The sequence below is a fragment of the Salvia miltiorrhiza genome, chromosome 6 (genome assembly GCF_028751815.1).
Source record: "Salvia miltiorrhiza cultivar Shanhuang (shh) chromosome 6, IMPLAD_Smil_shh, whole genome shotgun sequence".
NCBI classification, from domain to species: Eukaryota; Viridiplantae; Streptophyta; class Magnoliopsida; order Lamiales; family Lamiaceae; genus Salvia; species Salvia miltiorrhiza.
Genome location: NC_080392.1, coordinates 40,016,888 through 40,157,883, shown reverse-complemented (window position 1 = coordinate 40,157,883; position 140,996 = coordinate 40,016,888). Strand labels below are relative to the sequence as shown.

The following is a 140,996-nucleotide window of genomic DNA, read 5'->3' as shown; positions in this document are numbered from 1 at the left end:
AAAAAAATTAAAAAAATAAAATAAATATAACTTTGAAATAAAAATATAGTATTTTTTTGTACTTCTATATAAGTAAAATTTATATCAATATCTATATGTATTTTGTTTCTTTATTAAAAAAAATAATAAGAATAAAATAATTTTCATTTTTTTTTAATTAAAAGACAAGTTAATATGATTGAAAAATCAGAAAAAGATCCTACCATAAATAAGCTCGCGTGGAAAAATATGCTCGTGTGGTTGACATGGATCTTTTAATAAATAAGCTCTATGAACCTGTAACACCCCGTTATTTCTTAGCTAAGTTTAGAATTATTTTGAACTTAGAATTAGATTGATTCACGCCGAATAAAGAAAATAATTTATTTTAATTCCAACAAAAATGATTTACAAAACTTTTGTAAATTTGAGTTATTTAAATTCATTAAGTGATTTAAATTCATATGCATTATATGTTTATTTAAATCAAGCATCAAGCATTTAAACGAGCTATTTAATTAGTGAACCCTGAGAAATTATTACAATTTCAATAATCCACCTCTGAATAATTTTATTTGTCAAATCTTCTCCCTCAATTCTCTCCACTCAACAATCCCATCAAGTCACCTTCCCCTCCCATCAATAACATGTTGCCATGCTATTCCCCTTCTGTCACAGCCCGCAATCCCTAAGGATGGCTTAACCGGGGTTATGACTCGGGAAGGGGATTAAGAAGCGGGGAAAGAAAGGGGCATTTACTTAACAATCAAACATTTTACGAAAAGAGACATTTATTATATAACACTAGGATCATAACTGATCACTTGGGCAAAATCAAGACATTCGTTCGGGAAGGCCCGTCGAAGTGGATTACTCAACAAAAGAGTATCATACTTAAAATAAAACATTATCATAATCAGAGTATCTTTCAGCGGAAATACGTGTGAGTTATACATATGAAGATGTATACTCAAGGTTACATTATTGTTCTATGTCAAAAGGTACATCCGCTCAACTCCACCCCATTCCATCACCCGCTCAACCTGCACATTAGGGAAAACAACATGCATGGCTGAGTAAAAATACTCAGTGAACATATGCCGGAAATATAACATTTTATATCATTTATTGTACTGCCAACAGTAACACACAGGGTTTTACTTGAAGGACCTGTGCTTACTAAACATTTTCTTTCATTTCATAAAGTTGGATGCGCATCCCATTTTCAGTCTATATGATCCATATCTGTTCCTTTCACGCGCCGGGAAGGAGGCCTCCTTCCACGGACGCCAAGACCGGTCGCAAGCGACACACAGTCTCCATGGGTGTACACGTTAACCCTTACTAGCAAACCTTCGTCTAGCGTAAGGTCCGAATTCGATTTCCTTTATAGTTGGCGAACCAACACAGATAGGATACATACATAAAACATAAACATTTTTGGCAGACAATCATTCATAAACATTTCATTTCCTTTCATAAGAACCATTCATCATTTAATCATTTCCATAAACATTTCATTTCATAAGAACCATTCACCATTTGAAATAATACAGTCATATCATGTCATTCATTTCATTTCGTATAAGAGGCCTGTATGCAGGGGATCTCTATATACGTGTTTTAAGAAAGCCCACCTTATTCGTTCCCACAACGGGCGTAGAGTTACTTCCCTCTTTAGCTATCAATTCCCGTCTGGACCTTTATTGACGAAGAATCGATAAGTTTGAGAAGAAGTCGTGAAAGACAGGAAGATAGGTCTCTAAACTAAACTATTTCTTTTAATGATTTTAGGGTTCTAGCATCCATATTAATCTTATCTCGTCAAAACCTTAACTCAAAACATTTATCACACAACTAACATTTAAGTTCGAAACTATTTATTTAAACATCAACATGCGCATCAATCATAACTCGTTCTACTCATGCCATTAAGTCAAATATTCTGTCATTTAATAACAAATCATTTAATATATCACATAGACAAATTTTATCATCATAAATCCTGCTTTCTCATACTTAAAACAATTTAATCCTTTTTTTTAAATAATCCATATTAATAAGCCATTTGAAAAGAATTCATTAAATAAAAGTTTAACTCAAAATATTTTATTTTAAAGTCCATTTATAAATACTTGAAATAAAATAACTCCATTTGTATAATTAATTTAAAGGTCATATATAAATAAATTAATCAAGTCCAAATTAAATTAAGTAATTAAGGACTCAAATAATTTAAATAGATATGAGCTCAAATTAATTAAATAATTAAGGTCCAAACATTTTATAAAACAATTAAATCATATGGCCCAAATTAATTAGATAAATTAGATCCAATCAATTTTATTAACCAAGAGCCTAAACATTTAAATAAAGAAGCCCAAGTTATTTAAATCAAAAGCCCATAAGATTTTATTAGCAAAAGGGCCGAACCCAGCACTTAAATAAATTTAGGCCCAAAGTAATTAAATCATAGAAGGGCCCAAAGCCCATCACCCTTGTAACCCTAAAGTCTCACACACTAAAACACATTCAGCACACACACAACACACATAACACTCCTATCTTCTCTCACTCTCGGCGCCTGCCGCCGTTCAACGCGGCCGCCACCGCCGCCGCCGGCGAGCGGCGCTGCTGCCTCTCTCTCCTCCCCTGAACTCTCGTCCTCTCTCACCCTCTCGCCTCTATCTCTCTCTCCCTCTAGATTGCCGGAAACAAGACACAGCAAGCGTCACCACGCCGCCGCTGTCACCTCCTCCGCCTCACCTCCACGGCGGAACGACCGGCTCCGTTCAACGCCACGGCCGCCCCCTGTTCTCCCTACCCTCTATTTCTCTCTCTCCTTCCTCTCTCAATCGTTCATCTCTATCTCTCTAGACTGCCGCCGCCGCCTGTTCTCCCTCTCCCTCTCTCTGTAGTAGCCCGCTCTTTTATTTATGATTAAGACCAGTAAATCGATAATTATTATTGCATCTTTCAGTAATTGAAAAGTCCAATAATTATTTATATTTAGAATTCAACTAGGATTATAAATTATATGTATTCTTTGCCTATTATTATTTTAGTTATGCTTGTTAGCTTCGCGTGAGAGAATCGGGATATAAATTATTGAGCCAGTTAATAATTTATATTTTCAAATTTATAACTGACTTAGCAAAGTCAACTTAAAGTTGTTATTTTATATGCGATAGAGATTTTTTTTCTATTAGTTACTTGAAAGTCGTGATTTGGTTCAGACTAATGAGAACGAGTTAAATTAGTTATTTAATTCGTAGAGATGTTATATCGAAGCATAGTTATTCAGCAAAACCTAGAATCGATTTTATAGATATGCAATGATACAAAAAATTAGATTTGCAGATATAGCTTCACACAATGACTGTAGAGAATTATTTACATCACCACTATTCCCTACTTACAATCAAAACCTATCACTATCACAAAACACTACAGCTACATACCTACAAGCATGCGGGAGAGAAAAATGAGAGAAGCTGTCAATCAGCCGCAACTCTACCTATTCTCTCTCAAGGCTTTCACATGGCATAGATGACTAGATACTCAAGTATAACTACCAAATTCACGCCTGTAACAATTCAGCTGCAAACTTCCTTCTTGAATTTTCAACCTGCATTCAGAATGAAAGCAATCCACAGTTTATTTCAGTTCCTATCCTCTGGATTCAACAACAGCAGCAGCCAACCATGCACCAAACATTCGCAAAGCATTCAAGGTATTATACTATCTCGAATTTCAATCCAATCAAGCATTCATGTCAACATGTTCAAGCTATGGCATTACAACTATGTCGATTCATTCACAGTTACTTTACGCTTTAGAACGACAAACCATGAGTAGTCTGCCCTTAACAACTAGATATTGAAGTAGAAGAAGAATGAGAGTAGATAACTTAGCTTTAAGAAATAGGGCAGGCTGCCTGTTCGGTCAAGCCAAGACGACGACGACGGCGGCAGCTCCTGCTGCTTCGGCGCAAATCGTGTGATAACAGCAGCAGTGTCGCTAATGGCGGCGGAGGTGGAAAAGAATCAAAGCTCGATCCCCTGCCCTCCTTGACGTCTGAAACAGGACCTGAACGGCCAAGAGGAGAAGGCGAGACGACACCGGCTCCGTCGATTTGTGGCCAGAGAACCGCGACGGCAACGCTTCCAGATTCGGAGGAAATTAGGGCTTCCCTCGTTTGGAATTTTGGGCAACGGAGGAAGGTTTTGGAGCTGATGTTGGGATAAGAGATGGCATGGCGGTCGACGGTCGCCGGATTCCAGAGCGGCGGCGGCGGGCTCCTCGACGGAAGACAAATCGAGAGAGGTCGACTGTTCTGGAAAGAGGAATCCTTGACTGATTTTGAAAGTGGAGAAGATGGGTTTTAGGGAAAGGAGGCGGCGCGGTCAACAATTGGACGCCGGCAGCTCGAACGGCCGGGAGTTGCGGCGGCGGCGATTTCGATTTCAGGAAAATTAGGGCTCGCCCTTTTCGCCTCAAATGTACTATCAGTGAGAGATAAGATAAGAGAGAAAGGCAGGTACGGCCGCGTCGGACCTAGGCTCGGCGGCAGCCGACGCCGGTCGGAGCAGAGACGGCCATTGGAGCTTGGACTGATGTTGAAGGAGACTCGACTGTTATGAGAAGAGGGAAAGCTCGACTGATTGTTGAGAGAGAGAAGAGGACCGACTGTTATGAGAGAGAGATATTCGTATGGGCCGATTAAATTGAGATAGAAATGGGCCTTGCTTTGTTATTAATTTGGGCCCTGTTCTATTTATTCAGTTGAGCCTTTATTATTTCATTTCAATTGGGCTGAATTATTAATTGCAGCTGGGCCTAGCATACTCCATTTATTTGAGCCCAACTATTAGATTATTTATTCATTTGGGCCAATTTATTTTAATTACCGAACCAATGAATTATTTCAATTGGGCCTCTCATGTTAATTATTCAAGCCACTTCTACTTAATTAATTATTAGGCTGCCTTATGTTGAGCCTTTTAATTATTTAATCTTATAACATTATTTATTCCTATTTATTAAGCCCGATTAATTATGAGGTTATAAAGCGAATAATCTAAAGTATTTATTTATTTTCTTTTGACTACGAGGAGCGGGGTTTATTTAATTGACGTATTAGAACACCCCGAAGAGAACGGATTAATTTTTGTTAATTATCCGGCTTCATGAGACGAGACTTAGCTTTTGTTTAAATCCGATAGCTTGGATTAACAATAGAAATTCCCTGATTATTATCTCAGAATAATAGTTCATGCATACGAGATTCATGCATAGTTAAATTACGCATTCTCATTTATTTGAGAATTTTTCCTCGATTTAAAGTCTTACGCTGTTTTCTCGGATTAAAGGTCGAGCGCAAGAATAAGAGCTCGTCAAGGAGTCATTAATCTGTAGCAAAGCTTTGCTATCAGGTGGGCATTACTTTCATATATATCAAATGAGTTTAAATGTTACGTTCAAGCAAGTTATTTCATGACTAAATTAATTGAAGTTATTTCAAATATTGTCTTGCCATAAAATGTTTCAATTTCAGTATGATATCTATCTGATGTGGCTTTTATCATGTAATCGAATTCGGGTCTTGAGCAGTTGATAGCTATCCTGCCAGGGCTAGTGTACACCAGTGACCGTGAGTCATCTAGCGGGTTGGCCGGTCAAGTGACCGTGAGAGGTGGCCACCTCTCCGGCACACAGTTCCAGATATGATAGATTACAAGAGAACTTAGACTGCAGTCGAACTTTAAGAATCACAAATGAATTTAGTAAGCTTGGGCCTTTTAGCGAAAAACTCCCTTGCTGTACTGTTTATGATGGCATGACAATTTACAATTTTGAAGCATGTATTTTTATACTTAGGCATACGTGCCCACTGAGTACTTTTGTACTCAAGCCCTGCATATATTTCTAAATGTGCAGGTTGAGCAGCTGCTGATGGTGATGAAGTGACGAGCGGGACTCTTTTGTCTTATTATATATTAATGAACTCTAGGGTTACATGTCTTCATACATGTAATCAGAACCTTATTCCGCTGCGTACTCAGAAGTTTTATGTTATTTTGGATAAGTCGGAGTTATCCGAATTTACTAGTTATTTGAGTCTATACGACTAAATCTCCGTTATATTATAAATATCCACGTTGTTAACAATGATGAAATGCTATCCTTCCTTGTTTAATTATTCCCCTTTCTACCCCGCTTCTAATCCCCCCTCCCTTAGTCACGGTTTCCCCGGCTTAATTATCCTTAATTAAGGGCCGGTCGTGACAGAGTGGTATCAGAGCAAATCATTTGCTCTGAACCCTAGAGTTAACCAATTTTTCTAGTATGATCACTAGTTTATATGAGTCAGTCAACCAAAGCTCATCACTTCATCACATCGTCATGCTCAGCAAGAAAGAAGGTGGTAATGATTTTTAAAACATTGAGAAGTTCATGTTCTATATGAATGTACTGATGCTTACATTCAAGTTTTATGCTTTATTGATTGATTAGATATCTCAATGAACTTAGATGCGTTAAGAATGCATGATCACTGTTACGAGAAGAACAATAGAAACTAGAAACTCAGTTATATTTCACTATAGCCATGGTAAAGAGCTAAGAAAGAGGAAGAGAATCCAATGAAAACAGTGCAAGCGGAGTGCCACGCACGAATCACTGACGCAGACATAGTTCTTCATTCAGGTTGTTCACGCGAGACGGAGCACCTAATCGACTATTGCCTTATTCGATGATAGTTTAAGTATGATATTGCTTATAGCGATGAGTGCGACTTATGTAATCAGTTAGCTAATCCCTAATAAGCTGAGACTCGCTTCTAGCCTCGATTATCACTAGCTATGGCTTGAGGATAACCTTCATGATTCATGTATGAACTTCAGAGTTAGACTTACGAGGGGTCAAAATGCTTTGTATATAATGTTATAATATTACGATTAAAGCTATCAGCTTATAGTTTCAGATATTCGGAACCATTCTACTTACAGTACCTATCGCAATAGATGAGGACATGACCGAGAATCCCTATTGATTACGATCACCTACTACGAATTTAAAAGACGAGATGTGATATGGGTACTAGCAATTACCAACCATTATGATTGATCATAAAAGTTTACGCAAGTGTGTAAGACGAGAGAAGTTCTCGAAGATGGTTTAGAGTTTAATAATAGCTAGAAGCGCCGACAGTGGATCAATGCTGAAACAAATGAATTAAGATTCTAATGAGACCCTAAGGATATACTCAAGATAAATATACATACCTTAACCTATCAAGGACATCGCCTCAGTTAGAACGTCTTGGATTAGGCATTTAGTTTAGTAGCCGGAGTGAGAGCGTTGACTAAGGTCATTCCATGACTTAGGATTACGTATGGTGACGCATACCCTGTAAAGATGCTCAGAGGAGCAAAATCTATTTCCTTATTGAAGGCGTGATGATTCAGAAGTTTTTTTTTTTTTTTTAATGACACGGAAGAGTGCTTCAAATTATATGGTTGTATTTCAAGCGCTATGTGAAGGAACACTAAGTACTAGAAGTACTATATTTAAGATCATGTAGTGGAAGATTGATGAGTAAGGTTGAGCCTACCTCATTTCGCTTATAGAAGATGTTTAGGGATTTCATTAAATTAGGAGGCAGACTCTAAGTTTGAGAAGCTCTAGAATATTGTCAAGGACATGTTCAAGATGTTAAGAAGAAAGTGGTGATTTTAGACCAAGTATACCTCTTGCAGCAAATGAACAAGAGTTACCAAGTTCGGAAAAGTATTTCCGAGTGACTGAGAAGTAGTTGTGTCGGACCTGGCCAGTCCACATGGCCAAAATCTCAGTAGTCGTCATATATGGGTCTTTAAACCTATATATTTTAAACCTTCATCTGAAAAGCCAAACGGGGTCAGACTATTAGGTCATTTTGCTTCGACCTTTCAGTCAATTCATTTCTACCCTATGGTTATTCATTTTCAATTGTTTGGCAAATTATTGAAACACTTTGCCTAATTGCCATTTGTGATTTGAATCATTGCGATCTACTAACTGTTGGTAGATTTTCTGTGACCCAAGGACAAGCAGATACTCATCAGATTAAATCAGTCAAACACGTATGCTTCAATTCAAGGGTCAAGCACGTAATGCATACAGACATTCTCTTGTGCATTTAGTAGGACGTTATTTGTGTATTTCAAAAATGATGATCATTTCGATGTTTTTGTATGCCCCTATGTTGGCTTAGTTATTTTGATAAGTATTAGTACGAAAATGCTGGTTCATAGGGCATTTCGGAACTGAGCTCTTTCATGATGACCTTGCTAGATAGCTAGTTCATCGTGTATAATGCTTGGATAGATCACCAGATCTATATTCAATTGTTGATGAAATAGTCCTCATTGATACTAATTTCCCATGTCTATGTAGCGACCCTATCAGTCTTTTGCGGCAAGTTACTTCCGCTATGTTATTTATATACTTTCATGAGGAAGAGTATGAGCGAGATTTGAGAATCAAGAAAACAATTTACAGAATCGATGATATGCATCTGTGTATTACATTGGTGACTATATGTCGACTCATCGGAATGCCAACAAAGCAAAGGCGTCCGAGAGAAGTTGGATAGAACAATAGTATGCCTTGTGATGTTGCATTAACAACTTGTGTTTTGACCTAATAGAATGCCGTCAAAACGAGGACGACCAAGAGGAGGGGGCAGGATTCCCCGAAATGAAGGAAGAGGCCCAGAAACAGGGCCAGAACCAGAAATAGTTTCAACCACCTGTTCAGCCAGAACGACGGATTGAAGAATTATTCTTGCGACAGAACCCACCTACCTTCAACGGGACATGAGACCCGGCAGAAGCTGAAACTTGGGTTCGCGCTATTGAGCGCATTTTCAACTTCCTGCGTTGCACCGACCAAGAGCGCCTGACTTGTATGTCCTTTCAGTTGACTGGGTCAGCTGATTTCTGGTGGGAAGCACGGATGAAAACGATGACAGCAGAGCAGTTAGAAAACCTGACTTGGGAACAATTCAAAGCCGGTATATATGACAAGTATATACCCAAGAGCTACCGCAAGAAGAAGGAAGCTGAATTTTACAATCTAAAACAAGGGAAGATGTCGGTAACTCAATACGACAGGATGTTCTGCGATATGTCTAGATATGCGCCAAAACAAGTTGACACAGATGAAAAGATGGCTGAAAAGTTTTGTGCCGGTCTGAGGCACGAAATTAGGATGGCTTTGGCAAGCCACGGAGGATTGTCTTACACTGAGTCGCTCAGCCGAGCGTTAGACATTGAGGCAGCCATGCCAGGAGAAAGACTTGCAATTGTACCTGCGCCAGCACCTCCACATGATCAAAGTTATAATCAGAATTTCAAAGGAAAGAGGAGATGGGACAACAGTAACCCGAACCAAGACGAGAAGAGGCCATGGCAGGGACGGGTCTTCCAGTCACAGGGCTATGGAGGCCAGAGTGCACCGAAACAGATGGGAAATAACCAACAGAGAGCCCCACATTGCCCCAAATGTAACAAAAATCATGTGGGAATCTGTAAGGCCGGCAGTGATAGTTGCTATATCTGTAACCAGAAGGGGCACTATGCAAACCGGTGCCCGAATAAGCAACATGGAACGGGTTCAAGACCAAACCCACCTATCCAGGCTCCGCATCTGCGAGCAATCCAAGCTTTGCCCCAACCATACCCAAGGCAGCAACCACAGTAACAGCAGCGACAACAGAAACAACATGAAAAGCCTCGTCATGCTAGAGCCTATGCTATGAGGCAGAAGCAGCCCGAGAACAACCAGGGAAACTTGGCAGGTATGGGCATGCTACTCAATACTCCTGTTGTAGTCCTATTTGATACGGGCGCATCGCATACTTTCATTTCAAGTACATGTGTCGACACCTTAAGACTTAAAATGGAAAGAGCTGACCAGGAGTTGAGTATATCATCACCTATAGGAGGGATGACGATAGTCAAACATGTGTGCTTGAACTTAGAATTGAACATAGGATCACTCAAGATGGTGGTGCACAACTCATATGTTATACCGATGGGAGACGTGGACATAATTCTAGGAATGGACTGGCTGGCTGAGAATTACGCTGCCATCCTATGTAATGAAAGACGGATATCGTTTCGACCCCCAGGAAGGAAGCCTTCACTTTTCCACGGAATTAGCATGGGGAGAAGAAAGATGATCATCTTCGCTCTGCAAGCAACGAGAATGATGAAGAAAGGACACCCAGCCTACCTCGTATATTTACACGGAGAACTGGGAACTGAAAGGAGCATAGAAGATGTAGCAATTGTACGGGACTTTTCAGATGTATTTCCAGAGATTCTGCCAGGGCCACCACCGGACAGACCAATTGAGTTTACCATTGATTTGGAGCCCGGGGCAGCTCCCATTTCAAAGGCACCGTACCGGATGGCTCCTAAAGAGTTGGAAGAACTCAAGATACAACTGCAAGAACTTTTGGATCTTGGATTCATTAGGCCAAGTGTATCACCTTGGGGTGCACCCGTACTTTTCGTGAAGAAAAAGGATGGCACATTGCGAATGTGCATAGACTATAGAGAACTGAACAAAGTGACACTCAAGAACAAATATCCTTTACCAAGGATAGATGACCTCTTCGACCAGCTAAAGGGAGCAAGGGTGTTCTCGAAGATTGATTTGCGGTCTGGTTATCACCAGCTGAAGATTCGACCTAAAGATATAACTAAGACGACATTTCGAACCGAATGTGGCCAATACGAGTTCGTGGTGCTGCCTTTCGAATTGATCAACGCACCAGTCATGTTCATGAACCGAGCATTTCACCATTACTAAGACCATTTGCCTTAGTTTTTATAGACAATGTATCGATCTACTCGAATAACGAGATCTTAATTTGAGATAAAAGAGATTACTCGAATTATGGAAGGATCATGGATGTAATATTAACTACCATACCGAAAACGCTAATGTGGTAGCTGATGCCTTGAGTCGTAAGATTCAATCTATGTTGAGATCTTTCCTCACTTATCAGGGGGAACTCATGAAAGATTTTTGTAAAATGAGTTTAATAGTGGTTAAACCACCAAAATTAGTAGGAGGAATTAATACCACGATGGTAGTAATACCCAATTCTAAAGGAAAGGTGCTAGATGCACAAAGAAATGGTGAGATCTTGGAGAGAATACGTTTAGCAATAAGAATAGGCAAGCCTACACATTACCACGAGACGTCGGATGATGCGTTAATGTTTGAAGAAAGATAGTGTATCCCACATGATGAGAAACTCAAAAATGAGGTAATGAGCGAGGCTCATTCCACGTTATATACTGCCCACCAAGGAAGCACAAAAAGTACTAGGACTAGGAAGGAAAATTTTAGTGAATAGATATAAAGAAAGATATAGCTTCATTTGTTGAGAGATGCCTAACATGTTAACGAGTGAAGGCTTAACACCAAAGACCATATGATAAGTTACACCCATTGGAATTTCCAGATTAGAAGTGGGAGCACATTACAATGGATTTCGTGGCTAGTTTACAAAGTCGAAAGGAGGGAACACCGCCATTTGCGTAATAGTGTAGTGACTCACGAAATGCGCTCATTGTATAACAATACCAATTAGATACTAATCGAACAAGCTAGCCTAGTTGTATACCCGAGAAATTGTGCGTTACACGGTGTGCCCGTGACAATCACTTATGGATGTTTAAGAGAAAAATTCAGGCTATCGGAGATTCGAAGTTTACATCCAGGTTTTGGATGAACTTGTAGAAGGAATCAGGCACGAGGTCAAATTTTAGTGTTGTCTTCCACTTACAAACGGATGGACAGTTTGAGAGAACGATTCAAACTCTCGAAGAAGTGTTAAGAGTAATAGTACTAGACAGAGGTTGAAGTGAGGAATCAGTGCTGTCATTGATTTAGTTTGCATATGATAATAATTATCAGGCAACCATCGATATGACGCCTGATGAGGCAGTATATGAAAGAAAATGCAGATCGTTACTTTACTGGGCAAAGTAGGTGAAGGAGAATCTTAGGACCAAAAATGCTCAGCGAGATGATCGAGATAGTTCGATTGTCAGAGAAAGAATAAAAGAGGCGATAGACAAAATTTTTACTTTGATACGCGCCGACCTGAGTTACATCTTTAGTAGGAGACAAGGTCTTCCTAAAAGCCATCTCCCTCCAAATGAATAATTAGGTTTGGTGTCAAAGGTAAGCTTATGTCACGATTTCTGGAACCTTAGGAGATTCTAGATAAAATAGGCCTAGTGGCTTAGGATTGGCGTTACCGCCAATTTATGGGAATGCCCAATGTTTCCACACATCCCAACTTAGGAAGTATGTTTTCGATCCAAAGCACGTGATCTACCAAAAGAAGATGATCCTTAACCCAGATTGAGCTATAAAGAAAGGCCAAAAGCCATCTGGGATCAAAAAGTGAAACAACCCAGGAGCAAGTCTATCACTTTAGTAAAAGTCCAATGGAGACACCATGGATAAGAAAAAGCAACGTGAGAACTCGAAAGCAAGATGAGAGAACTTACCCAAAACTTTTACGATGATATGCAAATTTCGGGATGAAATTTTTGTTAAGAGGGGTAGTATGTAGTAGCCCGCTCTTTTATTTATGATTAAGACCAGTAAATCGATAATTATTATTGCATCTTTCAGTAATTGAAAAGTCCAATAATTATTTATATTTAGAATTCAACTAGGATTATAAATTATATGTATTCTTTGCCTATTATTATTTTAGTTATGCTTGTTAGCTTCGCGTGAGAGAATCGGGATATAAATTATTGAGCCAGTTAATAATTTATATTTTCAAATTTATAACTGACTTAGCAAAGTCAACTTAAAGTTGTTATTTTATATGCGATAGAGATTTTTTTTCTATTAGTTACTTGAAAGTCGTGATTTGGTTCAGACTAATGAGAACGAGTTAAATTAGTTATTTAATTCGTAGAGATGTTATATCGAAGCATAGTTATTCAGCAAAACCTAGAATCGATTTTATAGATATGCAATGATACAAAAAATTAGATTTGCAGATATAGCTTTACACAATGACTGTAGAGAATTATTTACATCACCACTATTCCCTACTTACAATCAAAACCTATCACTATCACAAAACACTACAGCTACATACCTACAAGCATGCGGGAGAGAAAAATGAGAGAAGCTGTCAATCAGCCGCAACTCTACCTATTCTCTCTCAAGGCTTTCACATGGCATAGATGACTAGATACTCAAGTATAACTACCAAATTCACGCCTGTAACAATTCAGCTGCAAACTTCCTTCTTGAATTTTCAACCTGCATTCAGAATGAAAGCAATCCACAGTTTATTTCAGTTCCTATCCTCTGGATTCAACAACAGCAGCAGCCAACCATGCACCAAACATTCGCAAAGCATTCAAGGTATTATACTATCTCGAATTTCAATCCAATCAAGCATTCATGTCAACATGTTCAAGCTATGGCATTACAACTATGTCGATTCATTCACAGTTACTTTACGCTTTAGAACGACAAACCATGAGTAGTCTGCCCTTAACAACTAGATATTGAAGTAGAAGAAGAATGAGAGTAGATAACTTAGCTTTAAGAAATAGGGCAGGCTGCCTGTTCGGTCAAGCCAAGACGACGACGACGGCGGCAGCTCCTGCTGCTTCGGCGCAAATCGTGTGATAACAGCAGCAGTGTCGCTAATGGCGGCGGAGGTGGAAAAGAATCAAAGCTCGATCCCCTGCCCTCCTTGACGTCTGAAACAGGACCTGAACGGCCAAGAGGAGAAGGCGAGACGACACCGGCTCCGTCGATTTGTGGCCAGAGAACCGCGACGGCAACGCTTCCAGATTCGGAGGAAATTAGGGCTTCCCTCGTTTGGAATTTTGGGCAACGGAGGAAGGTTTTGGAGCTGATGTTGGGATAAGAGATGGCATGGCGGTCGACGGTCGCCGGATTCCAGAGCGGCGGCGGCGGGCTCCTCGACGGAAGACAAATCGAGAGAGGTCGACTGTTCTGGAAAGAGGAATCCTTGACTGATTTTGAAAGTGGAGAAGATGGGTTTTAGGGAAAGGAGGCGGCGCGGTCAACAATTGGACGCCGGCAGCTCGAACGGCCGGGAGTTGCGGCGGCGGCGATTTCGATTTCAGGAAAATTAGGGCTCGCCCTTTTCGCCTCAAATGTACTATCAGTGAGAGATAAGATAAGAGAGAAAGGCAGGTACGGCCGCGTCGGACCTAGGCTCGGCGGCAGCCGACGCCGGTCGGAGCAGAGACGGCCATTGGAGCTTGGACTGATGTTGAAGGAGACTCGACTGTTATGAGAAGAGGGAAAGCTCGACTGATTGTTGAGAGAGAGAAGAGGACCGACTGTTATGAGAGAGAGATATTCGTATGGGCCGATTAAATTGAGATAGAAATGGGCCTTGCTTTGTTATTAATTTGGGCCCTGTTCTATTTATTCAGTTGAGCCTTTATTATTTCATTTCAATTGGGCTGAATTATTAATTGCAGCTGGGCCTAGCATACTCCATTTATTTGAGCCCAACTATTAGATTATTTATTCATTTGGGCCAATTTATTTTAATTACCGAACCAATGAATTATTTCAATTGGGCCTCTCATGTTAATTATTCAAGCCACTTCTACTTAATTAATTATTAGGCTGCCTTATGTTGAGCCTTTTAATTATTTAATCTTATAACATTATTTATTCCTATTTATTAAGCCCGATTAATTATGAGGTTATAAAGCGAATAATCTAAAGTATTTATTTATTTTCTTTTGACTACGAGGAGCGGGGTTTATTTAATTGACGTATTAGAACACCCCGAAGAGAACGGATTAATTTTTGTTAATTATCCGGCTTCATGAGACGAGACTTAGCTTTTGTTTAAATCCGATAGCTTGGATTAACAATAGAAATTCCCTGATTATTATCTCAGAATAATAGTTCATGCATACGAGATTCATGCATAGTTAAATTACGCATTCTCATTTATTTGAGAATTTTTCCTCGATTTAAAGTCTTACGCTGTTTTCTCGGATTAAAGGTCGAGCGCAAGAATAAGAGCTCGTCAAGGAGTCATTAATCTGTAGCAAAGCTTTGCTATCAGGTGGGCATTACTTTCATATATATCAAATGAGTTTAAATGTTACGTTCAAGCAAGTTATTTCATGACTAAATTAATTGAAGTTATTTCAAATATTGTCTTGCCATAAAATGTTTCAATTTCAGTATGATATCTATCTGATGTGGCTTTTATCATGTAATCGAATTCGGGTCTTGAGCAGTTGATAGCTATCCTGCCAGGGCTAGTGTACACCAGTGACCGTGAGTCATCTAGCGGGTTGGCCGGTCAAGTGACCGTGAGAGGTGGCCACCTCTCCGGCACACAGTTCCAGATATGATAGATTACAAGAGAACTTAGACTGCAGTCGAACTTTAAGAATCACAAATGAATTTAGTAAGCTTGGGCCTTTTAGCGAAAAACTCCCTTGCTGTACTGTTTATGATGGCATGACAATTTACAATTTTGAAGCATGTATTTTTATACTTAGGCATACGTGCCCACTGAGTACTTTTGTACTCAAGCCCTGCATATATTTCTAAATGTGCAGGTTGAGCAGCTGCTGATGGTGATGAAGTGACGAGCGGGACTCTTTTGTCTTATTATATATTAATGAACTCTAGGGTTACATGTCTTCATACATGTAATCAGAACCTTATTCCGCTGCGTACTCAGAAGTTTTATGTTATTTTGGATAAGTCGGAGTTATCCGAATTTACTAGTTATTTGAGTCTATACGACTAAATCTCCGTTATATTATAAATATCCACGTTGTTAACAATGATGAAATGCTATCCTTCCTTGTTTAATTATTCCCCTTTCTACCCCGCTTCTAATCCCCCCTCCCTTAGTCACGGTTTCCCCGGCTTAATTATCCTTAATTAAGGGCCGGTCGTGACACTCTCGGCCTCCGGCGAAGCAACCACCGCGGTGCCGCCGCCGTGAAGCAGGTAAACCCTAACTCCCTCTCTACTTTCCTCATCTTCTTCCCCTTTCAAATTAAAACTAAAAACCCATCTCCTTTTCGATTTGGCTGAAACAAAGCAACGGCGACGTCACCGCTATCACGTTACCGCCGCCGCCGCCGACGAGCCACCACGACTCCGCCGCCGATCGCCGTCTGAAAACAGGTAACCCTAGTTTCCCTTCTCTCCTTTCCATTTTCAAATTCTGATTTTTCTACCTCCTTCCACTTTTCAATTAAAAGCTGAAAACCCATCTCCTCTTTCCCCTTCTTGGCAGATCGGAGACAACGGCAGTTTCGCCGCCGCCGTTCCGACGCCGACGACGTGCCTCCGCGGCAGCCGCCTCCCTGAACCCTTCTCACACACGAATCAGGGGATTCGGCCCCGATTTCAGTCAACATTTGCTTTTTACTGAATTCATTTTCAAATACTGTAAATGTTCTTCAATTGAGCATACTGCACTTTAAACATTCATTCCTGTAATTTCAACCCTTCATTTGTGTATGTAAATTCTGTTTATAAACAGGCTAAATATGCACATAAAATGGAATATGAGAAATTCGTATGTGTTGGTGGTTCTCTACAACAGTTGAACGAAATAGAGAGTTCAAAATAAACGAGCTCAATTTAAGAAGAAAACCTTGGTCTGGTGGTGGTTGTTGTGTGAACTTGCTGCAGGAATTGAGACTTGAGAGTGAAGGAGAGTGAAGAAAAATGTGTAGTGTTGGGGACGTTTTATAGAGGAATGAGATAGGTGGATGAATTGTAACCATGTATTCCTTTAATCTCAATTAGCAAAATATCTAAGGTTTAAATAAAATATCTAAAGATTAACATACTAATCATTCACATAAGTAAACCCAATTTCATAAAAGCACATTAAGACATATAAGCATAATTCTCATTGAAGCATAAAATTCATTTGGGTTTGCCTCTAACATAAATTAAATAACTCATGGGCTCACTTTAACAATCAATTAAAAGATCTATATTTAACACTTCAATGTTAAATCCTCGGTAATAGATTAATGGACTCAAAATATATTTTGAGTGCATCATCCATTGAAAATAAAAATGAAAATAAATCATTACGTATATAAATCATCAAATTCATATAAGTTCATATTTTATTAATGGATGCCGAACCCTAATTGTCATAATAAATCCTTAATCTGTCATTAGAAGATTTTAAATCCTCAATTAAAAGTCGGGTCATTACACCTTCTCTCACGTACACTCACACCATGCCTAAGTACAGGCAGTCATGCCCACCCTCAAAGCTCATCTCTCATAGTTATACTTAGCAAATTTGTTATTCATCACTTCACACCAATCACCCAACACACTTTCATTTTTAAAGAGAGAGTTGAAGCTTCATAACTTCATCAGCCAACCAGTCACAACAGGAGCACATAGAGTTCAAGTTCAGAGCACCACAATCACCGATTCAAGGTTTTACCCCACTAATCTTTCACAGATTTTTATTCCAGCTATAAGCATACAATTTCACAGGCATGATATATTGTAGTTCCACAAATCTATCAGAAAGCTTTCATCTTTTATATATTGGTGTGTAGGGGAGGGCTACAGTAAAAACACTTTTTAAAATATAAATATAAACGTTTTTTAATGTACGAATTTTATCCAACAGGGTTACGAATTCATCCAACATGGTTACAAATTGTGAAAAATAAATTTTTGCTACCTTTGGGATTCGAACCCAGGACCACGAATTCATCCAAAAGAGTTACGAATCAACCGTAGATCTTGATGATCTAAAGGCTGAAAATCATTTATATTTTATACACTTAAGAGTGTTTTTATTCTAGCCCTCCCCTTGGTGTGTGTATATATATATATATATATAGAGTTGGGCTAAAATAAAAATAGTTTTTTTTTTTATAAAATAGGAATGGATCTTACCCCTTTATTATTCTAGATCCTATGGCTTGATTTTATTCAAAAAATCAGCCTCAAAATAAACGTCCATAGACTTAGAGGATTTTTTTGTCATTTTAATGATCAGATTCGGTTACCATAATCTATTTAAATTCTTTCCATATCAAAACATATCTTTACACATTAAATCCTAATTAATCTACACGTAAAATCCTATACTAACAAATCTTCTCAGTTCTCTCTTCAAATTACATGAATTATGTGTTGATACAGAACAAAACGGAAATTAAATTGCATGAATCACCCGTTGATACAACACGAATCGAAAATTATTTTGATTTGATTCAGTTCTATATGAAATAATTCATGCAATGAACTATGTGATTCATGACCGAATTGATAATTCATGACATATTATTTCACGAACTACGCTTTAATTCAGTACGAATTCAGGATATATTAAATCGGTTCAGAATGTACTTTGATAATTCATGCAATCTAAGTCAGTAATTCATACTACCATATTAATAATTCACGACATATTTAAATATCAATAAATTTATACATATTGATATCACAACATATTTAAATATAACTCTGATGCCTTTTTCACTAAGATATACACGTATTTTTCATCCACCCAATTGCAATGATTGCAAGATTTAATTCCCTTTTTCAATCAGCACAATTTTCGGAAACGGATAGTTAAATAGATAGCGTTCAAAATTAAATACCAGATATGCCATTCGAATTAAAAGTGGTATGCATCTACAATTTATCTTCTTCGAATTAGTCGGTTGGACGAATTACAGATCTGGGCCGTCCACTCCTCTAGATTAATGGTTCAGATTAGTTCCTATTTTATACACTAAGGGGTGTTTTCACCCTAGCCCATCCCTATATATATATAAAAGCTTATGTATATTTTACTAAATCAGCCCATGTTAAAGAAACACATACATGAATTTTTGGAATAGCTTTTCACAAGTTTTACATTTAGATAAATGCTTTTAAGAAAAACTGTACTAGTAAATAGAAGAGAAGAAGAAGAAGAATGCTATATGTTTGTTGGGTGTGTGAGCCGGGTCTGGAGAGGGTCGACGGACGGCGGTGGTGGTGGCTACGAAAGCTGCTACTGCCCGGCCGAGGCAGGGGAGGGATACGGCGGTCGGTGGCGGCTCATCGCTGTTGTCCGTCCGGCGCAAGTAAAAGAGAGGAGGCGATGGAAATTAGGGGTTTCGGGCTGAGCTCGGCGGCGTCACGTGTGGCGGAGCGGTCGCCGGGAATCGGTGGATTTGGGAAAAGTGGACTAGAGCATAGCAGCGACTCTGCTGCAGCTGCTCGGCCGAAGACGGGCGAAGAGAGTAAAACGAGGCGGCGACTTGGAGGCTATAGTCGTCGGAGGGTTGAGAGAGATGAGGGAGGGGTGAGATTTGATGTGTGTCTTTCGTCCTCAGCCAGAGAGGATGAGACGAGGGAGGAGATATAGTCAGTAGAGGGAGAGGGGTGTCGGGAGGCAGTGACGACCATGGTGGTGGCGGCTGTCGTCGGAGCTCGGAGGAGGGAGCATGGGTACTCTGTGTATCAGCATTGACAGAGAAAAGAAACGAGAGAGAGAGAGAGAAGTTGAGTGGCCGTAGGAGAAGGAGAAAAGGGAGAAGAATTGGTTTGGGCCGATTTTAATAAGTTTGGGGCTTGAGTATCTTGGGCTGATTTAATTCAGATGGGTCTCATCTTTATTTAGGTTTTGAGCTGCGATTTTTTTTTTACAAAAAGCGAGCCTCTTATTATTTTTTTTAAAAAAAGGGGCTGTATTTTTTTTTTATTTAATTAAGTTACCATTAATTTAATTAATTATTTTAAAGAATAATTTGCATAATAATATCATATTATTAGGTGCATATTTTGAATAAATTACTTATTATAAGCATGTCATGAAATTCTATTAGCATTTTGCAATAAAAGTATTTACGATTTAAATTGGTTTAATTAAATTCAATTAGTGAAGAAAATCGAGTAAGGATATTGCTGGTGTTCTTAACTCAAGAAAATTAGTTTCAATCTTTATTATTAAATTTTTAAAAATCCGGTTAAGTGAATCATAGGATGATATGCATTTCACCATGACTTAAGATTAGATTCACGAGACCTATTAAGAATAGAATTTCTTGTAGGCTTTGTGGACCAAGGGGATTAGCGCTGCTTTCCCAAGACATGTTTATATGTGTATGATCTTCAGGCTTTGCCTATCCAGGTCGGCTTACTTTCCAAATGTATAAAGTATGATTGAGTTATTAAGCTCTAAATGTTTCAATGAAATGCAAATTGTTTATTTAATAAAATGCAAATTGTTTATCCAATAAAATATTTTGTGCACTCTGCTCCGTTTAAGGCTTGCAACAATGAATCGATCGAGGTTCTCTCTTGACCTAACACGTTATTTGAGAATTGTGTACACCTATTAGCTGACCTGGTGGGTTGATCTCCATCGGGCACTAATCATGTATGAGGCGTTATAAGGGTGCTCGACGGAATGTGTTCCGGAGCATTGGGTCCCAAATGAGAACTTGGCTGGGTTACGCCCTCAGTTCAAGCAAGCGGGAGTAATGGATCCGTCGGTGGCTAAAAGGTCCGGGCTCACAGCGAGTAACGGAAAGGGAGTGTGACATGTGCGCACAAATGAAAAATGTTTTAACATGCTTAGAAGTTCTTTCAATTTAAAACCTTCTAAGTTATGTTAAGTATGATTGGATAAACTGTCTTTACGAAAATATGAAATGTTTATGAAAATGCATGCCCACTGAGTACATTAGTACTTTAGCCCAAAAATACTTTCAAATGCTTTCAGGTTGGCTGGCCGGTGCTGACGGGACTGAGCTGAGGCCAGGGTTCAATTTCTATATAGACTTCCGCTGTAGTAATAACTCTTATACACCTTTTATTTTCTCAACTTAAGATGACTTCATGTCGAGCTTCAATTTAAAATTTCTAGTTTTATGTTAATGAACGTCGGTTGTCAGAAACATGAAACAAAACTTGTGATCCAAAGGGGCCTAGCCCGACTCGTTATCTTATTATTCGGGTTTTAACAAGGTTATTCCTTGTTTATTTATATGAATTAGTTGCACCTCGATTATATTTATTCATTCAAGAATTGGGGTGTTACAGAACCTGCTCTATTAAGTTCGGTGGGTAGCTCATGATATTTGGCCGTAGTCCTGGATCACCTGGAAGATTTTCTAAATTAGCTTGAATGTTGTCTTCCTTTGATGACGCCCGAGTCTTGACATGTGCAAGAGTAATAGGAGCATTAACTGACGAAGATGACGCTGCACCAGTACGAGATACTTGCATTAACTGACGAAGATGACGCTGCACCAGTTAAGAGAGCAGTTCATTATCTATAAACTTCAGTTCGAATATTATGGCAAAAGCGGTGGATGAAGTGCTGAGCATATTGAATATTAAGAATGGGGATGGGGTTCAGCGATATCTTGGTTTACCAGCTTTCTCGCTCCGCCAAAAGCGACTTCAATTTGGCTATCTCATGGAGAAAGTTCAGAAAAAGCTCCTTAGGTGGAACCAAAGAGAATTTTTGGAGGAGGGAATGAAGTATTGTTATTCAGGCAATTTCTACATATGCTATACAGTGTTTTAGACTTTCGGATTCCATTTGCGATGACATAAAACTGTTAAGCGCGGGATTTTGGTGGGGTGATAAGGATGACAAAAGGTGTATGCATTGGCAACGATGGGATGTGATGTGTAAACCCAAGGAATAAGGTGGGATGGGTTTTCGGAACCTGAGGAGTTTCAATATGACACAAAATTCTCTGGATTTACCCTAAAAAAATAAAAATGGCTTCATCCAGAATCAACGCCATCTCTACCTTAAATCGATCACGTCTATCAAATATACTTAGCCCTTAACCCTTTTTATTTGTCTTGGCTTTTCTAACTTGGAAAAGTTTTCTCTTTGTCTTGGCCTTTGCAACTCTTGAGAATCTCCATCATCCCTACAAGTATCCTCTTCAATTTCTTTGGATTTGATTTTTTTTTAGTTTTAGTTCTTCATCAAAGTTCACTGAAATGGCCAAAATATCAGTAATATGGCCCATAAAATAAATGCTACCACGTTTCAAGTTATGGAAAATTATAAACTTTGTGACAAACGCCATATTGAACGTCATTTGAGTTCGACTCTTGGCTGTTGAAAGAGATCCTAAAATAAAATCCTCATCATCAATATTCAGTCATAGATACACATCCTAATTCTTGGACACAATAACATACGTCATCTTACACATTGGGGCGTGCTTGATGTGAATCCTTTAAACAAACAGAGGTAGGACAATTAGCTTTTTTCCAGCCTTGACTTCAATACTCTAAAACTTATATTGAGAAAGTCCATTTTAGGAAGGGAATACGTTGAGAAGTTTTCAAATAGGTGGGAGGCAATCCGAGTGGATCCATTTAAACTGTATTGGGAATTAGACGCAACTAATTTCGCTCTGGATCTAGTGGGGCGCAATGTTTCAAAATGTCGACTGATATGAAAAATAATAAACAAAAATAACACCAATATTTTTAATGTGGTTCTACCAAGTTTCTTACATCCTTGTACCCACACCAATATGTTAGAGAATATCAAAATGAGGAGTAGAATAGAAATACAAGACGGTATATTGTATCTGCCTACACAGAGGTTATCTCTTAACTCACTTTTATCACTTATGTATAACTTCAATACTGAAGTTTTCCTCACAAGATTTTTCTCTCTCTATAGTAGAAGAAAATATTTTGTTTTGATTTTTTACAATGTTATTGCGAGGCTATCAATTTATAGGCAAATGTTAGCCGCAATAGCTGAGAGAATTGCAGCAAAAGTTGACAAATAGTGTTATAAATGCTGACATGCATGGGCTATAAAATAGCCCACAATAGCCTTTTTGACTAACAAACTATGATAGTTTCTCAGAGCATCCGCAATGGGGTTACTTGATAGCCTACTTGATAGTGGTTGTGTTATTGAGTAGGTAGTGTTGCATTGGGGTTACTTGATAGCCTACTTGATAACATTAGTTTTGATTTTATGTTTTTCATTTAAACTTTATTGCATAATTTAAATAACATATTTTTGTAAATGTTAAATACGCCATTAAACATAAAATTTAAAAACACCTAAAACATAAAAAAAATTACATAAAAATTTAAAAACACCTAAAACATAAAAAAAAATTACATAAAAATTAAAAACACCTAAAACATCATATTACCCCATCATTAAAATCACATAATTAAAATCCTAGTGTAATACCCGGGCTTTTGATGACGTGTTTAATTGCTTGAGTTTGAGCAATTAGGGTTTGAATCCCTTGTTTGATTTACTTTGTAAAGAGATGAAGAGTTATATGAAGTTTTCTTGTTATTTTTTTTACAATGTTGAGATGTTCGATTGGTGATGTGAGAATGATGTGGGATTTTATATCCGTATTTAAGTTTGAGTATTTGAATAATTTGAGATAATTATTTGAATAAGAACGATGAATTCGGAAGTGAGATCTGAGTCCGTTAAGATGTTTTTGAAATTTTTGACTTTTTGACGATAAATAGTAAAATACTGCTATTTCGTCTTTTTGTCGACTTTCAAAATCTTACGTCGTCGAGAAATATTCTTAGTTCTTCGATACGAGTCCAATAATGAAAGTTTTTATTTTTGGACGACGAGTGAATAGTGAACTGGATTTTCTCGATAAACGAACCGAGCTCGTTTATTAGAATTTCAAGAACGAGCTTGCGTTTTCTATATTTATATAGAATTAAGGCAAAAATGGAGCCTGAGATTCAATTCATCACGCCGACGCGGATCTGAGCCTCGCCAGCCCGACACCGGACTCCTCCTCATCCTCCGTTAAGCAGCAGTCCAGCACGTTACGAAGGGAATCTGCACGATTCCAGCCCGTTGACCGTGAAAAGGGGATCTGCAGCCCGTCCGCCGTGCTCGCTGCTGTTCTGGAAATCGAACACGCAGGCCGCAAACGGCTCGCCCCACCTCACGAGCCTCCAGTCCGTCCGAAGTCGCAGCTGCAACCGCTTCGCATCGGTCCGCGGCACCACCAGCGAGCTACTGAGGCAGCAGGAGTGGCGGCAGGGGGTTTCAGGGGCGGCAGAGGTCGCGGCTGCCGGAGCTCCAGCAGGTGAAGCCGGCGACGGCCGACCGCTGGTGCTTGCTACTCAAGCAGCGGCGGATCGCGTGGAGCGCGTCCCTCACCGGTTCCAGCTGCTGATCCGTCCGTCCGATGGCGTCAAACGGCGGCAATGGCCCCTTGAGCGTTGGTTGGTTCCCGCCGTTGTCTTTGGTTTCCGGTGGACTTAGTTCACAGGGCGACAGAGGGGCGCTCAATCTGCCGGTCGTCTCTAACAATTTTCTCCAAAATACTCCTCGTTACTCCGTGGTTGTAGGAGAGCACTCCGAGACCGCTTCTCTGGATCGAAGTTCGGGTGTTGCTGCTCCGCCTGCTGGTGCGTTGCCTGCGGAGCGGATCTTCAACAAACAATCTCCTCCGAGCATCACTGTCACAGATCGTTCGGCGGAGGCTGCTAGAGTTACTGCCGATGTTTCGTTCCCGGAAATCGCTGCGGTGATGACTTCCCATACTGTCGGCGTCTCTTCTCAGGCCGATGGTCCTAACGGCCTGATCCCGCCTCGCTCGATCGGGACTGCCCATCCGAAAGTGGTCAGTCCGCTGTCTGCTCCGAAGGTGCCGCCGAAAGCCTCTTTTGCAGATAAACTGAAAGCTAGGGAGGGCAGTCCGACAGAGCAAGTTTCCAAGCCTAGGGACGTCCCCGCTTATGACTATACAATCCTCCGACCAGAGTTGGTGGATCTCAAACGTTGCCTTGTTTTAGAGCCTTCTTTCCACCAAAGACAAGTCCAGCGTTTCGCCCATGCGATTCACGGCCGGCTGATCCTCCGCAAAGGTGAGTCACCTCGGTTTGCAGCGGATCTTTGGGAGGAACTTCAGCAGCTTTGGAAACCGGCTGCTGGTTGGTCGATTCATCCGCTCGGAAAAGGTTACTTCACTTTTAATTTCACCACCGACGAGGATAGGGCAGCGGCTTTCGCTAAAACGACTTGGCGTTTACGCTCAGGTATACTCCATCTCCAGGCTTGGGTGCCGAATTTTGATCCCTACAAAGCGAATTCTACCCTGGTTCAGGTATGGATTAGAATCTTTAACTTGCCACATGAATATTGGCACCCAGAGGTTCTTTCCGGGGTCGCACGAGAAGTGGGTACGCCTATCTTGATTGATGGTCAGTCTGCACAGGCTCATGTGGGTCACTTTGCTAGAATTCTTGTTGAGTTAGATGTTTCGGCTGATATTCCTGAAGCTTTAGATATTAAGTGTGGCGATATTGATTTTACTGTCAAGTTTGGATATGAGAATTTGCCTTATTACTGCTCCGTCTGCAATGTTGTGGGACATAATTCTAACGAATGCAGAAGAAATAAAACGACCACGACCGAGGAACGTCGTCAGTCCAAGGTTGATGACCACAGGGTTCATCCTCGTCCCTACACCGGAAATCAGGAAACTCCAGCATGGGCTGGAAAGGAAATTCCTGAGTTTGGACAGAAACTGAACTCTTCTTCAGACTCTCCTACCTCATCCAATCCCTTTGCTGTGTTGGTTTCTCTAGAGTTGCAAGATGAACAGAGACTTGTTGGTGATGATAACATGGACAAGCCGCCTTCTGATGGAGAACGAGCTTCAGATGCTTGCATCCCTCAGGACAGTCAGGGTAGAAAGGATATGGAACACCATTGGTTAAAAGACGAAAAGAGCCAAATTGAGGTAGTTGAGCAGGAATACGAGAGGAGTTCTGCACCTCTGATTGTTCAGCCGCTTGCTGTTGTGACTGACAACAACGCTGTGCTAACTTTGACTGGGACGACAGGACCCATTTCTCGTACACGAGGGCGTCCGAAAGGGGCTATCACCAAGAAGGGGAGAGTTTCTGATTCTTCTATCAAGCACAGGCTCCGTCGTATCATAATCAATGGCATGTCTTCGGATTTCCAAAACTCAGCACGCCGTGACGATATGCATGGCCCAGGTCTTGACACTTCTTCGCCTGTGGAGTTCCTGAATAAAGTGAAGTATGCTCAGTCTCGAGGACATATACTGCAAAACTTTGTGATCAACTCCTCTAACTCTACCGATGCAGCCCATGCTATGTCGGTTGTGGCCTCTTCAAAAATGAAGAAAAAATGGGGCGATATGTTGGACGATGAAGAGGACGATTTAGACGAGGACGACCCTCTTAAAATGTTCTCTTAGTCTTGGTTTGTTTTTTGGTTACCCGGGGTTTCTTGCGGGTGCTTTTGCTTGCTTCCTTTGTATCTGGTCTCTCTTTTTTTCTTTTTCTTTTTAATAAAATTTCTATTTCAGCAGAGTGCAATGAAAGTGAGTAGAGGTTGAGAGGGCGAGTAACGAAGAGTATGGGTAGTTAGTCGTTAAAACGAGACGAGACGAGATATTTAACGACTAAAGGATTAAATATTCTAAATATCTAAACCTACCCTACCCTTAACCACCCCCAACCGCCCAAACTCACTCCACTCACACTTTACTTGGCTGATATTCAGCCCACACACACAAACTCACGCAGCACACACACAAACACATTAAACACACACTAAACACACACTATTCACGCCAAACACCATTGAAGTTTGGTGTTCGAGCTTTCAAGCTCCGATTTGAGTGCCGAGACGAGCCCCGATCATCTTTTCGAACACATATCTATGTAGGTAACATCTCTACCTACGTTTTGATGGTTAGATTTTCGAGTTTAGTCGACGTCGAAAAACGTCGATTTCTCGACTTTATTTTGAAACGATGTCGGATCGTCGTGAATTTTTAATATATTGTTCCTAGCATATAGTCGAGCATGTTTAATGAAGGGAGTAAGAACGGAACGAACCGTAGCTATGAAACCCATGAGGGCAGCCCCGTTTTTCACATATTAGCTCGTCTTTCGATTTTTGTTTGATCGTTTAGACTTGATATTTGTGCTTAGGGGTATGCTAGGATCGTTATATATTAAATTCGTATTTTTCCAAGCACGAAGATTGTATAAATTTTTAGAGTATGATTATTTAAATTCGTGAAGTTTAGGACGTTGCATAATGAATATTATTGCGTATATGTGTTCTACGATATCACATGAGCATGCTAGATTAATTTGGGAATTTTTGAGAAATGTTAGAAACGAGAAGCATGAGGACCGAATGGTTTGATGCCCGGATGTGAATATTTGATTTTTATTTGAATGATTTGAGTTTATATATGTGTTTATATTTATTAAATATTGCACGTATAATTTACTTAGATTAATTTGAACACCAAGGTTCAAATTTGATGAAGGCCGTGAGTCATAAGGCCAGAGATGAGCGATACTCGATTGTAATTGAGTTATTTTGAGCATGCCAATATGTGTTTAGAATAATTAAAAATATTTGTATTTAAATTTTTGGAATTTATTTCCATTAAATACAAATTTTCTAATTATTCGATGATTTATTAAGTTGAGATATGTGGAGTATGTGAAGTCATGTAAGTGAACTAGCAGTGCATATGAGTTAATGCTATGTTAGTAAGACTATATGAATTATTTGAGTATTTATGAGATGAGCATGATTAGTAAGTTATTGAGCTTTTTGAATTGCATGAGAAATGCATATACAATGGCTAAGTATGAGAAATTAGCATGCATTAGATTTATTAGTTTAAATGAGATAAATAAATTTTTTTTTTCAAGATTTTTTTTTTAAAATACGATTTTATTAAAAAGGAAAAGGGGAAACCTAAAACCCTTGGAAGCACAAGAAAAGCAAACTAAGGGCCGAGCCTCGTTAAAAAGCATGTTAATTAATTAAAGTTGGAATTTAGTATTTAATTACAAAGTCCGAGATTTAATCGAGAACTATGAGCATGATAAATTGTTAAGATATAATTTATTATTTGAGTTTGATATCGATTATGTGTCTAAATGGAGTGAGTGTGAGAGTTATGATTAACGCACATAAATGTTGGTATCTGACACTCGAACAATTGGTGTCGAGTATAAATGATAGTTTACTGATAAAGAGTTTTGATGATTTTGAATTGTTTGGTTTGCGTTGAAAAGATGTCAAGATGTTAAGTTTTGAGTCGAGAGACGAGTTTACGTAGTGAGATTCACGCGTTGAAATCTCGTGGCTGACATTATATATGAATAGGTCATGCCGAAATTTTTAGTGAAATTAGGATTTGAGCATAGTCAATTCTTGTTGACCCGTGACTCAAATACATGCCTAATGGAAAGTTTAACTTTCTAATTGGTTAATTAGACGAGATGAGAGCGAATAGATCTGCTAAAAAAATGGACTTTTCGATGTGTTAAATATTTCTTTTAGTTGAAGCGCTGCTAATTATAACATAAGGATGTTATAATTAATGAGTAATGACGAGAGATAATAATTGTTATATTGATTAACAATCAAGAGAGATGAACATTAGAGATACTAATGTTTCATAAAAGAGATTAGATTATTAATCGAGGTTTCTTTTATAACTTCTCACCAATTCTTCATAACGATGAAGGTCCTTTTGGGAAGTAACGACTTGAGGGAGAGAGTGACGTTACACATTGATACAGAGACACAACGAGGTGGGCATTACTTTTACTATACGTATATAGAGATCCCCTGCGTGTAGCAGGCCTCTTATACGAATGAATGCATGAGATGATTTAACTGTTAATTTCAGTTTTATATATCTATCAAACGAGTTTAATGTTACCTTTGAACAAGTTATTTCGTTACAAATCTTTGAACTGGAAAATATTTCAATTGTTGTCTTGCCATAAATGTTTAAATTTTAGTATGATATCTATCTGATGTGGCTTTGCCAGTTATGTAATCGAATTCGGGTCTTGAGCAGTTGATAGCTATCCTACCAGGGCTAGTGTACACCAGTGACCGTGAGACATCTAGCGGGTTGGCCGGTCAAGTGACCGTGAGAGGTGGCCACCTCTCCGGCACAAAGTTCCAGATATGATAGATTACAAGAGAACTTAGTCTGCAGACGAACTTTAAGAATCACAAATGAATTTAGTAAGCTTTGGCCTTTTTAGCGAAAAACTCCCTTGTTGTACTGTTTATGATGGCATGACAATTTACAGTTTTGAAGCATGTATTTTTATACCTAGGCATACGTGCCCACTGAGTGCTTTTGTACTCAGCCCTGCATATGTTTTTTAAATGTGCAGGTTGAGCTGATGTGATGATGGTGCTGCAATGAGCGGAGTCTCCAGGGTTGTTAATAAATAGTTAACCTGTCTAGAATATGTCTTCATACATATGTCTAGCTACTTTCCGCTGCAAGATGTTGTTAATGTTATAGTATGTTATGTCATACTTTGAGTCTTAAGAGAATGGTTTCATATGATGTATAACTTGATTAATGATATTAATTAAGTTTTATGTTGTCTTTCATAGACTGTTTTCAATTGAGTATTAATGAATAAAAATGACGAGTTTTATTAAGATGAGTAAGTTTTACGGCTATAAATGACGCCCCTTTTCTTCCCCTTCTTCTTTAACCCCATCCCTAGTCGTGGATCACTCGGCCTAACTATCCCTAGTTAGGGCGGGCTACGACACCTAGTCTAGACCACGACGCCTGAGCACGTCGACGACCATGGACGCGTGCAATGCCCTTTGTGCGTCCGTCATGTGCGTCGTATCCGCGTTCAGGAGCTGCATATCGAGCTCCCTCTCCCTGATATCGTTCCTCCGCTGGTACTGGGCGGTGAATGCCCTCATCTGCTGGTCGGACTTGTCCAACCTCTCCACTATTTCCGGTGGAGGCTCCGAGCTCGTATGCGACGCTGCTGCCTTCCCTTTCCCCTTTGCAGCCTTCGCCGCCTTGTTGCCAATGGGCCGGGAAGAAGAGATCTCCTTGCCCGACGCCGAGGTGGTGAAGCCGCCCTCTTCCGTGGTCTTTGTCCTCTTGGAGGCATGCACGTCTCCAACGAGGTACATCGACTTGAACTTGGGATTGTTCCGAAGAACTTTCCACGCGTTCCAGAAATTGAAGGAGGCCCTTTGTGGGCTTCGAGCCTTGAAGAGGATTTGGGCCTTGTCACGAAGCATATCATCCGAATGACCGGAGAGCCAATTGTTGCGCGTCTCCACCCAAATAGCTTCCCAGAGACGCACATCCACGCTCACCCGGGACCAGTGGCCTTGAAGTTGCTTGATCTTAAGGTAGACGCCGAGTATGGGGTTCACACGTGCGCGGATTCGGCCCCAATACGCCTCCCCCTTCTGATCCGTCCCACGGATCGCGTCGTTGGTCTCCTCCGCCCAAAATTGGACGATGAGATCTGTATGCTCGGGAAGATAAGTATGACGGATCTTTGCTTCCTTGTCGTGCTTGATTTTGGTGGCCATCTCCTTCCTCCGACTGCCCTTCTTTGGATTGGAGGCACTCTGCTCTGCTGTCACAGCCCACTATCCCAATGACGGGTTAACCGGGTGTCACGACCGCACTTGCTAAGGATAGCAAATTCGGGGAAAACGCGACTAGGGGAGGGGAATTAGGAGCGGGATTAGAAAAGGGGCATGTTTAGCTTCTTGATGACTCGACTTGTATAAGGGAAACAATTAAAATTAACTAGAATTTAACGAAGGCCAAAAGGGGACCGTACATAATATTATCCAAAAGGGGTACTCAACGAGTTTGAGTACATTGTTAAATAATACATATTGTTTTGACAAATAACATAATGTCTTAGCAAAATCAGTGTTCGCAGCGGAATAACAACAACTTGAGTATATGTATGAAGACATATACTCCACTCTGAGGTTCTGGTCCTAAATTGACAAAAGCTCCGCTTGCACACTACATCCTCGATCACAGCTCAACCTGCACATTTAAAAATACATGCAGGGCTAAGTACGGGAGTACTTAGTGGACACTTGCCGAAATTTACATACATGCATAATATTTTATTGTCAAGCCTTTCAACAGTAGTAAGATACGAGGGTTTTCGTTTAAAGACTCGTATTTACCAAAAATATTATCAATTCTTTCATCAATAACCCGCACATGCATTTTACATCATTAATCACCATATCAGTAACTCGTGCCGAGAGGGAGGCCTCCCTCTGCGGACACTATGATCGGCCAACCCGCTAGATGACTCACAATCACAAAGGTGTACACTAATTCCGAAGGGATTTGCGGTCCATCCAGAATCCGAATTCGATTAACATCAGATAGGCAATTAATAATAAAACATAAAGCATTTAGGCATTGACAATATCATTTAAATTCATAAACATAAAGTCTTAGCAATTCTAATATATATTTTTTTAGTTTATACGTAAGAAAGCCCACCTGGTAGTAGAGACTCACGACTAAACCTTAAACTCATGTGCTTGACCTTTAATATGAGAAAATAAAACAAGATTTTAACTCAAAGAAATTCTCAAATAAATGAGGATGCGTAATGTAATTATGCATGGCTCATATTCCTTTAATTATTAATCCAACTATTGGATTAAAGCTCGTCTTATGAAATCGGATAGTTAATCTTAATAATCCACTCATCTTGAATTAGTCTAACTCACTTACCAACTAATAATTAGTAAGTTTTAAAATTAAACACTAATTAAATATAATTAGGATTAATAATGAGGGCTTAAATTAATAATTCTTATTGGGCTTAACTAAATAAATCTTAATTGGACTTAAAACAACTAACAAGTAGGAGCCCAATTAATAAAAAGCCAAAGTCCATTTTAAATAATTATAGAAGCACAATCAGGTTTTGAAAGAATTAGGCCCAAGGAAAAAAAAATAAAAGCCCAATCCTCTCTTTTCTTCCCCAAACTCACGATTCCTCATTTTTCTTCAAATCAGACGCCTTTCTCTCTCTTCCTCTCTCAATCCAGCCGTCGCCGCCCCGCGTCCTGGCCGTTCCAGTCGCCGGCGAGGCCGGCGTCGCTCCGGACCCCGACGCCGGTCTGCTCCCTCGTCGCCTCTCCTTCGATTTTCCTCTCACTCGACTGAAAGGAGGAGCCCCAGTTCTCTTCCTTCGTGAACGTTGCCGCTGCAACTGAAAGACCGGTGAGCGGCCGCCGCCTTCCTCCGCGACGCCGCTGCTTCTGTAACCCGACGAGAGTCGATCTCTCATTCGCCGTGGACATTGTACATCCGGCGACTGCTAGTCATCGTTCTTCCTCCCGAATCGGCGACAGTCCTCATCATATTTTTCTCACTCTCTCGTCTTAACAAATCGTGGAGCACCAAGGCGAGCTTCTCGCCTGAAACTGCTGCCAAGCACCGAGCCACTGCTGTAGGGAGGCCGGCGAACAGCCAGGGTCTCGATCCGCCGCCGCCGCAGCGAGATTCGCGAGCGACGCCGCTGTCTTTGCGTCCCTCTGACGCCAGCTCCCGTCCTCCTTCCTTGAGGAAGCCCCGACGAGAGCTCCGCCGTTGCTGTTGTACGGTATCCGTCGAGCAGGGAAAAGTTTAACGCCTCTATCGTTTCCCTGAGCTCCGGCGCCGCGCCGGAAGCTTCGATACTGCGTCGTCCTCAAGCTCTGAGCAGGGCAGTAGCCCCACTCCTCTAGAAGCTAAGTTTTAATCTTGTCCATAAGAGGGCCGTAAATCCTATACTCGAATGTGGTTTGCTATGTCTATCTGTATTACTCTATTCTATGTGAATAATGTGTTGGGAAAAGTGGTGAATAAATATTCACGAGTGTCCAAATAAATGACACTTGCACAGCGGAACCAGGATAATTCTTTTCCCTCTTGCTGGATTACAAAATGGGATCCAAACCAAGAAAAAATATTTGGTGCAAAATATAAGAAAATATGAGACAAGAATTTTTACGTGGAAAACCCAAATTGGGAAAAACCACGAGACCGTAGTCTAGAAATCTTCCACTATGTATATAGTAGGCTTACAAAATTCTCCCTACACAAAATAGGGGAAACACAAATCTCAAGTTTAATAACTTGGAAAACACAAGAGGACTGAGCTACTATTTTAAGAGAGATAAAAAATCCTATGATTTTTCCTCACAATTTTCTTCTCTCAAAATGCACTCACCAAACTCTCTCTTGTTTTGCCTCACATCTCTCGCACTTCTGCACACTTTCCTTCTGCAGAAACTTGTAGAAACTTCTTCAACCACAACACCTCTTTGCAAGCTTCCGTCACAGCAATGTACTCAGCTTCCGTTGTGGATAATGCCACGCATTTTTGAAGTTTCGATTGCCACGAGATAGCTCCCCCTGCAAGTCTCATCAGGTATCCAGATGTGGATTTCCTGGAATCTATGTCACCAGCCATGTCTGCATCCACATATCCTTCAAGTAGAATATGGTTATCACCAAACTTCAGACAAAGTTTAGAAGTACCTCTCAGGTACCGAAATATCCATTTCACTGCTGTCCAATGCTCTTTTCCTGGGTTTGAGAGAAATCGACTAACCACACCAACTGCGTGAGCGACGTCAGGTCTAGTGCATATCATAGCATACATTAAACTCCCCACCGCAGAAGCATATGGAATCTTTTGCAGTTCTTCCTTTTCTGTCTCACTTGTCGGGCATTGTGCTGAACTTAGCTTCATATGACCCGCAAGTGGAGTGGCGACTGGCTTCGACTTGCTCATTCTAAATCTTTCAAGAACTTTCTCAATATATTGTTCTTGAGATAACCAGAGCTCCTTGCTCTTCCTATCCCTGAAGATCTTCATTCCAAGGATCTGCTTAGTCGCGCCTAAGTCTTTCATCGCAAAAGACTTGCTTAGCTCTTTCTTCAGCTTATCAATCTTGCTGGCATCATGGCCTACAATTAACATATCGTCAACGTAGACTGACAATATGATAAATTCACCTCCTGTGAACTTCTTGAAGAAAACACAGTGATCTGAGGTGGTCTTGTTGTAGCCATGGGTTGACATGAAGGACTCAAACTTCATGTACCATAGTCTGGGAGCTTGTTTCAGGCCGTACAAGCTCTTCTTCAACCTGCATACAAGGTTCTCTTTTGCTTTGACTTTGAAACCTTCAGGTTGGTCCATGTAGATTTCTTTGTCTAAATCTCCATGCAGAAATGCAGTCTTCACATCAAGTTGCTCGATCTCCAGGTCCAAACTGGCAGCAATCGCGAGCACCACTCTGATTGAAGACATCTTCACCACTGGTGAGAAAATCTCTTCAAAATCAACACCCTTTTTCTGACTGAAACCCTTCACAACCAGTCTCGCCTTGTACCTTGGTTGTGAGCTGTTCTCCTCAGCCTTTAATCTGTAGACCCACTTGTTTTTCAGCGATCTCTTGCCGGCTGGCAACTTCACTAAGTCATAGGTGTGATTTTCAACTAAGGAGTTCATCTCCTCCTTCATGGCTTCTAACCACTTCTCCTTTTGGTCATGCGCCATGGCTTCTACAAAACTCTGTGGCTCTCCTCCATCAGTGAGCATTACATACTCATGTGGGCTATATCTGGTAGAAGGTTGTCTTTCTCTGGTAGACCTTCTGACTGGAGGGACATCATCTTGTACAGGTGGAGTCTGATCGTCACCTGCTTCATCATCAACCGGATCACCATGCTCCGATTGGGTATCTCCCCCGTAATTCTGGAGTGTCGGTGAAGGAACTGGATCTAAGTTGACAGGAACTTCTGAATTAGATTCAGGCTTTTCCTTCGCATCATCAGGAACTTGATCTTTAAGGAATACAACATCCCTGCTTCTGATGACTTTCCTATTAACTGGGTCCCATAATCTATAACCAAACTCTTCATGAGCGTATCCCAAGAAGATACATGGTTTGGTTTTATCATCAAGCTTGGATCTCTCATCTTTTGGAATGTGAACAAAAGCCCTGCAGCCAAACACTCTCAAGTGTTTGTAAGACACGTCTTTCCCTGACCAAACTCTATCTGGAATGTCACCACCCAGAGGAGTTGATGGAGAAAGGTTGATCAAGTCAACTGCGGTCCTCATAGCTTCACCCCAAAAGGATTTTGGCAGTTTGGAGTGCGACAGCATGCATTTGATTCTCTCACAAATTGTTCTGTTCATCCTTTCTGCCACGCCATTATGTTGAGGGGTCTTTGGGACGCTTTTCTCAAGCTTGATACCATGGTTCCTGCAGTGTTGCTCAAACGGGCCTTGGTACTCACCGCCGTTATCTGCACGAACACACTTCAGTTTCCTTCCTGTTTGTCTCTCGACTTTTGCTTGAAAATTCTTAAAGACCTCCAACGTTTGGTCTTTGGTTTTCAAAGCAAAACACCAGACTTTTCTCGAAAAATCGTCAATGAAAGTGACGAAATATAGTGCGCCACCAAGAGTTCTGTCTTTCATGTAGCACAAATCTGTGTGCACCAAATCAAGAGGTTGAGCTCTTCTTGAGGGAGAGAAGCTCTTGAATGCAACTCTGTGTTGTTTTCCGGCCAAACAATCAACACAGGTTTCCAAGTGCATTCCTTTAACCTCAGGGATGAGGCTTCTTCTAGCCAAGATCTCCAGACCTTTCTGGCTCAGATGCCCAAGCCTCTTATGCCATATCTCAATGGAGGAATTTTTGACGACTGCATTCACCTCTCCATTGGACAACGTTGCATGCATCATGTAGAGAGAATTTTGCTTTCTACCCTTTGCTGCAATTAGAGAGCCTTTGATTAGCTTCCATTTTCCTTCGCCGAAATGGTTGATGTAGCCATCATCGTCGAGCTTGCCAGTGGAAATAATATTGAGTCTGATATCAGGAACATGTCAGACATCTTTTAAGATAAGCTTACATCCAGTGTCAGTAAGCAGGACAATGTCTCCTATACCAGCAACTTCTGTCACACCATGATTGGCCATTCTGACTTTGCCAAAGCTGCCACCGGTGTAGGATGCAAACATATCACGATGTGGTGTAATGTGATATGATGCACCCGAATCAACGATCCAGTCTGTTTGTTGGCATGACGAACTCACAAGAGCATCATCGCAAACTACGACAACATCGCCATCAGTTGCAACTGCTGTTGTGTCATTCTCAGCTTTTTCATTATTTCCACGCGCTTGATCTCTTTTCTTCTTTCTGCAGTCTCTCTCATAGTGGTTTGGACCACCGCAATAATGGCATTTGAAGTCTTTTCTGGGTTTAGACTTCCCCCTGGATTTATCTCTCGAGTATTGAGAGCCTTTACTTTTACTTCTCCCTCGATCTCCGTTTTCAGCAATCATCGCCTTTGTCTCAGAAGAACGTTCTTGATCTTTTCTTCTGGATTCTTCATTAAGAAGACAATCTTTGACCATCTGCAAGGTCAGTGCTCCACCTGGAGCCGAGTTGCTGATTGACACTACAAGAGTGTCCCAACTGTCCGGCAACGAACTGAGTAGCAATAAAGCTACGACTTCATCATCAAGAGAAATCTTCATGTTGGTGGATTGGTTGATAAGACCCTGGTATGCATTGAGGTGCTCCGTCATGTTGGCACCCTCCGCATATCGCAAGCGAACGATTTTTCTGATGATGGAAGCTTTGTTTAAAGCATTTTTCCTTTCAAACATAGCTTCCATTTTCTTCCAAAGAACGTCAGCTTTTTCCTCATTAGCAAAATGATGAAAAATACTGTGTTCAATGAAGCGCCGGACGTAACCAACTATTTTCCTGTGCATGATGAGCCATTCATCATCACTCATATCCTTTGGTTTGGCATCATCTCCATGTAAGGGCAAATAGAGATCCTTACAATAGAGAAGATCCAACATGCTTGGCTTCCAAATTGAGTAATTTGATCCGTTCAATTTGAACATACCACCAAGCGACGACGATTCCTCCATTTTTAATCCGCCTCAGAACCAAGGTGGCTCTGATACCACTTGTTGGGAAAAGTGGTGAATAAATATTCACGAGTGTCCAAATAAATGACACTTGCACAGCGGAACCAGGATAATTCTTTTCCCTCTTGCTGGATTACAAAATGGGATCCAAACCAAGAAAAAATATTTGGTGCAAAATATAAGAAAATATGAGACAAGAATTTTTACGTGGAAAACCCAAATTGGGAAAAACCACGAGACCGTAGTCTAGAAATCTTCCACTATGTATATAGTAGGCTTACAAAATTCTCCCTACACAAAATAGGGGAAACACAAATCTCAAGTTTAATAACTTGGAAAACACAAGAGGACTGAGCTACTATTTTAAGAGATAAAAAATCCTATGATTTTTCCTCACAATTTTCTTCTCTCAAAATGCACTCACCAAACTCTCTCTTGTTTTGCCTCACACCTCTCGCACTTCTGCACACTTTCCTTCTGCAGAATGAGCTCAATTTATAGGAGATCTGAGCTGCAAATTGTTGAACTTTATGGCCGCAATTGTTGACTTCCAATTGCTGAAAAAATCTGTCAAACTTTTGCTGCTTCAAACTTTCAAATTATTCATCCGCAACTTTTGTCAAAAGTTGTGGGCTTTCACATGAGGTGGAAAAACTTAACATAATGAAGGTGGTCATGCTCATTATCTACTGCATTTCTAATATATAAAGCATGCTCTACTGGGATGTGATATATGTATATGAAGAGAGTGAACTGAGATAGCATGAAATACCTTGAATGATGCTTGGTTGGAGGTTGCAGTGAATTAACAAAACCGCAGGTGTTCTGAAATAATGAAATTGGTCTTTGCATTAATGCAGATGGAATCATGGAAGAAGGTAGAGCATTGAAGTCAAGCTTACCTTGAGAATGCTTGGCAGAGAAGGAGTGCAGATTCCTGCTGTTGCTGCTAAGTGTTGAATGGAGAAAGTGGTGGTTTGAGGAGTGAAGCGTGGAGTTAAACTAGAAGGCTTGGTTGGTGTGCACTTGAGTGTGCTAAAGGAAGGAGTATGGTTGTAGAGTGACTGAGATGACAGCCTAGTGTGTAGCTGCAGTGTAGAGTGGCTGAGATGACAGCCTAGTGTGTAGCTGCAGAGGAGGCTGCGGGGAACTGTAGCAGTAGCTGTTGGGCACTGTAGCAGCAGCTGTCTCAGCCCAAACGTCCCCTCCCTTCTTTTGTTTTTTTTTTTTTCTTCTTTTCCTTAGTCTTTGGGTTGTTGGCAGATGTGTAAGCATAGGGAGTACCTCTCCCTTTTTCATTTTCTTTTGAAAAGTTGTGATGTGATCTCAAAAATCCTTCAGTGTTGGTTGTTCTGTACTTGTATTATCGTTCACTTGCAGCTAAAAAAAATACTGGTCGACTAAATACTCTGCTTTTCGATATTTAATTGTATTGTAAAATCGGTAGATTGCTAAATTAAATCCATAAATTTAATTCGGTCGTCATTCGGATACCTAAATTAAATCCGTAGATTTAATTAGCTACAAAGTCGAAAAAAATTCACGACTTAAGGAACTGTATGAATAAATATAAATAACCTCCATCTTGATTAATAAATAACACAACTTCGCTAAGTTGGTTATAACCTTGAATAATAATCATTCATTGATTCAAAGATTAACGTCGCGGTCTTAAACACGCGAAGATAAATAAATGCATACTGCTAGTGTAGCGACTCTGTTTCCAAATTACGTAATTCAGAATCATAGTTGGAATTCATAAAGCGTTTCATTTACTAAAAGATAGATTAATAAACACGCAATACTGGACTTAAATAAATATAAAAGAGCGGGTTGTTACACCGGGGTTATGACTTGGGGTGAACAATAAGAAACAGAAATTAAAGGGGATTTGTTAAGCAACCAACATTAATAACAACAAACTAGTGATATACATATATATAACCGCTTGGGTAATTTACAAACGATTATGCCATAACGACTAAACCCAAGTGAAAGTTAAACAAAATGAATGAGTAATAAATTCCACAATACGATAACAATTTCAGAGTGTTTGCAGCGGAAAAACGTGTGAGTTATGCATATGGAGATGCATACTCAATGTTTCATTACATATCCATCAAAAGGGAATCCGCTCAACACCAATCCATTCCATCGCCTGCTCAACCTGCACATTTAGAAATACATGCAGGGCTGAGTATAAAAATACTCAGTGGCATAGCCGAAAATACAACATGCATACATATATAAATTGAACTACCAATCAGTAACACACATGGGTTTTCTTGAAGGGCGTGTGCTTACTAAAACATTTCTTTCATTTTCATAAAGTTGGATGGCCATCCTATTTTCAGTCTATATGATCCATATCTGTCCTTTCTGTCACGCGCCGGGAAGGAGGCCTCCTTACCACGGACGCCAAGACCGGTCGCAAGCGACTCGCGGTCTCCATGATTGTACACGTTAACCCTAGCTAGCGACCTTTGTCTAGCATAGGATCCCAATTGGATTTCCTTTAAAGTTGGCGAACCAACACAGATAGGATACATATAAAAACATAAACATTTTTGGCAGTCAATCATTTCATAAACGTTTCGTTTTCATAAACATTTTCATTTTCATAATGGGCATTGAACATATAAGCATTTCATAAAAGCTGAATAAAAAGTTAAAACATAACATGCACATATATTCGTATATGAGGCCTACGTCACGCATGGGATCTCTATATACGTAATAATAAAAGTAATGCCCACCTGACAAACTTAGCTTACTCTCGTAGTACTTGGGCGATCTTACCTCTGTCCTCTGCTCGTATCTTCGGATGTCACAACGTCGGAGTGGTTCATGAAATAAGATAAACCTCACTTAGAAACTCATTTACTAAAACCAAACTCGTCTCAAACTATAACTTCTCACTCAACGTCTATTTACCCAATAAAACTCAATCCCTAGGTATACTCAACTTCTAAGGATTCATAAGTCCTACTCTCGACTTAACACTCAACTCGGATCAAACTCATAGCAATCAAGCACATAAACAAGCATAAACACATAAGCATATTAAATTCACACATAGACAAGTCAAAAACAAACTTCACTCTGCACTGACTCGATTTCAAAACCTCACCAGACTCGGTACAGAACTCCATTGGAGTCGTACCCTATACCAAAAGAAACCTCTTTGAGTCTAGTTTCATTTAAAAAAAAGTAGGATAAACAAAACCAAGTATTTTAGGAGATATGACTGTTTTACTATAGTCTACCATATTCGGTAGTTTTTGGCAATCAAAAGCTTTGATTTTTGAAAAATAGTAAACGTTGTCAAAAAGGTCTGAAATTTGGTGGTTACATATCTAAGACACTCATGTATTAGCAATAAAAATTTGGGTTCCAAAACGTTAGGGAAAGATGCTGGAAAAGGTGACTCAGTGCATCGCGAAAAATGACTCCGAACTCAATCACACAAGCAAACATGCTCAACTCAACATTCCTTCAAAGAAAACTCATCAAAGCTTATTTTAAACACTTATAGTACTAAAAAACATTCAAGTACAACATAATACTCATCATAACTCAAATTGATTCTCCTCTTACATCTTAAGCTCAAATTTCAAGGAAAACGTTTCAACGAACGCATCATTTTAATTCTCTTCTCATTTCATGCTCAAAATTACTCAATCATTCATAAATGACCTCATACATCATATAACTCATTATACACACATAGATCCTCTTTAATCATACAAACTAAACTAAGTCCAAATTTTACTTAGCCAACAAAAGACTTAATCAAACATAAATAAACACTAATTTCATGCTCAATTACATATATCTTAAACCAAAATCACTTAAATAGCACATAGGCAAAAGGTCCTAATTTTTATTAAACTAAACTCCTTGAAATTTTATAAACACACATGAAACTTTAATCTAATCATAGGTCTATCAATTTTAACCATTTAAACTCACATATAATCCATCAATTTACAAATTAGGGCATAGATACACATATCCCAAATTTTATCATCATAAACATCACATAGACTCATTTTCATCATCAATTCATCACTTAACACATCAACTCACAAATTCCCAAATTTTGGGTAAACTAAACTCATCCAACTTTCACATCTCAAGGCATAGCCTTTCACAACACATATTAATCCTCACCAAACATCACATAGATCTCATTTTTCACCTCAAATCAAGGAAAGAAAAAGAAATTTTTTTGAAGGGTTGAGACCCATAATTTTCGAAAATTGGGGAAAAAAAGAAGGGGTGATTTTCTTGCTTCAATCTTCCATAAATACTCACATATATCGTCATACAAGTTATATCTATGGATTTAAAGATCACTTACCCAAACTTACACCAAAACTCACACTTTCTCTTTCTACCTTCGAAACCAATCTTCAATTATCTTCTTGGATTCAAGTAGATAGGAGGTGTTTAGGTAAGATTTTGATGGTGATTTATGTGTTTGGCATACTTTTGTGAAGCTTTGAAGGTCTCGTTAATAGTTGACAATGGAGGAAATGTGAGAGATGAGGGAGAGAGAGTGAGTGCCGAAAGTGGGGGAGAAGGAGAGAGAGAATTGCTTTGTAAGATATAGATTGATTTGGTAATCTTATGAAAGATTTGTAAATCTTTGAGAATATATGGCATTAAATGCCTTAGTCTCTCTCTCTAATCTCTACACTCTCTCAAGCAATCCACTTGGCAAGTGGGTAATTAAGCACATGTTCAAAGGTATAAAATAATAATGTGAGAAAGGTGATTTAATAATAACCACAATAATTATGGAAATATTACTCATTAATAAAATACCATAGCATAATTATTCATGTGACCAAATAAAATAATTATAGCACTAATATTAGTGCACTCACTCAATTATAATATTCCTTATCGTAGGAAAAATAATTTAAAAATATTATGCTTGGAAAAATTTTCATAAACCGGCATCATTCGATTTCTTGGTAAAAATAAACCGCACTTGCTTTGGAAACTTAATTAAAATTCCAAGTGCTAAAGTCCTCAAATAAAAATCATAATAATTTGCTCATAAAGACATACGTAACAAAAATTACATAATCAATTAGTCACGTAAGTTCACATAACATCACATCAAAGCAATCGGCAAACACAGACAAACTAGACGTCTCTCTGACCAACTCTTTTCATCAAGGGTTCTCACTCTTTCTTCCTTGACTCTATTTCCAACTCATTATTCCTATTTTCTTATTAGGACAGTCAATCTCTGATAACTCAATATCCGATAATTCTATTCCTGGTAGTCGGAAATAAAATAAAATCTCAACTTAATTCAATCAGCATCTCTAACTCAACTCATTTCTCAAATCTCATCACTCTAACTCCATCATTGGTTTGTCCACTTGTAACTCTATTTAAAAGACAATCTGTCTTATCTAGTCTTAAAAAAAATAATCTCACATCTCGACATCTCAGTACTCTCATTAGTGTTAAGACAATATCTCACAACATAAGGAAAAGTACGAGGTGTTACAAAATCACATCAGATAAATCAAACCAGTTTTATTATTAATGGATGCCGAACCCTAATTATTAATAATTAAGCCTTTAATCAGTGATTAAAAGCCAGGATATGACATCTGCACTGACCGGTTCCTCCTCGGGCGGGGTCTCCTCCAAGTTGATTTCTCCCATATCGGGATGATAATCGGAGGAGAGATCGAGGCACCAATTTGGATCGTAGAAAGGGTTGTGTAGATCCATGACGGAAGAAAATTCTTGAAGAGAAATGGAGGAGAAGAAAATTGGAGAAAAAGAGGTGTGAAGAAAAATGGAGAAGTTGGGGTTTTTTAAAGAGGAGAAGAAGAAAAAAAAAATTTGGAAACGGTCGGTCAAAGCCCGCAAATCGAGGCATTGCAGTCAAAATTCGAATTTATCTATTTTTCCTTTTTTTTTTAATTAGGGCGCGTGCATTGCACGCGCCTTCCCTCTCCCCCCTTCGAGCATACTCGAAGACTCGAGTATTGCTCGAGTACCTCCCCCCGCAACGCACCTACTCGAAGGCAACGCCTTACTCGAGTAGCCACTCGAGTAACGCGTTGCCGGTGCTCTTAGTGTGCAAAATTAATTAAGCCATTGTATGTATATCCGAACATCCAACACTTTCTTCACATTGACTCCACAAGCTATCATAGCGGACTTGCCCCCTTCAATCACAACGAATAGAGTAATTTCTATTGTTGGTTAGCTGTCGCAGCCCGCCCTAACTAGGGATAGTTAGGCCGAGTGATCCACGACTAGGGATGGGGTTAAAGAAGAAGGGGAAGAAAAGGGGCGTCATTTATAGCCGTAAAACTTACTCATCTTAATAAAACTCGTCATTTTTACTCATTAATACTCAATTGAAAACAGTCTATGAAAGACATCATAAAACTTAATTAATATCATTAATCAAGTTATACATCATATGAAACCATTCTCTTAAGACTCAAAGTATGACATAACATACTATAAAATCAACAACATCTTGCAGCGGAAAGTAGCTAGACATATGTATGAAGACATATTCTAGACAGGTTAACTATTTATTAACAACCCTGGAGACTCCGCTCATTGCAGCACCATCACCACATCAGCTCAACCTGCACATTTAGAAAACATATGCAGAGCTGAGTACAAAAGCACTCAGTGAACACATGCCAAACATCTCATTCTTATAAAGCTATAAATATTGTCATTGCCATTTCATATGCATAATACAAGGAATTTGTAGAAAGGCCTTGTATTAGCTAAACTCATTTTCATTTCCTCAAAGTTGTCTGCGCAGACTTTTCTCATCAGGTAAGTATCATATCTGTTATAACATCAAGTACTGAGAAAAAGGCCTCCCTCTGCAGCACTGTGATCGGCCAACCCGCTCGATGACTCACGACCACCTCAGTGTACACAAATCCTTACTAGTATCTACACTAGCATATGACCGAATTCTTCATCTCAAGCAGATAGATAACATGCCAAAACATCAAAAATTTGGCAATGCAATAACTTCAATATAATATCCTTCATATAATAATTCCCTTCATTTCATTTCATTTCATAAAGAACCATTCATCATTTGATCATTTTCATAAAATCGAAACTTAACAATTATATCATGTCATTCATTTCATTTCGTATAAGAGGACTGCATGCAGGGGATCTCTATATACGTGTTTAAGAAAGCCCACCTCGTTGTGTCTCTGTATCAATGAGTAACGTCACTCTCTCCCTCAAGTCGTTACTTCCCAAAAGGACCTTCATCGTTATGAAGAATTGGTGAGAAGTTATAAAAGAAACCTCGATTAATAATCTAATCTCTTTTATGAAACATTAGTATCTCTAACGTTCATCTCTCTTGGTTGTTAATCAATATAACAATTATTATCTCTCGTCATTACTCATTAATTATAACATCCTTATGTTATAATTAGCAGCGCTTCAACTAAAAGAAATATTTAACACATCGAAAAGTCCACTTTTTTAGCAGATCTATTCGCTCTCATCTCGTCTAATTAACCAATTAGAAAGTTAAACTTTCCATTAGGCATGTATTTGAGTCACGGGTCAACAAGAATTGACTATGCTCAAATCCTAATTTCACTAAAAATTTCGGCATGACCTATTCATATATAATGTCAGCCACGAGATTTCAACGCGTGAATCTCACTACGTGAACTCGTCTCTCGACTCAAAACTTAACATCTTGACATATTTTCAACGCAAACCAAACAATTTAAAATCATCAAAACTCTTTATCAGTAAACTATCATTTATACTCGACACCAATTGTTCGAGTGTCGGATACCAATATTTATGTGCGTTAATCATAACTCTCACACTCACTCCATTTAGACACATAATCGATATCAAACTCAAATAATAAATTATATCTTAACAATTTAACATGCTCATAATTCTCGATTAAATCTCGGACTTTGTAATTAAATACTAAATTCCAACTTTAATTAATTAACATGCTTCTCTAATTTATTTATCTCATTTAAACTAATAAATCTAATCCATGCTAATTTCTCATACTTAGCCATTTTATATGCATTTCTCATGCAATTCAAAAAGTTCAATAACTTACTAATCATGCTCATCTCATAAATACTCAAATAATTCATATAGTCTTACTAACATAGCATTAACTCATATGCACTGCTAGTTCACTTACATGACTTCACATACTCCACATATCTCAACTTAATAAATCATCGAATAATTATAAAATTTGTATTTAATGGAAATAAATTCCAAAAATTTAAATACAAATATTTTTAATTATTCTAAACACATTGGCATGCTCAAAATAACTCAATTAAAATCGAGCATCGCTCGTCTCTGGCCTTATGACTCACGGCCTTCATCAAATTTGAACCTTGGTGTTCAAATTAATCTAAGTAAATTATACGTGCAATATTTAATAAATATAAACACATATATAAACTCAAATCATTCAAATAAAAATCAAATATTCACATCCGGGCATCAAACCATTCGGTCCTCATGCTTCTCGTTTCTAACATTTCTCAAGAATTCCCAAATTAATCTAGCATGCTCATGTGATATCGTAGAACATATATACGCAATAATATTCATTATGCAACGTCCTAAACTTCACGGATTTAAATAATCATGGTTTAAAAACTCATACAATTTTCGTGCTTGGAAAAATACGAATTTAATATATAACGATCCTAGCATACCCCTAAACACAAATATCAAGTCAAAACGATCAAACAAAAATCGAAAGACAAGCTAACAGACGAAATTACGGGCGGCCCTCGTGAGTTTCATAGCTACGGTTCATTCCGTTCTTACTCTCTTCATTAAACATGCTCAACATCTACCCAAGAACAACATACTAAAATTTCACGACGATCCGACGTCGTTTCAAAATAAAGTCGTGAATCGACGTTTTTCGACGTCGATGAAAATCGAAAATAAAACCATCAAAACGTAGGTAGAGATCTTACCTACTTAGATACATGATCGAAAAGATGATCGGCGCTCGTCTCGGTGCTCAAATTGGAGCTCAAAAGCTTGAACTTCAACCTAAAATGGTGTTATGCGTGTGAGTGTGTGTTCTAGGTGTTAGTGTGTGAGAGATAAATGTGTAGTAGCCCGCTCTTTTATTTATTTATTTATTTTTATTAAGATCAGTGATTGCAATAATTGTTATATTGCATCTTCAGTTATGGTAAATCCAGTGTTTAGTTATCAACTAATTCAGCTCAGAAATCTGAATTTGATGCCATTGCGTAATATGATCGCAATTGAATTATTGAAGCATTCAATAATTTATTATCCAGTTTAATAACTGACTTAGCGAAGTCAAGTTATTAATTTATATGCGATAGAAATATTATTTCTATTATTTACTTGGAAGTCGTGATATAATTCCGAATTTAAGAACGAGTTAAATTAGATATTTAATTCGTAGAGAGTTATAACGAAGTGTCGTTATTTAGTAGAACCCAATATTTGTTTTACAAATACTTGATTAATTAATCAAGGCAAGAGATTTTTATTAGTCACCTCAATTCTATTTACTTACAATCATCATTTTTCTTTCACACTCCCTACGCTCCTACACTATCAATAGAGTATACAAAATCAAGAAATAAAATATAGATAGTACACGCATAGCAGCCCCTTTTCTTTAACTCTGCTAAGGTCATACTCTTTTCCCTGCAAAAGTCACAATTTAATATTTGAAGTATGCTAAGATACAACTAGGATCAGACGCACCCTATGAGTACTCCACTTTTCAAAGTCTCACATGAAATTCCACTATTAGTCAAAAAAAATTTTGGCAGCCACCAACCAATTTCATTTTTGTCAAAAATTGCAGCAAAATTTCCACATTTGCTGTAAATAGTTTTCAAGTTTTGCGGCCTAATCTGCCTATAAATTGAGGGCTTCATAGTAGCCTGAAAATCACCAACTACGATTCCCCCTCCTTCCTTTATGCACCAAAAATCATAGAGAGTTTATTTCAGCTGCAATCTGGACCCCAAGAGGTAAGCTCAACTTAAACTTCTCCATTTTCTTCTTGAGTTCAGCCTGCAATGGTTAAGCAAAATCCACAATTATGTTTCAGTTTATTCATTCCTGAATTCATTAGCACAGCAGCCAACCAAGCACAAAAAAAAAAAAAAAACACAGGTGATTGCTAATCTCATTTTACTCTAGTTCATGCTACATGATTTACACCAACATGATTTTCACAAAAGATTAACTCACGAAATCCAAATACCCAACTGTTTCTATTAAAGAAATACCTTGACCAATGCACCAAAAATCGAATCTTTACAAATCCGAGAATTTCATTTTGCTGTTTTGGTTTGGGAATGAGTGAAGAGAAGAGGGGGAGGTTGTCGGAGGCCCGATGCCGGGCTGACGATGATGCGGCGGCCGGCGCCGCATGAGTGGTGGCAGCCCGTGGCTGCTCACGGTGAAGGCAGGCGAGGCGGCGCGGTTTGAGGCAGGACGGTGCAAGGCGGCACCCGACGCCGCTGAACTCGGCCGAAGCAGGCGAGCGGCGGCGGTGGCGTTTCCTCCATGGCCGTCTGCCTTCGGACACGGGCGCGAGAATGGGGGAGGCAGATGGGAGGATGGTGAGAGAGAGAGAGAGAGAGAGAGAGCCGAGCACTATTGTGAGAAAGAGAGAGATGCAATGTTGATAAATTAAGAGATAGTGTGTGCTGCTTTATAAAAAAAAAGAGGGGAGTCTCGATAATTAGAGAGAACCGATGATAGTGAGGTTAAAGAGAGAGAGAGATGTCGGTAGAAAGAGAGAGGTGTGAGAGATAAGAGTGATTTGTGAGAAAAAAAAATAGAGAGAACCGAGATTGAGGGAGAGAGTGAGGATTTTGGGCTTTCTTATTGGGCCTAGTTCATTTTATTTGTTGGGCCGGAGATTAATTCATTGGGTCATCTTTTGGGCTTTCTTTTTGGGCCGAATTTATTTAATGTTCTTGGGCTGGAATTTATTTAATTTTATTGGGCCTGTTTCAGATTTGTTTAGTTCAGCCCAGCTATTAATTCGTCATTTGAGCCGATTAAATTGTCTATTGGACTAAGATTAATTCTTTCCAGTTCACATTAATTATTATTTGGACTCCTATTATTTAATAATAATGGGTCTCGAATTTATATTATTTGGGCTCCTACAATTTAATTGATTAAGTCCAATGAAATTTATTTAGTTAAGCCCAATGAGACTTATTAATTTAGGCCCCACTATTAATCCTAATTATATTTAATTAGTGATTTTTTTATAAGTAAGTTAGACTAATTCAAGATGAGTAGATTATTAAGATTTACTATCTGATTTCATAAAACGAGCTTTAATCCTATAGTTGGATTATTATTAGAAATTTCTCGGTTTATTATCTCAGAATAATAATTAACGGAATAAGAGTCATGCATAGTTATTTTATGCATTCGCATTTATTTGAGAATTTCCCTCGAATTAAAATCTTGTTTATTTTCTCGTATTAAAGGTCAAGCACAAGAGTTTAAGGCTTAGTCGTGAGTCTCGACTACCAGGTGGGCATTTATTATGCGTAAAATAAAAATGCTATTGAAGAACTATGCAACTCTCATGCTTTAAAATGCAAAATTTGATTTTTAAATGAGTTATGCTTTATTATGCTTAAATGAGTTAAAACTTTATTTCTCTTTATTATCTACACTTGTCACGCTTTAATAATTTACGCTATGCTATTTACGCTTAAATTACGACTTAAATTTTTATAATTTATTATTTATGCTTTGTTACGCTTTCAAGTGATTTACGCTTAAGTGAGTTACGCTTTGTTACGCGCCTATGTGGTTCATGCTTTGTTACGCTTTAATGCTTTATGCTTATTATTTAACGTCTATGTAAGTTACGCTTTAATGCTTTATGCTTATTATCAAATGCTTATGTGATGATGTTAACGAATTCGATTCCTGAGCAAATAGCTATCTTGCCAAGGAAATATATATATATATATATATTGCAACGCGACCGTGAGTCAATGAGAAGGTTGACCGGTCAAACGTCCGTTGAGGGAGGCCTCCCTCAACGGTACGATGCTAGCGTCTGTTGGGGGAGGCCTCCCTCAACAGTACGATGCTGTGTCCGCTGAGGGAGGCCTCCCTCACGGCGCGATGCCTGTGCTCGTTGAGGAAGGCCTTCCTCACGACACGATGCTTCTTAATAGGACTTTCGATGATGAAGAATGCTCTCACGCTATTTATAGATTTGGAAATGTTTAGAAAGCAAAAGATTTGAAAGAAGACTCACGTCTCTTATATGATGTTGTGGTTTGTTAATAAAATGTTAAGTTTATATTTTAGTTTTGGCAACTACCACTAAGTACTATTGTACTTAGCCCTGCATATGTTTATGAATGTGCAGGTTGAGCTGTGATGGATGATGAAGTGTTGCTGAGTGGAGCTTTTGTCAATTTGAAATTAGGCTCAGAAAAGATATATGTCTGCATACATGTATCTCAGTTATGTCTTCCGCTGCAAACACTGATTATGTTTTAGTCAAGTCTATAACTATGTGAATTACTCTTCAAAGAAATATCTAATGCTTACTCGGGTTCATCGAGTATCCTTTTTAATTATATGCGTCAATCCTTCAATGTCTTAAATTTTATTTCAAGAATTAATGCTAGATATCAATGTCTATAATCAAGTTATAAATGAGTCAAATGTGCCCATTCTAACCCCGCTTCTTAAATCCCTTCCCTAGTCACGATTTCCCGGATTAGCTATCCTTAGTTAAGGCTGGTCGTGACAAAATGAGAGTAAGTGTTGTGGGCTGAATTATCAGCCGTGTATTGATCAAAGGGGCTGCTGGGAGGTTGGGTGGGGTGGTCAAGGGTAGGGTAGGTTAGATCTTTTAGGATATTAACCAGTTAGTCGTTAAATATCTCGTTTCGTCTCGTTTTAACGACTAACTACCCATACTCTTCGTTACTCGCCCTCTCAACTCCTACTCACTTTCATTACACTCGTAATTCTATATAAATATAGAAAACGCAGTGTCACGACCGCACTTGCTAAGGATAGCAAATTCGGGGAAACCGCGACTAAGGGAGGGAAATTAGGAGCGGGATTAGAAAAGGGGCATATTTAGCTTCTTGATGACTCGATTTGTATAAGGAAAACAATTGAAATTAACTAGAGTTTAACGAAGGTCAAAAGGAAACGTACATAATATTATCCAAAAGAGGTACTCAACGAGTTTGAGTACATTATTAAATAATACATATTGTTTGACAAGATAACATAATGTCTTTAGTAAAATCAGTGTTCGCAGCGGAATAATAATTTGAGTATATGTATGAAGACATATACTCTACTCTGAGGTACTCATCCTAGATTGACAGAAGCTCCGCTTGCACACTACATCCTCGATCACAGCTCAACCTGCACATTTATAAATACATACAGGGCTAAGTACAAGAGTACTTAGTGGACACTTGCCGAAATTTACATACATGCATAATATTTTATTGTCAAGCCTTTCAACAGTAGTAAGATACGAGGGTTTTCCTTTAAAGACTCGTATTTACCAAACATAATATCATTTCTTTCATCAATAACCCGCGCAAGCATTTTATATCATTAATCACCATATCAGTAACTCGTGCCGAGAGGGAGGCCTCCCTCTACGGACACTATGATCGGCCAACCCGCTAGATGACTCACGATCACAAGGTGTACACTAATTCCGAAGGGATTTGCGGTCCCATCCAGAATCCGAATTCGATTAACATCAGATAGGCAATTAATAATAAAACATAAAGCATTTAGGCATTGACAATATCATTTAAATTCATAAGTATAAAGTCTTAACAATTCTAATATATAATTTTAGTTTATACGTAGAAAGCCCACTTGAATAGCAGACTCACGGTTTAGCTCTAACTCTGGTGCTTGACCTTTAATCCGAGAAAATAAAATAAGATTCTAATTCTCGAAAAATCTCAATAAATGAGGATGCGTGAAATGATTATGCATGACTCGTATTCCTTTAATTAAATTATGAGATGCTAATCCTATTTAAGGAATTAAAGCTCGTCTTATGAGGTCGGATTATTAATCTTTAATAATCTACTCATCTTAAAATAATCTAATTCACTTACTAATTAATAATTAGTAAGTCTTAAAATTTTCTCTACTTAAACTTAATAGAATAATTATGAAGGCCCAATAAAATAATCAAGGCCCAATAGGAATTTAATTCGAGCCCAAATGGATAAATTCAAAGCCCAATGCATAAATAACATTAGGCCCAACATCAATTAAATGAACTAGGCCCAATTGATAAAGCCCAAAATTTCGGCCCAAACCCGGCCCAAAATCCTCCCCTTTTCTTCCCCAAATTCACGCCTCTTTATCTCTCTCTCTACCGACATCTCTTTCTCTCTTTTTATCGGTTCTCTCTCTCTCTTTTATCCCCACTATCATCGGTTCCCTCTCTTTTTTTATAAAGCAAAACACACCTTTTTTTTCTCTTAATATTATCAAAGCTTTCTCTCTTTTTTTTTAAAAGCACTCGGCTCTCTCAATCAAGAAAAGAGTTGCAGCAACATCTCTCTCTCTCTCGCTCGATTCCGGCGTCCTTCTTCCCGGCGAGTCATCGCTGGAAACCATCTATCTCTCCCTCGCATACATCGGTAACCACCCAAACACTCACCTCTCAATCTCTCTCGAATCTCCTCCGGCGAAGAACCGCCGGTCAGTCACCTCCCTCAACGTTTCACTACAGCGCCGTTGTTCCTGCTGCTCCGGCGACTCACGACGAGGCCACCGCCGATTGCTGCTGTTTGTGGAAGCGCCGCCGACTGCTGCTGTTCGTGGAGTCCGCCGCCGACTGCTGCTGTTCTGGAGTTGGCCGCCGACTGCTGCTGTTCTGGAGTCGCGGGCTGCTGTTGCAGAGTTCCGACAGCCACCACCGTCGTCGACTGCCGCTGCCTCGCCCAAGGCCGACTTCTGCTGCCAAGCACCGAACGCCGCTGTTGTAGGGAGGCCGGCGAACAGCCGGGTGTTCACCGTTTCCAGTTCTTCTCCGAGTTCCGAAGCCGGTGAGAGCTCCATCATCGCGTCGTCTCGTTCGTCTCTCGGCCCGACTGAACAGGTCGTGGAGCAACAAGGCGAGCTTCTCGCCTGAAACCGCCGCCAAGCACCGAGTCGCTACTGCTCCCCCCTTTTTTTTCAGAAGCTAAGTCCTACTTTTATTTCTTCTATTTGTACGAATCAAAGGTGCTATATGTGCTAAGTAAATGGCTATGGTCCTTTAGCGTAAAATGGTGTAGGATTACATGTTGGGTTTTATATAGAAGTAAACTGTTTATGCATTTTTCTTATTGAAATGATCATGCTAATCAATGCATATCTAGTGTTTCTAAGGTTGAACTCATGCTGATGGAATGTGAAGCATGTAAATGGAACTTGAAATAACTGAGATGATAATTACCTTGAATGATGCTTGGTTGATGATTGCAGTTGAATTAAACTGAAACTTGTGAATATTTTTGCAGAGATGGATGAAGACGTTTAAGTGTGGAATGGGTATGAGGAGGTTATATGCTTTCAATCTGAAACCCAATTGAAGGTGTTCGGTGTGAATATGCACACATTTTAGTCAAAAATGTGCAGAATGCTGGAGTAAAAAAGAATACAGACAGACGTGGAGAGTTGGAGTAAAAAGATGCACAGTGTAGGCGTGGAGTTGGAGGAGCGTGCTGTGCATTTATTTCTTTCCCTTATCTTATCTTTCTTAGACATATGTATTAATAATTGAGAGTAATTGATTTGATCTGTGCATATCTATGTTTATTTTTTTTTATCCAAACTCTTCTTGGTCTCATTCAAAAGTACTCTATGAAACTACTCGATATCTGCTTCCTTGCTTAGCTAGAATAATTCTAAATTAAATCCGTAGATTTAATTCTTCATAAGTCGGAATAAATTCACGACTCAAGAAATAAAAATAGAAAATAATTCTATTGTGATTAATAAATAACATGACTTAGCTAAGTCAGTTTTGAATCTGAAATGAATAATTGTTGGCTTATTCAATAATTCTCATCGCGGTTTTACTCACGCGAAGCTAACTGGCTTAGTAATAAAATAATAACCCTGCTTCAATTAGAATATAATCCAGTGTCATAAGCTGAATTTAAATCATAAATAATTACTGGGCTTGATTTACTGAAAGATGAAATAATAATTATCGTATTACTGGATTTAAATATAATAAAAGAGCGGGTTGTTACACGCAGGCTCGTTCTCGAAATTCTGATAAATGAGCTCGGTTCATTTATCGAGAAATCCCGATTTACTATTCACTCATCGTCCAAAAATAAAAACTTTTATTATTGGACTCGTATCGAAAAACTAAGAATATTTCTCGACGACGTGCATGTAAGATTTTGAAAGTCGACAAAAAGACGAAATAGCAGTATTTTACTATTCATCGTCAAAAAGTCAAAAATGTCTTAACGAACTCAGATTTCACTTCCGAGTTCATCGTTCTCATTCAAATAATTATCTCAAATTATTCAAATACTCAAACTCAAATACGGATATAAAATCCCACATCATTCTCACATCATCAAAAGAACATCTCAATATTTAAAAAAAATAACAGGAAAACTTCATATAACTCCTCATCTCTTTACAAAGTAATTAAACACGTCATCAAAAGCCCGGGTATTACATTAGCAAATTATGGAGTTTTAGAAAATATGTTCATAGAACCGCGCGGTTCTATAGTCCTTCATTACTGATATGTGAAAAAAGAAAATAATATTAATATTTTATTTTATTTTTTGCATTTTTATAAAATCGAGAAATACATCATCTATATATAACTATAGACCATCCTATTTTTATAAAAATTTTAATATGTTTAAATAATATAATATATAAAAAATACATCAATATCCAAAATATTAACCCACTAAGACCAAGGTTATCGGTTCCTTTTTGGAGACCAGGTCGACCACCCCATAATTAAAAAAAGAAAAAAAAAATTGAATAACTATGTTTGCGAGATGTTCGACCATCTTAAAAAAGAGAGCGCATGGTCTCTCTCTCTCCTCCAAGAATGCACCAATAGAAATCTAACACATGCCACTAATTTATTGGTTTGAATGTCACGACCGGACTTAATTAAGGATAATTAAGCCGGGAAACCATGACCAAGGGTTGGAGATAAGAAGCGGGATAGAAAGGGGATGAACGATTGAGAAATAAACGAAGAAGAACATACTTAAACATTAACAACGAAGGGAATATTTACAACAAAGTTGGAGTCTTAATGATTTAGTCAAACTAGTAAGTTCGGATAGCTCCGACTTAGCTAAAATAACATGAAATTCTATTGAGTACGCAACGGAAGAAGGTTCTGATTACATGTATGAAGACATGTACTCAAGAGTTCTTTGATATATATATATATATATATATATATATATATATATATATATATATATAACTTCAGACAAAAGGGAATTCCTGCTCGTCACTTCATCACCACCGGCTACTGCTCAACCTGCACATTTAGAAATACATGCAGGGCTGAGTACAAAAGTACTCAGTGGGCACATATGCCTACTATGAAATATAACATGCTTCGTAAAGTTGTAAATTGTCATGCCATCATAAACAGTACAGCAAGGGGAGTTTTTCATGAAATAAGCCCAAGCTTACTAAATTCATTTGTGAATCTTAAAGTTCGACTGATCAGTCTAAGTTCTCTTGTATTTTATCATATCTGAAGCTTGTGTGCCGGAGAGGTGGCCACCTCTCACGGACACCTGACCGGCCAACCCGTTAGATGACTCACGGTCCTGGGTGTACACTAGCCCTGGCAGGATAGCTATTGTAGTAGCCCGCTCTTTTATTATATTTAAATCCAGTAATACGATAATTATTATTTCATCTTTCAGTAAATCAAGCTCAGTAATTATTTATGATTTAAATTCAGCTTATGACACTGGATTATATTCTAATTGAAGCAGGGTTATTATTATTTTTTGAGTCGTGAATTTATTCCGACTTATGAAGAATTAAATCTACGGATTTAATTCAAGCTAAGCAAGAAAGCAAATATTGAGTAGTTTCATAAACACGCGATATTAACAAAACCCGGTAGTTAGATTTTTTTTAAAAAACGCAATACAATATAATCTATTCATTTTTGGTGCTAACAACTAAGCTGATAATACTTCAGATGGATAACTGCGAAGTAGGAAACATTCTACTTAGAGTACTTTTGAATGAGACCGAGAAGAGTCTGGATACAAAAAAATAAATATAGATACAAGGCACAGATCAAACCAATTACTATCAATCATTAATATATAAGTCTAAGAAGAATAAGATAAGGGAAAGAAATAAATGCACTGCACGCTTCCTCCATTCCACGCCTATACTGTACATCTTTTTGACTCCATTCCACGCCTATACTGTACATCTTTTTGACTCCAACTCCACGCTTATATGCATCTTTTTGACTCCAACTCCACGCCTATGCTGTACTCTTTTTGACTCCAGCTCCAGCAGCAGATTTACACAATTTTTGACTAGCCATTTCACACCCGAACACTTTCAATTGGTTTCAGATTTCAAGCATATAACCTCCTCATTTCATTTCCATTCCACACTTGTACTGCTCTTCATCCATCTCTGCCAAGAACTTCAAGAAGGCAATCCTTGGCTTTAATGCTCCCACCCTTGTTTCATGTTTCACCTGCATTGATTGATGAAACAATATATGTTATTCTATCACAGTGACACCATTTAATCCAACCACAACACCAAGCATCATTCAAGGTACCTACTGCTACCTCAGTTTTTCCTCTACTTATTCAAACCATACATGTTGTCACCATGCTATACCATTAAAATTTAGAACCACAGCAAGAGGCATGTAAGTATCATGCTTTTAACAGAACCACAGACCTCACAAAATTGTTTATGAATGTTTAAGAGATTGAATGAATCATACGACTTAGAACATAGCTCCCTTGTATCTCCTACATAACTAAAACTTCAAGTAGACAAGCTTCGAACTTAGCTCTTTAGAAGAAACAAGGCTGACCGCCCTGTCCAGTCGAGTCCAAGGAAACAGCTGACTGCTGTGCTCGACTCGGCTTCGAGTCAGCGGCGACGAACGAGCGAGATCAATCGACGATACACATAGGTAGCAGAGCCCGCTGCTCGTCGGAATTAAACAGCAGCGGCGACCTTCGGCTCCGCCGAAGGAAGCCTCGGACTCGAGTCGAGGAAGGCAGCCCCGGCGAGCTGGCCTCTATCGGCAGCAGCTGTTCTGCCATCTCTCGCCAACTCCAGAACAGCAGCAGTCGGCGGCGGACTCCTCGGCGACAGCTGACTCGTCGACTTCAGGCGGAGCGGCAACAGCTTCAGAAGGGAGGCGGTTGAGCGGGGCGGCGCGGCCGAAGGCCAAGCGCCGCTGGTCGCGGCCCAGAGTAGAGCAGCAGCGGCGACTGCCTCCTATGATCGTCTGCCGTCCGATGTACGCGAGGGAGAGAGAGGTGGTTTCCGGTGATGACTCGCCGGGAAGAGGGGCGACGGCGATGGCTTGATTGAGAGAGCCGAGCGGCTATTGTGAGAAAGAGAGAGATGCAGCGTTCCTTTCTCGATAATATAGAGAGAGTTTCAGTTTTAATAATTAAGAGAGAGGGGGAATGTTTTGCTTTAATAAAGATAGAAAGAGAGATCTACTTTAATAAAAGGGAGAGAACCGATAGTGATTTAAGAGAGAAAAGAATTCTGCTTTAATAAAGACAGAGAGAGAGAACCGATTATTTTGAGAAAAAAAAGAGAGAGAAACCGAGTGTTGGGGATGAAGAGAGAAGTTTTGGGCTTTTATTTTTCTTGGGCCTGGTTCAGTTTATTTGTTGGGCCGGATATTAATTCATTTGGGCTTTGCTTATTTTATTTCCATTGGGCTAATATATATATTGTTTGGACTCTATTATTTATATAAATGGGCTCCTATTATTTATTTTGATTGGGCTTCTAATAATTGTTAATAATGATTTTCGAATTTTTATTAATTGGGCTCTTACTATTTAGTTGATTAAGTCCAATGAGATTCATTTACTTAAGCCCAATTAGAATTATTATTTTAGGCCTCATTATTAATCCTAATTATATTTAAATAGTGATTAATTTTAATACTTACTAATTATTAGTTGGTAAGTGAGTTAGATTAATTCAAGATGAGTAGATTATTAAGATTTATAATCCAACCCCATGAAACGAGCTTTAATCCTATAGTTGGATTATTATTAGAAATTTCTCGATTTATTATCTCAGAATAATAATTAACGGAATAAGAGTCATGCATAGTTATTTTATGCATTCGCATTTATTTGAGAATTTCCCTCGAATTAAAATCTTGCTTATTTTCTCGTATTAAAGGTCAAGCACAAGAGTTTAAGGCTTAGTCGTGAGTCTCTACTACCAGGTGGGCTTTCTTACGTATAAACTAAAACCATATAGTAGAATTGTTAAGACTTTATTCTTATGAATTTGAATGATATTGTCATTGCCTAAATGCTTTATGTTTTATTATTAATTGCCTATCTGATGTTAATCGAATTCGGATTCTGGATGGGACCGCAAATCCCTTCGGAATTAGTGTACACCTTTGTGATCGTGAGTCATCTAGCGGGTTGGCCGATCATAGTGTCCGTAGAGGGAGGCCTCCCTCTCGGCACGAGTTACTGATATGGTGATTAATGATATTAAAATACTTGCGCGGGTTATTGATGAAAGAAATGATATTATTTCTGGTAAATACGAGTCTTTAAAGGAAAACCCTCGTATCTTACTACTGTTGAAAGGCTTGACAATAAAATATTATGCATGTATGTAAATTTCGGCAAGTGTCCACTAAGTACTCTTGTACTTAGCCCTGTATATATTTATAAATGTGCAGGTTGAGCTGTGATCGAGGATGTAGTGTGCAAGCGGAGCTTTTGTCAATCTAGGATGAGTACCTCAGAGTAGAGTATATGTCTTCATACATATACTCAAATTGTTATTCCGCTGCGAACACTGATTTCGTTAAGACATTATGTTATCTGTCAAAACAATATGTATTATTTAATAATGTACTCAAACTCGTTGAGTACCCCCTTTTGGATAATATTATGTACTCAAACTAGTTAATTTTAATTGTTTCCCTTATACAAGTCAAGTCATCAAGAAGCTAAACATGCCCCTTTTCTAATCCCGCTCCTAATTCCCCTCCCCTAGTCGCGTTTTCCCCGAATTTGCTATCCTTAGCAAGTGCGGTCGTGACAGAATGGTATCAGAGCATTTCTTTTGCTCTGAGTACTACTCATTCCTTCTAAGTTGAGTCTAGATTAAGTAAGTTAATACACTTTTGAACTAGTTGACAAAAGCTTGGCACTACATCTCGTCACGCTCAACGGAGGTTATGGTAAGTGCTTTCAAGTTTTAATTAAGTTAATTTCTTGAAATGTATGAAGCATGAATAAGTATGACTATTGTATGAATCACAAGAACTTAGAACTGTTAAGTTATATATGCTCACTCTCACGACGGAACATAGAAGAGAACTTAGGGAGATGCCTTAACTTTTTCTTCATTTTACGATGACATCGACAATGACGGTCGAAATAGAGAAAGAAGAATCACACGAAGGGTCGCATGATGAAACCACGAGCATGAAGATTGAGCAGCGTAACGAACGCCAATAGTACGTTGATGGCATGGGCATAGCTTAAATATTCGAGTGTTTTTCTACGATGAGATCTCGAATTAGCTTGGCCTTTTGAACTTATTTTGTTGAAACTTTTAGTGCTCGTTGCTAGATTTAAGAAAATATCATCATCACATAACAAGCCCTAAGTTCGGTAAACAACGACACTAGAACTATATGATAGTCGAATTGGTAATCTGTGATTAAGTATTAAGAACCTGTATGGCTTGTGTAAATGCTAGATTTAGATGATGAGGTGTTTTTGCACGTTATGGTTATTGAACCGAACTTGTTTTCCGATTTTAGATATTTAGAACCTTATCGCCTTAAGTTACTTGTCGTGTGCTACTTTTGACGATAGAACTTCCTTTGTTAGATAGCGAGGACTGTTTTCACCCGACGACGACCACTGCCCCCATGGGCTAGTCCAGAGGAGGTCGAGCGGTCCTACCGCACCTATGCTCCATGTCACGGGGATAACCTCGGACAGTTCCTCGCAGGTTTTCACAGACACTGGGTCGAGGCGAGTGCACATGGAGTATCAGGGTATGACGGTATCCTGAGGTTGATTTTACTGTTACCTTTCGAGTGGCAAGGATGGGCTAGGCTGATCTCTGCCCATTACATCTTTCGCCGGGAGGATTATCACGACCTCGTGGGAGACTTCCCTAGCTTTATTGCGGAGCTTCAGATCTGTTTCACCTTGTGGGGCCGCGCCCCTCTAGGGCCTTACATCCTTCCGGGAGACTACGTACAGGTGGGGACGCCTTTGCCAGCGGAGGAACCCGCTACTGCTCCTGAGCCCCCGATGGCCTTGCCACGAGACCCTCCACCACGTGCCTCAGTTCTAGGGCGCCGTGGTAGGCACGATGACGAGGCAGGCCCTTCTCGTCCACGGGCTCGCCGGGATTTCCCATCGCCTCCTGACTCAGCGATCCGAGCTACTACTCCTCCACCACCACTGATACCTACGGCAGACGCAAGGCTTGCGGCTGTCATGGCAGACGTCGTCAGGGTCATGGCCAACATGAGAGAGTTCCTAGATAGGGACAAATACCCTATAGAGGAGGATGAGGAGGAAGACCCCGAGGAGGATCCGAAGGAGGACCCCGAGGAGGATCCAGAGGAGGACCCCCTGGCGTCACCGAGGAGCAGTCGTACCGCGACTCAGGGTTCACAGATTTGATAGTTTTTAGCTTGTGGATGTACTCCAGAAACGATGACTCGTTCCGATGTTTTTGTAACTCTATGACTATGATTTTATTTATGTTGTCTCTAGCTAGCATTAGTACGGAAACGTTGGTCTCTAGGACGTTCCGTGAATAAGTACCCTTTTGTGATTGCTTAGCTAGTAAGCCGGTACATCATAGGAAGTACTTGGATAGACTTTACTTACGTTTTGGTTGACGATGTAAAAGCCCTCGATGAGACAATTTTCCATGATATATATGACCCTAGCATGGGCTTTCTACGACGATCTCGTGTATGTTTTATGTTTCTCTACGGGTTCTTATTCTTCACGAGTCAGTTAAGAATGTAGTAACTTTGAATAATGTGACTTGTGTATGCAACGGTTCCTGTTAATATCTTAGTTTTGGAGTCATCATAAGTTAAATTTGATAAACAGTTCTTTTTTTGCCTTAGAGACTCCTGTATAGAATGTGTTAAAATGGGTGTTTGTAATTTACAGAATGCCGCCTAAACGAGGTCGCCCTGCTAGGAGGAACGTTAACAACAATGGAAATCGCGATGAAATACCTGAAGGACGGCGAAACGACAGGGAACCTACCCCACCCCCTCCACCCCCTACTAGAAGGACTGAAAAACTTTTTCTTCGACAGAATCCACCCACGTTCACTGGGACAGGCGACCCAGCCGAGGCCGAAGCTTGGGTACGTGCCTTGGAGCGTATTTTCACCTTCCTACACTGCACTGAAGAGGAGCGACTCTCGTGCATGTCTTTCCAACTAGCCGGATCGGCTGACTTTTGGTGGGAAGCCCGCCGAAAGACTCTGACTCCTGAACAATGGGCAGCTTATACTTGGGAAGACTTTAGGACTGGATTATACGATAAGTATATTCCCAAGAGCTACAGAAAGAAGAAGGAGGCTGAGTTCTATAGCCTGAAACAAGGGAAGAAGACAGTGACAGAATATGACAGAGAGTTCTGCGATCTATCGCGTTATGCTCCGCAGCAGGTGGATACTGATGACAAAATGGCGGAGAAATTTTGTGCCGGTCTGAGGCACGAGATTCGGATGACTCTAACTAGTCTTGGTGGACTCTCATACACTGAGTCTTTGAACAGGGCACTGGACATCGAAGCTGCGATGCCAGTAGAAAGGTTGGCTCCATCACAGACCTCAGTGCCAGCCAACCCACCTGCACGCCCTCAGAACTTTAAAGGGAAGCGCAACTGGAACGACCGTGGGGGGAATGAAAACCAGACTAACAAAAGGCCATGGCAAGGAAATGAGCCGTTGGGACAATATCAGCAACAAGGACAAGGGAAGCAACATGGTTCTGCCCCGGCTGGAGGCAGCCAAAGACAGAATGAAGTTCTCCTATGTCCGAAATGCAACAAACCACATCGTAGTGTCTGTAGGGCTGGAACTGACAGTTGCTACACGTGTGGCCAGAAGGGCCACTACTCCTCACAGTGCCCCAACAAACAGCAGGGCACGGCAATCAGGGCCATTTATGCCCAGCCCCTGCAAGCAGTTCAAAGGCAACACCAGCCCCGCCAACAACAGCCACACCAGCAGCAATACCAACACCAGCACCAACAGTGCCAACAGCAACAGAAGCGGCCGCAACCATTGCCGCAGCAGGCGAGAGCCTTTGCTCTCACCCAAAACCAGCCTTAGAAAAACTAGGGAAACTTGGCAGGTATGGGCAAGCTTAAAGGTTTTTCCATTATGATTCTGTTCGATACTGGTGCCTCGCATTCTTTTATATCTGTCCCTTGCGTAGATACCTTAGAAATCGAATCAGAACGAGCTAAGTGTGCCTTAAGAATCACTACACCCTCAGGAGGAAGATCTACCACCACACATGTTTGCTCGAACGTAGAATTTGAAATAGGAGAACTTAAGATGGTAGCGAACAATCTTAATATTCTGCTCATGTGGGACGTAGATATGATCTTAGAAATGGACTGGCTAGCTGAGAATCACGCCACCATCCTTTGTAGAGAACGAAAAATTTCTCTTCGACCACCTGGAAAGGAACCGACGGAATTTCACGGCATCGGTATGAAGAAAAGAGTACTAGTGATATCCGCATTACAAGCCAGAAAAGAGATGATGAAGGAAGGAAGCACGGCTTATCTCGTCTACCTAAACGGGGAAGCTAGTGAAGACAAGAGGGTGGAAGATGTGGCAATAGTACGAGACTTTCCAGAAGTTTTTCCTGAAATATTGCCAGGACTACCTCCAGACAGGCAATTAGATTTCACCATTGATCTAGAACCTGGATCTGCCCCAGTATCAAAGGCACCGTACAGGATGGCCCCAAAGGAACTACAAGAATTGAATGTGCAACTACAGGAACTCTTGGACTTGGGTTTCATCAGGCCCAGTGTCTCGCCTTGGGGAGCGCCTGTACTCTTTGTCAAGAAGAAAGATGGAACCATGAGGATGTGCATTGATTATCGAGAGTTGAACAAACTGACGCTTAAAAACAAATACCCCCTCCCAAGGATAGATGATTTGTTCGATCAACTCAAGGGAGCCAGTGTATTCTCAAAAATAGACGTAAGGTCTGGGTATCACCAACTGAAGATCAGACCAGAGGATATACCCAAGACCGCTTTCCGCACAAGATATGGTCACTATGAATTCGTTGTCATGCCATTTGATCTAACCAATGCACCGGCAGTATTCATGGACCTCATGAATCGAGTTTTCCATCCGTACTTGGACAAATTTGTCTTAGTGTTTATAGATGATATCCTCATCTATTCTAAGAATGACCAAGAGCATGAAAAGCATTTGAGAATCATCCTGGAGACATTAAAAACGGAGAAGTTGTTCGCCAAATTTAGCAAGTGCGAATTTTAGCTGAAAGAAGTAATGTTTCTAGGGCACATCGTATCAGCAGATGGAATCAAGGTGGACCCCGCCAAGGTGTAAGTCGTGCGCGAGTGGAAATCACCAACCACACCTAATGAAATCCGGAGTTTCTTAGGTTTGGCGGGATACTACCGGAGATTCATCGAAGGATTCTCTAAGATAGCAAGGCCAATGACGTAATTACTTCGCAAAGGAATCAAGTATAAGTGGGACGAAGCGTGTGAAGCCAGCTTCCAAGAGCTGAAGAGGAAATTGACAACTGCACCAGTGCTAGCAGTTCCAGCAGTCGATAAAGAATACGTGATCTTCACAGACGCGTCCAAAAATGGGCTAGGTTGTGTGTTGATGCAAGAAGGGAAGGTCATCGCCTACGCCTCGCGACAACTAAGGCCACATGAATTGAACTACCCCACTCATGATCTGGAACTGGCAGCAATTGTGCATGCTTTGAAAATTTGGAGACACCATCTATACGGAGTTAGATGTGAAATCTTCACTGATCACAAAAGTCTTATGTATTTTTTCGAGCAGAAAGACTTGAACATGAGACAGAGGAGATGACTCGAGCTCGTGAAGGATTACGATTGCGGTATCAACTACCACCCGGGAAAAGCTAATGTAGTAGCTGATGCTTTAAGTCGTAAAACTTAATCCGAGTTAGGACTTCTTCTCACTCAAGAGGACACGCTTGTAAGGGATTTTGACAAATTGAAGATAGAAGTGGTTCAGCCACCGGCAACGACAAGAGCAATTATTGCAACTCTGGTAGCCGTCCCAGATCTCAGAGAAAGGATCGTCAGTGCCGAGAGAGCGGACGAGGGCTTGGAAAAATTTCGTCTCAAGATCCGAACAGGCACGCCAGGAGGCTACCAAGAGGCAACGGATAACGCCATTCTTTTTGAAGGAAGATTGTGTGTTCCCCATAACGAGGAACTCAGAAACGAGATCATGAGTGAAGCTCATGACACGCCCTATACTGCTCATCCCGGAAGTACCAAAATGTACCAAGATCTGAAACAGAAGTTTTGGTGGGACGGGATGAAACAAGATATAGCCTCGTTTGTAGAGCGCTGCCTTGCATGTCAGCAAGTGAAAGCTTTACATCAACGACCATATGGGAAATTGCAGCCATTGGAAATCCCAGAATCGAAGTGGGAGCACATAGCGATGGATTTCGTGACGGGTCTACCCAAGACAAATAGGGGCAACACAGCTATTTGGGTAATAGTAGACCGTCTCACGAAGTGCGCTCATTTTATACCGATTCCAATTACCCATGGATCGGAGAAACTAGCCCAACTGTACATCCGTGAGATTGTACGGCTACACGGAATACCAATATCCATTACTTCGGATAGAGATTCAAAATTTACTTCTAGATTTTGGATCAGTTTGCAGAAAGAGTTGGGAACGAGATTAAACTTTAACACCGCCTTTCATCCTCAAACAGATGGACAATCAGAAAGGACAATTCAGACCCTTGAAGATATGTTGAGGACAGTGGTGCTAGACCGAGGAGGAAGTTGGGAATCAGTGTTGCCGTTGATCGAATTCGCCTACAACAATAGTTACCAGGCGACCATTGATATGGCACCTTATGAGGCGCTGTATGGAAGGAAGTGTAGATCACCACTTTACTGGGATGAGGTGGGTGAAAGAAAAATCCTTGGGCCAGATGCAGTAAGCGAGATGATCGAGACCATCCGCCAGATTAAGGCAAGAATTAAAGAGGCCCAGGACAGACAGAAGTCTTATGCTGATACCCGACGAACCGAACTACAATTTCAGATTGGAGATAAGGTTTTCCTTAAAGTATCACCCTCGAAAGGGATCGTTAGATTCGGTGTTAAGGGTAAGTTGAGACCCCGTTTTGTAGGACCTTATGAGATCCTTGAAAGAATAGGTCCCGTAGCGTATAAGTTGGCGCTGCCACCTAGCTTTGGAAACGTCCACAATGTGTTCCACGTGTCACAGCTGAGACGGTACGTGTTTGACCCCAAACACGTGATTCACCAAGAGGAAATGATTCTTAACCCAGACTTGACGTACGAGGAAAAACCTGAAGCCATTTTGGACCGAAAGGTGCAAGAGTTGAGGAATAAATCGATTGCGTCAGTCAAAATACTGTGGAGACACCATGGACCTGAAGAAGCAACGTGGGAACTTGAGGACCAGATGAAAGAAAAATACCCCGAGTTGTTTTAGCGGAGATATGCAAATTTCGGGATGAAATTTTTGTTAAGAGGGGTAGTATGTAGTAGCCCGCTCTTTTATTATATTTAAATCCAGTAATACGATAATTATTATTTCATCTTTCAGTAAATCAAGCTCAGTAATTATTTATGATTTAAATTCAGCTTATGACACAGGATTATATTCTAATTGAAGCAGGGTTATTATTATTTCTTGAGTCGTGAATTTATTCCGACTTATGAAGAATTAAATCTACGGATTTAATTTAAGCTAAGCAAGAAAGCAAATATCGAATAGTTTCATAAACACGCGATATTAACAAAACCCGGTAGTTAGATTTTAAAAAAAAACGCAATACAATATAATCTATTCATTTTTGGTGCTAACAACTAAGCAGATAATACTTCAGATGGATAACTGCGAAGTAGGAAACATTCTACTTAGAGTACTTTTGAATGAGACCGAGAAGAGTCTGGATACAAAAAAATAAATATAGATACAAGGCACAGATCAAACCAATTACTCTCAATCATTAATATATAAGTCTAAGAAGAATAAGATAAGGGAAAGAAATAAATGCACTGCACGCTTCCTCCATTCCACGCCTATATTGTACATCTTTTTGACTCCATTCCACGCCTATACTGTACATCTTTTTGACTCCAACTCCACGCTTATATGCATCTTTTTGACTCCAACTCCACGCCTATGCTGTACTCTTTTTGACTCCAGCTCCAGCAGCAGATTTACACAATTTTTGACTAGCCATTTCACACCCGAACACTTTCAATTGGTTTCAGATTTCAAGCATATAACCTCCTCATTTCATTTCCATTCCACACTTGTACTGCTCTTCATCCATCTCTGCCAAGAACTTCAAGAAGGTAATCTTGGCTTTAATGCTCCCACCATTGTTTCATGTTTCACCTGCATTGATTGATGAAATAATATATGTTATTCTATCACAGTGACACCATTTAATCCAACCACAACACCAAGCATCATTCAAGGTACCTACTGCTACCTCAGTTTTTCCTCTACTTATTCAAACCATACATGTTGTCACCATGCTATACCATTAAAATTTAGAACCACAGCAAGAGGCATGTAAGTATCATGCTTTTAACAGAACCACAGACCTCACAAAATTGTTTATGAATGTTTAAGAGATTGAATGAATCATACGACTTAGAACAACGCTCCCTTGTATCTCCTACATAACTAAAACTTCAAGTAGACAAGCTTCGAACTTAGCTCTTTAGAAGAAACAAGGCTGACCACCCTGTCCAGTCGAGTCCAAGGAAACAGCTGACTGCTCTGCTCGACTCGGCTTTGAGTCAGTGGCGGCGAACGAGCGAGATCAATCGACGATACACATAGGCAGCAGAGCCCGCTGCTCGTCGGAATTAAACAGCAGCGGCGACCTTCGACTCCGCCGAAGGAAGCCTCGGACTCGAGTCGAGGAAGGCAGCCCCGGCGAGCTGGCCTCTGTCGGCAGCAGCTGTTCTGCCATCTCTCGCCAACTCCAGAACAGCAGCAGTCGGCGGCGGACTCCTCGGCGACAGCAGCAGTCGGCGGCGGACTCCTTGGCGACAGCTGACTCGTCGACTTCAGGGGGAGCGGCAACAGCTTCAGAAGGGAGGCGGCTGAGCGGGGCGGCGCGGCCGAAGGCCAACCGCCGCTGGTCGCGGCCCAGAGCAGAGCAGCAGCGGCGACTGCCTCCTATGATCGTCTGCCGTCCGATGTACGCGAGGGAGAGAGAGGTGGTTTCCGGCGATGACTCGCCGGGAAGAGGGGCGACGACGATGGCTTGATTGAGAGAGCCGAGCGGCTGTTGTGAGAAAGAGAGAGATGCAGCGTTCCTTTCTCGATAATATAGAGAGAGTTTCAGTTTTAATAATTAAGAGAGAGGGGGAATGTTTTGCTTTAATAAAGATAGAAAGAGAGATCTACTTTAATAAAAGGGAGAGAACCGATAGTGATTTAAGAGAGAAAAGAATTCTGCTTTAATAAAGACAGAGAGAGAGAACCGATTATTTTGAGAAAAAAAAAGAGAGAGAAACCGAGTGTTGGGGATGAAGAGAGAAGTTTTGGGCTTTTATTTTTCTTGGGCCTGGTTCAGTTTATTTGTTGGGCCGGATATTAATTCATTTGGGCTTTGCTTATTTTATTTCCATTGGGCTAATATATATATTGTTTGGACTCTATTATTTATATAAATGGGCTCCTATTATTCATTTTGATTGGGCTTCTAATAATTGTTAATAATGATTTTCGAATTTTTATTAATTGGGCTCTTACTATTTAGTTGATTAAGTCCAATGAGATTCATTTACTTAAGCCCAATTAGAATTATTATTTTAGGCCTCATTATTAATCCTAATTATATTTAATTAGTGATTAATTTTAATACTTATTAATTATTAGTTGGTAAGTGAGTTAGATTAATTCAAGATGAGTAGATTATTAAGATTTATAATCCAACCCCATGAAACGAGCTTTAATCCTATAGTTGGATTATTATTAGAAATTTCTCGATTTATTATCTCAGAATAATAATTAACGGAATAAGAGTCATGCATAGTTATTTTATGCATTCGCATTTATTTGAGAATTTCCCTCGAATTAAAATCTTGCTTATTTTCTCGTATTAAAGGTCAAGCACAAGAGTTTAAGGCTTAGTCGTGAGTCTCTACTACCAGGTGGGTTTTCTTACGTATAAACTAAAACCATATAGTAGAATTGTTAAGACTTTATGCTTATGAATTTGAATGATATTGTCAATGCCTAAATGCTTTATGTTTTATTATTAATTGCCTATCTGATGTTAATCGAATTCGGATTCTGGATGGGACCGCAAATCCCTTCGGAATTAGTGTACTCCTTTGTGATCGTGAGTCATCTAGCGGGTTGGCCGATCATAGTGTCCGTAGAGGGAGGCCTCCCTCTCGGCACGAGTTACTGATATGGTGATTAATGATATTAAAATACCTGCGCGGGTTATTGATGAAAGAAATGATATTATTTCTGGTAAATACGAGTCTTTAAAGGAAAACCCTTGTATCTTACTACTGTTGAAAGGCTTGACAATAAAATATTATGCATGTATGTAAATTTCGGCAAGTGTCCACTAAGTACTCTTGTACTTAGCCCTGTATGTATTTATAAATGTGCAGGTTGAGCTGTGATCGAGGATGTAGTGTGCAAGCGGAGCTTTTGTCAATCTAGGATGAGTACCTCAGAGTAGAGTATATGTCTTCATACATATACTCAAATTGTTATTCCGCTGCGAACACTGATTTCGTTAACACATTATGTTATCTGTCAAAACAATATGTATTATTTAATAATGTACTCAAACTCGTTGAGTACCCCCTTTTGGATAATATTATGTACGGTCCCCTTTTGACCTTCGTTAAATTCTAGTTAATTTCAATTGTTTCCCTTATACAAGTCAAGTCATCAAGAAGCTAAACATGCCCCTTTTCTAATCCCGCTCCTAATTCCCCTCCCCTAGTCGCGTTTTCCCCGAATTTGCTATCCTTAGCAAGTGCGGTCGTGACAACTATCAACTGCTCAGGACCCGAATTCGATTACTTAAACTAGCATTGCCTCATCATATAGATATCATACTAAATGAAACATTTTATGGCAAGACAATATCTGAGATAACTTAGATAACTTTCCGTTCATAAATTTTGTAATGAAATAACTTGCTTGAAAGTAACATTAAACTGATTTGATATATATCTGAAAATAAACCCACCTGATCCTCGGTATGGAAGAGAGGTGATCTTAAGCTGTAGTACCGTCATGTGAACCAATTCCTACAAGACGAGTTCTTAACACTTAGCACATACCATAGATAACGAGAATCGTTGTCTACTTAGGGTCTCTGGTCAACCTATTCCCGAACTTACAACGCATAATCGAACTATGGATTATGCATTTTACATACATTAGCTTATCTTGATGCCTTATCTAGGTTAACTCACTCATTTTCATAAAAACTTTGCACAAAACATGTCTCAAACTCGTTACGCACATATACTAACTCTTTCATGAAACATCCTTTAAAAATCAACTTTGATACATAGAAAATAATTCAACAACTTGAGTTCTTAAGGGGTTGTTTTGCAACAGACACCAAATCTGCCTCGGATCTCCAAATGAGGCTCCAAAAGACATTCTAGAAACTAGACATTTCAAGGATCATTCTCCAATTTGAATCGAATGAAAAACAGTTCAAACGAGCAAGATATGCCCTCTCAAAGATGGGTATTTAACAAACAAAAATCTGAAAATTTCAGATTTCTAGATTACAACCAAGTCAGTGGGCTTTCTTTAAAAATTCATATCTCCCTTTACAAAACTCCACTGGGAGCCCCAAGGGTCAATTCGGAAACTAGGGAGAGATCACAACACTCTCCAGTTGTATTTACTCCAAGAAAATTCATGGTTTAGAAGATATGACTGTCTAAAGTTCAGTGCAGAAAAAGAGTTCAAGTTTGGCAGATTCAGAACATAAATTGGAAAAACCACTTTAGGCTTCACAAAAAATTCTAAAACTGAACACGTAAGTTTCCAACATGTCAGTGAATATTCAGTAGAAAGATAGGCTTGATAATAAAAGATTTAAGTCGGCCTTTGAGACCTCAAATTCGTAGGTTTGTAAAACCTACTGGATGGTACAAGGAATAAGAACTAGATTTCAATAATTTATACCGGTTTTTTCCCTTACTCAAAAATGGTGAGGCCAATGCCAAAAGAAAGATACAGGAGTCTAGAGTGACATACTCAAGTTTCAAAGGTTTTCACCGATTGAAACTTGACTTATGGCCTCCCAAAGATGGTTTACCAAAAATGTAATCCAGATGGGCAGTGATGTTTAAAAATTCATAAATAAAACATGAGAGGTCTAAATATTCTTATATTTTACGATAGTATAGAAAACATATTAAACACGATACACAATTAATTTGGGAAGTTTTGGGAACCGTTTGGATTGCTGGAATCGCCTTGCAATACACTGCCGGAGCAGTGTGCTTATGGCAGATTCGCTGCCTTACCTCGTGCACGGTTTTTCACCCAATAAACTCTACCAAAATAATCATCCAAAATCATAAAACATATCCTCACATAATATAGCACACATATGTGTAAAAATACATGGCCATAAAGCATTTTCAGTTGAGAAAAAGCAAAGAAAAACTCACCCTCGAAGCACAACCTTCACTCTAACTTTACGCCCTAGTTTTCCCACACTCTCCCTTGCTTTGCTACTTCTCTTGGGGCTTCAAAGGCTTCTATGGAGTGTGATAATGGTGGGACAAAAGTTGTGAGAGTGGGGAAAAGAATGTAGTGGTGGGGAAAAGAATGTAGTGGTGGGGAAAATGAGTAGTGTGGTGGAGGAAAAGGAGTAGTGGTGGGGAAAAGGAGTAGTGTGGTGGAGAGGTAGGAGTAGTGGGGGGGGGGGGGGAAGGAGTAGTGATAATTGTAATAGATAGGTTGTAAAAGTTGTGGTGTGATAGATATAATCTCTCAATGTTGGTCATTCTGTATCAAAAATACTAACTTTGGTTTTGCTGTATTTTCTAATAAATCTCGTATCTCGATATTCTTGTCTTGCTAATGTCGATAGACTGTAAAATAATCTAAATTAAATCCGTAGATTTAATTCATCTGCTCATCTAATATCTAAATTAAATCCGAAGATTTAATTTTCCTCACAAGTCGGTATAATCCACGACTTAAGTAAAATAATAATAATAATAAAAATAATATTTTTATTGTAACAATTAAATAACATGACTTTGCTAAGTCAGTTATAATCCGAAATAATAATTATTGACTACTCAATAATCCTTATCGCGGTTTCTCACGAGAAATAAAATAATAACTCTGCTTCAAGTACTATATAACTCAAAGTCATAAGTCGAAATTAATCAAAAATCAACACTGAAAGATGCAATAATTAATTATTGCATTACTGATTTTAATAGTCCAAAAAAATAACAAGAAAACTTCATATATGTCACGACCGCACTTGCTAAGGATAGCAAATTCGGGGAAAACGCGACTAGGGGAGGGGAATTAGGAGCGGGATTAGAAAAGGGCATGTTTAGTTTCTTGATGACTCGACTTGTATAAGGAAAACAATTGAAATTAACTAAAATTTAACGAAGGCCAAAAGGGGACCCTACATAATATTATTCAAAGGGGTACTCAACAAGTTTGAGTATATTGTTAAATAATACATATTGTTTGACAAGATAACATAATGTCTTTAGCAAAATCAGTGTTCGCAGCGGAATAACAATTTGAGTATATGTATGAGGACATATACTCTACTCTGAGGTACTCATTCTAGATCGATAAAAGCTCCGCTTGCACACTACATCCCCGATCACAGCTCAACCTGCACATTTATAAATACATACAGGGCTAAGTACAAGAGTACTTAGTGGACACTTGCCGAAATTTACATACATGCATAATATTTTATTGTCAAGCCTTTCAACAGTAGTAAGATACGAGGGTTTTCCTTTAAAGACTCGTATTTACCAAAAATAATATCATTTCTTTCATCAATAACCCGCGCAGGCATTTTATATCATTAATCACCATATCAGTAACTCATGCCGAGAGGGAGGCCTCCCTCTACGGACACTATGATCGGTCAACCCGCTAGATGACTCACGATCACAAGGTGTACACTAATTCCGAAGGGATTTGCGGTCCCATCCAGAATCCGAATTCGATTAACATCAGATAGGCAATTAATAATAAAACATAAAGCATTTAGGCATTGACAATATCATTTAAATTCATAAGCATAAAGTCTTAGCAATTCTAATATATATGGTTTTAGTTTATACGTAGAAAGCCCACCTGGTAGTAGAGACTCACGACTAAGCCTTAAACTCTTGTGCTTGACCTTTAATACGAGAAAATAAACAAGATTTTAATTTGAGGGAATTTCTCAAATAAATGCGAATGCATAAAATAACTATGCATGACTCTTATTCCGTTAATTATTATTCTGAGATAATAAACCGAGAAATTTCTAATAATAATCCAACTATAGGATTAAAGCTCGTTTTATGAAATCGGATAGTTAATCTTAATAATCTACTCATCTTGAATTAGTCTAACTTACTTATTTAAAAAAAATAATCACTAATTAAATATAATTAGGATTAATAATGGGGCCTAAATTAATAAGTCTCATTGGGCTTAACTAAATAAATTTCATTGGACTTAATCAATTAAATTGTAAGAGCCCAAATAATAATTAATGTGGACTGGAAAGAATTAATCTTAGTCCAATAGACAATTTAATCGGCTCAAATGACGAATTAATAGCTGGGCTGAACTAAACAAATCTGAAACAGGCCTAATAGAATTAAATAAATTTCAGCCCAAGAACATTAAATAAATTCGGCCCAGATAGAAATAAAAAGATGGCCCAATGAATTAATCTCCGGCCCAAAAAATAAAATGAACTAGACCCAATAAGAGAGCCCAAAATCGGCCCAAACCCCGCTCAAACCCGGCCCAAACTCGGCTGAAACCCGGCCCAATTGAGAAAGGCCCACTCCTCTCTTCCACTATATCTCTCACGCCTCTCTATCTCTCTCTCTCTCTCTCTACCGACATTCACTCTTCTCTCTCTTACAATATCGGTTCTCTCTCTCTCTCTATCCTCACACTACCGCTGCCGCCCGAGATCGGCGATGGTCCGGCATACCGCCGTCGTCCTGCTCCTCCCTTCCCTCCAACTCTCTCTTCTCCTTCTGCACACACCCATCTCATCCCTCTCACACTCTCGTTCTTGATTCCGGCGTCGCGCCGCCGCTCTGCATCGCCGGCAGTTGCCACTGAAGCCGCCGTTGGAGCTGCTGCTGCTTCGCCGGGAGTCGAGCTGTCGCCGCCTGTGATCGACGGCCAGCAGCTCGCTGGAGGAGCGCTGCCGTTGGCAGCAAGAATCCGACATCTGCCTCTCCCGGTGCCGCCGTCGCCGTCGCCATGGACTGTCACAGCCCGCTACCTTTAATGATGATTTAGCCGGGATTATGACTTGGGATGAAAATTAATGAGTGGGAACGGATATGGACAATTACTTAACATTAAAGTATATGAAAATGTCACTTATAGATAAAAAGCTAGGATCATATATGATCATTTGGATACTTATATAACATACACATAAAAGAGAACTGATTAAGGTGGGTTACCCAATAACACGTGTAACAACTTCATAACATAGAGTTATCCTAATCAAAGTGTTTTGCAGCGGAAAACGTGTGAGATATACATATGAAGATGTATACTCAAGGTTACATTTCTTGAAATGTCAAAGGAACACCCGCTCAACATCATTCCATTCCATCAGCTGCTCAACCTGCACATTTAGAAATACATGCAGGGCTGAGTATAAAAATACTCAGTGGGCATAGCCGAAAATACATTCATGCATACATATATAAATTGAACTGCCATAACAGTAACACACAGGGGTTTTCTTAAATGATCTGCGCTTACTAAAATATTTCTTTCATTTTCATAAAGTCGATCGGCCGATCATTTTCCTTCATATGATCCATATCTGTTCCTTTCTGTCACGCGCCGGGAAGGAGGCCTCCTTACCACGGACGCCAAGACCGGTCGCAAGCGACTCGCGGTCTCCATGAGTGTACACGTTAACCCTAGCTAGCGACCTTTGTCTAGCATAGGATCCCAATTAGATTTCCTTTAAAGTTGGCGAACCAACACAGATAGGATACATATAAAAACATAAACATTTTTGGCAGTCAATCATTTCATAAGCATTTCATTTCATTTCATAAACATTTCATTTTCATTTCATAAGAGTCATTTATCATTTGGGCATAATAATAAACTGAAATTAACAGTTAAAATCATCTCATGCATATATTCGTATAAGAGGCCTACGACACGCAGGGGATCTCTATATACGTATAGTAAAAGTAATGCCCACCTGTATAGGCAAAGCCTGTCGTTTAACCTTATCTCTGAATCGGAATAGCAGTGTTAATCCTTCTGATGCTCGAAGCCTACAAGAAATCTATTCTCAATAGGTCTCCTTGTATCTAATCTTAAGTCATGGTGTAGTGCTTAACATTCTATGATTCACTTAGCCGGGTTTTCAAAATTTAATAAATAAATACTTGAAAATATTTCTCTTGAGTTAAGAACACCAACAATATTCTTACTCATCTTTCTTTAATAATTGGAATTATAATTAAAACCAATTAAATCTTTTATTGCAAGTAAAAATGCAATTTCATGTCATGCTTAGCATATAATAAGTAATTTACTTAAAAATATACACATAATAATAATTTAATATTATAATGAAAATTAAAATAATTAATCAAACTTAATAAGTCTAATTAATTATAATAGTGTCGCTCTTTAAAACAAATCTGCACAATCCAATTAAATCATAAATACGTTTTATTTCATGATGCAAATGCAATGTCATGTCATGTTTAACATATGATAAGTAATTACTTAAAATATGCACATAATAATAATAATAATATTATGCTAATTATCCTTTAAAAATAATAATTAATTAAACTAATTAATAGTTCAATTAATTAATATAAGTGTAGTCCATTTAATTAATAGAAGGCAGCCCAAAATTTTAAAGGAATGAAGGCCCAACTATTAAGTAAAAATTGAGTCCATGTTAAATAAATAAAATCAGCCCAAAGTTTTAAATAAATAAGGGCCCAGCTAAGATTTGGAAATGGCCCAAGCTTTTAAAAATCGCAGCCTAATCTAATTAAAATCCGGCCCAACACTCAAACCCACAATCTTACTCAGCCCAAGTGAAAATTAAAGTATAGGCCCATCTGCAAAACCCAACTCTTAAGCCCAAACCTAACCCATCATTTAACACCCTCACACACACAATCACACGCATATACTCACACACACAAAGCTGCGCGCAGCAGCACGCCTTCCCTCCCTTTTCTTCCTTCTCCGGCGGCGGTAGAGTCGCCGGCCGCCGGCCGCTCGATCCTTAAACCCCTCTACCTCGTCCTCTCTCTCGTTCCTCGCTTACCGAACGAGCACGCACACACTCCCACAAACTGAGAACGCCGCTGCATCTCTCCGAAGTCCGGCGGCCACAGTGGCTAGCGGAGCTAACCACCGCCGCGTGCCCGGCCCCTGCCTCTCTTCCTCTCACTCTGTGTCGGACGGACGACAGCAACCAGCCATCGCCGAGCGCCTCTAATCCCCACCTTCAGTCTCCACCTCCCTACCCTCTGACTTCCGGCGACTGCACGGCTGGAAGACCGCCGCCGCCGATCCCTAGCCCTCAAGCTCTCTCCCCGACTCGACACGGCAGTTCGAAAACAAAGAATAAAAACAGAGCTTCAATTTCTACTTCTTTTCTATTTAGAAAACATGCTTCATGTATGTATGTATATGCACAGACGATAAATAACATCATTGAGTTTGGGTCTTGTTGTCATATGCAAATTTATATATAATGGAATCAGTGTATGTGTTATGGGTTCTAACTTGAGTTTCTGTTTCAAAAGAAGTGCTCGAGTCATAGAAATAACCTTGTAGGTGTGGAATGGAGTCTGTTTCTATTTGTTGTGTATCTGCAAAGAATTCATGAAAAATGTATGTAGTCTGATATGGTTTGGGATTGTGTAAAGAATAAATGAAAGATGTATAAAGAAAAGGTAGAACCTTTGTGAATGAATGATACTGGTTTTGATTGCTTCTATTGATGAAATCGGTGTTGCTGTTTTCTTGAGAACTCAAAGATTGTATGGATGGATGGGTTCATGTTCTGATGTTTGATTATATGGCTGGCAGTTGGGTTTTACAGTGGTGATGTTAGGTGTAGTGGAATTTGAAAGTGGAAGCAAAAGAAAGTGGACAGCCTAAAGCAAAAGAAATTTGATAAAGATATGGGAGATTTGATTGTCTGCATAAAGACATGTATGAAAAAAAAAATCATGATATAGGGTGGCTAAAGACATGTATGAAAAAAAATAATCATGATATAGGGTGGCTATTAGGAACATAGGGTATGGTGTGAGATGCGGTGTTGATTGAACTAATAAAATCCCTCAGGATAAAATATCGGGACTGTAATAAATACTTCAGGGTTCGCTAAATAAATATCGATCTCGTGAAAATACTTGAATGCTAAATTAAATAAATATGCAATGCATATAAATTTAATAACTAAATTTACAAATGTTTTTGTAAATCATTTTTGTTGGAATTAAAAATAAATTCTTTTTCTCATTTTGGCGTGAATCATCTTAAATCTAAGTTCAAAATTATTCTAAACTTAGCTCGAGGAAACGGGGTATTACATCCCTCCCTCCTTAAAAAAATTTCGTCCTCGAAATTACATACCTTGATAATCTAGTTGAGGATACTAGTCTTTCATTTCATCCTTCTCTTTTGTGGCCTTTTCCATCCTGTGATGGTTCCACTACATGACGAGAACAATATCATTGCCTCGTAAAACTTGAATCTTGCGATCAAGTATCTGGACTGATTTCTCTTCACAACTTAGGTCCTGGCTAGGACTACTTTATCTTGCTTAATCACATGCTTTCTTAATTGCGAGATGCTATACGTATTGTATACATCCACAATGCTTGGTGGCAGAGCCAACTTATAGGCTACAAAGGCCTAACTTATCTAGGATCTCAAAAGGTCCTATATAACGGGGTCGTAACTTGCCCCTATTTCCGAAACGTATAACTCCCTTTGAGGGAGAGACTTTGAGGAAAAATCGATCCCCAACATTAAATTCTAATTCCGATCGGCGTTTATCGGCGTAAGACTTTTGTCTATCTTGAGTTTTTTTTTTGATTCTTTGCTTGATGTGGTCGACTTTCTCAATCATCTGTTGGACCAGTTCAGGACCTAACAACATTCTTTCACCCACTTCATCTTAGTAAAGTGGTGAACTACCTTAATTGTTTCCTTCGTCCTAAGTCGCCTTCTTAGATTTGACTATGGAATTCTAACATCAAACTTTTCTCATCATCTTGGTAACTTTCACTTAAAGATTAATGGCACTCCTTCTGCCATGTAAACTCATTTTCTCATTTTCAAATGATTATTTAATGTGGTTTTCTAAGTTTCCATTGTGGTGGCGTTCCAACTTTATTCTTGCTGTAGCTTCTGGCACTTTAGTCAAAGCATTCACTCTCTTAGCTTGAGCCTACTAGCCTTGGGGTTGGGTTATACCTTAAGTTTAGTTCTAGTGCTTTCCTTCCATTTCCTTTTTCTTTACCTCCATCTTGAGGTGGTGTACATATCTTGTTTGTGCGTGAACTTTTTCCTTCTCCAATTGTTGTAATGACTCGGTGGTGAGAATCTCGTTCATTGCTTGTTCCTTCATAATATCTCCCTAGTTTACTAGGGAAATTGAAAATCTCATGCCGCGATTGATTTACGAACTCCTTTACGCATTTCTCATTATTCATTTATAAATGACTTAAATAAGCATTTTAAACTCCATTAAAAAGGAATTGATTTAAAACATTTTAATCCTTTTAAAATCCATACTCATAAAGCCTTAACTCATGCTCTATCTCATGTTCTATCTCTTTACTCAACTCTATATTAACTCTCCACTCATCTCAAATCCTTAAGTTCAAGGATAGGTTTCAAGAAAATCATGGTACTAAGTCTCGATTTATCTCTCATATAAGGCTCGTCTAATCTCATTCAACACATAGACAACACAATCACATAAGGCACATAAGAAAACACAATCAAACATTATCAAAACATGCTCTGTTTTTACACTGACTCAACTTCAAAATCTAACCTGTTCTTACTCCGACACCTCTTGGACTCGAGACTCATACCAAAAGAAAGGTCTTCGAGTCTATTTTCATATAAAAAAAAGTAGAGTCAAAAACTCCAAGTATTGTAGGAGACATGACTGTTTTACTACAGTCTACCATATTCGGCAGTTTTGAGCAATCGAAAACTTGGATTTTTGAACAAAATAGTAAATATTGTCAAACTGGGCTCAAATTTTGTGGATATCTAGCTAACACAATAAGGTTAATACCATAAAATTTTGGAAAGCTAGATCACACAGAAAGCTACTGAAATGAATGACTCTTTTCCCTGCTCTCTGAAACTCTCGGTAGTAATGTGCAGTTTCGGTATTGTCTTTTATAAAAATAGTAAACAAAGTCCAAATGACTTGAAATTTCACCGATGTTCTCAAGACTCATGTAGAGACTTGGTATAAAATTTTCAAAGCTTTTTGACATTGAAAAACTGTCGATCACAGTAGGTCAGTGGGCCAACGAAATTCACCAAAATCACATCTCAAACTCTTAAAATACTCAACTCAACATTCCTTCAAGGAAACTCATCAAAGCTCATGTTAAACACATATAACACTCACAAACATTCAAGCACATTATAATGCTCATCATACTCAAATCTTGACTCTCTACTTACATCATAACTTCAAATCTCTAGTAAAACGTTTCAATGAACGCATCATTAAAATTCTCTTTTCATTTTCATGCACAAAATTACTCAATTATTCAAACATGATCTCATTCATCATATAACTCACTATACACATATAGATACACATGTATGTCATCTTCTTCCTCAAACTAACACTTTTCATTTCATTCAAAATTCTCAATTTAATCATGCCATAGTCCTTTATAAAGTCTAATTAGCATATAGACATCATTAATCCAAACATTGATCTCATAATTCAAAATACACAAATCCTAGTAATCTAAACTCAAGCAATTTCACATATAATCAACAACTAGTATACGCCCACTCGTGCGATGCACGACCAATATCGAAATTGAAAGACATGTTATATATATATATATATATATATATCCACGACATAATTTCAATAAACAAAACATGAATTTGAAAATATATAAATTTTTATTTTAGTATTTACAATTTTCAAAATAGCAATTAATTGATTTTCATTGATAATGTGTTTAAATATATAAATTCACTTAAATAACACATAGGCAAAAAGTCCTAATTTTTATTAAACTAAACTCTTTGAAATTTTATAAACACACATGGATCTTTAATCTAATCATGGATCTATCAATCTTAACCCATTTATCTCACATATAACCCATCAATTTACAAATTAGAGCATAGATACACATATCCCTAATTTTATTAAACTAACTCATATCAAAATCATCAATTAACATCATATACTCAATTTACTCTATCAATCATCATCATATACATCTCATGGACTCATCTACATCATCAATTCATCATTTTAATCATCGACTCACAATTTCCCAATTTTTTTGTAAACTAAACTCAATCGACTTTCACATCTCAAAGCATATACTTTCACAACACACATCAATCATCAACAAACACCACATAGATCTCATTTTTTTTTTTTACCCCAAAATCAAGGAAAGAGAAAGAAATTTTTTGAAGGGTAAAGACCCATTTTTTTTTTTTTGAAATTTTTAAGAACAAGGGAGGGGTGATTTTCTTTCTTCAATCTTTCGAGAATACTCACATACAACATCATTCAAGCAAGATTTATGGAATACATGATCACTTACCCAAATTCTTACCAAGACTCACACTTTCTCACTCTAGCTTTGAAGCCCTTCTTCAATGATTCTTTTGAATATAAGTAGCTAGGATGTTTTTATGGAAGATTTTAGAGTGGATTGAGGTGTTTTGTAAAATTTTTGGAAGCTCCGAAGGTCTCTTCAATGGAGGAAAATGGAGGAAAGTGAGAGAAAGAGGGAGAGAGGTGTTGGTCGAAAATGATGAATGAGGAGTGAGAGAGGATTTTGCAAGATTGTAAATGATCTTGTGATCTTTAAAGAGGATTTTGTAATCTTAAGGAAATATTGGCAATTAATGCATTGATCTCTCTCTCTCTAATCTCTACACTCTCTCTCTAATCTCTACACTCACTCAATAATCTCTACACTTAGCAAATTGTGGTATTTAGTCACATGGTAGGGAAATTAAAGTAATAGTGTGAGAAGGGTGATTAAAAATAAATCACAATAATTATGGAAATATTTTCATAAACCGGCATCATTCGATTTCTCAGCAAAAATAAACCGCACTTGCTTTGGAAACTTAAACAAAATTCCAAGTGCTAAGGTCTCAAATATAAATCATAATAACTTGGTCATAATGACACACGTAACGAAAATCACATATATAGCGATTAAATCACTTCGGATAAATCAAACCAGTTTTTTTTATTATTAATGGATGCCGAACCCTAATTATTAATAATTAAGCCCTTAATCAGGGATTAAAAGTCGGGGTATGACATACTATCCTCTTTAAAAGAAATTTCGTCCGAAATTTGTACCACATGAAAATAATTCTGGGTACTTCTCCTTCATGCTAAACTCGAGTTCCCACGTCGCCTCTTCTTGATGATGGTGCTTCCAAAGAACTATTACTAAGGGTATCGACTTATTCCTTAGTACTTTAACTTTCCGATCTAAAATAGATTTGGGTCTCTCCTCATATCAATTGGATTCCCAATTCCAATTTATATACACGAGATTTACTTGAGAATAAGTTCCCTCGTTCTTTTGCGGCGGTTCATTACTCCTACCTCATTCCTAGGGCTCATCTACGGGGTATCCTATTTTTCAAAGACCAAAATGGTCATCAACCCATTTCTTATTACCTATCACATGCATAACACTTTCCTATGAATCTATCTTAAAACTATCATAGACCAATTAACTTAAGTCCTCGTACTCGAACACTATATTACGGTCTTAGCTTGAACTCTGAATTTCTATCATAATGAGTGGTCGATATCATTTATAGGACAAAGACTAATCTTAACTAATTACAATGAGACACAATTATACGAAGCCATAGTTTGGGTAGTATACTACGTCAGTAGACTAACACTTCTTAGTCTTATCAATCAAGGGAATCTATTATGACAACTCACGAGTTGCAAGACTCAAACTCAACACAACATCAAAGCAAAGTGTTGTAGAAATTGTTCAAGAGAATCAAAAGAATGACCAGAGGGTATGAAATGATTAACTACAAGGTCGAACAAAATGACCTCGAGTAAGAGCCCATCTGGCTTTTCAACCGAAAGTTGAAACACATGGGTTTTCAACCCAAAAGACGTCTACTGAGATTTGGATCATGTGGACTGGCCAGGTCCAACATCATCACCTCCCAGTCACACGGGAAACATCGTCCCGAACTTGGAGAGCCATGAACATATTATACATAACAAAACATAAGCTCATTATGACAACTAAACTTATCTTAAGGTTCTCTATCCTATTGATCTCAAACCCCAAACCTCTCTTAAGACATATACACACAAACATACGTACACAGGCAAAACACACTATTCTTAAAATCTATCCTGTAGCAAAAGTCGATTTGATATTCCGTCGCACTTGAACATTTGAACGTAGAGACTATGGTTCAACCTTTGATGCAACGTTTACCTTGAATTTGTCGCGTATCGTCATTCTGTGTTTTTCCTTTACCTCGTACATATCTTTTCATTCATCTTTGTAGTTCAAAAGAACCATCATTTTCTTAAGGGAGCTGAGACATTCTAAGTTCTCTTTCATTCTTCTACATCATCACCTTAAGAATCTAGATTGTAGAGATATCCTACTAATCTAGTAATCTATGTTCTTTTAAAATTGTGATCATGCAACTTATAGCAATCTATGTTCTCCGGGAAAACATATGTCAATTTTTCTATCATTCGTCTGATCATAACATCATAGATTGCGAAAATATGCCATGAAAGGCAAAACATTCAACATTTCATCATAACATGCTCTTCACATAAACATATTCATGAAGCATTTTAGAACATTAACATCTTTAAAACGTTGAAACTACAGTTACCTTCTTTCCTTGATTGAGCACGATGTAATGGAGTGTTGAGCGGTGCCATATGAACCCATGTAAGTCTAAAGAATCAAACTAGACTCGACTCTTTAGAATAAGGTTTCTAGGGTCAGAGCGAACGAACCGCTCTGATACCACTCTGTCACAGCCCGCTACCTTTAATGATGATTTAGCCGGGATTATGACTTGGGATGAAAATTAATGAGTGGGAACGGATATGGACAATTACTTAACATTAAAGTATATGAAAATGTCACTTATAGATAAAAAGCTAGGATCATATATGATCATTTGGATACTTATAAAACATACACATAAAAGAGAACTGATTAAGGTGGGTTACCCAATAACACGTGTAACAACTTCATAACATAGAGTTATCCTAATCAAAGTGTTTTGCAGCGGAAAACGTGTGAGATATACATATGAAGATGTATACTCAAGGTTACATTTCTTGAAATGTCAAAGGAACACCCGCTCAACATCATTCCATTCCATCAGCTGCTCAACCTGCACATTTAGAAATACATGCAGGGCTGAGTATAAAAATACTCAGTGGGCATAGCCGAAAATACATTCATGCATACATATATAAATTGAACTGCCATAACAGTAACACACAGGGGTTTTCTTAAATGATCTGCGCTTACTAAAATATTTCTTTCATTTTCATAAAGTCGATCGGCCGATCATTTTCCTTCATATGATCCATATCTGTTCCTTTCTGTCACGCGCCGGGAAGGAGGCCTCCTTACCACGGACGCCAAGACCGGTCGCAAGCGACTCGCGGTCTCCATGAGTGTACACGTTAACCCTAGCTAGCGACCTTTGTCTAGCATAGGATCCCAATTAGATTTCCTTTAAAGTTGGCGAACCAACACAGATAGGATACATATAAAAACATAAACATTTTTGGCAGTCAATCATTTCATAAGCATTTCATTTCATTTCATAAACATTTCATTTTCATTTCATAAGAGTCATTTATCATTTGGGCATAATAATAAACTGAAATTAACAGTTAAAATCATCTCATGCATATATTCGTATAAGAGGCCTACGACACGCAGGGGATCTCTATATACGTATAGTAAAAGTAATGCCCACCTGTATAGGCAAAGCCTGTCGTTTAACCTTATCTCTGAATCGGAATAGCAGTGTTAATCCTTCTGATGCTCGAAGCCTACAAGAAATCTATTCTCAATAGGTCTCCTTGTATCTAATCTTAAGTCATGGTGTAGTGCTTAACATTCTATGATTCACTTAGCCGGGTTTTCAAAATTTAATAAATAAATACTTGAAAATATTTCTCTTGAGTTAAGAACACCAACAATATTCTTACTCATCTTTCTTTAATAATTGGAATTATAATTAAAACCAATTAAATCTTTTATTGCAAGTAAAAATGCAATTTCATGTCATGCTTAGCATATAATAAGTAATTTACTTAAAAATATACACATAATAATAATTTAATATTATAATGAAAATTAAAATAATTAATCAAACTTAATAAGTCTAATTAATTATAATAGTGTCGCTCTTTAAAACAAATCTGCACAATCCAATTAAATCATAAATACGTTTTATTTCATGATGCAAATGCAATGTCATGTCATGCTTAACATATGATAAGTAATTACTTAAAATATGCACATAATAATAATAATATTATTATGCTAATTATCCTTTAAAAATAATAATTAATTAAACTAATTAATAGTTCAATTAATTAATATAAGTGTAGTCCATTTAATTAATAGAAGGCAGCCCAAAATTTTAAAGGAATGAAGGCCCAACTATTAATTAAAAATTGAGTCCATGTTAAATAAATAAAATCAGCCCAAAGTTTTAAATAAATAAGGGCCCAGCTAAGATTTGGAAATGGCCCAAGCTTTTAAAAATCGCAGCCTAATCTAATTAAAATCCGGCCCAACACTCAAACCCACAATCTTACTCAGCCCAAGTGAAAATTAAAGTATAGGCCCATCTGCAAAACCCAACTCTTAAGCCCAAACCTAACCCATCATTTAACACCCTCACACACACAATCACACTCATATACTCACACACACAAAGCTGCGCGCAGCAGCACGCCTTCCCCCCCCTTTTCTTCCTTCTCCGGCGGCGGTAGAGTCGCCGGCCGCCGGCCGCTCGATCCTTAAACCCGTCTACCTCGTCCTCTCTCTCGTTCCTCGCTCACCGAACGAGCACGCACACACTCCCACAAACTGAGAACGCCGCTGCATCTCTCCGAAGTCCGGCGGCCACAGTGGCTAGCGGAGCTAACCACCGCCGCGTGCCCGGCCCCTGCCTCTCTTCCTCTCACTCTGTGTCGGACGGACGACAGCAACCAGCCATCGCCGACCGCCTCTAATCCCCACCTTCAGTCTCCACCTCCCTACCCTCTGACTTCCGGCGACTGCACGGCTGGAAGACCGCCACCGCCGATACCTAGCCCTCAAGCTCTCTCCCCGACTCGACACGGCAATTCGAAAACAAAGAATAAAAACAGAGCTTCAATTTCTACTTCTTTTCTATTTAGAAAACATGCTTCATGTATGTATGTATATGTAACACCCCGCCTATTTATATTAAATTTAGAATTATTTTGAACTTAGATTAAGATGATTTATGCCGGAGAAATGAAAATGAGTTTATTCCAACAAAATTATTTTCAAAAGCTTTTATAAAATTTAGTCTTTTGAATTTATGTGCATTGCATAAATTGAATTATATGAATGTGATTAATTCTATATGCTAATATTATTTTTAATACTACACGATTTAATTTAAGTCTAAGTTAGGCTTTAATTATTTAAATGTGTTGGGCTTTGACAAATATTTATTTGGGCCCTAGTCTTAATTAAGCCCAAAAAGAGAAGCCCAACCCACGCTTCCTAGCTGCCAAGTACAGCACCTCCATTTTGACTCCTTCACCCATCTCAACCATGCGCCCACTCTTTTGCACGCTTCCTACCATTTTTGACTCCTTCACCCATGCTTCCTATCAGCCACCCCACTCCATCTCATGTCAACCCAATCAACTTCAAAAGTCAAGATTTAGTCATGCTTGGCAGCCACCAACTCCCCTAATTTCAGCCCTCAAATATCTCTGCATAATTGAAGGAAACCCATCCTTTGCACTTTCACTAGCAACTCAAATATCCTTCAAATTACTCTCTCGTTCCAGCCTATCCATGGAGTTTCAAGTATACAACAAGAGACCACCATTCAAAGAACTCTTCCCCTACACAGACATCACAAGGTGTTTACCTCAATTTACTTTGCCTCTGTTTCAAGCACACACAGCTATCTCGTTTGTACAGAACACCAACCAAGATTTCAATATTTTCATAACAAATTCACAAGCATGACAAATTATTTACATAAATGCATACAATCTGTATACATGTTTATTCATAGTCTGCGCATATATTTATAAATGAAAGCATGATTCATTGAAAGGAAAAGAAAAGAAAAGATCTTTACGAAAGAAGAGTCTTGAAGCTTTAACTTTTCGAACTTGCTGTGTCGAGGCTTGGTCGAGGCTTGACTGTTGTGTATGTGTGTCCTGTTGAGTATGTGCGGTATGTGTGTGAGTCGGTGGAGGGGCGGCGAAGTGGCGGCTTCCGCTGCTGCTCGCCGGAAATAGAGGGAGATGGACTGAGCTGGGGTTGCAGAGGGCTGGACTAGAGGTCAGGGGGCGGTGGTCAGCGGCGGTCCTCGCTGCTATCGGCCGGAGGGAGCAGAGGGTAGGGGGATGGGCGACTGCTTCGATAGGATCAGCGGAGGGAGGCAGAGCTCGGCGGCCATGGCTGCTGTTGCTCGGCCACGGACGGAGGAGAGAGAGGGGATTGGCGACGGCGGCGGTGGCCTGATGCTCCTGCTGCCCGCCGATCCAGAGAGAACAGGGGGGCTGGAGTTGGTCGGTGGCGGCCATGGATGTCCTGTGGTCGCCGGATTCGAGAAGGAGGAGGTGCCGCTGTTGCTCGGCCACTGTCAGAGAGAGCTGGTGGCGGCGGCTCGTCGCTGCTGCGCCTCCGGCGAGTCTCCGCGGCGGCGGACTTCCGACGTGAAGAGAGAGAGAGGGAGGTGATGGGCGTCTGTTTGAGGGAGATAGTAGAGCAGAGGAGAGGGAGAGGGTTGTCGGGGGCGGCGGCGTGGCCGGCGACGCCTACCGCCGGAGGAGAGAAGAGGGCGAAAGGGGGAGGGTGCTGCTGCGCAGCTGCGTGTGTGTGTGCGTGTGTGTGTGTTTTAAAAAGAAGGAAGAAAAGGGTTAGGTGTTGGGCTATGTCATGGGCCAAATTATTTCTCTGCTGGGCCGAGTTTTATTTTAATTTGTTGGGCTGAGATTTGTCTTAAAGTGTTGGGCTGGGTTCTTTTATTTGCCAGGCCTGACTTTTATTAAATATTTGGACTGCACTAGTCTAATTAATTGGACTTCATACTTAAGTTCGATTAATTATTTTAATTTGCATAATAATATCATATTACTATTATGTGCATATTTTAAACAAATTACTTATTATATGTTTAAGCATGTCATGAAATTGCATTAGCATTTTGCAATAAAAATATTTATGATTTAAATTGGTTTTCATTAAATACAATTAGTGAAGAAAATCGAGTAAGGATATTGTTGGTGTCCTTGACTCAAGAAAGTTAGTTTTCAATATTTATTTATTAAATTTTGAAACCCGGCGTGACGAATTATAGAATGTTAAGTATTTTCCCTAAGATATTAAGTTAGCATCACGAGACCTATTAAGAATAGAATTTCTTGTAGGCTTTGTGACCAGGGGGATTATCGCTGCTTTCCCAAGACAGGTTTTTATGTGTATGATCTTCAGGCTTTGCCTATCCAGGTGGTCTTACTTTCCAAATGTATAAAGTATGATTGAGTTATTAAGCTCTAAATGTTTCAATGAAATACAAATTGTTTATTCTATTAAATGCAAACTGTTTATCCAATAAAATATTTTGTGCACTCTGCTCCGTTTAAGGCTCGCAACAATGAATCGATCGAGGTTCTCTCTTGACCTAACACGTTATTTGAGAATTGTGTACACCTATTAGCTGACCTGGTGGGTTGATCTCCATCGGGCACTAATCATGTATGAGGTGTTATAAGGGTGCTCGACGGGATGTGTTCCGGAGCATTGGGTCCCAAATGGGAGCTTGGCTGGGTTACGCCCTCAGTCCAAGTAAAGCAGGAGTAATGGATCCGTCGGTGGCTAAAAGGTCCGGGATCACAGCGAGTAACGGAAAGGGAGTGTGACATGTGCGCACAAATGAAAGAAAATATTTTAACATGCTTAGAAGTTATTTCGTTTTAAAACCTTCTAAGTTATGTAAATTATGATTGGATAAACTGTCTTTATGAAAATATGAAATGTTTATGAAAATGCATGCCCACTGAGTACATTAGTACTTAGCCCAAAAATACTTTCAAATGTTTTCAGGTTGGCTGGCCGGTGCTGACGGGACTGAGCTGAGGCTAGGGTTCAATTTCTATGTAGACTTCCGCTGTAGTAATAACTCTTATACATCTTTTGTTTTCTCAACTTAAGATGACTTCATGTCGAGCTTCAATTTAAAATTTCTAGTTTCGAGTTAATGAATGTCGGTTGTCAGAAGCATGAAACAAAACTTGTGATCCAAAGGGGCATAGCCCGACTTTCTATCTTATTATTCGAGTTTTAACAAGGTTGTTCCTTGTTTATTTCTATGAATTAGTTGCACCTCGATTATTTTTATTCATTCAAGAATTGGGGTGTGACAGAATGGTATCAGAGCATGAGTTTTCTGAAGGGTTGTATACTGAAAGCAAGACTTTATGCTTGTATACATTGATTCCTTAGTTCACTGTGATTCTTCTATCTGAAATATTGTTATTGCATAATCCTATTATAGTCCAATTTATCTCATACTATAGATTATATGGTGTGTTGTAGATCACAGAAGATCATATAATTGGAAAACGTTGAGATATAAATTGAGTTCACAATCGAGGCAACTATGGACGAGTTGCTGGTTTAGATTGTAGCATAAATGGATAAATAGTTTGTCTTGGCTATTTATTTATGCTAGTACCTTCGTGTATTGAACAGGATCACAGTGAGATGAATTCTTATATTCTGACTAATTAAGAATCAAGATCTCGGTGACTTAAATAGTCTTAACCTTAGTTGGATTAATCGGTGTGAATAATATATTGACTATTGCTTTGATTTATCATGGGTGAGAGTTCTCTTGAAGCTCAATATACTCGATACTTTGGGTGATAGCAATTATTATTTGACATGCGATTATATTGCAATAAGGATCCGTGTCCTGCTAATAACAGGATGATAATATCCTCTCGAGGAACTTAATAAGTTTATCGTATTAAACCCTGCAGGTGGAATTAGTTCCAATACGATAATAAGTTTAAGTGGTAGCACTCGAGATGTCGTTTATAATTAAACGACTAATTAATTAATTAATTGATCGTCAGAGGAATTAATTAATTAATGGATATTGGATATCTTAAACACGGGGATTAATTAAGTCTAATACTAGCCCCGACTCACCTAAAGAATAAAGAGGTAATTCAGTATTAATTTTCTAGTGGAATAAATTAATACTTGTGTCTCGATTTTATTCTGGGCTGAATAGGAAAATCGAGCACTGGGAGGCCAAACTTTATTCAAGCTAGTAGATCCCCGCTTGGCCCAATAAAGGCTTAACTCCATATGGGGCGTCCGTCCATCTATTTCTCACTTAAGCCTTTGGGCTTTGTTTTAGTTTAATTAGATGATGGGCTTATTATTTAGGGTTTTAATACCCAGTATAAATAATAGGTACAGCCCTAATTCTAATTTACTTGTGACGTTACGTGAGGTAAAATAGAGAGAAATCTGTGAGAACACAGTAACTGAGGCGGCGCGTTTCCCTAGGAAAAAGAGAGGACTTGAAGATCGTTGCCACCCAACGTCAAGTCTTGCCGTGGGAACAAGTTGGAAGATCAACACTGGAGTCGATCATTGCCAGATTTGCAAGTAAGATTTCATCCTCTTGCTTTAGGCACATGGTTTTTGTATGTATTCGTTTGATATCCGAAATGGGTCACGGGCACGTGAATCATATATCAAAATATGGTTCCTTCATTTTCTTTCATGTTTCTGATAACCATAAGGTTTTGATGTCGAGTCTAGAATAGTATCTCTAGATTTCTAAGAATGTCAGTAGCCCTCAGCTCGCCGTCACACTGCCGCAACTAAGGTACGATAATAATTTCAAAATATATATGTATATTCAAAGTTATGAAAATTTTCAAGAAAATGCGCGCCTTATTTTTATGATGTTATGTGAATGTATTTCGTGTTTGGGACAACCCGCTGGTCGCCCGGCGTTGGAAAACCGGCGACCGGAGTTCCGGCAGTGCTGTGACAGCAACAACAATCTGCTGTCCTTCGGCGTTTAGGGCTGGAGTCGCTCCGACGACTCCTGCTTGCTCGACCGCCGTGGAGGGGCAGCGGTTCTGCCGAAAATTGTAGCCTGGTTCTGCAACAGCGGGGCGGCGGAGCTTCACTTGACAGGGTGCTGGGCGGCGATTTTAATCGCGCCTCCTTCTCGTGTGCGTGCTGGTGACTGGCGTGAAGGCGGAGGTCGCAAGCAGATCTGGTCAGACGGCGAGATGGACGCCAGCCTGCGCTCGATGGCGTCGAGGGCTGGAGTTGCTCCGGCAACCTCTGCCTGCTCGACTGCCGTGTCTAGCGCAGCGGGGCTCTGGCGGCGTTTCACGGCGGAAATCGCGAGCTGGAGATTGCAGGTGGCCGGGCTGGTGGCCGGGAGCCGACTGCGCGTCGGGAAGAAGATGTGCAGCGCCGCTCTGCGGCGCGAAACCCTAGGTGCGGCGCAGAAACCGAGAAATGACAATAGGGGCTGAAAACCCTAATTTTGACTGGGTCAAACGCGGGTCAGAGGGTCAGCGGATCCGGGTTTGGGCTACTGAACGGGCCTAGGCGGCTGGGCCTCGGCTTTTGGGCCCAAGTGCTGGGCTGGAGGTGTTTTCCAGCCTATTTTGTGGCTGTTTTGGGCTGTATTTGCCCATTTTTTTAATTTCTTTTCTATTGTTTTATTGTAATAGATTAGAAATGGGATTCCACGAATGGGCCGCGAAGAATTTTTCTTTACTGTTCTCAGCATGTCGTGGGATTTTATCACCGTTATGGTGTTTTGAGCATGATTTTATTTGCTTTATGTGATTTTAAATGCGCATAGAATATCATGCTAGGTTCAATCACGTTTTCACTAAGCACGTTTTAATTTCAAGCGAGCATGTTTTATTACATGTGTTCTAGAAATGCATGCTTAGGTTTTCCGTGTCAACGTGATTTAACCTGTAAACCTTTTGAAGTAAAAGACTAAGCGGATAATTCAATTTTTTAAATAAAATTGATATAGACCTCCACAGTTGGTTTGAGACAAAGTAAATTAATAATTGGTGTAAACGTCCACACGAACGTGGCTTGCACTCGTTATTAATTTGCAGCTTTTGTCGGTTAAACTTCTAAATTAAAAATATTTTAATCTTGTGAATAAGTGGGAGTTTTGCATGTAAACGTTCACACTATCGTGACTTGCATGTATTAATTTCTGCGTGTTATTCTTGAAAGGATTAAAATAAATTATTTTAACCTTGAGAATAGTGGGAGCTTCTCGTGTAAACGTCCACACGAACGTGGCTTGCACGGGTTAGTCTTTCATGGATTATTCTAGGAGGGGTTAAAATAAAAGATAGTCATAAAGTTGACTAAACTGTGGTCATAGCTTAGGCGTTTATTTCAAGTACAACTCCCCAACGGAGTCCCTTCTTGAAATTGCGTGGTCTAGTCAAGGTCCGTTTATTGGTCCCATTTTGTCATAAGGATAAGTTGGCAATGGAATGAGACCAAAGACTGGGTGTCTGGTCAACCGAAGAGCGCGTAAACGTCCACACGAACGTGGCTTGCGTGTAATTCGATTGGGCTAACGGAGGTTTCAATAATATTGTTTTATCAAAAGGTTACAATATTATTGCTACGAATCTTTATGCAATAACGTGTTTTCTAATGTGCGCTTGTTTGTTTATATTTCAGATATGACTGTTACCCCGCTTTTGAATGTTTTATCTGCTAAGCCGCTTACTGGTCCGAATTTTTCGGAATGGAAGCGCAATCTGGGATTTGTCCTAGACGCGGAGGAGTATAAGTTTGTGCTTACTACTCCCGCTCCCGCAAACCTTAATACTCGGTCTTCCGAAGAGCAAAGGGAGGCCCATAAGCGGTGGCATAGGGCGAATAATATGGCGAAAGCTTATATTATGACCACTATGTCTTCTGCGTTGCAGCTGCAACATCAGTCGTTGGAGACTGCGGCTGCAATTATGAGGAACCTCGAGGAGCTCTTTGGGGAATCGGACCGGTCAGTCCGTTTTGAACTCATGAGGAAACTCATGTCTTCAAAGATGACGGAAGGTTCGTCTGTGCGCGAGCACGTGCTTGGAATGATTAATCATTTCAATGAGCTGGACGTGCTCGGTGGAGGAATCGAGGATGCTACTAAGGTAGACATGGTTCTCCACACTCTGCCCAAATCCTACGAAAACTTCCGACTCAATGCCGTAATGGGCAAGAAAAAGTTCACTCTAAATGAACTGCTTAATGAGTTGGTTGCGGCCGAGGGGGTCATGGGAAAGAGTCCACAGGCTTTGGCCACTGCCACAGGACCCAGTTTTCCACCGAAAGGTAGGAAGAAGAAAGGGCCCAATGGCAAGAAAGGCCAAGCAAAAGGTGGGAGCAAGAAGAAGCTAGGCCCGACCGGAGGCGTTGGCAAGCCAAAGGGGAAAGGGAAATGCTTCAAGTGTCAACAAGTAGGACATTGGAAGTCTGACTGTCCCATGATGAAGAAAGCTCAAGGGGTTCCTGCGGACAAGGGAGCTTAGTGGAGGCGAGCTAGCACTCTCCATGGGAAATGAAGCAAGCTTACCTGTTGTTTCAATTGGAGACGTGAATTTATTGATTGATGGACATGTTTTGGTTTTGAGAGATGTACTCTATGTTCCGGGTTTTCGGAAAAACTTGATTTCTACTATTCAATTACGAAAGTATGGATATTCTGTTCTTTTAGAAGACAGTGCAGTATTCATCAAAGACGGTCAAGTTTTATTTAGAAGTGCGGCTGATTCTCTTTATACTTTTTCATGTCCATTCGATTATTCTTCATCTGCTTATACTTTGACTACAAACCAAAAGAAGAGAAAGGCTTCTTCTCAAGACAACCAAACTCTTCTTTGGCACCTAAGATTGGGTCACATCAATCTAAGGAGGATCCAAAGACTGGTTTCCGATGGTATCTTGGAGTCTCTCCAAGTAGAACCAATCCCAGTCTGCGAATCCTGCATAGAGGGAAAGATGACGACTCGGCCTTTCAAGGCCAAGGGGTATAGGGCCAAAGAAGTGTTGGAACTGGTTCATTCTGACTTGTGTGGACCCATGTCCACTCAAGCTCGTGGAGGGTACGAGTATTTTGTCACTTTCATTGACGATTACTCAAGGTACGGATACATTTACTTGTTGCGCTACAAGTCTGAATGTTTTGACAAGTTTCAAACATTCAAGGCGGAAGTAGAGAGGCGACATGGTAAAAGTATCAAGTCATTGCGATCTGACCGCGGTGGCGAATACCTCAGTAACGAGTTTAGAGCATACTTGTTAGAATCTGGGATTACATCTCAGTTGACTACACCGGGTACACCCCAACAGAATGGTGTAGCAGAGAGAAGAAATAGGACTCTTCTAGAAATGGTTCGTTCGATGATGAGTTTCGCTACTTTACCTATTTCGTTCTGGGGATATGCCTTAGAAACAGCTGGTTACATTCTTAACTTAGTGCCTTCTAAGTCGGTTGCAAAGACCCCGTCCGAGCTGTGGTCAGGGCGCAAGCCTTCTCTTAACCACATCCGGGTTTGGGGCAGTCCAGCACACGTGCTGAACAAGGATGCCGATAAGTTGAGCCCTAGAACTGAAGTAAAGCTGTTCATAGGATATCCTAGAGGAACGAAAGGGGGTTATTTTTATTGTCCTAAGGATCAGAAAGTCGTTATTAGTACTAACGCAAGATTCTTGGAAGAGGACTATGTAAATAACCACAAAAGTAGGAGCGAAATCGTCCTCGGTGAGGTCAAAGACATTGGCACGACAAGTCAACCAACTCAGCCAATTGTGCAAGATGTAGTACCACAGGTCTCATCAGAAAATGCACAAGCTGTCGATACTGAATCTGCAATAGTGCCACGTCGTAGTGAGAGGGCATCAAAGGGCAAACCGCCCAATCGATATGCGTTTGTCAATGAATCTACGGATTCAGTTGATGATGGGCTTGTTGAAGAAGATCCCTGGACTTACTCAGAAGCACTAGCAGATCCAGATGCTCTTGAATGGGAAGCATGTATGGTTTCTGAATATGAATCCATAACTGCCATGGATGTATACGAGAAATGTTTGCTACCTGTTGGTCGTGAGGCCATTGGTTGCAAATGGGTATACAAACGCAAGAGAGGACCGGACGGGAAGGTTACGGCCTTCAAAGCGAGACTAGTGGCGAAGGGTTATACTCAACGACCTGGTATCGATTATGAGGAAACTTTTTCGCCAGTAGCCATGCTTAAGTCTATTCGAGCTCTCTTGGCTATGGCTGCCCATATGAACCTAGAGGTGTGGCAAATGGATGTCAAGACCGCATTCTTGAATGGGTATCTTGAGGAAGATAGAGACATCTATATGCTACAACCAGAGGGGTTCATCAAGGAAGGTGAGGAGCATCTAGTGTGGAAGCTCAAGAAGTCCATTTATGGGCTTAAGCAAGCTTCACGATCCTGGAACAAACGTTTCGATGACGTGGTCAAAACTTATGGTTTTGAGCAGTGTGTCAACGATAGTTGCGTTTATAGGGTCTGTATCGATGGGAGTCTGGTATTCCTTATACTCTATGTGGACGACATACTTCTCATTAGCGATAATGTGAATGTATTGTCTGGCATTAAGGAGTGGTTATCCCAACAGTTTCAAATGAAGGATTTGGGAGAGGCAGCATATATTCTCGGAATAAAGATTGGTCGTGACCGATCTAAGAGAATGTTGAGTTTGTCTCAAACATCCTACATTGACACTGTTTTGGCGCGGTTCAGCATGCAGAATGCCAAGAAAGGTTTTCTACCTTTCAGACATGGTGTTCCGCTATCTAAGGCAATGTGTCCCACAACGCCTGAGGAGATAGCGAGCATGAAGATAATTCCCTATGCCTCGGCTGTGGGAAGTCTCATGTATGCGATGCAGTGTACCAGGCCTGATATCTGTTTTGCCGTTGGCATTGCAGCAAGATATCAGGCGAATCCAGGTCAAGCTCATTGGACTACTGTAAAGCACATACTCAAGTACCTTAAACGGACTAAGGAGTATGCGCTAGTTTACCAGTCCGATGATCTGACACCGGTAGGGTATGTGGACGCCGATTATCAAGGTGATAAGGACAAGAGGCGGTCTACTACTGGCTATGTGTTTAAGTTTGGGGGTGGAGCCATTGTGTGGAGAAGTGTAAAGCAGAAATGCAATTCACTATCTACCATGGAAGCTGAGTATGTAGCTGCTTGTGAAGCTGCTAAAGAGGCTGTATGGCTCAGGAACTTCCTAACTGAGATTGATGTGATTCCTAGTTTGCCGAAGTGCATCACAATTTATTGTGATAACGAGGCTGCTATTGCGAATAGCAAGGATTCAAGATGTCATCAATCCATGAAACACATTGATGGCAAGTATCATTACATTCGGTCTGTGGTCAAGCATGGTGATGTAGCTTTGATGCATATTGCGGGAGTTGATAATCTGGCTGATCCCTTCACGAAGAGTCTTCCTGGTGCGGTGTTCAACAAGCATGTTGAAGGCCTTGGAGTTCGTGGCCTCCCTATACTAAATTAAACTTTAGTATAAGTGGGAGATTTTGTAATAGCTAGAGGATATTATCAGTTTTTCAGTCACATTGTATACTAAAAGTTTGCTTTAGTATAAGTGGGAGAATTGAAGGGTTGTATACTGAAAGCAAGACTTTATGCTTGTATACATTGATTCCTTAGTTCACTGTGATTCTTCTATCTGAAATATTGTTATTGCATAATCCTATTATAGTCCAATTTATCTCATACTATAGATTATATGGTGTGTTGTAGATCACAGAAGATCATATAATTGGAAAACGTTGAGATATAAATTGAGTTCACAATCGAGGCAACTATGGACGAGTTGCTGGTTTAGATTGTAGCATAAATGGATAAATAGTTTGTCTTGGCTATTTATTTATGCTAGTACCTTCGTGTATTGAACAGGATCACAGTGAGATGAATTCTTATATTCTGACTAATTAAGAATCAAGATCTCGGTGACTTAAATAGTCTTAACCTTAGTTGGATTAATCGGTGTGAATAATATATTGACTATTGCTTTGATTTATCATGGGTGAGAGTTCTCTTGAAGCTCAATATACTCGATACTTTGGGTGATAGCAATTATTATTTGACATGCGATTATATTGCAATAAGGATCCGTGTCCTGCTAATAACAGGATGATAATATCCTCTCGAGGAACTTAATAAGTTTATCGTATTAAACCCTGCAGGTGGAATTAGTTCCAATACGATAATAAGTTTAAGTGGTAGCACTCGAGATGTCGTTTATAATTAAACGACTAATTAATTAATTAATTGATCGTCAGAGGAATTAATTAATTAATGGATATTGGATATCTTAAACACGGGGATTAATTAAGTCTAATACTAGCCCCGACTCACCTAAAGAATAAAGAGGTAATTCAGTATTAATTTTCTAGTGGAATAAATTAATACTTGTGTCTCGATTTTATTCTGGGCTGAATAGGAAAATCGAGCACTGGGAGGCCAAACTTTATTCAAGCTAGTAGATCCCCGCTTGGCCCAATAAAGGCTTAACTCCATATGGGGCGTCCGTCCATCTATTTCTCACTTAAGCCTTTGGGCTTTGTTTTAGTTTAATTAGATGATGGGCTTATTATTTAGGGTTTTAATACCCAGTATAAATAATAGGTACAGCCCTAATTCTAATTTACTTGTGACGTTACGTGAGGTAAAATAGAGAGAAATCTGTGAGAACACAGTAACTGAGGCGGCGCGTTTCCCTAGGAAAAAGAGAGGACTTGAAGATCGTTGCCACCCAACGTCAAGTCTTGCCGTGGGAACAAGTTGGAAGATCAACACTGGAGTCGATCATTGCCAGATTTGCAAGTAAGATTTCATCCTCTTGCTTTAGGCACATGGTTTTTGTATGTATTCGTTTGATATCCGAAATGGGTCACGGGCACGTGAATCATATATCAAAATATGGTTCCTTCATTTTCTTTCATGTTTCTGATAACCATAAGGTTTTGATGTCGAGTCTAGAATAGTATCTCTAGATTTCTAAGAATGTCAGTAGCCCTCAGCTCGCCGTCACACTGCCGCAACTAAGGTACGATAATAATTTCAAAATATATATGTATATTCAAAGTTATGAAAATTTTCAAGAAAATGCGCGCCTTATTTTTATGATGTTATGTGAATGTATTTCGTGTTTGGGACAACCCGAGCCCTTAACGAATCAATGTATGTATGTATGTATGGTCGAGTTAGATTCCTTGAATCTTTCCGGCATAAGCAATTTTTTTCATGAAAGGGACATTTAATGTCCATATGACTCAAAATTTCAAAGAAAGCAAATATATGTATGTATGTATGTATGAATGAATGATGAGAAAGCTTTATGTTATCATTTTAGGTTCACTGCCTATATGATTAAATGATAAGTTCTTTTACAAACCGTTTGAGAACCACCCAAGAATGTCTTAAAAATGTTAGCCGTGATAGCACCGCTAAAACGGCATAGAATGGATTTATATGGTACCAAAGATTTATGATTGAAGTACTTAGAAGTAAGTGCTTTAAGTTAGAAGTTGACTTAGAGCTTTATAAGAGATAAGAAGTTGACATGATTGGGGGCGAAGCTCCCATTTGACTGAGTGATTCGTTGTGCAGGGTCTGGCCAGCCCACATAACTAAGATCTCGGTGATTGTCAATTAAGATTTTTGACCTCGAGTAGAGCGTCATCCCAATGTATAGACTCTCACTATGTAGTTGCCACAATAAGATTTTTCTTCCATCACGATAAGCATAATATGATTAGAATGAGTTCGTTTGTCAACAGTTCTCGAGACTATAGACATGGTGTTCTCACAATTAGAAAGATGCGATAACAATCAAGCTATGTAGCCGCACTGATAGTGAAGTCTAGTATCCAAACAAGATGACCCAGATATGCAATTTCGAGGACGAAATTTTTATAAGGAGGGAGGAATGTAACACCCCGCCTATTTATATTAAATTTAGAATTATTTTGAACTTAGATTAAGATGATTTATGCCGGAGAAATGAAAATGAGTTTATTCCAACAAAATTATTTTCAAAAGCTTTTACAAAATTTAGTCTTTTGAATTTATGTGCATTGCATAAATTGAATTATATGAATGTGATTAATTCTATATGCTAATATTATTTTTAATACTACACGATTTAATTTAAGTCTAAGTTAGGCTTTAATTATTTAAATGTGTTGGGCTTTGACAAATATTTATTTGGGCCCTAGTCTTAATTAAGCCCAAAAAGAGAAGCCCAACCCACGCTTCCTAGCTGCCAAGTACAGCACCTCCATTTTGACTCCTTCACCCATCTCAACCATGCGCCCACTCTTTTGCACGCTTCCTACCATTTTTGACTCCTTCACCCATGCTTCCTATCAGCCACCCCACTCCATCTCATGTCAACCCAATCAACTTCAAAAGTCAAGATTTAGTCATGCTTGGCAGCCACCAACTCCCCTAATTTCAGCCCTCAAATATCTCTGCATAATTGAAGGAAACCCATCCTTTGCACTTTCACTAGCAACTCAAATATCCTTCAAATTACTCTCTCGTTCCAGCCTATCCATGGAGTTTCAAGTATACAACAAGAGACCACCATTCAAAGAACTCTTCCCCTACACAGACATCACAAGGTGTTTACCTCAATTTACTTTGCCTCTGTTTCAAGCACACACAGCTATCTCGTTTGTACAGAACACCAACCAAGATTTCAATATTTTCATAACAAATTCACAAGCATGGCAAATTATTTACATAAATGCATACAATCTGTATACATGTTTATTCATAGTCTGCGCATATATTTATAAATGAAAGCATGATTCATTGAAAGGAAAAGAAAAGAAAAGATCTTTACGAAAGAAGAGTCTTGAAGCTTTAACTTTTCGAACTTGCTGTGTCGAGGCTTGGTCGAGGCTTGACTGTTGTGTATGTGTGTCCTGTTGAGTATGTGCGGTATGTGTGTGAGTCGGTGGAGGGGCGGCGAAGTGGCGGCTTCCGCTGCTGCTCGCCGGAAATAGAGGGAGATGGACTGAGCTGGGGTTGCAGAGGGCTGGACTAGATGTCACGACCGGACTTAATTAAGGATAATTAAGCCGAAAAAAAACCATGACTAAGGGAGGAAGATTATGTCACAGCCCGCCCTAACTATGGATAGTTAGGCCGAGTGATCCACGACTAGGGATGGGGTTAAAGAAGAAGGGGAAGAAAAGGGGCGTCATTTATAGCCGTAAAACTTACTCATCTTAATAAAACTCGTCATTTTTATTCATTAATACTCAATTGAAAACAGTCTATGAAAGACAGCATAAAACTTAATTAATATCATTAATCAAGTTATACATCGTATGAAACCATTCTCTTAAGACTCAAAGTATGACATAACATACTATAACATCAACAACATCTTGCAGCGGAAAGTAGCTAGACATATGTATGAAGACATATTCTAGACAGGTTAACTATTTATTAACAACCCTGGAGACTCCGCTCATTGCAGCACCATCATCACATCAGCTCAACCTGCACATTTAGAAAACATATGCACGGCTGAGTACAAAAGCACTCAGTGGGCACGTATGCCTAGGTATAAAAATACATGCTTCAAAACTATAAATTGTCATGCCATCATAATCAGTACAGCAAGGGAGTTTTTCGCTAAAAAGGCCCAAGCTTACTAAGTTCATTTGTGATTCTTAAAGTTCGTCTGATCAGACTAAGTTCTTTTGTAATCTATCATATCTGAAACTGTGTGCCGGAGAGGTGGCCACCTCTCACGGTCACTTGACCGGCCAACCCGCTAGATGACTCACGGTCACTGGTGTACACTAGCCCTGGCAGGATAGCTATCAACTGCTCAGGACCCGAATTCGATTGCATCATTGGCAAAGCCAAAGCAGATAGATATCATACTAAAATTTAAATATTTTATGGCAAGACAATACTTGAAATAACTTTAACTCAAAGATTTTGTCATGAAATAACTTGCTCAAAGGTAGCATTAAACTCGTTTGATAGATATATAAAACTGAAATTAACAGTTAAATCATCTCATGCATTCATTCGTATAAGAGGCCTACGACACGCAGGGGATCTCTATATACGTATAGTAAAAGTAATGCCCACCTCGTTGTGTCTCTGTATCAATGAGTAACGTCACTCTCTCCCTCAAGTCGTTACTTCCCAAAAGGACCTTCATCGTTATGAAGAATTGGTGAGAAGTTATAAAAGAAACCTCGATTAATAATCTAATCTCTTTTATGAAACATTAGTATCTCTAATGTTCATCTCTCTTGATTGTTAATCAATATAACAATTATTATCTCTCGTCATTACTCATTAATTATAACATCCTTATGTTATAATTAGCAGCGCTTCAATTAAAAGAAATATTTAACACATCGAAAAGTCCACTTTCTTAGCAGATATATTCGCTCTCATCTCGTCTAATTAACCAATTAGAAAGTTAAACTTTCCATTAGGCATGTATTTGAGTCACGGGTCAACAAGAATTTACTATGCTCAAATTCTAATTTCACTAAAAATTTCGGCATGACCTATTCATATATAATGTCAGCCACGAGATTTCAACGCGTGAATCTCACTACGTGAACTCGTCTCTCGACTCAAAACTTAACATCTTGACATCTTTTCAACGCAAACCAAACAATTCAAAATCATCAAAACTCTTTATCAGTAAACTATCATTTATACTCGACACTAATTGTTCGAGTGTCAGATACCAACATTTATGTGCGTTAATCATAACTCTCACAACTCACACCATTTAGTCATATCGTATCATCCATCAAAACAAATATAATCAAGTTGTTTTCTAGAAAGTTTTGCTGTTTTTGTGTCATCTTTAAAAATTCATAACAACCAACTCAATAATCATAAACTCTCATATCAATTGATCTCAAAAACTTCATGAAGTGTAGTTCACTCTAAAAATGGTAGTTAACCAAAAAGGTTAAAGGTTTTTTTGAAGATATTGCTCTTTTAGTGCAGGCTGTCAAAGATTGACAGTTTCTGCCAATTTTGTTTAGGCCATTAGAAACCAAGGCAAACCTTAATAAAATTCCATCAAATTTAATCAGCCAAAACTAAAGGTATCCTTGAAGATTTGGTTAAAATTTCACAAGAGAAAACGTTCATATGATCTGCCAAATAAACAATGAAACTCATACACTTTTACTGTTGGAAAAATATGGCAGCAGAACAGGGCATTTTTGAAATAATAAACTGCTCTGTTTCAGAGGTCATAAAAATCGAAATCTTATGTTTTTAGAAAAGTATTGAAGTCTAGTTTCGTTTAAAAAAAACGGTGATGCAAAATCCTTCATGGATTAATAGATATAAACGTTTTTGTGAAGTCTACCAACAGTTGACAGATTCTGTCAAGGATTTTTCAAAATATCTTTAAAATAGCAAACATCATTCAAAAGACATGAAATTTTGCAGCGACGAAATACACATATCATAGATAAACATACTAAAATTTCAGAGCCATCAAGCAATGAAAACTCATCGAAACATAAGCTTGAAACTGCTGTAAAATTTTGACAGAATTCCAGTTTTAATTTCGTTCAACCAATTATCATCCATAAATTGTAAATCAATTAGCATGCTCATGTGATATCGTAGAACACATATACGCAATAATATTCATTATGCAACGTCCCAAACTTCACGAATTTAAATAATCATGCTCTAAAAACTTATACAATTTTCGTGCTTGGAAAAATACGAATTTAATATATATCGATCCTAGCATACCCCTAAGCACAAATATCAAGTCAAAACGATCAAACAAAAATCGAAAGACAAGCTAATATGTGAAAAACGGGGCTGCCCTCATGGGTTTCATAGCTACGGTTCGTTCCGTTCTTACTCCCTTCATTAAACATGCTCAACATCTACCCAAGAACAACATACTAAAAATTCACGACGATCCGACGTCGTTTCAAAATAAAGTCGAGAATCGACGTTTTTCGACGTCGACGAAAATCGAAAATAAAACCATCAAAACGTAGGTAGAGATCTTACCTACTTAGATACATGATCGAAAAGATGATCGGCGCTCGTCTCGGTGCTCAAATCGGAGCTCAAAAGCTCCAACTCCTCAACAATGGAGATATGCGTGAGTTGTGTATGTGTTTAGTGTGTGTGAGATAATTAAAAATTAAAAGTGAGGGGTGTTGGCTGCTAACAGCCGTAAGTTAGAGGGGAAAGGGGTTTGGGCGGTTGGGGGGGGTGGTTAGGGGTAGGGTAGGTTAGATATTTAGTCGTTAAATATCTCGTTTCGTCTCGTCTCGTCTTAACGACTAACTACCCTTACTCTTCGTTACTCGCCCTCTCAACTCCTACTCACTTTCATTACACTCGTAATTCTATATAAATATAGAAAACGCATGCCCGTTCTCGAAATTCTGATAAACGAGCTCGGTTCGTTTATCGAGAAATCCCAATTTACTATTCACTCGTCGTCCAAAAATAAAAAATTTCATTATTGGACTCGTATCGAAAAACTAAGAATATTTCTCGACGACATGCACGTAAGATTTTGAAAATCGACAAAAAGACGAAATAGCAGTATTTTTACTATTCATCGTCAAAAAGTCAAAAATTTCAAAAACGTCTTAACGGATTCAGATTTCACTTCCGAGTTCACCGTTCTCATTCAAATAATTATCTCGAATTATTCAAATACTCAAACTCAATTACGGATATAAAATCTCACATCATTCTCACATCATCGAAAGAACATCTCAACATCTTAAAAAAAATAACAAGAAAACTTCATATAACTCCTCATCTCTTTACAAAGTAAATCAAACAAGGGATCTATACCCTAATTACTCAAACTTAAGCAATTAAACACGTCATCAAAAGCACGGGTATTACATACCCTCCCCCTTAAAATAAATTTCGTCCCGAAATTTGTACCTCTTGTAAATGTTTCGGGTACTTCTCTCACATCTTATCCTCAAGCTCTCTTTCCACTTCTTTCTAACTATCATATCTCCATTGGACCTTATCCAATGCAATCGACTTATTACTCGATTGCCGAATTTTATGATTTAGCATCATCTGAGGTCTCTCTTCATAACTCAAGTCTGGTTCTAAGATCATTTCTTCTTAGTAAACCACATGGTTTGGGTCGGAAATATGTATCCTCTCAATTGTGACACGTGAAACACGTTATGCACATTTCCAAAGCTAGGTGGCAAAGCCAACCTATACGCTATTGGACCTATCTTTTGCAATATCTCGTAAGGACTTATAACTCTGGGTCTAAGCTGTCCTTTAACTCCAAATCTATTCATCCCCTTTGAGGGTGAAACCTTCAAGAAAACTTTGTCTCTTATCTCGAAACTTTGTCTCACATCTTATAGGTAAACTCAATTAGTGGCAACACATTCTCCCGATTTACTCCTCTATCAAGGATAGTAGTTCCTATAATATCTTCTATCGCCTGCTATGCTAAAATTCATCCTTGTACCCAACTCTTTCTGTAACTCATCCAAAAACGTGATGTAATAATTTTTTTTTTTGAGGTGATCTACACCGGTACTCAATGCAATCTTATAATGTCACGAACATACAATTGTGATAACTTATCTGGTCCATACGCGATTAGGATCGGTATGAAATGTGCAGATTTTGTTAGTCGATCTACAATCACCCAAATTGCTGTATTTCCTCTTTGACTTTTGGGTAAAGCTGTCACAAAATCCATCGCTATGTGATCCCATTTCCACTCGGGAATCTCCAACGGTTTTAACTTCCCATAGGGTCGTTGGTGTAATGCTTTCACTTGCTGACAAGCTAAGCATCGCTCTACAAACGAAGCTATGTCTCATTTCATTCCGTCCCACAAAAATCTATTTTTTACAACCTGATACATCTTTGTGCCTCCTGGGTGGGCGGTGTAAGGCGTGTTATGAGTCTCACTCATGATCGTATTCTTAAGTTCATCATCGCGGGGAATGCATCTTCTCCCCTAAAATAAGATAGCATTGTCTGATTTTTTTTTTTTTTTTGGAACTCTTGAGATCTCCTGCTCTTATCCTTTCTCGTAACTTGTTCATTGTCTCATCTTTCCTTGTGCTTCAATCACCATTTTCCTCAAACTAGGCATCGTCGCAACAATACTTGCTATCGTCCCTGGTGGTTTTATCATCTCTATCCTCATCTTGTCAAAGTCCTTTATAAGCTCATCCTCTCTCGTGAGAATACATCCTAACTTTGACGAGACCTTTCGGCTCAATGCATCGGCTACTACATTGGCCTTGCCAGGGTGATAGTTAATGTCGCAGTTAACATCCTTTACTAATTCGAGCCATCTCATTTGCCTCATGTTAATATCCTTATGCTTGAAAAAGTATTTCAAAGTTTTGTGGTCCGTGAAAATCTCACATCTAACTCCGTAGAGATGATGTCTCCAAATTTTTTTTTTTTTTGGGCATGCACAACGGCTGCAAGCTCTAAATCATGCATTGGATAATTTATCTCGTGGGATCTAAGTTGTCGTGATGCATAGACTATAACTCTTCCTTCTTGCATCAAAACACATCCTAGCCCATTCTTTGACGCATCTGTGTAGATGGTATACTCTTTATCCATTTCCGGGACTAGCAGCACTGGTGCTGTAGTCAATTTCCTTTAAGCTCTTAAAAACTCTCTTTACACTCCTCTTTCCAATTGTACTTAACTTCTTTTCTCGGTCTTGCTATCATGGAAAATCCTTTAATAAACCTCTGATAGTATCCTGCTAAACCTAAAAAGTTGCGAATCTCGTTAGGCGTAGTTGGTGATCTCCACTCATGTACAACTTGTACCTTGACGGGGTCAACTTTAATTCTTTCGGATGATACAATATGTCCTAGAAAAGTTACTTCGTTCAACCAAAACTCGCACTTGGTGAATTTGGCAAAAAGCTTCTCAACTCTTAGCGTTTCCAACATCGTTCTCAAATGTTTTGGCGCTCCTGCTCATTCTTCGAATAGATGAGAATATCATCTATGAAAACTAGGATAAATTTATCCAGTTATTGATGGAACACTCGATTCATGTGATCCATGAAAACTACTGGTGCCTTCGTCAAACCGAATGGCATAACTATGAACTCATAGTGCTCATACCTCATTTGAAAAGTTGTCTTAGGTGTATCCTCCTGTCAAAATTTGAACTAGTGGTATTATGATCTCAAGTCAACTTTCAAGAAAAACTCGCTCCTCGTAATTGATCAAACAAGTCATCTATCCTCGGCAAAGGATATTTGTTCTTGAGTGTCAATTTATTCAGCTCTCGATAATCTATGCACATTCTCAACGTGTCATCCTTCTTTTTGACAAAAAAAGACTGGTGCTCCCCACGGGGATACACTACGTCTAATAAAACCTAACTCGAGCAATTCTTGTAGCTCCTTAGGCGCCATTCTATAGGGTGCCTTCGACACTAGTGCTGATCCAGGTTCTAGGTCGATAGTGAACTCCAACTATCTTGTTGGTGGCAATCCTGGTAAGACCTCGGGAAATACATCTCTATATTCCCTTACCACTACTACATCCTCAAAGTTTTTACTTGATTCTCATTCATCATTCAAGTAAACTAGGTAAGCTTGTGCTCCTTTCTTCTTTACCAATTTCGACGCCTGAAGTGCCGAAATGATTGGAATTCTCTTCTTTCTATCAATGTCGTGAAAACATGTCTGTTCCTTCCCAGGTGGTTGGAAAGTTATCTGTCTCTTCTTACAATCAATCGGGGCAAAGTTCTCTTCTAACCAGTCCATCCTTAGAATAATGTCTACGTTCCACATAGGCATTAAGTGCAAGGTTCTTGTTTTCATCTTTAGTGATCCTAACTCAAACTCTAATTTAGAAATCATGTGAGAAACTGTAGTAGCTCTTCCTACAGGAGTGATTACTCTCAACTTGGGACTAGCTTGTTTTGGTTCGAGTTTGAAGGTAACATGCTTCAACCAATTAAAGAATGCGAAGCTCCTGTATTAAACAGGATTCTAACTGGTGCATCCAATAACTTGCCCATACTACCTTAAAGTCCTGCCTTAAACCAGCACTTAAAACTCAGACATCTCTTCATTATTATCCATCTTCTGATGAGCGAACGTGATAGCTCACAGAATTCTCAATTATACTCTACAATCGATTTCTTTCCTTGCATCAAACTTCGATAATCAGCCTCTCGCTGCTTACTGTACTCCTCGGTACATACTTCTCAAGAGTAGTCTTCAATTGTTCTCAGGTGTAGTTTACCAGTTGCTCAGGTGTTAAAGTCCTCTGACGTGCCTCTCACTAGTCTTATACATTAAAATAATCTACTAGGATAACTCAAAAGTTGTAAGGGTTCAATCCTAGAACGACATCAAAACAAATTGTTCAAGAGACTCAAATGAATGACCAGAGGGTAGAATGAAGTAACTACTAGGTCGAACAAAATGACCTAGAGTAAGAACCCATCTGGCTTTTCAACCGAAAGTTGAAACACATGGGTTTATAAACCCAAAACACGTCTACTGAGATTTGGATCATGCGGACTGGCCAGGTCCAACATAATCACTCCCCAGTCACACGGGATATACTATCCCGAACTTGGAAATTCTGTGTCTTCTAAACCCTCAACATACTATACATAACAAAACTTAAGTTCACACCAGCAAGCTAAAAGCTTAAACTCAGGGTCCTATGTTCTAGACTCTTGTTTCGAAAGTTCAATATTTTTCGACTCTCCTCTCATGTTGCGGTGGTGGTGGCGGAGTATTATCCTGCCTATCCTTCACATCACACTCTTGATGACATCTTTGAGGCATTTTTGAAATCACAAAAGGAAAACTCAACTCGACCAACGCTCTAAGCATCCTCGAAATTCAAGTTCAATTTACTAACTCAACTTTAAGGAAACCCTCACGGTCACCTTAACATTCATCTGTAAGGCAATAAGCACTCACGAAATGCTAACAAAAAGACCACTCTGGTCAACCTAATATATCCATCAGTAGAATGCCTCTTTTTAGAGGACTTACATAAAGGGGTTATTTAAACCCTACAAAAATCATAGTATCTATCGTAATGTCCCTTCTAAACCGACACCATTAATAGTACTATGTCTCGGTTTGGACCTCCTACGGTAATTGCTACCAGTTAACTCATCTAGTTGCTACTTTAGCACACTAGGAACATCCATCTATTTAACATCAGTAGGGTACTATATTCGCATGCTTATCTATCATCATGTCAAAATCTCAAGTACCAGTATCTCCTAAGTAAGTTATATACATCGCAATGTAATTGCAACTAATCAAAAACGAGGGTGTACCGCGCATACTCTCAAGATCATCCTTAGCTCTAGCCTACATCGACTTCTCTTCTCATCCTCATCAACTCTAGCCCTCCTCGGCTACTTCTCATCCTCATTATCGTTTATCATTTTATCATCTTTGGTAACTGATACTCAAGGATCGACTCGATATCTACTACACTCTTCTAGAGTCCCTAGTAGAAAACAGGCATCCGGTCAGTAGATCCGCATAGAAAATCTGGGTATCTGTAACAAATCCCATCTCCTGTGGGTCCAATGCTCAAGACGACATGTCCCATCATATTGAGTGGCTTTCTTCCTTGCTCAATCCTACCACTCGATTGGTAGCACGGGGACTAGGTGCACGATGCCATCCAGTCTAGTAACAACCATAAAGGCTTTCATCCTTTCATAGTCTATGAACATGTGTTTGAAAATCTGCTAGGGCATCTCTGTACCACATACTGTACGCCTCGTCCTCGTATCCGATCTTCCATGAGTTCGATCTCACAGCAGTCCACTTTCGTGCAGTGCCAACAGTCTTGGCCAACCTATAAGGAGAACTTAAAGGTGACTCTAGGAACTAACTCTACTTGGCTCCAGCAACAGAAATAAACAAAACATAACTTAGCAAAACTCCTACTAAGTAGTACTGTTATCTTAAAACTCAAGCTCAAAACATCTAAATTCTCATCTCGTCCCGTCTTTACTTAGTAGGAAATCCCTCTAAACAATGATATTAGATCCCTTAATCTAAATCATCGTGACTCAATAAGACAACTCAACAATTCACTCTCAAAGCCATCTCCAAAGACTATGGCTCATGATACCTCCTCAAGTACCATTAAGGTTGCGTGAGCAAAACTCGCGTCACAAAACAACTCAACATATCGTACAATATCTCATTGCAGCATGCTAATAACTCATCATTAATCATGCTATTATACTCAAGCTCATAACTCAAACTCATAACTCAAACCAACAAGTACATAAAGCAATTGCTAATTCTCTCAAGCTTTAGCTCTAAGTTCTCATTTTCATCCTTCTACTTAGTAAAAACAATCTCTCTTAACAATGACATTAGATTCCTTCATCTAAATCATCGTGACTTATCACAACTGCTCAAACAATTCTCATCACAAAACATCTCAAATACATCACATCATAACTCATAATTATGCATCCTCAATCATATAACATCATATGATATAAACGCTCTCATGATTCATCATGTAACATCAACATATGCTCTTACAACATAATAACTCATTATTAATCATGTTGTCATCCTCAAACTCAAACTATGCACCTTTAAAGTGTAACATCATAACTCATCATATAACCTCAACATCATGCTCTTCAAAATTTAACGTCGAATAAACTTTGAAATTTTACATACCTCGTTGAGCCTGGTGTGATGGTGCACTGAGCTCACGGTTGTTAATAACTATTAGTCTAGTGACTCATTCTAGACTAAACTCAAGACTTCTAATTCAGAGCTTTCCTTCGCTCTGATACCACTCTGTCACAGCCCGCCCTAACTATGGATAGTTAGGCCGAGTGATCCACGACTAGGGATGGGGTTAAAGAAGAAGGGGAAGAAAAGGGGCGTCATTTATAGCCGTAAAACTTACTCATCTTAATAAAACTCGTCATTTTTATTCATTAATACTCAATTGAAAACAGTCTATGAAAGACAGCATAAAACTTAATTAATATCATTAATCAAGTTATACATCGTATGAAACCATTCTCTTAAGACTCAAAGTATGACATAACATACTATAACATCAACAACATCTTGCAGCGGAAAGTAGCTAGACATATGTATGAAGACATATTCTAGACAGGTTAACTATTTATTAACAACCCTGGAGACTCCGCTCATTGCAGCACCATCATCACATCAGCTCAACCTGCACATTTAGAAAACATATGCAGGGCTGAGTACAAAAGCACTCAGTGGGCACGTATGCCTAGGTATAAAAATACATGCTTCAAAACTATAAATTGTCATGCCATCATAATCAGTACAGCAAGGGAGTTTTTCGCTAAAAAGGCCCAAGCTTACTAAGTTCATTTGTGATTCTTAAAGTTCGTCTGATCAGACTAAGTTCTTTTGTAATCTATCATATCTGAAACTGTGTGCCGGAGAGGTGGCCACCTCTCACGGTCACTTGACCGGCCAACCCGCTAGATGACTCACGGTCACTGGTGTACACTAGCCCTGGCAGGATAGCTATCAACTGCTCAGGACCCGAATTCGATTGCATCATTGGCAAAGCCAAAGCAGATAGATATCATACTAAAATTTAAATATTTTATGGCAAGACAATACTTGAAATAACTTTAACTCAAAGATTTTGTCATGAAATAACTTGCTCAAAGGTAGCATTAAACTCGTTTGATAGATATATAAAACTGAAATTAACAGTTAAATCATCTCATGCATTCATTCGTATAAGAGGCCTACGACACGCAGGGGATCTCTATATACGTATAGTAAAAGTAATGCCCACCTCGTTGTGTCTCTGTATCAATGAGTAACGTCACTCTCTCCCTCAAGTCGTTACTTCCCAAAAGGACCTTCATCGTTATGAAGAATTGGTGAGAAGTTATAAAAGAAACCTCGATTAATAATCTAATCTCTTTTATGAAACATTAGTATCTCTAATGTTCATCTCTCTTGATTGTTAATCAATATAACAATTATTATCTCTCGTCATTACTCATTAATTATAACATCCTTATGTTATAATTAGCAGCGCTTCAATTAAAAGAAATATTTAACACATCGAAAAGTCCACTTTCTTAGCAGATATATTCGCTCTCATCTCGTCTAATTAACCAATTAGAAAGTTAAACTTTCCATTAGGCATGTATTTGAGTCACGGGTCAACAAGAATTTACTATGCTCAAATTCTAATTTCACTAAAAATTTCGGCATGACCTATTCATATATAATGTCAGCCACGAGATTTCAACGCGTGAATCTCACTACGTGAACTCGTCTCTCGACTCAAAACTTAACATCTTGACATCTTTTCAACGCAAACCAAACAATTCAAAATCATCAAAACTCTTTATCAGTAAACTATCATTTATACTCGACACTAATTGTTCGAGTGTCAGATACCAACATTTATGTGCGTTAATCATAACTCTCACAACTCACACCATTTAGTCATATCGTATCATCCATCAAAACAAATATAATCAAGTTGTTTTCTAGAAAGTTTTGCTGTTTTTGTGTCATCTTTAAAAATTCATAACAACCAACTCAATAATCATAAACTCTCATATCAATTGATCTCAAAAACTTCATGAAGTGTAGTTCACTCTAAAAATGGTAGTTAACCAAAAAGGTTAAAGGTTTTTTTGAAGATATTGCTCTTTTAGTGCAGGCTGTCAAAGATTGACAGTTTCTGCCAATTTTGTTTAGGCCATTAGAAACCAAGGCAAACCTTAATAAAATTCCATCAAATTTAATCAGCCAAAACTAAAGGTATCCTTGAAGATTTGGTTAAAATTTCACAAGAGAAAACGTTCATATGATCTGCCAAATAAACAATGAAACTCATACACTTTTACTGTTGGAAAAATATGGCAGCAGAACAGGGCATTTTTGAAATAATAAACTGCTCTGTTTCAGAGGTCATAAAAATCGAAATCTTATGTTTTTAGAAAAGTATTGAAGTCTAGTTTCGTTTAAAAAAAACGGTGATGCAAAATCCTTCATGGATTAATAGATATAAACGTTTTTGTGAAGTCTACCAACAGTTGACAGATTCTGTCAAGGATTTTTCAAAATATCTTTAAAATAGCAAACATCATTCAAAAGACATGAAATTTTGCAGCGACGAAATACACATATCATAGATAAACATACTAAAATTTCAGAGCCATCAAGCAATGAAAACTCATCGAAACATAAGCTTGAAACTGCTGTAAAATTTTGACAGAATTCCAGTTTTAATTTCGTTCAACCAATTATCATCCATAAATTGTAAATCAATTAGCATGCTCATGTGATATCGTAGAACACATATACGCAATAATATTCATTATGCAACGTCCCAAACTTCACGAATTTAAATAATCATGCTCTAAAAACTTATACAATTTTCGTGCTTGGAAAAATACGAATTTAATATATATCGATCCTAGCATACCCCTAAGCACAAATATCAAGTCAAAACGATCAAACAAAAATCGAAAGACAAGCTAATATGTGAAAAACGGGGCTGCCCTCATGGGTTTCATAGCTACGGTTCGTTCCGTTCTTACTCCCTTCATTAAACATGCTCAACATCTACCCAAGAACAACATACTAAAAATTCACGACGATCCGACGTCGTTTCAAAATAAAGTCGAGAATCGACGTTTTTCGACGTCGACGAAAATCGAAAATAAAACCATCAAAACGTAGGTAGAGATCTTACCTACTTAGATACATGATCGAAAAGATGATCGGCGCTCGTCTCGGTGCTCAAATCGGAGCTCAAAAGCTCCAACTCCTCAACAATGGAGATATGCGTGAGTTGTGTATGTGTTTAGTGTGTGTGAGATAATTAAAAATTAAAAGTGAGGGGTGTTGGCTGCTAACAGCCGTAAGTTAGAGGGGAAAGGGGTTTGGGCGGTTGGGGGGGTGGTTAGGGGTAGGGTAGGTTAGATATTTAGTCGTTAAATATCTCGTTTCGTCTCGTCTCGTCTTAACGACTAACTACCCTTACTCTTCGTTACTCGCCCTCTCAACTCCTACTCACTTTCATTACACTCGTAATTCTATATAAATATAGAAAACGCATGCCCGTTCTCGAAATTCTGATAAACGAGCTCGGTTCGTTTATCGAGAAATCCCAATTTACTATTCACTCGTCGTCCAAAAATAAAAACTTTCATTATTGGACTCGTATCGAAAAACTAAGAATATTTCTCGACGACATGCACGTAAGATTTTGAAAATCGACAAAAAAACGAAATAGCAGTATTTTTACTATTCATCGTCAAAAAGTCAAAAATTTCAAAAACGTCTTAACGGACTCAGATTTCACTTCCGAGTTTACCGTTCTCATTCAAATAATTATCTCGAATTATTCAAATACTCAAACTCAATTACTGATTACTAGACTGGATGTTCCACTCGAGACATTCTAGCCGGGGAAATGTCCCTGATCAGCTAAGGTATGTAAACTTAACTTGAGTATACCCTTAGGGTCTCATTAGAATCTCAATATATTGACTTTAGCATCGAACCATTGTCGATACTTTTAACTCTTGTTAAACTCTAAAATATTTTCGGGAACTCCTCTCGTCTTACGCACTTGTATAGATTTCTCTGGTCGATCATAATGGTCGGTAACTTCTAGTTACCCATGTCACATCTCGTCCTTCCGGTTCGTAGTAGGCGATCATAATCAATAGGGGTTCTAAATCATGCTCATGTGTAATGTAAAAAGGTTCCGAATATCTGAAATTATAAGGTGACAGTTCTAATTGCAACACTATAACATCATTACACTAAGCTTTATGACTCTATGTGAGTCTAATTCTATAGTTCACTCATAAATCATGAAGGTTCTCTTCACGCCATAACTGGTGATAATTGAGGGGTTTGAAATGAGGCTTAGCTCATTACGCAACTGCTAGCTACTCATCACTATGAGCAATGTCTCAAGTAAGTTCTTGTCGGGTCAAGCAATAGTTGGTTCGGTATTTTATCACGGGCGAATAGTCTGAATAAGGAACTATGCCCGTATCACAGACTCATGTGTGACACTCTTATTTTCGTCTCATTGCATTTTTCTCATTGAATTCTCGTGTCTCTTCAAGTGACATTTGATGTTCTTCCTCTTGCTTAGCTCTTCACTATGGCTATAGTGAAAGATAACTGAATTTCTACCTTCTACTGTTCTTTCGTAACAGTGATCATGCATTCTTAATATTTCTAAGTTTATTGAGATATCTAATCAATCAATAAGACATAAAACTTAAATATAAGCATCTATACATTCGCATGAAACGTGAACTTTTCAACGTTTGATAAAAAAATCATTACCTCTTTCTTTCTTGTTGAGCGTGACGATGTGATGAAGTGATGAGCTTTTGTTGACTGACTCTTTTATACTAATATCAAATTTAGGACTAATTGGGTAACTCTTGGATTCAGAGCAAACGAACTGCTCTGATACCATTCTGTCACGACCGGACTTAATTAAGGATAATTAAGCCGAAAAAAAACCATGACTAAGGGAGGAAGATTAGAAGCGGGGATAGAAAGGGTAAATATATATAATGAAGGATTGAACTTAATCTTTGACAGCGAAGGGGCATTTATAATATATCTTATGTTTAGCCACAAAGATTCAATTAACTAGTAAGTTCGGATGAATCCGACTTAATTCAAAAGACTTATTACTTAAGAATACGCAGCGGAATAACATAATCTGATTACATGTATGAAGACATGTATCCAAGAGTTCATTCATTTAACTTTTGACAAAAGCTCCGCTCTTCACTTCATCTTCATCAGCCACTGCTCAACCTACACATTTAGAAATATATGCAGGGCTGAGTACGAGAGTACTCAGTGGGCACGTATGCCTAAGTATAAACACAAACATGCTTCGTAAAACTGTAAATTGTCATGCCATCATAAACAGTACAGCAAGGGAGTTTTAGCTAAATAGGCCCAAGCTTACTAAGTTCATTTGTGATTCTTAAAGTTCGTCTGCAGACTAAGTTCTCTTGTAATCTATCATATCTGGAACTTGTGCCGGAGAGGTGGCCACCTCTCACGGACACTTGACCGGCCAACCCGCTAGATGACTCACGGTCACTGGTGTACACTAGTCCTGGCAGGATAGCTATCAACTGCTCAGGACCCGAATTCGATTACATCATTGGCAAAGCCAAAGCAGATAGATATCATACTAAAATTGAAACATTTTATGGCAAGACAATACTTGAAATAACTTTAACTCAAAGATTTTATCATGAAATAACTTGCTTGAATGTAACATTTAAACTCATTTGATATATATGAAACTGAAATTAACAGTTAGATCATCTCATGCATTCATTCGTATAAGAGGCCTACGATACGTAGGGGATCTCTATATACGTATAGTAAAAGTAATGCCCACCTGATAGCAAAGCTTTGCTTCAGTTCAGTAACTCATTGACTAGCTCTTACTCTTGCGCTTAACCTTTAATGCGAGAACATAAGGTCAAACCTTAGCTCGATGAAAATTCTCAAATAAATGAGAATGCGTATAATAAATATGCATGACTCATATTCCTTTAATTATTAATCCAATTATTGGATTAAAGCTCGTCTTATGATATCGGATTATTAATCTTAATTAATCCACTCATCTTAAGGTATACTAACCCGCTTACTAATTAATAATCTTGTTCAAAAGAATCCATAATCAGAATTAACTAAATCCAATTAATAGATTAATCTAAACTACTCTTTATCGGGCTAAATAAATAATAGGAAAATCTTATTATTAAATAGGAGCAACATAAGAAAGCTCAATTAAAAAATAAAGAACTGGGCATAGAAACTATTTATTAGGGACACCCAGTATGCTTTAACAAGAATCGGCCCGGTTAGTAAAATAGCCCAGCTGAATAATTAAGCCTCAAATAAATCAGCCCATGAATTCGGCCCAATAGCAGCTAGCCCATCCTCATTTCTTTTCTTCATTTTCGGTCTCTCTCTCTCTCTTTCGCTTCATGTTCAAGTCCGCCTCACTCTCCCAGTGTCACGGCTGAAACAGCCTTCTCTCTCTCTCTCGCTCCATCTCCAGCCGGTTCCGCCGCGAACGGCTCCGGCAAGACCGTGCCGGCCGAGCTTCTGCTGCTGTCTCTCAGATTTAGGGAGGCCACCCAAAATTTGAGCCCTAATTCTCCCCCTTCCAAAATCGAGCCCTAGCTCTCCCAAATCGGAAATCACCGCCGCCGCCCCTGAACTTTCGATGAGCCGCGGTCGTTCCTTCTCCCAAATCGGCGACGCCGGTGTAGAGCCTGAGCCCGGCGCCATTCCTCACCTCTTCTCCCTTCTGGAAGCTCCGGGAACACGCACACACACACCCGAGGCAGAGGTCGAGCTCTGGTCCTCAGCCCACTCTCAATCTTGCCGCAGCCGTTGCGTTTCTCGCCGCCTCCGTCGATTCCCCGAGGTCTGACGGTTCGAGCCACGCCACGTTGCTGCTGGATTCGGGCGAAGGGTACTCCGCCGCTGCTGAAATCCAGAATCAGCGAGAGCCATCGCCGAGGTCGGGAGTCGTCTGCCTTTCACCGCTCGACGCCGCCGACGCTGCTGTCCCCGCGAGTTGCCGCCCACTCGACGTCCTTCGGCCCGAACAAACAGGGCAGTAGCCCCGCCTTCTCTAAAAGCTGAGTTCTCGTCTCCCTCTATTTTCTATTAGTCCTTAATTCTAGTGATGTTATCCCTTAGAGAACATGTAACTTTGCTAAGTTTAACATGCTTATGGTCATTTATTAATCGAAACTAGCCATGTTTTGAAATGAATGCGAACTGGATTGAATACTTGGGATAGTGAAATACCTTGGATATGTTCAAACTGTTGGGTGGCTGCTGTGTTGCTATTGATTCTCGTGGAGACAAACTGAAATAGAATTATGCATTGTTTTTCTTAACAAATGAAGGTGGAATCATGGAAGCAGGTGGAGGAGATTTAAGTCAGGGCTTACCTCATTTGAAGTCTTGCAGCAGCAATGGATTCTCCCGTTTCTCTCTCAAAAGTCCTTAGTGTGGAATGGGAGAGAATGAAGTGAGATTGCTGGCTGGAGGTTTAAGACTAAGAGGGAATGGTTGTTGGCTGAACACTTGAGCACTCTACGGAGATGGTACAGAGGTAGGGTGGCTGTAGGTGTTGAAAATAAGAATCAATAGTCAAAAGTATTAAAATCAATTCAAAGATTAGATCTTTGAATTGAATATAAGAGTGTGTATATTTGATTTTAAGAAGATTTTGTAAGACTTTTTATCCATCCTTATACTATATAAGGATGCATTGTAATCAAGGAAAAGTAAGCAATACAACAACAATAATCTTGCTTCTCTTTATTCTCTGCATTATGATAATAACATGTTTTAACAGTAGGGTGGTTGAAAGACCCCTTACTGCTCCAGCCGCAAGCGCCGCAAGTTACTACAGGGGAAAGGATGGGACATGAGTGTTATCAGAACTACTGTTGTTGCAGCTATTTTATTCTATGTGCACACACGCACCTTTCTCTTTCCTTTCCCCTTTTTCTTTTCTTTATTGCTGCGTGTACTAGCTATATGGTAGGAGTAAAGTGAAGAAAATCCTTCAGTCTTCGATAAATCTATATCTTGTGTATCAATAATACTAATCTCGAGTTTTGCTGATAAAATTGCGTGTTTGCAATCAAACATTGATTATTCCCACTAATCACGTATCTTGAATATCGATATCTAATTTCTTGCCTGCTAATTCTACATCAAATCCGTAAATTCAATTCGCTTCACATGTCGTCTAATATCTAAATTAAATCCGTAGATTTAATTAGATTAACAAGTCGGAATAAATCTACGACTCAAGTAACAATAATAGATAGAAATAATATTCTATAGCATAAAAAATTAATAACCTGACTTTGCTAAGTCAGTTATCATTCTAGAAAATAAATCATTGTCTACTCAATGAATAAATCACGATCATTTCATGTGGAAATATCTAATTCAGAATCTCAGCTGGATTAACATTACTGGAGGATGCAATAATTAAATATCGCATTTACTAATCTTAATCATAAATAAAAGAGCGGGCTACTACATACTACCCCTCTTAAAAAAAATTTCGTCCCGAAATTTGCATATCATCGCAAAAGTTCTGGGTATTTTCTCTCGTCTTGCTTTCAAGTTCTCGCGTAGCTCTCTTTTTTTTCATATAATGACTCATAAGGTGCCATATTAATGATCGCCTGATAACTATTATTGGCAAACTCAATCAATGAATGAATGCACTAATTCTCAACTTCCACCTCTGTCTATTACTACTACTCTTAACATGTTTTCGAAAATCTGAATTGTTCTCTCAAACTATCGATCTGTTTGAGGGTGGAAGGTAGCATTGAAATTAAACCTTGTGCCCAATTCCTTCTGTAAGTTCATCTATAGTCTGGGTGTGAACTTTGAATCCCGGTCTGAAGTGATTGACATGGGCACGCCGTGCAATGCACAATTTCTCGAATATACAGATGGGCTAGCTTGTTTGATCTGTAACTAATCGGTATTGTTATAAAACGAACGCATTTCGTGAGTCGCTCCACTATTACGCAAATGGCGGTGTTTCCTCTTTTCGACTTGTAAACTAGTTACAAAATCCATTTTAATGTGCTCCCATTTTCATTTTGAAATGTTCAATTGTTGTAGCTTCCACATGGTCTTTAGTGCAAAGCTTCGCTTGTTGGCATGCTAGGCATCCCTCAACAAATGAAGCTATATCTTTCTTCGAACCTTTTCACCAAAAATTTTCTCTAAGTCCTGATACATTTTGTGCTTTCCGGGTGGGCAGTATACGGCGGGTCATGAGCCTTACTCATTATCTCATCTTTGAGTTTGTCATCATGGGGGATATACAATCTTTCATGAACATTAACGCATTATCCACGTCTCATGGTACGTCTAGGCTTGCCTGATCTTATTGCTAAACGTATTTTCTCCAAGGTCTCATTCCTTCTTTGCGCATTATCAGCTTTCCTATAAAGTTGGGTGTTATTACCATCGTGGCAATAATCCCTTCTACAGATTCTAGTGGTTGAACCACTTCTAAATTCATTCTACTAAAATCTTTCATGGGTTCCTTTTCCTGAGTGAGGGGAGATCCCAACTTAAGTTGAGTCTTACGACTCAAGGAATCGTCTACCTAGTTAGCCTTGCATGGGTGGTAGTTAATACTACAGTCACAGTCCTTCGCTAGTTAGAGCCATCTTTACTGTCTCATGTTAAGATCTTCTTGCTCAAAAAATATTACAGATTTTTATGGTCTGTGAATATCTCGCACCTGACTTCATATAGGTGTTGTCCTTACTGCAGTTAATTCTAGTTTATGAGTTGGCTAGTTCAATTCATGTGGTTAATGCTACCGTGATGCGTATGTTGTCACTCTTCCTTCTTGCGTTAACATGCAACTAAGTACTCTCCTTGGACACGTCTGTATAAATCATATATTCTTTGTCAGCTGTTGGAACAGCTATGGTTAACTTCTCCTTGAGCTTCTTGAAATCTTTTCTCACATACTTCTGTCCAATGAAATTTAATTCCCTTCCTGAGTAATTGGGTCATTGGTCTTGCTATTTGGAAAATCCTTCTATGAATCTCTTATAGCAACCTGCTAATTCCAAGAAACTTTTGATCTCATTGAGGTTAGTAGGCGATCTCCATTCATGTACAACTTGTACTTCCTCAGGGTGCACTTTGATCCTTTCTAATGAGATAATATGTCCCGGAAACGTGACTTTGTTGAGCCAAAAATCGCACTTGCAGAACTTAGCATAAAGATGCTTTGTTTTCAATGTTTTTAGGACTATCCTCAGGTGTTTCTCATGGTCCTTCTCGTTCCTCGAGTAGATCAAGACATCATCTACGAAAACTAAGACAACTTGCCTAAGTATGGATGGAACACTCGGTTCATGAGGTCCACAAACATGGCTGGTGCATTGGTCAATCCAAATGACACCACTACGAACTCATAGTGTCTATATCTGGTTCGGAAGACCATCTTGGGTACATCTTCTTATCAAATTTATAGTTGATGGTACCTAGACCTTAAATCTAGCTTTGAGGACACACTATCTCCTCTGAGCTGCTTGAAGAAGTCGTTTATCCTCGATAGAGGATACTTGTCCTTGAGTGTTACCTTGTTCAACTCTCCATAAGTTGATGTATATCCTCGGTAGAGGATACACATTCTCAATGTGCCATCTTTATTCTTTACAAAAGAACGGGTGCACCCCGGTGAAATCTCTAGGAAACATTTGGAAATTCACGTACGATTGTCACGTCTCTTATACTTTTCTTGATTTCTGGTTTTCTGTGCAACTACACAAGGTAGGTTGGACACCCTTTTCTCATCATCTTTGTTGCTTGAGGGGCGGAGATGATCGTCTTTCTCCTACCTATGCTGATCCCATGAAAACGTGTCGGTTCCTTCCCCGGGGTCAAAAAGAAATTTGACTTTCATTGCAAATGATGGTGGCATAGTTCTCGACTAGCCATTCCATTCCTAAAATTGTGTATATGTCTCGTATCGGCATAACATACGAGTTGTTCACTACAACTTTGAAAAATTTTATGCTCAACTCTAAATTCAATCACACATGTGCTATTATTGTTGTTGTTGCTGCCGTTGGCATGGTTACTCCTCTTGGTATGGTTGGGCAAAGCTTGGATTGCTCAAATGCGGAGTTTGAACAGGCGAATTTAGCCTGAGACCCGCCCTTTGTTGCTTATTCGGGTAACGATTTGCATAATGCTCATTCCAGTTGCTGTGCTACAACTTTCATTACCAGTCCTGGAGAGTTTCCCATGGTTCTTGTTACACTTTGGGCAGGGTGGAGTCCCATACTCGTTATCCCCCATCTGTTTAGATGTGTCATAGTCACGTTGTTGGGATGTCTGCCCCTGCCATGGCCTTTTCTTAGCTTGGCCAGGGTTACTATATCCCATTTTTTTTTTTTTTCAAAAGTTCTGAGCCTGAGTCTGTGGAGGTGCAGACGTAGGCGCAGTTGCTGGTCTCTCTCCCAGCATAGCTGCCTCAATGCCTAACGCTTTGCTAAGCGACTCAACGTAAGACGATCCACCATGGCTTGCCAAAGCCATTCTAATCTCATGCCTCAGTCCGACGCCGAATTCTTTTAACCATCTTTTCATATGTGTCTACTTGCTCGAGCGCATATCTTGACATATCACATAACATCATGTCGTATGGAGTAATTGTTGTTCTTCCCTACTTATGATTGTAAAATTCCATTTCTTTCTTTTTGCAATAGCTTTTGGTTGTATACTTGTCATATATTTCCATCTCAAAACTATTCCCACGTCAAATTCCCTAATTGTTCAGTTGTCATTGTCTTCCTCCTTGCTTCCTACCATAAGTCAGCTGAAAGGATACGCAAGTAAGACGTTTATGATCTGTGCAGCGCAAGAATTTGAAGATGCGCTCACTAGCTTGTACCCAAGTCTCAGCCTTCGTTGGATCTCCTATCCTATCGAAGACATGTGGGTTTTCTCATCAAAATAGTTCTTCTATTCTACGTTTTTGCTGTATGGTTGGTGGCACTATATTGTTCTAGCCATGGTACTGGGCCTCTTTCATTATCTCGCGGAATTCGTCCTCCTCTTCTCGGACACCCTTATTTTGGTGGCATACTGATGAGTTGACATATAGTCATTAATACATACCTATGCATATCATCGCTTCTGTAAACCGTTTCTTGATTCTCAAATCTTGCTCGCACTCTTCCTTGTATAAGCATATAAGTAAAATGTAGCGGAAGTGACTTGCCGCAAAAGACCGATAAGGTCGCTAAATAGACATAAGAAAATTCCTTCGATGAGAACTTTTGCATCAACATCTGGATCTGGATATACTGATCCATTCAAGTACTACTCATGATGAACTGGTTGTCTAACAATGCCATCACCAACGAATTTGGTCACGGAGCCAATCTTTCCGTACTAATACTAGTCAAACATAACTAAGCCAACATAGGGCATACCAAAGCATCAGAACAATCATTGTTTTCTAAAAAAATAATAACGTTCTACCAAATCCGTAAGAGATGGTCTAGTTGCATCACGTGATTGACCCTTGGGTCGAGGCATACGTGTCTGATGGATTTAATCTGGTGAATACTTGTTTGTCTTTAGGTCACCGAAAATCTACTAACAACTAATAAACCACAATGATTAAAGTCACAAATGGCAATTATGCAAAGTGAATCAACAATTTTGTCAAATGATTGAAAAGGAATGACCTCAGGGTAGAAATGAATTGACTAGGAGGTCGAAACGAAATGACCTAATAATCGAAACCCGTTTGGCTTTTCAGATGAAAGTTTAAATATATATAGGTTTAGAGACCCATATATGGCGACTACTGAGATTTTGGTCATGTGGACTGGCCAGGTCCAACACAATTACTTCTCAGTCACACGGAATTACTTTTCCGAACTTGGTAACTCTTTGTTTATTGGGCTGCAAAAGGTACTTCTGGTCTGAGATCTCCACTTTTTTTTTTCTTCACATCTAAAATTTATCCTTGAGAATATGCTGAAGCTTCCCAAGCTTGGGGTTTTCCTCCTAAAATCAACACTTTTTCTTAAAATCTTTTTTACACGAAACAAGACCATTCAAACACATTCGACCTTATTCAATATTCATCCTTTGAACGATCCTAATGTCGTACTTCTTGTATCTAGCGTTCATTCTCATAATGCTTGTAATGCATTTATGTAATTCGAAGCACTCTCTCACGCCTTTACAGGAAATAGATTTTGCATCTCTGAGCATCTTTACAAGGTCTGTGTCACCACACACAATACTAAATCATGGAACAACTTTAGTTATTACTTTCATTCTGATTACTAGACTGGATGTTCCACTCGAGACATTCTAGCCGGGGAAATGTCCCTGATCAGCTAAGGTATGTAAACTTAACTTGAGTATACCCTTAGGGTCTCATTAGAATCTCAATATATTGACTTTAGCATCGAACCATTGTCGATACTTTTAACTCTTGTTAAACTCTAAAATATTTTCGGGAACTCCTCTCGTCTTACGCACTTGTATAGATTTCTCTGGTCGATCATAATGGTCGGTAACTTCTAGTTACCCATGTCACATCTCGTCCTTCCGGTTCGTAGTAGGCGATCATAATCAATAGGGGTTCTAAATCATGCTCATGTGTAATGTAAAAAGGTTCCGAATATCTGAAATTATAAGGTGACAGTTCTAATTGCAACACTATAACATCATTACACTAAGCTTTATGACTCTATGTGAGTCTAATTCTATAGTTCACTCATAAATCATGAAGGTTCTCTTCACGCCATAACTGGTGATAATTGAGGGGTTTGAAATGAGGCTTAGCTCATTACGCAACTGCTAGCTACTCATCACTATGAGCAATGTCTCAAGTAAGTTCTTGTCGGGTCAAGCAATAGTTGGTTCGGTATTTTATCACGGGCGAATAGTCTGAATAAGGAACTATGCCCGTATCACAGACTCATGTGTGACACTCTTATTTTCGTCTCATTGCATTTTTCTCATTGAATTCTCGTGTCTCTTCAAGTGACATTTGATGTTCTTCCTCTTGCTTAGCTCTTCACTATGGCTATAGTGAAAGATAACTGAATTTCTACCTTCTACTGTTCTTTCGTAACAGTGATCATGCATTCTTAATATTTCTAAGTTTATTGAGATATCTAATCAATCAATAAGACATAAAACTTAAATATAAGCATCTATACATTCGCATGAAACGTGAACTTTTCAACGTTTGATAAAAAAATCATTACCTCTTTCTTTCTTGTTGAGCGTGACGATGTGATGAAGTGATGAGCTTTTGTTGACTGACTCTTTTATACTAATATCAAATTTAGGACTAATTGGGTAACTCTTGGATTCAGAGCAAACGAACTGCTCTGATACCATTCTGTCACGACCGGACTTAATTAAGGATAATTAAGCCGAAAAAAAACCATGACTAAGGGAGGAAGATTAGAAGCGGGGATAGAAAGGGTAAATATATATAATGAAGGATTGAACTTAATCTTTGACAGCGAAGGGGCATTTATAATATATCTTATGTTTAGCCACAAAGATTCAATTAACTAGTAAGTTCGGATGAATCCGACTTAATTCAAAAGACTTATTACTTAAGAATACGCAGCGGAATAACATAATCTGATTACATGTATGAAGACATGTATCCAAGAGTTCATTCATTTAACTTTTGACAAAAGCTCCGCTCTTCACTTCATCTTCATCAGCCACTGCTCAACCTACACATTTAGAAATATATGCAGGGCTGAGTACGAGAGTACTCAGTGGGCACGTATGCCTAAGTATAAACACAAACATGCTTCGTAAAACTGTAAATTGTCATGCCATCATAAACAGTACAGCAAGGGAGTTTTAGCTAAATAGGCCCAAGCTTACTAAGTTCATTTGTGATTCTTAAAGTTCGTCTGCAGACTAAGTTCTCTTGTAATCTATCATATCTGGAACTTGTGCCGGAGAGGTGGCCACCTCTCACGGACACTTGACCGGCCAACCCGCTAGATGACTCACGGTCACTGGTGTACACTAGTCCTGGCAGGATAGCTATCAACTGCTCAGGACCCGAATTCGATTACATCATTGGCAAAGCCAAAGCAGATAGATATCATACTAAAATTGAAACATTTTATGGCAAGACAATACTTGAAATAACTTTAACTCAAAGATTTTATCATGAAATAACTTGCTTGAATGTAACATTTAAACTCATTTGATATATATGAAACTGAAATTAACAGTTAGATCATCTCATGCATTCATTCGTATAAGAGGCCTACGATACGTAGGGGATCTCTATATACGTATAGTAAAAGTAATGCCCACCTGATAGCAAAGCTTTGCTTCAGTTCAGTAACTCCTTGACTAGCTCTTACTCTTGCGCTTAACCTTTAATGCGAGAACATAAGGTCAAACCTTAGCTCGATGAAAATTCTCAAATAAATGAGAATGCGTATAATAAATATGCATGACTCATATTCCTTTAATTATTAATCCAATTATTGGATTAAAGCTCGTCTTATGATATCGGATTATTAATCTTAATTAATCCACTCATCTTAAGGTATACTAACCCGCTTACTAATTAATAATCTTGTTCAAAAGAATCCATAATCAGAATTAACTAAATCCAATTAATAGATTAATCTAAACTACTCTTTATCGGGCTAAATAAATAATAGGAAAATCTTATTATTAAATAGGAGCAACATAAGAAAGCTCAATTAAAAAATAAAGAACTGGGCATAGAAACTATTTATTAGGGACACCCAGTATGCTTTAACAAGAATCGGCCCGGTTAGTAAAATAGCCCAGCTGAATAATTAAGCCTCAAATAAATCAGCCCATGAATTCGGCCCAATAGCAGCTAACCCATCCTCATTTCTTTTCTTCATTTTCGGTCTCTCTCTCTCTCTTTCGCTTCATGTTCAAGTCCGCCTCACTCTCCCAGTGTCACGGCTGAAACAGCCTTCTCTCTCTCTCTCGCTCCATCTCCAGCCGGTTCCGCCGCGAACGGCTCCGGCAAGACCGTGCCGGCCGAGCTTCTGCTGCTGTCTCTCAGATTTAGGGAGGCCACCCAAAATTTGAGCCCTAATTCTCCCCCTTCCAAAATCGAGCCCTAGCTCTCCCAAATCGGAAATCACCGCCGCCGCCCCTGAACTTTCGATGAGCCGCGGTCGTTCCTTCTCCCAAATCGGCGACGCCGGTGTAGAGCCTGAGCCCGGCGCCATTCCTCACCTCTTCTCCCTTCTGGAAGCTCCGGGAACACGCACACACACACCCAAGGCAGAGGTCGAGCTCTGGTCCTCAGCCCACTCTCAATCTTGCCGCAGCCGTTGCGTTTCTCGCCGCCTCCGTCGATTCCCCGAGGTCTGACGGTTCGAGCCACGCCACGTTGCTGCTGGATTCGGGCGAAGGGTACTCCGCCGCTGCTGAAATCCAGAATCAGCGAGAGCCATCGCCGAGGTCGGGAGTCGTCTGCCTTTCACCGCTCGACGCCGCCGACGCTGCTGTCCCCGCGAGTTGCCGCCCACTCGACGTCCTTCGGCCCGAACAAACAGGGCAGTAGCCCCGCCTTCTCTAAAAGCTGAGTTCTCGTCTCCCTCTATTTTCTATTAGTCCTTAATTCTAGTGATGTTATCCCTTAGAGAACATGTAACTTTGCTAAGTTTAACATGCTTATGGTCATTTATTAATCGAAACTAGCCATGTTTTGAAATGAATGCGAACTGGATTGAATACTTGGGATAGTGAAATACCTTGGATATGTTCAAACTGTTGGGTGGCTGCTGTGTTGCTATTGATTCTCGTGGAGACAAACTGAAATAGAATTATGCATTGTTTTTCTTAACAAATGAAGGTGGAATCATGGAAGCAGGTGGAGGAGATTTAAGTCAGGGCTTACCTCATTTGAAGTCTTGCAGCAGCAATGGATTCTCCCGTTTCTCTCTCAAAAGTCCTTAGTGTGGAATGGGAGAGAATGAAGTGAGATTGCTGGCTGGAGGTTTAAGACTAAGAGGGAATGGTTGTTGGCTGAACACTTGAGCACTCTACGGAGATGGTACAGAGGTAGGGTGGCTGTAGGTGTTGAAAATAAGAATCAATAGTCAAAAGTATTAAAATCAATTCAAAGATTAGATCTTTGAATTGAATATAAGAGTGTGTATATTTGATTTTAAGAAGATTTTGTAAGACTTTTTATCCATCCTTATACTATATAAGGATGCATTGTAATCAAGGAAAAGTAAGCAATACAACAACAATAATCTTGCTTCTCTTTATTCTCTGCATTATGATAATAACATGTTTTAACAGTAGGGTGGTTGAAAGACCCCTTACTGCTCCAGCCGCAAGCGCCGCAAGTTACTACAGGGGAAAGGATGGGACATGAGTGTTATCAGAACTACTGTTGTTGCAGCTATTTTATTCTATGTGCACACACGCACCTTTCTCTTTTCTTTCCCCTTTTTCTTTTCTTTATTGTTGCGTGTACTAGCTATATGGTAGGAGTAAAGTGAAGAAAATCCTTCAGTCTTCGATAAATCTATATCTTGTGTATCAATAATACTAATCTCGAGTTTTGCTGATAAAATTGCGTGTTTGCAATCAAACATTGATTATTCCCACTAATCACGTATCTTGAATATCGATATCTAATTTCTTGCCTGCTAATTCTACATCAAATCCGTAAATTCAATTCGCTTCACATGTCGTCTAATATCTAAATTAAATCCGTAGATTTAATTAGATTAACAAGTCGGAATAAATCTACGACTCAAGTAACAATAATAGATAGAAATAATATTCTATAGCATAAAAAATTAATAACCTGACTTTGCTAAGTCAGTTATCATTCTAGAAAATAAATCATTGTCTACTCAATGAATAAATCACGATCATTTCATGTGGAAATATCTAATTCAGAATCTCAGCTGGATTAACATTACTGGAGGATGCAATAATTAAATATCGCATTTACTAATCTTAATCATAAATAAAAGAGCGGGCTACTACACTAGAGGTCAGGGGGCGGTGGTCAGCGGCGGTCCTCGCTGCTATCGGCCGGAGGGAGCAGAGGGTAGGGGGATGGGCGACTGCTTCGATAGGATCAGCGGAGGGAGGCAGAGCTCGGCGGCCATGGCTGCTGTTGCTCGGCCACGGACGGAGGAGAGAGAGGGGATTGGCGACGGCGGCGGTGGCCTGATGCTCCTGCTGCCCGCCGATCCAGAGAGAACAGGGGGGCTGGAGTTGGTCGGTGGCGGCCATGGCTGTCCTGTGGTCGCCGGATTCGAGAAGGAGGAGGTGCCGCTGTTGCTCGGCCACTGTCAGAGAGAGCTGGTGGCGGCGGCTCGTCGCTGCTGCGCCTCCGGCGAGTCTCCGCGGCGGCGGACTTCCGACGTGAAGTGAGAGAGAGAGGGAGGTGATGGGCGTCTGTTTGAGGGAGATAGTAGAGCAGAGGAGAGGGAGAGGGTTGTCGGGGGCGGCGGCGTGGCCGGCGACGCCTACCGCCGGAGGAGAGAAGAGGGCGAAAGGGAGAGGGTGCTGCTGCGCAGCTGCGTGTGTGTGTGCGTGTGTGTGTGTGTTTGTGTGTGTGTTTTAAAAAGAAGGAAGAAAAGGGTTAGGTGTTGGGCTATGTCATGGGCCAAATTATTTCTCTGCTGGGCCGAGTTTTATTTTAATTTGTTGGGCTGAGATTTGTCTTAAAGTGTTGGGCTGGGTTCTTTTATTTGCCAGGCCTGACTTTTATTAAATATTTGGACTGCACTAGTCTAATTAATTGGACTTCATACTTAAGTTCGATTAATTATTTTAATTTGCATAATAATATCATATTACTATTATGTGCATATTTTAAACAAATTACTTATTATATGTTTAAGCATGTCATGAAATTGCATTAGCATTTTGCAATAAAAATATTTATGATTTAAATTGGTTTTCATTAAATACAATTAGTGAAGAAAATCGAGTAAGGATATTGTTGGTGTCCTTGACTCAAGAAAGTTAGTTTTCAATATTTATTTATTAAATTTTGAAACCCGGCGTGACGAATTATAGAATGTTAAGTATTTTCCCTAAGATATTAAGTTAGCATCACGAGACCTATTAAGAATAGAATTTCTTGTAGGCTTTGTGACCAGGGGGATTATCGCTGCTTTCCCAAGACAGGTTTTTATGTGTATGATCTTCAGGCTTTGCCTATCCAGGTGGGCTTACTTTCCAAATGTATAAAGTATGATTGAGTTATTAAGCTCTAAATGTTTCAATGAAATACAAATTGTTTATTCTATTAAATGCAAACTGTTTATCCAATAAAATATTTTGTGCACTCTGCTCCGTTTAAGGCTCGCAACAATGAATCGATCGAGGTTCTCTCTTGACCTAACACGTTATTTGAGAATTGTGTACACCTATTAGCTGACCTGGTGGGTTGATCTCCATCGGGCACTAATCATGTATGAGGCGTTATAAGGGTGCTCGACGGGATGTGTTCCGGAGCATTGGGTCCCAAATGGGAGCTTGGCTGGGTTACGCCCTCAGTCCAAGTAAAGCAGGAGTAATGGATCCGTCGGTGGCTAAAAGGTCCGGGATCACAGCGAGTAACGGAAAGGGAGTGTGACATGTGCGCACAAATGAAAGAAAATATTTTAACATGCTTAGAAGTTATTTCGTTTTAAAACCTTCTAAGTTATGTAAATTATGATTGGATAAACTGTCTTTATGAAAATATGAAATGTTTATGAAAATGCATGCCCACTGAGTACATTAGTACTTAGCCCAAAAATACTTTCAAATGTTTTCAGGTTGGCTGGCCGGTGCTGACGGGACTGAGCTGAGGCTAGGGTTCAATTTCTATGTAGACTTCCGCTGTAGTAATAACTCTTATACATCTTTTGTTTTCTCAACTTAAGATGACTTCATGTCGAGCTTCAATTTAAAATTTCTAGTTTCGAGTTAATGAATGTCGGTTGTCAGAAGCATGAAACAAAACTTGTGATCCAAAGGGGCATAGCCCGACTTTCTATCTTATTATTCGAGTTTTAACAAGGTTGTTCCTTGTTTATTTCTATGAATTAGTTGCACCTCGATTATTTTTATTCATTCAAGAATTGGGGTGTGACAGTATATGCACAGACGATAAATAACATCATTGAGTTTGGGTCTTGTTGTCATATGCAAATTTATATATAATGGAATCAGTGTATGTGTTATGGGTTCTAACTTGAGTTTCTGTTTCAAAAGAAGTGCTCGAGTCATAGAAATAACCTTGTAGGTGTGGAATGGAGTCTGTTTCTATTTGTTGTGTATCTGCAAAGAATTCATGAAAAATGTATGTAGTCTGATATGGTTTGGGATTGTGTAAAGAATAAATGAAAGATGTATAAAGAAAAGGTAGAACCTTTGTGAATGAATGATACTGGTTTTGATTGCTTCTATTGATGAAATCGGTGTTGCTGTTTTCTTGAGAACTCAAAGATTGTATGGATGGATGGGTTCATGTTCTGATGTTTGATTATATGGCTGGCAGTTGGGTTTTACAGTGGTGATGTTAGGTGTAGTGGAATTTGAAAGTGGAAGCAAAAGAAAGTGGACAGCCTAAAGCAAAAGAAATTTGATAAAGATATGGGAGATTTGATTGTCTGCATAAAGACATGTATGAAAAAAAAAATAATCATGATATAGGGTGGCTAAAGACATGTATGAAAAAAAATAATCATGATATAGGGTGGCTATTAGGAACATAGGGTATGGTGTGAGATGCGGTGTTGATTGAACTAATAAAATCCCTCAGGATAAAATATCGGGACTGTAATAAATACTTCAGGGTTCGCTAAATAAATATCGATCTCGTGAAAATACTTGAATGCTAAATTAAATAAATATGCAATGCATATAAATTTAATAACTAAATTTACAAATGTTTTTGTAAATCATTTTTGTTGGAATTAAAAATAAATTCTTTTTCTCATTCTGGCGTGAATCATCTTAAATCTAAGTTCAAAATTATTCTAAACTTAGCTCGAGGAAACGGGGTATTACATGGACAGCAGGGCTTCGACTTTCCACCGTATCTTCCCTCTCATTTTATCACTCGATAGGTTCGTATATTAGAATTAGTTTTCAGAAAACTCAACTTTGTATAAAGACTTGATTTTGGAATGAAAACTTGGTTTTCTGTATTCTTATTGAGATACAAATTCTAATTCTGATTTCTTGTGAAAACTTTGATGCGTACAAATTCTGTAAACTGTAAAATGATTGATATGTCTTGGATAGTAATGTGTGTACACAGGAAAGAAGGTTGAAATTAATACCTTTGCTGAACCTTGCTGAAAGAATAACTCTGCTCAAAACGAACACTCTGTACTTTAGAATTTAGCAATTGAAGTTTGTGGTTTTAAAACTGATTCATTTGAGTTAATTTATAGACGAATTGCTGCGACAATGGAGTTTATGAACGTGGAATTTTTGGTGAGTGAAAGTCGGCTGCTCTTGAACAAAATAAGATTTGCTGCGGCTGGAAATCTGTACTTTTGAAAAAAAATGAGATTTGTTGCGGCTAGAGATCTGAAATCTTTGAAATCTGCAATCTTTGAGTCGGAGGGAAAGTTTGAGCATGCTTAAGGAATAGCACACATGCACTTTTTTTTTTTTAAGTGTTGGTAGATAGGTAGAAAAATAGTGAAGTGTAAACAGAAGCAATAATTCTTGTATTGGAATTTCTATATCTGTAATATTGTATTGCGTTTTAAAATAAAAATCAACTCCCGGGTTTTGTTAATATCGCGTGTTTATGAAACTACTCGATATCCGCTTCCTTGCTTAGCTTAAATTAAATCCGTAGATTTAATTCACAGAGTAATATCTAAATTAATATCGTAGATTTAATTCTTCACAAGCCGGAATAAATTCACGACTCAAGAAATAATAATAAAAAAAATAGAAAAATAATTCTATTGTGATTAATAATTAACATGACTTAACTAAGTCAGTTATAAATATGAACTGAATAATTATTGGCTTACTCAATAATTCTCATCGCGGTTTTACTCACGCGAAGCTAACTGACTTAGTGATAAAATAATAACCCTGCTTCAATTAGAATATAATCCAGTGTCATAAGCTGAATTTAAATCATAAAATAATTACTGGGCTTGATTTACTGAAAGATGAAATAATAATTATCGTATTACTGGATTTAAGTATAATAAAAGAGCGGGCTACTACAATATAACTCCTCATCTCTTTACAAAGTAATTAAACACGTCATCAAAAACCCGGGTATTACATTAGCAAATTATGGAGTTTTAGAAAATATGTTCATAGAACCGCGCGGTTCTATAGTCCTTCATTACTGATATGTGAAAAAAGAAAATAATATTAATATTTTATTTTAATTTTTGCATTTTTATAAAATCGAGAAATACATCATCTATATATAACTATAGACCATCCTATTTTTATAAAAATTTTAATATGTTTAAATAATACTCCCTCCGTCCGCCAAAAGTGGGGCACTTTAGGTGGGCACGGGATTTAATAAAATTTGTGATGATTTTGATGTAGTGGAGTAAGGGCCCCACCACTTTATGAGATATGTGGTTGAGATTGAATTTGGAGTGGTTTTTTTGTAAATAAAGAGTGTTTAGAAGGTTAAAAGATTAAAGTGGATGGTGGGACCATTTCCTTAAAAGGAAAGTGGTACACTCTTTGCGGACGCCCGATTTAGTAATTGTGCCCCACTTTTGGCGGACGGAGGGAGTATAATATATAAAAAATACATGTAGTGACCCGCTCTTTTATATATTTTTAAATCCAGTAATGCGTGTTTATTATTGTTCATCAGTGAATGAAACCAGTTATTATCCTGATATGAATTCAGCAGATGATCCTGAATTTATATTGTTAAAGCAGTCAATGATATTATTTCAGAGTTATAACTGACTTAGCAAAGTCACGCTATTTATTTAAGCGAGATGGAACTAGATTTTTTTTCACTTAAGTCGTGGATTATTTCCGACTCGTGAGTTAATTAAATCTGCGGATTTAATTTATATATTAAAACAACGAACGAATTAAATCTACGGATTTAATTTAGATTTATTTTATAACTTATCGATTTTAGCGAGAAATCACATGTCGAAATACGAGATTTATTTAAATAAACAGTACCAAGCAGATACGAGCACGCGATCCATTTTACAGTTACAGAATCACCGAGACATAGAATATACATCATTAATCCTCCTCTACATTTTTTTTCCCACCACCCTTTGCTCCCCACTTCTTCAACCACCAACACCACTACTTTACTATCACCACTACACTTTGCCACCACTCCACTTAGTCGACTCCAGCCAAGAACACACCATATTCTTCATCCTCCACTTAGCCTCAACTTCAACCAACAAACCACATTCATTCTCTTCCATTTTTCATGTAGAATCCACTAAGGAGCAAGAGGAAATCGTTTATTGCTCTGCCAGCAAACTTCAAGGGGTAAGTTTTGATTCAATCCCTCCACCTTTACTATTTCTCACCTGCATTAAAGCAAGAACAACAACCTGATTATTTTCAGATTCCAACTTCTCCCATTTATTCAACAACAACAACTAAGCCACAAATCAATTGCAAGGTATTATACTATCTCAATTATTCAAAGCTATACTTCATAGCATCAAACCATGTTTTAGTAAATGGATATAGACTATACAGATTAGTATATATGCGTATAGACTTAGCGAAGTCACACTTTCCATAATCCAGCATAAGCCATGATATGTTACTGATGAATAGCTAATTCAGTTTATACTTATAGACTTCACGCAAGAACTAGTAAAACAAAGATTAGTACAGAACACTATAGTTTTACAAGAGATTTATGAACTGAGTTTATACAAACAACAAGAGATTACGCCTTGTAGTTAATTCGCGTTGAGAGCCGATAGAAAGAGGGTCGAGTTTTACTTAGCTTCGTATGGGAAGGGGGCGGCTGCCCTATTCAGCCGAGACGAGACGAAGATTCTGACGATAGCTCTTGCTGCCGATCGAAGTCAAAATGGTAGCAGCGACGGCGTGGCGTGGCTCGAACCTTCGACTCCGGAGATAGCAGCAACGGCGGACCCCCTGCTCACTGGAGAAACGCGACGACGCAGCGACCTTTGCTGCTTCCAGAGCAACAGTCGCAGCGACAACGTTCACAAAGGAGAAAATAGGTGGCGGCTTCGGCTTCGGCTTCGGCTTTGGCTTCGGCTTCATTTCCTGGGAGAGAAGGGGACGACGATGGCCTCGTCGGACCTCAGAAACAGCGGCAGCAACGCCCTAGTTCTCCAGTTTCTCCACCAGAGGCAGCGGCGATTCTTGAATGGAGATATAAGGGCACAGCCTTGCCTTTGCTGTGCGAAGAACGGAGAGAGAGCAGAGTCGATGAAGGCGTCGGATTCGCCGAACTGCAGGCTGTGGCAGCGGCGGCGGTGGCAGCTTGATAGAGAGGAACCGCGACGGCGACTCCGACGGAGAGTACGGCAGCGGCGATTTCTGATTTTGGGAGAGAATAGGACTCTTCAGTTTATCTTCTTCGGTGAACTTTTGAGAGAGAAATTGAGGGAGGAAGGACGACAGACGAAGGAGAGGCGGCCTCACCCACCGGCAACGGCCGTTCGCCGGATTTCGAAAGTGGTGGTGGCGGATTCAAGTGATGGAGGAATTAGGGTTCACCCTATCTGCCTTGAGAAGAGAGGGAGAAGAGGCGAAGCGCCGACTCGCCAAGTCGCAGAGCGGAGGCGGCAGGCGCCTCGGCTGAGGCCGGTTGGAGGCGGAGCAAGAGGGAGAAATAGAGAGAGAGGGGCGTCTGCTTTGAGAAGAAAAGGGGGGGTCGACTGTTCTGAGAGAGAGGGAGCGAGAGCTCGACTGAATAAGAGAGAGAGAGTTTGAAATGGGCCTTTATTTTATTTTCAATTTGGGCCTCCTTATTTATTTTATTTGGGCCGAACTCCTTTAATTATTTGGGCCTCTACATCTTATTTAATTGAGTTGTGCCAAATTTTTGGGCTTTATTTATTTTAATATTTGGGCCGATTTTAATTAAAGTTTGGGCCTTGGTTACATTATTTCTTTGGGCCGAATTTGTAACGACCCGACTTTTTATTAAGGATTATATACTTTTAATTACTGATTTAAGGATTGATTATGGTAATTAGAGTTCAGCATCCATTAATTTATTGTGGAGAATTTAACACTGAAGTGTTAAATATGAATCTTTTATCGATTGTTTACTTAAGTCCATGAGTAATTTATTTTATGTTAGAAGCAAGCTCAAATGGATTTTATGCTTCAATAAGAATTAGGCTTATATGTCTTAATGTATTTAAATGAGTTTGGAACCATATAATTAATATATTAATCTCTTAGATTTTTTTTTTAATGATTAAAGTTGAATAATCCTAGCATGCTGAAGAAATTCTTACTACGCATGCTGAAGGAAATTCTTCAGTCTTACATGCCAGCTGAAGAAATTTGGAACGCATGCTGAAGGAAATTCTTCAGTCTTACATGCAGGCTGAAAGTGTTCATACCTGTAAGCTGAAGAATTTCCACCCAAGCCACCCCATTTTTTTTCTTTTATAACCTACACCATTTTTCAGCCAATTCCCACCTCTCACATTCATCTACCATCTCTCTCGCAGCCAAGAAACAACACCACATCTTTCATCTTTCAAGGTTTATATTTCTAATTTATATATTATCCTTCAATTGTATACATCAATTCCAGAATACCAACACATGCTCATTAACTCAGATTTACATATGCTTTGATAAATGAAGAAAATGAGTAGCAAATTCATAGATTTACAGTTACTAAATATGTACTTGTGAACTGAAGTTACAAGGAAAGAGTTAAAACTTTTATTTGAGCAATTACAGTATATGATTCTCGCACAAAAACCCTTTGTGTTGGCTGTTTGCGTGTGTGAGTCGAGGTCAGGGGGAGGGCAGCCTCGGTGGCTCGTCGTCGCCGGCGGTTGACGGACGGCGACGGAGCCGCGGTTGTCTCCGATCTGCCAAGAAAGGGAAAGAGGAGTTTCAGTTTTTAATTCAAATTTACGAACCTATCGTGAGTGATAAAACGAGAGAGAAAGGATGGTGGATTGTCGGAGCCCTGCGACTCACGGCGACGGCGGCTCCGGGAGAGGCGGCTGCCGGGCTCTTGCTGCCAACAGCAGCGGCCGGCGGCGGCGCTCCTCCAGCGAGCCACTGACCACCGGACGAGCCTGCAGCAACTCCAGATCCGTCGACTCTCGGCGAAGCAGCTGCAGTCGGCGGCGACTCCGTGCAAGCCAACGGCGGCGGGAGCTCCGAGCGAGACGAACGGTTGAAGGCCAGATCCGTCGACTCCCGGCGAAGCAGCAGCAGCTCCAGCGGCTCCCGTCGACCCAAGCGGTGGCTGTGGCGTTGAACGGCGGCGGCGGATCTGCCATGGAAGAGAGGCGGAGGCGACGGAGCGGCGGCGTGGTTGCGCTGCTGACTTCCAGCGGCCGAAATTTAGAGAGAGAGATAGAGGAGAAGAGGGGGGGGAGAGTTCAGGGAGAGAGGAGGAGAGGCCGCGCCGCTCGCCGGCGGCGACGGCGCCGTTGAACGGCAGCGGCGGCGGCAGATCGAAGAGAGAGAGCAGAGAGAGTAAAGAGAGAGAGAAGAGAGAGTAGGGAGAGAGAGAACCGAGAGATAGAGTTAGAGAGAGATAAGCTTGTGTGTGTGTTGGGAGGTGTTTGTGTGTGTATATTTAGGTTAGAAAAGGGAGCCGGGTTTGGGCCGGGTTTCAGCCGGGTTTGGGCCGGGTTTGAGCCGGGTTTGGGCCGAAAATATTGGGCTCCCTCTTGGGCCGATTTAATTAAACTCTTGGGCCGATTTAATTAAACTCTTGGGCCGATTTAATTAAATTGTTTGGGCCTTATTCAAAGAAAAACATGATAGACTTAATTTATCTAATTAATTTGGGCTTATATCTATTTAAATTATTTGAGCTCTTAATTATTAATTTAAATTGAGCTTGATTAATTTAATTATATATTGACCTTTAAATTAATTATTTAAATGGAGTTCTTTATTTCAAGTATTTATAAATGGATTATAAAATGAAATATTTCGAGTTAAACTCTCATTTAAATTAATTCTTTTCAAATGACTTATTAATATGGATTATTTGAAAATGATTAAACGATTTTAAAAAAAAATAAGAAAGCATGATCTATGATGATATGATTTATCTATGTAATATTATAGGATTTATTTTTAAATAACGGAATATTTGACTTGATGACATAAATAGAACGAGTTATGATTAATGCGCATGTTGATGTTCGAATAAATAGTTTCGAACCTAAATGATAGTATGTGATAATGTTTTGAGTCTAAGGTTTTGACGAGATAAGATTAATATTAAAATTTACTAATTATTTTAAGGATGATGATGGGCTCACTTATTGGGCTTCATGATTTTATTATCTTGGGCCTCATTTGTTGGGCTCTAGAATTTAATTGATGTTGGGCCTAATATTATTAATGCACTGGGCTTCGAATTTATTCTTTTGGGCTCGAATTAAATTCCTTTTGGGCCTTGATTATTTTATTTTAATTGGGTCTTCATAATTATTCTATTAATTTTAATTAGAGAAGATTTTAAGACTTACTAATTATTAATTAGTAAGTGAATTAGATTATTTTAAAATGAGTAGATTATTAAAGATTAATAATCCGACCTCATAAGACGAGATTTAATTCCTTAAATAGGATTAGCACCTCATAATTTAATTAAAGGAATATGAGTCATGCATAATCATATCACGCATCCTCATTTATTGAGATTTTTCGAGAATTAGAATCTTATTTTATTTTCTCGGATTAAAGGTCAAGCACCAGAGTTAGAGCTAAACCGTGAGTCTGCTATTCAGGTAGGCTTTCTACGTATAAACTAAAATTATATATTAGAATTGTTAAGACTTTATGCTTATGAATTTAAATGATATTGTCAATGCCTAAATGCTTTATGTTTTATTATTAATTGCCTATCTGATGATAATCGAATTCGGATTCTGGATGGGACCGCAAATCCCTTCGGAATTAGTGTACACCTTGTGATCGTGAGTCATCTAGCGGGTTGGCCGATCATAGTGTCCGTAGAGGGAGGCCTCCCTCTCGGCACGAGTTACTGATATGGTGATTAATGATATAAAATACCTGCGCGGGTTATTGATGAAAGAAATGATATTATGTTTGGTAAATACGAGTCTTTAAAGGAAAACCCTCGTATATTACTACTGTTGAAAGGCTTGACAATAAAATATTATGCATGTATGTAAATTTCGGCAAGTGTCCACTAAGTACTTTTGTACTTAGCCCTGCATGTATTTTTAAATGTGCAGGTTGAGTGGTGATCGAGGATGTAGTGTGCAAGCGGAGCTTTGTCAAACTAGGATGATTACCTCAGAGTAGAGTATATGTCTTCATACATATACTCAAATTGTTATTCCGCTGCGAACACTGATTATGTTAAGATATTATGTCAAACAATATGTATTATTTAATAATGTACTAAAACTATTGAGTACCCCGTTTTGGGATAATATTATGTACGGTCCCCTTGTGGCCTTCATTGATATCTAGATATTTCGATTGATTTCCTTATACAAGTTGAGTCATCAAGAAACCGAATATGTCCCTTTCTTACTCCCGCTCCTAAATTCCCTCCCTTAGTCGCGGTTTCCCCGAATTTGCTATCCTTAGCAAGTGCGGTCGTGACAGAATGGTATCAGAGCATTTCTTTTGCTCTGAGTACTACTCATTCCTTCTAAGTTGAGTCTAGATTAAGTAAGTAAATACACTTTGAACTAGTTGACAAAAGCTTGGCACTACATCTCGTCACGCTCAACGGAGGTTATGGTAAGTACTTTCAAGTTTTAATTAAGTTAATTTCTTGAAATGTATGAAGCATGAATAAGTATGACTATGGTATGAATCACAAGAACTTAGAACTGTTAAGTTATATATGCTCACTCTCACGACGGAACATAGAAGAGAACTTAGGGAGATGCCTTAACTTTTTCTTCATGTTACGATGACATCGACAATGACGGTCGAAATAGAGAAAGAAGAATCACACGAAGGGTCGCATGATGAAACCACGAGCATGAAGATTGAGCAGCATAACGAACGCCAATAGTACGTTGATGGCATGGGCATAGCTTAAATATTCGAGTGTTTTTCTACGATGAGATCTCGAATTAGCTTGGCCTTTTGAACTTATTTTGTTGAAACTTTTAGTGCTCGTTGCTAGATTTAAGAAAATATCATCATCACATAACAAGCCCTAAGTTCGGTAAACAACGACACTAGAACTATATGATAGTCGAATTAGGTAATCTGTAATTAAGTATTAAGAACCTGTATGACTTGTGTAAATGCTAGATTTAGATGATGAGGTGTTTTTGCACGTTATGGTTATTGAACCGAACTTGTTTTCCGATTTTAGATATTTAGAACCTTATCGCCTTAAGTTACTTGTCGTGTGCTACTTTTGACGATAGAATTTCCTTTGTTAGATGGCGAGAACTGTTTTCACCCGACGACGACCACTGCCCCCATGGGCTAGTCCAGAGGAAGTCGAGCGGTCCTACCGCACCTATGCTCCATGTCACGGGGATAACCTCGGACAGTTCCTCGCAGGTTTTCACAGACACTGGGTCGAGGCGAGTGCACATGGAGTATCAGGGTATGACGGTATCCAGAGGTTGATCTTACTGTTACCTTCCGAGTGGCAGGGATGGGCTAGACAGATTTCTGCCCACTACATCTTTCGCCGAGAAGATTACCACGACCTCATGGGAGACTTCCCTAGCTTTATTGCAGAGCTTCAGATCTGTTTCACTTTGTGGGGCCGTGCTCCTCTAGGGCCCTACATCCTTCCGGGAGACTACGTACAGGTGGGGACGCCTTTGCCAGCGGAGACACCCGCTACTGCCCCTGAGTCTCCGATGGCCTTGCCACGAGATTCTCCACCACGAGCCTCAGTTCTAGGGCGCCGTGGTAGGCACGATGACGAGGCAGGCCCTTCTCGTCCACGGGCTCGCAGGGATTTCCCATCGCCCCCTGACTCAGTGATCCGAGCTACTGCTACTCCACCACCACTGATACCTACGATAGACGCAAGGTTTGAGGCTGCCATGGCAAATGTCGACAGGGTCATGGCCAACATGAGGGAGTTTCTAGATAGGGGCAAATACCCTATGCAGGAGGATGACGATACAGCACAGTATGGTACGATGAGAATTACTCGTCCCAAGCCCGTGCCAACTCCAGCTCCAATCAAGCCTCGTGCCACGGCCAGGATCAGCACCAGAGACGATCCGATCCGTGAGATTGTGGACGATATCTTCCGCTCAGCCCAGATCATGCAGGAGACAGGCGAGGGCCAGGGAGAGACTCCGTTGCCCAGCTGGGAGCCGGGCGAGGATGAGGAGGAGGACCCCGAGGAGGATGAGGAGGAGGACCCCGAGGAGGATCCAGAAGAGGACCCCCTGACGTCACCGAGGAACAGTCGTACCGCGACTCAGAGTTCATAGATTTGATAGTTTTAGCTTGTGAATGTACTCCGGAAACAATAATTCGTTCCAATGACTATGATTTTATTTATGTTGTTTCTAGCTAGCATTAGTACGGAAATGTTGGTCTCTAGGACGTTCCGTGAATAAAAACCCTTTTGTGATTGCTTAACTAGTAAGCCAATACATCATAGGGAGTACTAGATAGACTTTACTTACATTTTGGGTTGACGATGTAAAAGCCCTCGATGAGGCAATATTCCATATATATATATGACCCTAGCATGGGCTTTCTACGACGATCTCGTGTATGTTTTATGTTTCTCTACGGGTTTTATTCTTCACGAGTCAGTTAAGAATGTAGTAACTTTGAATAATGTGACTTGTGTATGCAACGGTTCCTGTTAATATATTAGTTTTGGAGTTATGATAAGTTAAATTTAACAAACAGTTCTTTATTAATTGCCTTAGAGATTCCTGTATAGAATGTATTAAAAAGGGTGTTTGTAATTTGCAGAATGCCGCCTAAACGAGGTCGCCCCCCTAGGAGAAACGTTAACAATGATGGAAATCGCGATGAAATACCTGAAGGGCGGCGAAACGATAGGGAACCTACCCCACCCCCTCCACCCCCTGCTAGAAGGACTGAAGAACTGTTTCTTCGACAGAATCCGCCCACATTTACTGGGACAGGCGACCCAGCCGAGGCCGAAGCTTGGATACGCGCCTTGGAGCGTATCTTCACTTTCCTACACTGCACGGAAGAGGAGCGACTCTCGTGTATGTCTTTCCAACTAGCCGGATCGGCTGACTTTTGGTGGGAAGCCCGCCGAAAGACTCTGACTCCCGAACAATGGGCAGCATACACTTGGGAAGACTTTAAGACGGGATTATATGATAAGTATATTCCCAAGAGCTACAGAAAGAAGAAGGAGGCTGAGTTTTATAGCCTGAAACAAGGGAAGAAGACGGTGACCGAGTATGACAGAGAGTTCTGCGATTTATCGCGTTATGCTCCACAACAGGTGGATACTGATGAGAAAATGGCGGAGAAATTTTGTGCCGGTCTGAGGCACGAGATTCGGATGACTCTAGCTAGTCATGGTGGACTCTCATACACTGAGTCTTTGAACAGGGCACTGGACATCGAAGCTGCGATGCCAGTAGAAAGGTTGGCTCCATCACAGACCCCAGCGCCAGCCAACCCACCTGCACGCCCTCAGAACTTTAAAGGGAAACGCAACTGGAACGACCATAGAGGAAATGAAAACCAGACTAACAAGAGGCCATGGCAAGGAAATGCGCCGTTTGGACAATATCAGCAACAAGGACAAGGGAAGCAACAGGGTCCTGCCCCAGCTGGGGGCAGCCAAAGACAAAATGAAGTTCCCCTTTGTCCAAAATGCCACAAACCACATCGTGGTGTCTGTAAGGCTGGAACTGACAGTTGCTACACGTGTGGCCAGAAGGGCCACTACTCCTCACAATGCCCCAACAAACAGCAGGGCGCGGCAATCAGGGCCACTTATGCCCAGCCCCTGCAAGCAGTTCAAGGGCAACACCAGCCCCGCCAACAACAGTCATACCAGCAGCAATACCAATACCAGCCCCGCCAACAACAGCCATACCAGCAGCAATACCAACACAAGAACCAACAGCGCCAACAGCAACAGAGGCGGCAACAACCATTGCCGCAGCAGGCAAGAGCCTTTGCTCTCACCCAAAACCAGCCCGAGAAAAACCAAGGAAACCTGGCAGGTATGGGCAAGCTTAAAGGTTTTTCCATAATGATTCTGTTCGATACTGGTGCCTCGCATTCTTTTATATCTGCCCCTTGCGTAGATACCTTAGAAATCGAATCAGAACGAGCTAAGTGTGCCTTAAGAATCACTACACCCTCAGGAGGAAGATCTACCACCACACATGTTTGCTCGAACGTAGAATTTGAAATAGGAGAACTTAAGATGGTAGCAAACAATCTTAATATTCTGCTCATGTGGGATGTAGATATAATCTTAGGAATGGACTGGCTAGCAGAGAATCACGCCACCATCCTTTGTAGTGAACGAAAAATTTCTATTCGACCACCTGGAAAGGAACCGACGGAATTTCACGGCATAGGTATGAAGAAAAGAGTACCAGTGATATCCGCATTACAAGCCAGAAAAGAGATGATGAAGGAAGGAAGCACAGCTTATCTCGTCTACCTAAACGGAGAAGCTAGTGAAGACAAGAAGGTGGAAGATGTGGCAATAGTACGAGACTTTCCAGAAGTTTTTCCTGAAATATTGCCAGGACTACCTCCAGACAGGCAACTAGATTTCACCATTGATCTAGAACC

At 39.4% G+C, this 140,996-nt stretch overlaps 1 protein-coding gene and 6 long non-coding RNA genes across 7 annotated transcripts; 4 read left to right on the top strand and 3 right to left on the bottom strand.

Annotated features, from left to right (window-relative positions):
* The first annotated feature begins 28,611 nt into the window (after nucleotides 1-28,611).
* LOC130989508 (uncharacterized) lies at nucleotides 28,612-29,506 on the top strand. Its single transcript, XR_009090658.1, has 2 exons — nucleotides 28,612-28,680; nucleotides 29,281-29,506. It is a non-coding gene; the product is annotated as an uncharacterized LOC130989508 (long non-coding RNA).
* Nucleotides 29,507-46,416: 16,910 nt separating this feature from the next.
* On the bottom strand, nucleotides 46,417-70,311 carry LOC130989507 (uncharacterized). Its single transcript, XR_009090657.1, has 2 exons — nucleotides 70,173-70,311; nucleotides 46,417-46,983 (listed from the first exon to the last, which is right to left on the bottom strand). It is a non-coding gene; the product is annotated as an uncharacterized LOC130989507 (long non-coding RNA).
* On the top strand, nucleotides 47,772-49,538 carry LOC130989506 (uncharacterized). The gene is made up of 2 exons (XR_009090656.1): nucleotides 47,772-48,471; nucleotides 49,328-49,538. It is a non-coding gene; the product is annotated as an uncharacterized LOC130989506 (long non-coding RNA).
* Nucleotides 70,312-73,159: 2,848 nt separating the features above from the next.
* On the bottom strand, nucleotides 73,160-74,185 carry LOC130989505 (uncharacterized). The gene is made up of 2 exons (XR_009090655.1): nucleotides 73,958-74,185; nucleotides 73,160-73,360 (listed from the first exon to the last, which is right to left on the bottom strand). It is a non-coding gene; the product is annotated as an uncharacterized LOC130989505 (long non-coding RNA).
* A 7,922-nt stretch (nucleotides 74,186-82,107) lies between these two features.
* On the bottom strand, nucleotides 82,108-83,229 carry LOC130989504 (uncharacterized). The gene is made up of 2 exons (XR_009090654.1): nucleotides 83,002-83,229; nucleotides 82,108-82,404 (listed from the first exon to the last, which is right to left on the bottom strand). It is a non-coding gene; the product is annotated as an uncharacterized LOC130989504 (long non-coding RNA).
* A 1,541-nt stretch (nucleotides 83,230-84,770) lies between these two features.
* On the top strand, nucleotides 84,771-87,625 carry LOC130989503 (uncharacterized). The gene is made up of 3 exons (XM_057913479.1): nucleotides 84,771-85,162; nucleotides 86,684-86,762; nucleotides 87,360-87,625. Exons 1-3 carry the CDS (start codon nucleotides 84,846-84,848, stop codon nucleotides 87,390-87,392), a joined length of 429 nt encoding a protein of 142 aa, XP_057769462.1. The 5' UTR covers nucleotides 84,771-84,845; the 3' UTR covers nucleotides 87,393-87,625.
* A 38,998-nt stretch (nucleotides 87,626-126,623) lies between these two features.
* On the top strand, nucleotides 126,624-128,130 carry LOC130989502 (uncharacterized). The gene is made up of 2 exons (XR_009090653.1): nucleotides 126,624-127,267; nucleotides 127,865-128,130. It is a non-coding gene; the product is annotated as an uncharacterized LOC130989502 (long non-coding RNA).
* The last annotated feature ends 12,866 nt before the right edge of the window (nucleotides 128,131-140,996 follow it).

Coding starts and splice junctions, on each gene's coding strand:
- LOC130989503 (XM_057913479.1), top strand. CDS start 84,846: ATGCGCCCACTCTTTTGCACGCTTCCTACCATTTTTGACTCCTTCACC. Junction 85,163..86,683: donor CCCTACACAGACATCACAAG/GTGTTTACCTCA, acceptor AATTTCTTGTAG/GCTTTGTGACCAGGGGGATT. Junction 86,763..87,359: donor TTCAGGCTTTGCCTATCCAG/GTGGTCTTACTT, acceptor AAATGTTTTCAG/GTTGGCTGGCCGGTGCTGAC.